The sequence below is a fragment of the Thalia democratica genome, chromosome 6, assembly GCF_965202585.1.
Source record: "Thalia democratica chromosome 6, ktThaDemo2.hap1.1, whole genome shotgun sequence".
Classification (NCBI taxonomy): domain Eukaryota; kingdom Metazoa; phylum Chordata; class Thaliacea; order Salpida; family Salpidae; genus Thalia; species Thalia democratica.
Genome location: NC_139170.1, coordinates 61,006,025 through 61,150,203, shown reverse-complemented (window position 1 = coordinate 61,150,203; position 144,179 = coordinate 61,006,025). Strand labels below are relative to the sequence as shown.

At 23.7% G+C, this 144,179-nt stretch overlaps 1 long non-coding RNA gene across 1 annotated transcript; it reads left to right on the top strand.

The window, feature by feature from the left end:
- The first annotated feature begins 11,788 nt into the window (after window positions 1–11,788).
- LOC145837750 (uncharacterized) lies at window positions 11,789–15,062 on the top strand. The gene is made up of 3 exons (XR_014370016.1): window positions 11,789–11,835; window positions 13,122–13,212; window positions 15,050–15,062. It is a non-coding gene; the product is annotated as an uncharacterized LOC145837750 (long non-coding RNA).
- The last annotated feature ends 129,117 nt before the right edge of the window (window positions 15,063–144,179 follow it).

The window sequence follows — 144,179 nt, the reverse complement described above, 5'->3', positions numbered from 1 at the left end:
GAAAATGATGAGCTTTCCACCAGTAGTGGTATCACTAGGAGGTAAGTTACAAAAGATCTTTTTTCTTCAATGAAGTAATTTAACAAACTAAACTAGATTTAAAAATACAACATTTATTCACACGATTATCTACCAGTAGTGGTATTACTATGGGTACTAACCTTACTTTATTTAGTGTATGTTTCAGCACATTGACACAATAAAATGCAAATATATTTGTAATAAACATTATAATACATACAAACAAACCCTATATTTTTTTTTTTGATTTATTACTTTACGTAGCGATGTAATGTTGTCATAGTAAATTTTTTTTAATGAAAAAATGCTATTATAAGCCTATTAGATGGTATACAACAAAAAAAAATTAAATAAAAACAAATGAAAGTTGACTATTGTATCAAAATCACTGTTTAAGATAAAATGATTAAGTATGAGAAAATAAAAGCGATGTGTTATAGTATAACAGTTATACTAATGTATATTGTTTGGTTACAGTAGTGCTAATAGAAGAAACAGCTTGTTTGGTAAAACTTTAGGAAAAAAAATATATTTAAGGTTATTCTAAAAGTAAAGCTATACCTGTGGTGGATTGGTTGAAAATTTACAAGCTTGCTATGGCAAAAAGGTTAGATGCTTGCATTAGATTATTAAATATCAAAAATATTTTATTTACTATAAAAAACACCGATATCACTAGTAAAAAAGTTACTAGTAGCAACAGTATGAATAATAAGAGGGTTTGCGAAAATCCAGTAATCCTAGAATTTGACAAGTTACAGAAAAAAAAAACAAATTGAAAAAACCCTGAACTTTATATCTCTGAAAAAACTAGTTTAAAAAACAAAATTTTGCAATAAAACTCTATGACATGATAAAACATGGGTTTTAAAACTTTTCAATGTATAAGCCAATAAAAATGTGATGTAATCAAAGATGCATCACATTAATTAATTATTTGTATTATTTAGAATCATATCTATTGCGGAATACATTGAAAATTTGAAACTCCACACAATATTTATTTTTATGTTATAAAAAAGCTATAATTAAAATAAACTTTACGTTCTAATAAAAATAAATGAAAAAACTTGTAATATTAAAAACTTGGAAGAAATTCAGAAAACTTGGAATTTCGTTGTTAAAGTTTTGAAACCCTAAACAAGGGCCAAGAAAGTTAGAAACCAGAAATAAAGACCTGAAATTTTAAATAGTTTTTACATATTAAGTATAAACTTTTAATTTGACAAAAAAAATCTACAATTTAGAATAAAATATTTTATCATCATCAAATTTTTTTTAAATACATCTGAAGTACTTATACAGTATCTTATCTTAATTTTTTTCTGCTATTTGACACAGTTTTTTACCTTTAACTTAACTTTAAACTTAAAATGGACCCAAAAATGTGTACTTTTATAAACCTGGTGAAAACTTTGAAAACCTTGAGAAAATTTTCCAAAAATATTTTGCGACCCTGCCCTGAGTAACATGGAAAAAATTAAACACAAATACGTTTGCTAAAACAAAAATTTACCTCACCATTTATTATTTGTATTGGTAGTTTATTTTTGTTAAAAGAAAAATATTTATGTTGAAGGTAACTATTGAAAATATAATAGTTTAATTTCAATCAAATTAAGTTAAATTAGATTTTACTATTGTATCAAAGTCAAAAAAAAATTATAAGAGAAAGAAAAATTCGATGCTGTACTAATTAATATTTTTGTAATAAGCAGTAGTAATGGAAGCTCTGCAATTCAGAAGAAAATTCAAAAAATAATTAAAAATAGAGGTGGTCTATCTGAAGATGGTGTTGAAAAAGTTGAATCAGGAGTAGAGTCGTCCAAAAACCGTTTTATGATAAAAATGTTAGTTTCTAAATTAATTTGGTTTTGTTTCTGTAGAATTGAACTTAAAAAATGTGTTTTGATTTAAACTTTTAAATTTCAAACGACATAGAAACAATACAAACATAGAAAAATAAACCAAAACTCATCGTTAGTCTTCATTATTTATTTTATATCTACTACTTGTTTAGACCTCTCACGTTGTTATAAATAAAACCAGCTATTTATTTATTTTCTAATAACTGTAATTTAATTATTTATGTGGTAGTCCGCAAGTAAAGTTCTGTATGTATTTTTTTAATAGTCACACGCACATCTAGTTTGGTGCAAATTAAATTAACTTTAAAATTATGCATGTAGTTAAGGTTTTCTTAAAGTCGGCCATACAGCTTCTTTAAGTAATTTAGGGACAATTAGCTGAAAATTCCAAATAGAAAGAGTTTAGAAGAGTGGTCTTAGTGGGTCGTTAGTTGTTAATCGAAAACTGCTCAGTTCCAATCTGAGAATACTATTTCGAGAAACGCTTACCCACCGAGGGTAAGGATTAAGAGGGCAACACTGACAGTAAAAAAAAAAAAAAAACAAATAAATTATTAAAATAATAAAAAAAAAATGTACAAAATGGACATGATCGCGGGTGCGGGGTGTAAGTATACCTGTTTTAATATGAAACTTAAACTTTAAATTTTAAATTGATGATGAGCAAAAAACAAAGTCTTATGCGCATTTAAGGGTATTTTTAAAACTTATATGCTATATTATTTAAGGTAAGTTTCTGAAACTTACGGGGCCATAAGCCGTTTAAGGGAAGAAACGGGCGATTGAGTTTATAATTCACTTAGTACTCTGAATTTGTTGATGAAAAGTAGTAAATAAAAAATAATGGGCGTATATAAAAGCTTTTTAATTTAAAAACCTTATCTGAAGTAGTCCTAGCTTTTTTAACTATTTCAAAGAAAAGCTTAGAAAAAAAGGTTTGATAAACTCTGAACTAGTTTAAAATGAAAATTTTCATAAATATTAAACATTAGGTTTACATTGTAAAAAATAGTAATTTTTCATTTGAAAAATATTAATTGTTGCACAATTTTAGAAATATAAAGAGTAGTCATATATTTAAGTATACGGTAATTATTATTATTTAAGTATGTTTAGTAAGATCTATAACAAACTTCTTTAAATTTTTTTTCTATAACTATGTTCATTTTATGTGCAATTTTTTTTTATGTTTAAGCTTATACTGTGTTTCTGGTATTTATTTTTTTACCATTGTTTTTACCAAAACAACATGTTCATGGTTAAAAAACTATTCCCACTTTTCAAACAAGCCTTTGCATTTTAAAACCATTTTATATTCTATGGTGAACATTATCACAATGTAACCATTAGAATTAGTTAAAAAACTGTTAAAAAATGTATAAATCATTCATTGTTCAAAAATTTTAACTTTACTTTAGTTGTATATTGTTAGTTCTGTACAATAACCTAGTTAGTTATTATATGTTATAAAAATAAATAAAATATATTTTTTCCAAAAGTTAAACACATAAACATTTCTAAAAGTATTTTAAGTTTATAAAACTTCAAAAATAGATAATAAGGTCTTTGTTATTTTAAGAATTATTATTGTATATCCAGTTTATCTTTTTTCTTGTAAAAAAAAGTCTGTAAGCTTGACAAAATATTATAACATAACTAAAAATAAACTTCTAGGAAAGTAAAAAAAAACTTTTCAACTTATATTTTTAACTAAATAAATAAATTATACAAAATATATAACTAATATTAACATATAACAGGTCAGACGCAAGGTCAGATGCAAAACAACCTGGATGTTATGATTCAAAATCTTCAGACAAATATGTACAGTTAAGTAATTACGACGCTGACCTAAGATGTTTGCATCGATCGAAAATTGCGTACAGAACAATGTTTTTAAATGGAAACCATGAGGTGAATAAAATTATTTGTAGTTTATCGAAGTAATAAAAAAGTTAATTAGAATTAATTTTAATTGTTTTTCGTTCTATTTGTTGGCTTTAATAAAGTATTATGAAAATTAACTTTAAAATAAACTTTAAAAAAATGTCAGTTTTTACATTTAATTAACTTGTATAGAAAAGTGGTATTGTGGTTAACAATCAATTGTAAAAATGTTTATCTACCTTTTTTTACAAACAACAAAAAACTAAAATATCTAAATTATTAATCTTAACGCTTTTTAATAGTAACGAATTATTTTTGTTCAACACAAAAATTAACTATTTTAACCAAAACCTATACATATGTATTTTAGAATTGATGTTTTTAAGTTCTTTAAACTTCGTGTAAACATGTTTAACATTTCCAACAATCCACACAGTTGCTACGATCGTTGTTGGAAGATTCTTTGCCGCCATCTTTTCAGGCACCAGTTAGTATTGGAGTTAGTAGAAACGGGAATATTTATTTTCGAGATGGCAATCAGCTGTAGACTGACCCAGCACACAGACCCCAGGTTAAAGTCTACCAGTCGATGACATCCCAATCGTTTATTACTACTCAAGCTTCTACTTCATCAGCTTTCAATAATTTATTCTGCAAGAGCTGTTGGTGCTTTGAAAAAAAAACTTACTAATATAAAAATTAGTGACTTTTTCTGTGATTTTAATAAAATATTCGTTTTTATTATTTTTCTGATTGATTAGAAAAAAACAAGTAGAACTAAAATGTTAAACTGGTATAATGTTCTTTGTTGTTTTGTTGTTTAGTTTTTTAATAAATGTTGTTAATCAAGAGTAAGCATAACTTTTTTTTGTTTGTTATTGAAAATTAACTAAAAAATATTCGATTTAATTAATTTTAACAGTTTATATATCAATTCTATTAATATATAAACTGTTAAAATACATATTAAAATACATATTGATTAACAACAAGATGGTTACATGTTATAATGTTTTACCAGTTTTATGATTATTTGATATAATTCAAAATCTCTGAACGACTGTTAATTTTTTACAACTTTGTAAGATAAACTTTATAAATCTTCAATTGTTTTTTAGTTTAAGCTAAGGTACACAGATTTTGTTCATTTATATATATTTTTTTTTTAACAATTATAAGCTTCTATTTGCCACTAGTTTTTTTTTTGTAAAGTTTTGAGCCTTAGTTTAGATTACTTTTATTTTACTTATATTGATAGCTTCTACTACTAAGACATTCATAAGCTTTTATTACAAAAACAAGTTTTTTACTGTATTCTTATGAAGTCCTAAAACTATGCTTAATTGTACTTTTATTTTAAATACTTTTTATTGTGCATTTTTAATAGTGTTTGTTACTTATTTCTAAAAGTCTACTTAGTTTCTTTTAAAGTGTACATGATTTATAGTTATTTAATAAATCACAGCTTTTAAATAGTTAATGTGCTGTAAATGAACAAACTTAATATTTTCTGAAACTAAAGAGTATGAAAAAAAATTCTAATAATGAAGCGTTGTTGTTTACTAGAAATCTTACAAGGTAATAATTTTACAATTGAAGAAAATGTACAATCTTTATAAAGTTACAGCTATCTAAATGTTTTAGTTTCATCCTAATTTCTATTTTGATATAATTAAAATACTAGTAAACCAATAAATCTTTACTCTTTTATTGAATCTTTTATTTTTTGTGTTAGCAAGATTTTAGTTTAAGCTTATTTTTCAAAAGATAAAAAGAATCAACGGAGTTTTGAAGGAGTGTTATTGCCGTATAATGAGGTGTGTGACGTAAAAAATGATGTGGTCATTGCTGAAGTGTTGGTAAGTATTTTACACAGATTTGTTTTTAAATTTTATATAGCTATTAATTTAAGCAAAGTTTTTAGATCTAATAACAAAAAAGAATATCATATTGTGAACAGTTGTATATTATTAACTTTCAGTTGTAGTTGAAAATCCGTTTGAAAAAAATTCATTGAATTTTTTTTGTGTAAATTTAAATTTTAGTTATAAGTATGTAATTATTTTATGTAGCCAATTAACTTTTACTGATATAAAAGATCTTAGATGTTGTTTAATGAAAAAAATAATTTCTTCGTTATCTTTTTTTTTTAATTAATACAATCACTTTTCTTCATTTTTTTACTGTAGTTTATTACTGTTAGGTAAATTAAGATTTTCAAGAAAATGTAATGTTGAGTTACAATATTTCAGGAGTTTGTATAGCCTATTATATACAGGGTTTCCAATTTACCTGGAAACCTGAAGAAAGATGGAAAAAACTGGAATTCGACAATATAAGCAAAAATTAGATAGGAAGACCTGGAATTTTTATCAAAAAACTTGGAAAAAACCTTAAATTTTTAAGAATTTTAACATTTTCAGTAGTAAAATTTCGATTTAATACAAAATATCTATCATATAAATAAAAATTTCCCGTCATCATCAAAACAATTTTTTATTAAAAAACACATTTAAATTAATTTTACAGCATCTTTTTGATATTTTTATACTATTTAACACAGTTTCTTAAACCGAAATTAACTTCAAACTGAAATTAGACCCAAAATTGTGTACTTTTAAAAACTCGGAAAAAGTCTTGAAAAAACGAGTAGCAACTCTGGTTTTAAGAAAGCCCCCATAAAAAAAAAGGGAAAGGACTGATAAAAGTAAAAAAACAGTATTGACACAAGTTTCTTTAATGCATCCCTATAAAATTTACATTTTTTATTTTGTTTTTTATATTTTTTACCAGCCGAACTGAGCGGCACCACCAGCAGCGTTCACGGCGGCAAAGTTGATCGACATTCTGAAAATCGCCGGGTTCAACAGGAGAAGAGGAAATCCGGATAACAGTCCCGCTAACGAAAGCCAGCAGGCAGGGACTTCGAACGATGCTGCCGTGCATAACAGCAATGATGCCAATGTTGTGAGTTTTATTGCTTTTGTTGAAAACAACCTTTTAAATATGTGTCGTTTTAGATATAAATATTTTACAAGAGATATGAAATATTAAACAAAATGACAACAACAAATTGATACGTATACGTGTTCATAGTTCTACAGCTTATAATTATGAATATATATATAGATAAGTTAATAGTTATACAGTTGTTATTTTGCTGCCCAAATGAATGTGAATGGTTTAAGTAAAGACTTTGAAACACGAGTATACAAAAAAAAAGGTAAACAATTATACTTCTTAACAGCACCCTCAAGCGCCCAACCACCATGTGGTAAACAATTAATTGTAAATATGTTTTTTTTTATACCTTTTGTCACAAACAACAAAAAAATGAAATATGCAAGTTATTAATCTTAACAGTTTTAAATATCAACGAATTATTTCTGGATCAACACTAAAATTAACTATTTTAACCAAAATCTATATACATGTATTGTAAAATAGATGTTTTAACTTCTTTAAATATTAGGTCAACAAGTTAAACATTTCAAACAACCCACACAGTTGCTACGTTCGTTGTTTGAAAAATCTTTGCCGCCATCTTTTCAGGCATCAGCTAGTATTGTAGTTGGTAGGAATGGGAATGTTCATTTTCGCGATAGAAATCAGCTGTTGACAGACATAACCCACAGACCCCAGGTTAAAGTCTACCAGTTGATGACCCCTACCAGCCCATCGTTTATAACAACTCAGGCTTGTACTTTATAATACAAACCGCATAAAGAATTTATTCTGCAAGAGTTGCTGGTGACATAGACACATATAAAAATATTGACTTTTTCTAAGAATTTAGTTAAGTTTTTTATTACTTTTTCTGGTTAATTTTAAAATTAGTAGAACTAAAATGTTCAACTGGTATAAGTATTTTAATTATTTTTGTTATTTTAATTTTTACTAACACTATTAATCAAGAGTAAAAATAACTTTTTATTTAATTATTATTTAACGTAATACAAAACAAAACTCGGTTTAATAAATTTTAACAAACTGTTATACTAATTTTTTTTTTGTAATATCATACAGGTTACAATGTTTTAGATGTTTTATAATTATTTGATTTTATTCAAAAACTCTGAACGACTGTTAATTTTCACAACTCTTTTTAAAGCTTCAATTTTTTTTGTAAAAGCTAAGGTACAAAATTTTTACTTATTTTTATATACATGTTTTTAAACATTCATAAGCTTCTATTTGCAACTAGTTTTTTTTATGCAAATTTTTTAGCCTTAGTTTATGTAACTTGTATTTAAATTTGATGATAGCTTTTTCTTTGGAGACTTGCATAAAATTATTAAAATAAGTTTCAGTACTGTATTTTTATTTCTAGCTTGAATTATGCTTGATAGTAATTTTTTTTAAAGCTTATATTATGCATTTTTAATAGTGTTGGTTACTTATTTTTTAAAGTCTACTTAATTTCTTTTAAAGTGTATACTATTAACAGTTCTTTTGATAAATCACAGCTATTAAATAGTTAATGCAATGCAAATGAACAAACTTAATACTTTCTGAAACTAAAAATATAGAAAAAATATCTAAGAAGAAGCGTTGTTCTTTACGAGAAAACTTGCAAGGTAATAATTTTACATTTTAAAAAATTTCACCACCTTTATAAAGTTTAAGTTAAAAAAGCTACTAACATGTTTTAGTTTTATCCTAATTTCTGTTTTGATATAATTGAAATACCAGTAAACCAATACATATTTACTCTTTTATTAAATCTTTTATTTTTGAATTAGTAACTTTTCAGTTTAAGTTTTTTTTAAGGTTGAAAAGAATCAATGGACTGTTGACAAAGCTTTATTACCGTATAATGAGGTAAGTGACGAAAAAAAAATGATGTGGTCATTGCTGAAGTACTGGTAAGTGTTTAGATAGATTTGTGTTTAGATGTCAAACAGCTATCAATTTAAACAAAGTTTTTATATCAAGTAACAAAAAAAAAATATCTTATTGTGAAGTGTTATATATTATTAACTTTCAGTTGTAGTTGAAAATCCGTTTGAAAAAAATTAATTGATTTTTTTTTTGTGAAAATTTTAATTTTAGTATTTATATTATGTAGCCAATAAAGTTTTACAGATATAAAAATCTTAAATGTTGTTTAATAAAAAAAAATATTTTCGTTATCTTTTTTTTTTCAATTAATACAATCACTTTTCTTCATTTTTTTACTACAGTTTATAACTGTTAGGTAAATTAAGATTTTCAATAAAATGTAATGTTGAGTTATAATATTTCAGGAGTTTGTATAGTCTATTGTATGGGAAAATTTACCTGGAAACTTTACCTGGAAACCTGAACAAAGATGGAAAAAACTGGAATTCGACAATATAGGCAAAAATTAGATGGGAAAACCTGGAACTTTTATCAAAAAACCTGGAAAAAGCCTTAAATTTTTAAGAATTTTAACATTTTCAGTAGTAAAATTTCGATTTAATACTAAATATCTATCTGATGAATAAAAACTTCTCATCATCATCAAAACAATTTTTTATTAAAAAACACATTTAAATTAACTTTACAGCATCTTTTTGATACTTTTATACTATTTAACACAGTTTCTTAAACCGAAATTAACTTCAAACTGAAATTAGACCCAAAATTGTGTACTTTAAAAAACTTGGAAAAAGTCTTGAAAAAACAAGTGGCAGCTCTGGTTTTAAGAAAGCCCCCCAAAAAAAAAAGGAAAAGGACTGATAAAAGTAAAAAAACAGTATTGACACAAATTGCTTTAATACATCCCTATAAAATTTACATTTTTTATTTTGTTTTTTATATTTTTTACCAACCGAACTGAGCAGCACCACCAGCAGCGTTCATGGCGGCAAAGTTGATCGACGTTCTGAAAATCGCCGGGTTCAACAGGAGAAGGGTAAATCCGCTAACGGAAGCCAGCAGGCAGGGACTTCGAACGATGCTGCCGTGCATAACAGCAATGATGCCAATGTTGTGAGTTTTATTGCTTTTGTTGAAAACAACCTTTTAAATATGTGTCGTTTTAAATAAAACTTTTTTACAAGAGATATGAAATATTAAACAAAATGACAACAACAAATTGATACGTATACGTGTTCATAGTTCTACAGCTTATAAGTATTAATATATATATAGATAAGTTAATAGTTATACAGTTGTTATTTTGCTGCCCAAATGAATGTGAATGGTTTAAGTAAAGACTTTGAAACACTAGTATACAATAAAAAAGGTAAACAATTATACTTCTTAACAGCACCCTCAAGCGCCCAACCACCGGTTTTCCCCAGATCTGATACCTTCTCTTACCAGCTACAATCACTTTCTCATCAAGTGGACCTCGTAACTTCGCAGCCGGCACACATTATGACGTCACAAGCGGTCGATCTCCACCCCAATCAATTTAGGGAAAATCGTATGAATGAGAATGACGAAGCTGAAAAAAATATTTTCAACAATTGTAAGTGTTCTTATGTTTTGAAAACAATTAGAAAACAGTAAGTGTTCTTATGTTTTACGCAAATGACTAAAATTTAAGATTTACAACTAAAAATTTAAACATTTTTTTTACAAAAATAGTTATTATTTTGATTATCAAGGTTATTATCCTACTTGTTAATTAAATAAGTCAATAAATTTTCACATATATAAACACAACTTTTAAGCAAGATTTTAATTTTTTTTTATAAGAATTAAAAATATAAGTTTACAATAAATCTCAGTCGCGCACCTTCCAACGCGCCGACCACTCAAGCTAATTTGGTCCAATCAGCGTCGAGCACGAGATCAACCGACCAATCACAAGAGAGGATAAAATATGAAAATGCTCCCGACCTAAATTCCAAAATGGTTTCAGCCGCTGCAAAGTTTGTTTTGTTTCTGGGCTGTATGAGAATAAAACAAATCTTATTTTGTTGTTTGTTATAAAGCTATTGAATAAAATTTGTAATTTGTACTAACGTAAACAGTTTTATTATCGGTATTAGCAAAAAGTTTAAGAAGTTTTAAATGTAAATTACCAATATAGTAGTATTTCCAACATCTTAGTTTGATAACCTTCATAACAAAAAAAAAAACAACTAAACAACTAAAATATGCTGAGAGCCAAACCTTACATTGCACCTTCTGGAAGCGGTGAATACCCACGAAAGAAACTTCTTAAATTTGTCCACTCACGCCACGGCAGCGTCCAATTACAACCCTGCAAATGTTTACTACATAGAAGATGTCAACAATGCTCCATCTGCGCTCAGATCTAGGTTTTCTGTTGTTAAATTAAAAAAAAATCAAAAAAAATGATAATATTTAAGCTTGCTAGCATATTATTAGTTTAGCCTTGAGCCTAAACTATTTCAATTAAACTGACTTATAGAACTTTTATGGGTTCTATTCATAATAAACATTAATTTTATTAAAATAATAATTTATAATCTTTATATTTTATCGCAGTACTCTGAGCCACATTGCAAGCGCGGATCGTCTGATCCAATCACACGGCAACAATCTCCACCAATCACAACAAGTGGTTGACGAAGAAGTGGACGAAGAAGCTGATAACAAACAGGTAAATTTCGTAACCAAATATAATAGTTTTGCAAACTAAGACTTTTTTGGTGATGAATTTCATGAATGCACTTGTAACAATGATGTGCTATAATGTGGTTGTTTTTTCAAACAGCACATACTTAGTCTTGTAGTATAAAAATAAAAAAGTCAAAACCTTACACTAAAAGTTGACAAATGCAAAGTTTTGTCTGCTTGCGTAAAAAAATTAAAAATAAGATTTTTAGGCAAATAAATTTGCCAAAAAAGTCTTACTTTGAATTCAACAAAAAACGCAAAACAAACATGGCGGCAAATTTTTACTTATTTTTACTTTTTCCCACATTTGAAAGTAAACAGAATAATGAGGCGATATAAAATAATAGGCCCGCAGTTTTCGGCAATTCCAGCAGACGATGCTGCACACGAAGCAGAATTTCATGGAGGTCAGGAAGAACTTGAACGTGCTGAGGATAAAGGGACATGTGCCGCAGGACATGTGCCGCAGGATTGACGACCTCGGTAAGAACCTGCAGAGGTGGGGGTTGAGTTGTTTGAGATTTGAGTTGATTATGATAATTTATACATAATCTTTTCATAAAACTGTTTTTTTTGCTATATCTTAATTTAATCCGAACATTAGTTTAAAAAATTGCCATTAAAATTATTGAAGTTTGTTTGCTAAGTAATACTCTATATATCAGGGTTTTCCAAATTCATTTTTAATAATGCCCCATTTATTGGCGATTATCCTTTAGGGATGATCTTTACCCACCTTGGAAAACTCTACTATAATTTAATTTGAGATTTGTTTTATAAGTCAGGATTGCCACTTTACCTGGAAACCTGGACAAACCTGGAAAAACCCGGAATTTGACAATTTAGGCAAAAAAAAACCTGGAAAAACCTGGAATTTTAACAATTTTCACATGTTCAGTAGTAAAATTTCGACTTGACTCGAAAAATCTTCATATCACTTAAAAAGTTTTTCATCATCAAATTTTTTTTAAATTAGATTTAAAAGTAGATTTACAGTATCTTTTTTATTTTTTTATATTACTTCACACAGTTTCTTACCTTAAACTTAATTTTAAACTAAAAATATACTCAAAAATCTGTACTTTTAAAAACCTGGAAAAATATTCAAAAAACAAGTGGCAACCCTGTATATAACATTAGACACTATATTAGCCAAAGTAAGACGGGAACATGAGAATTTTAACAGTAAAGAAGAAAATGTCTAAGCATACACTGTGTATTTTTTTTTTGTTTAATAAAACTTGAACTCATAAGTTGCTTGAAACAGTTTTTTTTCTCACACAGAAACCTGAAGATCATAAATAAGGTATGTATGATGGGAGTCAACTGAAGTAGATAGCTTTTAAATAAACAAACTTGAATGAACGTTAATAGTAAAATTTAGAACTTTTTCTTATACACATTTCAGCTATAGCTTAACTACTGTTTAACAATATAAAACTATTAAGATTAGTTGTTTTAGAAATACAAACATTTCATTAAAAAAATAGGTTTTTAAGCCTGTTCGATATCATTTTTATGTGACAATCTGTTTGTATATTGTTAGTGAATTTGCTCTGACGTCATAAATGATCTTATAAAAAGATTTTTTAGTAATGATTTCGGCTATATGTAATAGTCATTAACTTTATGTTTATAATTTATACTCACTTTTTTAGTCTACTTATATATTATAGATAAATTACTAAGAATTTTTATATGTTACTTGAATTATATGGCTTTATTAATGCGTTTTTATAGTTGTAATAATTCTACATTAGTTGTTTGATTTTTTTTCTTATACAGAACTTGTAATCAAAACGATATAGATGAGATGTATGTTTCGGAATTAACCGATGTAGATTGCAGAAACCTTTCAAATAAACAAACTAATAAGGTTTGTAGAATGAATTAGTACTTTTTCCTATACACGTTTTAGTTCTATCTGGTTTTCAATTATAGGTTGTCTAATGTTTAACAATATAAAGCTGTTAGGATTTTAAAAACACAAACATTTCATTTAAAATTAAGGTTTTAAAGCTTTTCAATTTTATTCTTTCCTGACAATCTATTTGTATATTGCTAGTTAATTTGCCCTTGACGTCATAAAATTTTGTTGACGTAATAAACGATCCTATAAAAATTTTTTTTATAGTTATTTACAACTATAAGTAATACTTTATTAACTCTATGTTTATATTTTATACTAATTGTTTTGGTGTACTAAGATTTTATAGATTAACTACTAACAATTTTTATAAGTTCTATGAATTACATGTTTTTTGTAATGTAGAAAACAAACTGTAATTATTTTAAAATTGTCAAGTAATATTTATATAGTTCTGAAAATTAAACCAAATTATCTTTTTTTAGAAGTTTTTAACTTAAATTTATTGCTCTTGATATTAAGATACTACACACATATTTAAAATCTATTCATAATTTCATTAAATACTTCGTTTGGATATGAAAAGTTTAAATAAAGTTAACTCCTTAAAACATAAGAGTTTGAAATGTATACTATATAGAAAAAATTACTAATTCTAAGATTTACACAATTTTTTCTTAAATATACCAACCACAATACCTTAACTATGTTTTTTAAAGTAATTGAATCATAAATTTTTCTATAATAATATTTGAGTTAGATAATTTTTTACTTTGTTAAAGTTTCATCGAAAGTGTTATACAGCTTATACTAAGTTGAACAACATATAAATGATTTAAGACGTGAGCTTGTTTCGGGCTTGATGGTTTATGCATATACGGTTTGATCGGTATCTGTTATTTTTATCTCGATTAGGTAGTTTTGAAAAAATATGCTTTTGAAATGAGTTAGTCGTAAACTTTTTATTTATACATGTTTTACTTCATGAATAATGTTTTAAACTATAGTAAATCAATAATGCTAAGTAATTTAAATAAATATTTTTCCAAGTTAGCAAAATTCATTCGATACTCAGTTGTTTGAAGTAATGTTTATCCAATTTACTATGACCTTTAAGTGGTTTTGACACTTTTTAATCATAAATGATGCTTTTGTGATGAAAACTTATTATTAAAAGCATTGGTTACTTTTTTTTCTAAAAACTTAAAGTAAAGTTTTTATCAAAAAGTAGTTGCTGTGGGTATTTATAATTAGAATTTAATAATTTTTATTACAATAATTTTTTTCAACAAAAATTATTTTAAGTTTAATTTCAAATTACTTTAAAACCAAAAGAATGATAATATGAGATATATAGACATAATTAAAATGTTTTAAAACTATATAGTTTTAAGAATAGAGTTATAATTATTTAGTAAATGACGTTGTTTTCTAATTATAAAATGTTTTGAAACTGCTAGTAGTAGATAGTGAAATAAATTGTTAGTTTACTAACACCATACTTTTAAATCTTACATTATATTAATTTCAAAGAATTTTCATCAATTTTCAAAAAAAAAAAAAAGGCGTTTTTAAATTCGATTTTTGAACCTAACCAACTTATTATTGAATTAAATACAAATTTTATGTCTGCCTCTAAAACAAATAATTGTTACTAAACTTAAGTTAAACATTTTTTAACAAGTTTTAAAGCAAAAATTTACATGTAATTTACTGTCGTACTTATAAAACGTTTTTTTTTGTCCTTTTAACTTGTTTAAAAATGCTTAGTATTGTTTTAAAATATGAAGTTGGTTTGTAGGATTGAAGTATTTTAGTATTTCTTATAACTTATCTTTAAAAATAGGTGTCAGTTGCCGATAAAAAACAAAGTCATGAGAAAAGAAACAAATAATAAAGAGTTTTGTCATACGAAGTATGTTTTAACTTAACTTGACATTTAATAAACTCCATAAATTTTCTTATACAATATTTTAATCAGAAAGAATTAATATTTTCGAAAAATAGACGATGTACAACAGCGATTAATGCAAAAACATAGCTGATCACTAAATTCAAAGTGAAGGAAAGTTGGTTTTGCTGTTACTAAACTAAGATGCATCACTTTAAAACTAGGTGAACAACTTAGAATTATATATATTTGTTATAACAAATTTAAATGTATTGTTTACTAGAAGTAAAAAAAACAAATGAATAAATGGTACAAACGTTAAAGATAAAGTAAGATTAAGTTTGTATAAAATATTTGAAACAATATAATAATAAGTTCATATTTTAAGTAGATAGTTCTTTATTTAAAACAAAGTAAAGTAAGAATCAAAGGTTGTATAACTTCTAACAATAAAAAAAGACATCTCCTCATACATTTTAAACTACTATAAGTCATGTATTTTAATTCAACTTATTAGCCATTATTCTTTTCAATAGTAAAGTTCTTTTCACATGGTAGACTATTTATAACAAAAAACAGTTATTTACTATTTGTGACACACAGTTATTTGATAGCAAAGATTATCTAGAATATTGGATATTTAACTAGTTAAATTCTTTAAAAAATAGTTTAACAAAATTTAATTACAATAATAATGCAAAGTATTACTTATATATACATATATATATACAAATTCAATTACAAAAAGTCAAAGTAAAAAACATGTTAAAAGTACTATTTTACTTCGAAGGAGATTTAATATGAATTAACACTATGGTGTTTACAAAGCATTTCAACAACAGTTTAAGGTTATAACTTCACGAGGAATTTACTTTTTAAAAGTAGTTGTATTGTTAAATAACTTTAAAAAGTCAATCTGATTTTAAAACGCACCTTTTAAACACAATATTTAGGCAAAATAGGAAAAACACAGCATTATTAGTCGTTTATTTTAGTTAATTAGTATCATAAAATATTTAATATCAATTAGCGATTGTTGTCGCTTGCTATATAAAACTTACATTGTTAAGCAAGGAAAATTTATTAAAGCTGCGATTTATCATTTCTTTGTCAAATTTTTAGCTTTCTTTTTTGTATAATTATTTTCGCATACTCTCTACTTATATTCTAATAAAAGTTATTCATAATTTCATCATAAAAGAGTTATTTAGAATACAAAAGCTGTCAGCTTAAACTACATAGTTATAAGTAATTTTATAGAAGATTATAATAGAACTTAGTTTCATAGTTTTATAACAATTTCAAACAATCTCTTAATAGAAAACTTAGTTTGAAAAACGAACATAAGTTTAAACAAAAGTACTTGATATCATCATTAGAATACTGACTTTTCTCAAATGGAAATTTTGAGAACAGTACTTCAAAATTACCGATTTTTATCGATTTTAGGTTATAAAGTAAAGTGCAATTAAAATAACTTAGATAACTTGGTTGTAGTTTAATTTTTTATTCCAATAAGTACTTTAAATATTGTACTTTAACTTTTCAGTGGAAAATTTTAGAACACAATAATTATATAATACATCGTTTATACTTGTTGGTTTACTTTTCATTTTCAAATAGTAGTTTTATATAGTTTTTGTTTTAAAATAGAAAATTTGTATATACTTTTCATACTTTTCAGTAGTTATAATTAGTTAAAGTTAAGTCTTTTAAATTAATAATTCCAAATTTGTGTTATGCTTTTTCCTACCTAATGCAATGTAGATAGTGCAAATTATAGTCAGTATCTTAGTAAAAATTATTATCATGCTAATTTGTGAATTTAAGATAATGGGTTACACAAGTATATTTAGTTAGAGTTTAGAAAATATTATCTAATGTATATAAATAATACTAACAGCTTGTTAAATAATAACATTAGCTTTCTTTAACGAAAACTAATTTAAAGTTCTTAGAACAACATTTATCAACAAAAAATTATATATCATTCAGTATTTATCAATAATTTAAGTTTAGTTTTTGAGATTAAAAATTGCAAGTTTGTGTTATGCTCTTTACTTACCTATGTGAAGGAGATGATGAAAATTATAGTCAATTACTGACTAAAATATAATACTATTTTGTTTAGTTTTAGATAAAAGGTTATACAACTTTAGAGTTTTAAAATTCTGTTCTAATGTAAATATATAATTCTAAGAGCTAGTTAATTAGTAACATAAGCTTCCACTAAAAAAATCTAAATTAAAGTTCTTCAAACAACAGTTATCAACAAAATTTTATTTTAACTTTTGTCGAGTTTTTCTTACTGTACATTTAAATATTTCAAATACAATAAATATTTTAGATATTATTATTATTTACTTATATAAAGTAAAACTGATTATGATAAAAATAAGTTATATCATACAACTTGTTTAACAACTAAATAAAAATCTATGAATTGAAAGTCAAATTTTGTTTGATATAAAATAAAAATATATATCATACTTTTGTATAATTAAAAGTTGTACAATTAAAAAACTGCATGAATCAAAGAGTTTTTTAGCTTTAACTGTTTCTGATAACTTATTTTAAGTATGTAGAATTACACTTACTATTAAAAACAAAAACAGGCTTAAAATTAATTTAAAAAAATATTTATACAAGTTACAATTTTTGTTTTTGTTCACTAAATGTTTATTTTATAACTAAACTAAATAAAGTATTAATCAGTTTAGTTAACAGAAATTAGAAAACTAGGAAAAAAATGTTGAAACAATATCAACGAATTTTAACAATTGTATATTAGTACATAAGAAAAAACAAAATAGATTTATGCTAGTTAAAGATTCTAAATTTTGTAAGTTCAACAAAAGATATCAGCAACTGCTTGGCTGACTATTAAACTCTTTACAAAATTTAAACATTTACAGTTTATGATAGTTTCAGGGTTGCCACTCGGTCAGGAAAAGTCAGGAAATCAGGAAAAGTCAGGAAAAATTGAAAAAAATGACAAAAGTCAGGAAAAAATGGGGGGTTTTGAAAAAAAGTCAGGAAAAGTCAGGAAATTTGATAAAATTTTAAAAAAAGTCAGATTTTGTCAATTTAAATTTACAAAATTTCTTTATTTTCCAAAGCTTTCAAATTGTAAAAATTAATTAAAAATCCTTTAAAGTCAGAAAAAAACTCCAAATTTTTTCTAGAAATTTACAAAAATATTTAATTTTATTTCCAATGCCTTCACCTGGTATAAATTAATAAAATATCCTTTGTAAAACTGCAAAAGTTTTCTATTAAAATATTGAACAAGTACCCTATTTGAACAAGCAGATTTTGTAAGCTTTTTAGTATTGATGATCTGTAGCAAGGACACTTCCATAGTGAAACTGTGATATATACACAAAAGTTTATCTAGCATAATTTTAGAATCAAAGTGTTTTTTGTTTAAATTATTGAGTTCTTCATAACTAAGCAGTTAGTTTAGTATTTTACGTAACAAGTTAATGTGTATACTTTACCTTTTTATAATTTTTTCAAAATTGTTTAAGTTTATAAATTAAGTTATAAGAGAGGTATATACCAAGATTAAGTTTACTTATTGTTTGTATTTTTTGTAGAGTAACTTAAGTTTTTAAAGTAAATAATAGTATAATTATTTGTTACAAATTTTATACTAAATGATAAGAGAAAACATTTTATACCACAAATATGTAGTTTACTTTTTTATTTTTTTTTTTACAGTTACTTATGTATATAATTTTTTTAATTGATTTTTATTTTAAGGATTTTGATAAAATAGTTTAGGTAGTGTTTTATTATACTAAGTGAACAATTTATATAATTAAAACTGATTTAGAAAAGTCAGGAAAATTTTGGTAAAAAGTCAGGAAAAAGTCAGGAAAAGTTAGAAAAATTTTCTCAGCTTGATCAGTGGCAACCATGTAGTTTGTACTAGTCGATAAGTATATACTATGTTTAGAATTAAAAAAACTTTTAGATAAAGCTTATTGTTTGCGCAAAAGAGCATGAAATATTACTAATTATTTAAGCTAATGTCGTTCAAATACAAATGTTATGTTTTTTTTTAAAGAAATTCAATTTATTTACATGGTACCACTGTTTTTAATCAGTAAGAATGGTTAAGCAGTAATTAATTTTTTGGTATTTGATTTTATTACAATGATTATTGTACATTTCAAAAATATAAATTTAAAACTTATATATAAATATGTTTAAATAGTCTAATCCTTCTACTTCATTAACCTTACAAATTAATATAAAAAAGTTGTTAAATATGTCATTGTGCATAACTTGTTTTTGTGCCGATATTTATATATATAAACTAAATGCCAAAATTCTTCATGCAACTTACACAAGCTTAAACTGTATGCAAACATTTTAACCGACTTATATTAAGCTTATTTCCCAAACGTTTTTATTTCACTTTTATTAATTTTTTTATACTCAGTTTCTTTCCTAGGCTTTTATAGTAATTTTTTAATAGAGATTTGTATCAAGTATTTTTGGCAAATTTTCATACTGATTTCTCGAATAGGTTTTTATAGAAAGTTTCTTTACCAAACTTTTTTTTTTTCATTTCTTCACTGAGCTTTGTATACGATTTCTTTTACAAAATTTCTTACTAGCTTTCAACTTGGTTTTTGTACCAATTATCTAAAGTTTAAGTATTGGTACTTTACTAAGTTATGTATCTAGACTTTTTTTTTAAGCTTTTGTACGTATTCTTTACTACGTTTTTATACTTGGTATGTTTTCTAAACTTTTTTGATAGTTTCCTTACTAAGTATTTGTGCTTTGTTTATATTTTAAGTGTTTGTTCTAGTTACTTTATTTAGACTTAGTACTAAACTCTAAACTGAGTTTCTGTTTTGATTTGTGTAGAAAATTTCATCACTTATTTTCTGTACATACTTTAGTACTTATAGTTTCTGTACTTATTTACTAAGGTTCTGTATTGACTATTGTAAAAAGTGTCTGTGTTGATTTTTGTAATTCCTACCCTCAATAACTTTCCACCTAAGCAACTCCAAATTTAAAAATTTTATTATATTTTTTATTTTTATACTAATATTCTGTACTAATTTATGTTATAGTTTTCCTACTCAGTTTTTATTTTTACTTATTGATATACTCAGTTTCTGTACTTATTTCTGAACTTAGTTGGTGAACTGATTTCTGTACTTAGTTTGTTTATCTATTCCTAAACTTAGTTGGTGAACTTGCTACTAAACTCAGTCTATGTACTTAGTTACATACTCAGTTTGTGTACTTAATTTTGTACTCAGTTTGTGTACTTATTTATGTACTTCGTTTGTTTACTTATTTCTGTAATTATTTTGTGTACTTATTTCTAAAAGTAGTTGGTGTACTTATTTATTTAATTAGTTTGTGTACTTATTTCTAAAAGTAGTTGGTGTACTTATTTATTTAATTAGTTTGTGTACTTGTTTCTGTACTTAGTTGGTGAATTGTTTCTAAGCTCAGTTTATGTACTTATTCCTGTGCTCAGTTTGTATACTTATTTCTGTGCTTAATTTGTTTACTTATTTATGTACTTGGTTTGTGTGCTTGTTTCTGTACTTAGTTTAATACTTTTTTCTGTACTAAATTGTTGTACTGAGTTCTATACTAAGTCTATGTGTTTTTTTATATACTAAGTTTGTATTTTATTACTCTTTTTCTGTACTTATTTCTGTGCTTAATTTGTTTACTTGTTTATGTACTCAGTTTGTGTATTTGTTTCTGTACTGAGTGTTTTTACTTATTACTGTACCTAAATTGTGCTTTTTTCTGTTATAAATTGTTGTACTGACTACTATACTAAATTTATGTGTTAATTATTAATTAAGTTAATATTATTTTACTACGTTTCTGTAGTTATTTTCGTTATATGTTTCTGTATTCATTTATTTACTAAGTTACTGTACTCAGCTTCAAAAAATATTTTTCTACTTGGTTTTTGTCCTTATTTTTACACTGAGATTCTCTACTGATTTTTGTACATTCTTATGTATTCAGTATCTGTATTTTATTCAATTATCTTCTATACTGATATATGTGATTTGTTTATATACTCAGTTTCTATACATACTTCTGTACTTATTTTCTGTACTTATTTATGTAATAAGTTTCTGTACTTATTTCTTTATTAAGTCTCTGTACTTTTTTATTTATTTTTTTTTTTGGAACTGTACAGTTTACTTTTATGTAAACAATACTTATGTTGTCTTTTATAAAAGCAATGTTTTTTAAATGTTCCGTCTAGTTGACTGTACTAAGCTACATTCACTATAGATTTTGATTAATACTTCGTAGAATTAAGATTCAATTTTCTAATGTATATAATTGTACACTGTAGTTTTCCTTGCTAAAATAATTCGTCACAAAAAAATTATTCGGAAATACTGAGCTTTACTTATATAAGTTTTATTTAAGCTTCTAGTTGACATAGTATTCAATTAAATTTGTTGTACTTGTTTTTGCAATTTTTCAAACCTCGTAAAATATTATGTTCAAAGTATTTTCCCACTCTCCCTTTAAGTTATTTATTTTATAAATTTATTGTTTTACAAGTTGTTATGGCCTAAACTAATATTTTCACATGTAAAATAAAGAAACACCTAATCAAAGGCAGTAGTCAACCCATCTACTGACATGCAAATCGAAAAAGGGAACACGTGAAAGTATTCTAAAATATTTCGTACCACTAATTATTTTTTTAATATACTAAATAGTTTGTTTTAATGTAATTTTAATTCATTTTTAAACTCTATTATGTTCGGTTATCATAAAGCTTTTTCATATTTAAGTTTGATATAAACAAAACTACCATTTGTAGTATAAAAATAAACAATTTGTATATTAAAATTAAAATTTACATACAGATAATAAAATGTTCCTTAAATTAAAATCACTTTGTTATAAATTTTTACTACATCTTTACATACGGAGATTTTTAAAACTAAAGCCCTTTTTATTTGTTTATTAAAATAAGTAGCAGAGTAACTAGAAATTAAGGGTTGCTATGCCAATTACAGGTTTATAAACAATTAGTTTCTTTTTATCATAGGTTACGTTGCAAGAATAATTTTAGAAAACAATTGTAAATTAGTAAAGCAAATTAAAAAAAATATTTCTTTAAAATAAATAAATAATCTTAATGTATTGTGCAACTGAAAAATGTTAAACAGATGAAAACACCACGGAAATTTCAGTCATAGTTAGAGGTTCCTTTCTAGCACAGTTAATCGGACTACCAACTGTCAAAACGGTCAACAACTTACATGGAGTGAGTTCATGTGCAACTTGTTGTTTAATGTAGTTTTTTGCTTTATCAAAACATTGCTAACCAAATTGTAGTGTTTAAAGGCTACTTATTTAAAATACCAGCTTGTTTAAAAGAAATGTTTATACTGAATTTGAAAATTAGGAGTTAATAATACAATCTGTATTAAAAAGTTTTAGCCAAAATGCAAAAAAAAAGTTATTGACAGAAAACTTTTAATTTACTTTTTTAAATTAAAATAAATTATCAAAATTGATTGCAGAAAATTTCGAGTTTTAACTAAATAAAGTTTTTTACTCGATTATTTCTACAAAACAATAATTTAGAAAAAACAATACAATTTCTCGCAAGATTAATCTTTATTCAATTATAAGCAAAAACTATTAAGTTATATTTAGTTCTGTAGTTATTTGTTGCACAAAGTTGTACTTTTTTGCTAATTTTAGCACTAAGTTTTACTTTGTTCTGTGTAGAGTTTTTGCAGTAAGTTTTACTAGGTTCTGTGATGAATTTGTTGCACTTAGTTTTTCTTGATTTTGTAGCAGTTTTTATGCATTAAGTTTTAATTGGTTCTGCACTTATTTGTTGCAGATGTTTTTACTTATCTTTGGGCAGTTCTTTTGCAATAAGTTATTTTTAGCTCTGTGCTGATTTGATGCACTAAATTTACTTTTTTTTTTGCTAATTTCTTGCTTTAAGCTTTACAGGGTTCTGTGATTATTTGATGTACAAATATTTACTTTTATATTTTTTTTGCACTAAGTTTAATTAGTTTTGTGCACTTACTTAGTTTTTCGCTGAATTTTTGCAGTAAGTTTTACTACATTCCAGGGGCGTAGCGTGGGGAAGGACGCTGTGCGCATGCCCAAAAAAAAAGTAAAAAAAAATAGGAATATCCTTTATTGTTTATTTTTTCTGCTTAATTTGCATTTTTTCAACCAGTTTTTCTAGTATTCGAAAAATAAAACGAAATTTCGAATACAAATTAGTGACAAGTTAGGGAAATTACCCAGTATACTGATTCGGTGCGTAATTTCAAATGTGCACCAATGTTGATGCAAAACTCCATAAGGAAAATTTTTATAACTTCATTAACTTCATAAGAATTTAGACTCAAAAAGTACGCAACTAGTTAGTGCACCGCAGTAGTAAAACTTTATGACAAATGTTTTTACAAGGACAATTGCTAACATTTTGTTAACAAACCATGAAGCTAAACCTGTTATATAGTGATAATGATTCAAGAATAAACAAATTGTAGTAAAAATAGCAATGAACAACTGCTAATAAAATAAAAATAAATTAATTATAAAAACAAAAAATATTAACAACATAACTTAAAAGATAAATAACAAAAAACAGAAAGTAATAAAACAATAAATTAAAACAAATAACTAACAAACAGTTCATACTGTGATTACAGTTTTAATCTCACTATACAAAAAGTATTGTTTAAATTATCTAAACTCAAAATTTTTATTAAAAGTATTTTCTTTTTTTATTAAGATATCAAACAAATCAAACTTTGTTATTCTATCAGCCATAAAGGTTAAAAATTAATCAATTTTTGTAGCAAGTTATTTTTAAATTGTTTTAGTCACATCATGAATAAATTTAGAGCAACTTGTAAATCAAAATTTTTACAATCAATTTTTAGTCTAAAAGACATAATTGATTAATTTTAAATTTAAATCTATTTAGTTTTAAGTCAAATTTTAAATGGTATTTAAAAAAAAATTCTTTCTACCAACTGATTTTAGTATTTAAAAAATGCTATTCCCTAAACATCTTAGAACAACTGATTTTAAGATAAGTAAAAAGATATACTTTGTGAATTTTAAAAAACATTGAAAAAGTTGACCTTAAAAAAACTATCTTTTAAACATTTTGTTTTGTATCAGAAATATTTGGTAAATTCTTTCCACAAACTCAGGATAACTCAAGATTTTATGAAGTTTTGATAAACTATAGTATGAATCAGTAAAAATAAGGATGACTCAGAATGTTTCAAGTATTTTTAAGCTCAGGCTGACTAAGCAAAGATTTGTTTTTTTTTTAACTTAGGGTAGATTTATTGGTTTTAAAACCTTTGTTATAAAGCCTATTTTCTATTATTTTAAAACGATAAAAAAATTCTATTTAAGAATTTAAAATGCTTATGATGACACATGACATTTTTAAACTAACTCAGGACAGTTATTTTGACTCAAAGAGTGGCAAGACAATCCTGATATCTTCAAAGTTAATTGTTTTTCGTTTTTTTTTATAAAATATGTTTTATAATACTAAAGAAAAAGTAAACATTTGTTTTCATTAATTTTTAGATTGTTATTTTTTAAAATATGCAAAGTGATATTCTATGGAATGTTGCAAACCTAAAAATATGTCAGATAGGAAATTTATCTGAAGTTGAAAAGCTTGAATTGAAAAATAGCAGACCAACACCAGGTACTGCTATTACTCAAGACAGCAGTTCAAGTGGTATGAAATTTTTATTTTTTTCATTTGTTAAGATTTATTTTTATAGTTTTATATTGTAATATAAGTAAAAATGAACAAGTTAACAAAAAAAACTAGCTCTTTAAATTTCTTCTACAAAAAATTTATAACTTTCAATTGTAATACTGAAGATTTAACATTGCTATTTAAAAGATAAAGATAGTATATTAAAAGCTGCAACGAACTAAAAGTATGAGTTATTTTGAGTTTAATACTATATTTTTTTGTTGATATAAAATAGATATTGAAAATTATTTAGAAATTGCACAAAGAAAAATGTTCTGAGGTATTAATTGTTATACTTAGTTGACTATTTATTTGTAGTTTAAGGCCATTGGTGGTGGTGGGTTAGCCATGTTTTTAGAAGTTGATCTTGTTTTAAAGATTTTTTTTTAAGCATTAAGATGCTTTTTATTGTTTTAAAAACTTCGAATAATTTTTTGAGATATGACCAGTCAAAGTCGGGCCGCATAATAGATTACCTATAAAAAGGTAAAACTAAAACAGCGAAAAAAGGCTAGGATGTTTAAAATCTATCTCCTCCTATATTTTTCTAGCAATCCTCTTCAAACTTTAACAGTTTAATCTTTATGCAATAACAAAAAAACATTATTTGTGAATTTAAAAATTTATAGTAAATTTTTTTTTTTATAAAATTTTTATTTATTCCAATTATCTAAATTCATAAGTAACATTTTTTTCCTGTAATGTAAAGAGAATTTTCTAAAATTTAAAGAAGATTGCTTGAAAAATAAAGTAAGAGATAGATTTTTAGTAACTTTTAAAATTTCCGAGAAAATTTACCACAAAAAATTTGCGACCCAATAGTTTTAATTTAGGGGAATTTTTGAGAATAAAAATTGCGCACCCCCTGACCAAAATACCACGCTACGCCACTGCTACATTCTATTCTGAGTTTTTAAATTTAGTTATTTAGTTTTATTTGATTCTGTGCTGAGTTATTTGACTAAGTTTAACTGAGTTTTGTGCCTTTTTTTTTGAACTAAGTATACTTGCTTTTTTGCTTAGTTTCTGCTCCTAGTTTTACTAGGTTCTTTGCTTTGTTTTTGCAGTAAGTTTTATTTGGTTCAGTACTAAATGTTGTATTTTATTTTTACTTCGTTCTGTGCTGTATTCTTACATTAAGTTTTATTTCGTTCTGTGCTGATTTTTTGCATTAAGTTTTCTTGGTTCTTTGCTGATTTTTTTTATTATGTTTAAATTAGTTGTGTACTGATTTGTTGCACTAAGTTTTACTTCAATTTGTGCTAAGTTTCTGCAAGGAGTTCAATTTGGTTTTGTGCTAAGCTACTGCACTAAGTTTAATTGGGTTATGTTCTGAATTTTTTTATCTCCATGTGCTGTATTGTTGCATTAAGTTTTACTTAGTTCTGCCCTGAATTTTGTTTAGTTTTACCTTAATCTGTGCTGATTATTTGAACTTAGTTTTAATTGATTTCGTACTAGTTTGTTGCTCTCAGTTTTACTTTGTTCTTGCCTGTATTGTTGCACTTAAATTTTACTTAGTTCTGTGTTGATTTTCTTCAATAAGTTATACTTGGTTTTGTACTGTATTGATGCACTGATTTTACTTAGTTCTCCAATGATAAGTTTTACTTCAATATGATCTGATTTTCTGCATTAAGTTTTACTTATATCTGTGCTGATTTTTTGCAATCAGTTTTATTTAGTTCTGTGTTGTGTTTTTTCTGAATCAGTTTTACTTGGTTCTGTGCTGTATTGTTGCATTAAGTGTTATTTGGCTCTGTGCTGGATTTCGTACTTATTTTACTCTGTTCCGTTCTGTATTGTTGCACTGATATTACTTAGTTTTCCGCTTATTTTATACAATAAGTTTTACTTTATTCTGTGCTGATGCTTTTCATTAAGATTAACTTATTTCTGTTATTATTTATTGCACAAAGTTTTATTTAGTTCGCTGCTAAGTTTTTTGCACAAAGTTTTCATTGGTTCTATGCTAGGTCTTTACATTTAGTTTTTTAGTTTTACTTTGTACTATGCAAGAATTTTTTTTGTAGTTTCTTAACAATTTTAACAATCATTTAAAAAAAAATAGTACGAAAAACCAACATAAGTTTAAACAAAATTTCTTAATATTGTTATACAAATAATAACTTTTCTCTATTGAAAAGTTTTAAATAAATTCTTTATCGGTTCGTTATTTGTTCTGAGGTTTTAAAGTAAATTGTACTTTAAATAAATGTGGTAATATGTTTTTATTAAAATATTTTTCTTTACTTTAACTGCTGTAATTAAATTATTAAAAGTATTATTTTTATAAAACATAAATAATTTCTTAATACATCAGTTTATACAAATAGTTTTTTTTTTTTTAATTTGTGATTAAAAACATATTATTTATTAAGAGATAAAAACTGTATATCATTCAGTAGTTATCACTAATTTAAGTCCACTCTTTTAGACTAAAAAGCGCAAATTTTTGTTTTACTGTTTGTTAACCTATAATAAGTAGATAGCGCAAATTATAGTAAGTAAATAAAAATTATTATCCTACTCATTTGTTGAATATTAGACAAAAGCTTACACAACTGTATTTAGTTACAGTTTAAAAATTAATATCTTTTGTATACAAATGATACTAAGAGCTAATTAATAACTCAAGCTTTCGTAAAGATATCTTATTTAAAATTCTATAACAATAACTGAGAAAACAGTTTTATTTTGACTGTTGTCAAATTTAACTTAATGCACTGCTAAGATATTATTTTTTTTATATTATTATTTACTACTTGATAACGTGAAACTAATTATGACAAATGAAAGTTATTAAAAGCTTTGTTCAATGCAAAAGTTTCTCATTTCACTCACATTTCACGGGCGATACATAGTGACGCCACAAAAACTATTTAGTAAAGTTTTCCTCTATACTAGAATTCATTTTCAGCCATTTTTTTAAATGTATACTTTTAATCCATATTTTTGTGTTTATTTTACACGGCTTTCGAGCCGTTTACAAAAACTCACTACTACAAAATAATCTCAAGTTGTTAAATTTTTAATAACTAGTTTTAAGTACTTGAATTAATTAAAAGTTGAATAAGCTAAACAAGTAGAGAAATATACTTATGTTTAGTATACATATTTATTAACCTCACTTATTATTAATTAATTTATTTAGACTTAAAACAATCTATACGCTTATTATAACCTTTAAACAAACAAATTTAAGATTTTTCTGTTTATAAACATATCCATAATTAGTATTACAAATAAGACATTTCAATCAACCTACATTCTTAAACAATCACACACTAAAGTTCTAATTTAATCTTATAAGTAAGTTTTTAAAATGCTTATTAACTTTAGCACTAAAATGTTTTAAACAGTACTTTAGAAACGATTATTGACTCTACAATAAATAAATTTCAAAAAGAAACCCATAGTTACATATAGCTAGCCAACTGGACATAAATACTAATTTAAATTAGTACCTTTTGCTATCGTGATCTTCATCTAGCTAATAGCTGCTAGTTACTGAAACATTTTTATTAAACGGCTTCTTAATTTTAACCTAGTACAAAAAGTTTTACAATGATGTTTAGAATGTAATTTTGTTTTAAATAACATTATTTTTCCACATTTTAACTAAACGAATATTATTTTTATATTTTACAACTTTTTTTTCAGTCAAACAGCAGTTGAAGTGAATTCTCTAACTAATCGAACTGCATTCAACAAAAAAGGTTTGTTTATGTTATCTGAAGAATATATATTTTTTCTCATCATAATTTAAATTTGTATCTTTAAAATATAGTAGAATAAAACTTACGGTTGAGATTTTATTTTTTTTATTTACTGGAGTTTTTATAGTTTTAATTAACAAGTTTTTGGATGGAAAGACTTTTATTAATAAATGAAGTTTTTCTATACTTAACTATTTTGTGAAATCAAGTCAGCATATTTTATGTTAAAATTATATATAACTCTTAAATGTATTTATATTTTATATATGTTTGGTTTGAAAATATTTTTTTAAATAGATACTTTGGTTTTAGGTCCATACCTAATTATTGATTAAAACGTCTTTTTAGTATAATTTTTAACAATTAGTAAAATTATGTTGAGATTTTTAAACTTATTTTTAAACAAAGATAATATTATTGTTTTGTTGAAGTAAAACGTGCGTAAAAATAAAATAATAAGTCAGTATATAATAAATATACTCATTTAATTACTAACATAATTTGAAAATAAAAAACTATAGAATCATATTGGTGTTTTTAATTAACATAACTTTTTTGTATAGTTAAGTATTTATATTTGATTATCTAATGTCTGTGTATTGACTGTTAATATTGTATTATTAAAAATGTCAATTTTAAAATTTATGTTCATTAAAATACATAAACAAATTTAACAATACTTTCTAACAAATATGATTATTTAAAAATATATTTAAAATAATTAGTTATAAAGCAAAAATTGTTTAAACACTTATTAACCCTAACAAATTGTAAATATTTGACCTCAATGTTGTAATTCAATAACTCAAAAAATTTGTTATTAAATATAGAAAAGTTACCAATAATTCTAAATTGTAGAAAAGCCTCAGGATGTCGAATATTTTATATTTTTAAAAATTAAAAATATTGTTTAATTGAATAATAAATCTATAACTATCTAAATGTCCAAGTAATTTTTTACTATAGATTTGTTTAACTAATAAAGTATTTTCTTCACTGAAAAAGAAAAACACAAAAAACGAAAACAGCTATCATCAATACGTTCTTTTCAATAAGACTTGTTCAAAGCGAAAACTTCTCATTTCACACACATTGCACAGGCGAGGCATGGTGACGTAACAGAAGTTACTTCGTAAAATTTTCCTTTAATCTACTGTTGTTATTCAGCCATTAATTTGAATGAACAGTTTTCATCCATATTTTTATGTGTTTATTTTACGCGGCTTTTGAGCTTTTCTAATACTTTACTTTTACATTATTAACTTGGTTCAATCTGCTAAGAAACTAATTTATAAACTCGAGTTATTAAACTGTTAAGTATAACAAACGTTTAGAAAAGTATAAGTTTTATTTTATTAATACTTCATAAGCTCTGCTGTAGTATTTTTATTTTTATATCCATATGCTTGTGTTTACCTTTAAAAAAAATAATTAAAACCGGAATAACAATAAAAGAGTTTTCTTTTCATAATTATACATAAGTAATGTCACAAATATACAACTATAAACAACCCAAGTTCTTAAGCAATCACACATTTAAAAAATGTTTTGCTTAAAAATAAAAACAATTTAATAAAATAGTTTTATGTTTGAAATAGCTACAACTAACAAAAATGATAGTCTTTTTTCCAGTGCTCACTCTAACTAAACCTTTAATATCGGTGTATAAATTAAAATAAAACTTTTCGGCTAGATAAAAAACGCTAAATTAAACAATTTGTTTATAAAGTAATATTTTGTACCTGGAACTTTAATCTTTGAAATATTTACCTATATTATAAAAATTCTAGATCTGACTGAATAATTGAACTTTAGAACAGATTGAATTGAAAATGGGTCAGAAAAGCAAACTGATTAAATCTTTTAGAATATATAAAAATCTACAAAATATCAAAAAAAATACTAAGACAATAAACATGAAATTTTGTTTATAAAACTTATAACTTAAGTAGTTTAATAGTTTAGGCCAGGCTTGTTTATGCCCCTTTAATAAAAGAAAAATAGTCATGACCTCCTCCAATAAGATTTATTAAAAACAACTCTAATATAATTTCATACTTTAGAATACGAATTTAGTTGTTTAGTTATATATAACTTTCATTAAAGTATTACGTCTTTATTTTATTTTAATGCTACAATACATTTTGATTATTTAAACTTTGTTTTAGAATAAGAAGTTTATGTCATTATATAATGTTATGTAATTTATATTTTAGTTTAAAAAGTCTTGCAATTTGTTTGCATACTTAAATGTATATTTATATGAAGTCTATTTTAACATTCAAAAGTATACAGGACTCGAGTTTCGTGCCTATGCACTCCTAAACTGAATGGCTCAGAATAATGCACGAAACAAAACACTTAAATGAAAGTTTAAAATTTAAGTGTAACTATATTATGACGTAAATTTTAAACTGTCAAAAATCATGCGAAACGGCTTGTGCAAAAAATAAACCAATTGACAATAAACTTGCACAAGTTTAAAAACTTTAGTTAGTGACTACATATTTAAACAGAAAATTAAATAACATAAAAAAAATAAGATAGAACGTTTAATAAAAAACTAAAATTTAAGTTCTAATAAGGTGAAATTAAAACTTATTAAACTTCAAAAGCAAATTATTTTATTTCTGTACAAGACGATACAAACTCGAATCATCTATTATCTTTAAGTTATATCTTTTAATATAATATGCGATTTTAACAAACATAATATACGAATAAGTTATTCGTGTACGGCAAGTTTAGAGAATATCATCAAGGCACACAACCAAAATATTTTAAATCAAAACTCAAGAATTCGAAGTCAATGCGGTAAATGTTAGCTGTAAATGTAATTTTAAAGGGCCAATTTCCTTTCGGAAATTATTGTTTACAGGGCCACAGTTAAATCTGGCTCTTAGACGATTTACTAGGTCGGGTTGTGCTCAAAATAGTTCAGATTCAAGTATGCTATTTATAAAAAACCTTTCAAAGTCGGTATATATAAAAATGACAATGAGTTTTCAGAGAATGTTTAAGACTTAAAGCGCTGTGGCATTGACTTTGAAATATTCTGGAGACTTATAAAAAAAGCATATCCTATTGCTGACGGTAATAGCCCATTATGTAGGCTGTGTCTTAAAGAAGCAACAGCTGTTGTATAATCACTGAAAGACAAGAAATGGCTAATTAAAAGAAGCGAGTTTGTATCGTCTTGTAGAAATATAAAAAAATCCTTTTAAACTTTAATAAGTTTTAATATAACTGTTTATAAATTTAAATATAAATTTCTATTAAAATTTTTGTTTTATTATTTTTCAATTAGTCACCTACTGAAGTTTTATAAATTTGAGCCAGTTTATTGTTGATTTGTAAATTAATTTTTGGACAGGTCGTTTTGCATGATTTTTGACAGTTTCAAAATTACGTCATAACCTAATTACACTTAAATTTTAAACTTTCGTTTTAGTGTTTTGTTTTGTGCTTTATTTTAAGCTTTGCTGTTGAGGTGACACGAAACTCGAGTTTTGCACTTGAGTCTTTCATCTTGAAATAAACTTTTTTTATAAAAAAGCTTTTAAGGTGGGTTCTGTATTTAAAAATTTAATTTTTTTAAGTAACATATTTCCTTGTAAATATATATATATATGTAATCTATTGAAATGACGATTTAAAAAATGCTGGAACATATGTTTCATAATGACAAAAAAATAGTGTCTAATCTTCAGCCAGTTCAAATTTAAAATAAAAAGCACTTTGGTAAACAAAGATGAAAAAGTTTACAAAAAACAAAAACAATATGACGTAAGAATTGAACATTGTACATTACAAATAATCAGTATCAAATTCAGTGTAATTGCGCTGGTGGCTGTAAATGTAATTTGGAGGGGGCAATTGCCGGTCAGAGAACATTATTTACAAGGCAACAGTTAACTCTGACCTTAGGAAGAAGTTCTACATCGGTTTTGATCCACTCAATGCAGATTTCGGTATGCTAACCATAAAAAATCCTTTAAACGTGGTGTATACGAAAATGAAACTGAGCTTTCGAAGTATGTTTGCGGCCTTAAGCGCAAAACCATTGATTTTAAATTAACTTGGGAGGTGATAAAAAGAGCACAGCCAATAGCAGATTGTAACAACCCTGTTTGTAGGCTGTGCTTAAAAGAATCAACAGCCGTTATGTATGCGTTAAAAAAGGAAGTTTTTTAAATAAAAGGAGTGAATTCATTAATTTTAGTTGTTTGATTAATTAGATGGTATATCGATTTTTGTACTGAATATTTCTAATGTACATTTTTCAATTCTTACGTCATATTGTTTTATTTTTTTGTAAACTTTTGCAGCTTTGTTTACCAAAGTGCTTTTTATTTTAAATTTGAGTGGCTGAAGATTAGAGACAATCTATTTTGTCTTTATGAAACATATTTTAATAGCATTTTTTAAATCGTCATTTCAATAAATTATATAGTATATATATATAATAAAAAATATATATATATACATGATACGATACAGATTTACCAGATTTTGTTAATATATAGTTAATGAAAGTTTAAGTTTTAGTTAGTGGTCGTTTACAAGTGGTTTAAAAATAATTAACAGAAAGCTTTATATTTTGCTTTAACATTTTATGTTTATTGAAATATTGTGATTGTGTTGTTTGTTAAAAGTATTGAATTGCTGATAAATTTGGTAAAGTTGATTAGCTTCAATTTTATCATAAAATTTTAACTGAGGTAATAAATAATGATCAGTTGTTCATTAAGCCAAAGCCAATACTTTTAATTTGTGTTAATTACAAATTTTATGCTATTAATGGAAAAACTTTTTGTACATGTCAATAAATATTTTAATATTAAGTTTCTGTTTCAATTATTAAATATATCATTTTGCAAACTTACAGTTGTTTTACATATATTGCAAACTTTTAGTTACATATAAAAATTTTAACACAAAATCATTAGATTAAAACAAAAATAAATTGTATCTAATTAATAAGTCTGAATTTTGTAATCGTAAATTTATGTAGAAAAATAAATAACTAGTTTTTTACCTTACAAAAGTAAATATTTAAGTTTATTTTTTTAATTTTATTTATTAGTAATTTTGCTAAATATTTACAGTTCGACATCATCAATAGTCATCCCAATCGGAGCTCAGTCATCGAGTTGCACTCCGTATGAAAGGTTTGTTTTATATCATAAACAGTATTTTATAGTAGTCATTATTAAAGCTTCCAGTTTTAAGTATAAGAGTAAAAACAATTGTGCTTCACCCTCATCTTCTTAAACACACCTGTAGCAGTAATGCATGCTTCACTGCTTTCTTAATTGTATAAGAGAAGAGACTGAAAAAAAAAAAAATTAATTTCTCAATGCTTAAATATGATAACTTTGAACAAACGTTGCTTTTGGTAGAATGGTGAGCCGAAGCCACTTGTTAACTCTTTTTAAGCTGAGTATTATTTAATCAACTATTATGTTTATGTATTCTTTATAGTGTGTGTTTACTTTGTATATATTAAACTGTGTAATAAATTATAAAACTTATTAAACAGTACTTAAGTAAATATCACAAAGAGATCCTATTTAGAATCTATTAGCAAGGTTGGCTTTTTATAGTAATAATTAGTTTATATTTTGAGTCCTCAGGTCCTCTATCACTATATTGGCGTCCTCGGTTATATTAGTAAAATTACCAACCTTTCTGATTAGATCAGTCTGAGTAATAAAATTTTTTAGTTAAGACTTGAACAAAATAGCAATAAAAATTCTTGAACATTTTCTTTGAAAATCAGGAATAAGACATTTTTCTATACCTTAATCATACAGTTTAAGAGTGCATTTACTAGGAATTTTAACATGTTTGTAAGAACCTAGTATAAGTTTTCTTTTGTTACATTTCTTTCTACGATTAAGTAATAAAAGTTGTTTAAACAACAGTTTTTGATACAGTGAGTCCACAATCAAAGTTACAAGTATGTAGTAGTAGCCTATTGAATATTATTAAGATAATAATGTTTGTTTCTCGGTAAATTTTTAAGCTAGCCAAGATTAAGAGGTACTTTTTTTTTCGTTTTTTGTGGTTATTTTTATTCACCTTTTCTATATTTTTTTCAAGTGCCAAGGTGCACAATTTTAAGCAAAAGATGCAGTTTATCTAAGACGCCAACACACGCAAAAGTCGTCAACCGAGCGCAATAAATGCACACTGCAATTGTTTTTTATAAAAGTATAGGGAGGAACTTTTTAAACCACGAAAGCATTTAGCAGCAAAAAATAAGTTCGATGAATTCTTGTTGACTTTTATTCTCAACTACTACTAAAAGCTTCTAACTAATGTTTCGCATTTTGCTCAAAGTAAGCTACAAATGTTTATATTGTGGATATACTGAATCTGTAACCATTGTTATATTTACTTTTGTGTAACAAAATGAAAACCTATTTTCTGAAAAAGATTATTTCAAATAACTGCAGACAGCAAAAAACTGTCTTATAAGTTATGAGCAAGTAATTCTTTAAATTTTGGTTGCGAATAAGTTGCTTATGTGTAATGATACCGCAAACTTTCGATTTAAAAAACTAAGTTTAGTCGAAAAGAAAGTGATATTTCTTAGAATTTTTAGCAAATACTCTATACTAGAGGTTAAGAATAAATTAATAGTCTTAGGAAGCAGCTAATGTACTAGCAAACCACTTAAGCACTTTTATTGCTTTAAAAAAAGAAGCAATTTAATCAGGAAAGTAGAATTTTTTTTTTGAAAAACTGTTCAACTTGTTTTCACTTTAAAACAACATGTAATTGTTAAAGTTTTTAAAACTAGCTACTACACGGTAGTGTGTTATTGTGAAGTTAAATAAAAAAGTTATTTTGTTAAAGAAAAGTTTCTTAAGTAGTCTTTGAACAATTGTTTTTTTTTGGCAAATAAACATTTAAAGCTGATTTTTCATTGAAACTTGATGTACTTGTGTAAAGGGAGTTAAGTTTTGCACTTTTCTTATGACGTTATTTTCATTCACTTAAAAGTAATACTTAATTTCATTTGGGCTATTTAAAAATGATTTTAAAACATTATTTAACAAATTAAAATAAATTTTATCTATGAAGATATTTGAGAAATACTTTAAAAATGTTTAAAGGAGTAACTCTCATAGTTATTTTTAACAACTGTTTAAAAACAAATTTGTTTTTTATTTACGAAATCTGATAACTATATCTTTAAACCAATTTTAAGCCATTTGTTTTGAAATTTTGTAGCGAAAAGGAGTAATTGATTATTTTAAAACTTATTTCAAAACATCTACTTCCTCTACTTGTTTACGAATTTAAATTACTTCTTTCATTTGAGGTTTATTTAAAAACTTAAGAGTTTTATGATAATATAATTACAAATTAATTATTTTCAAAACATTATACTTAGAAAAGTTACTTTACGAAATAAACTTACTTTGTTAATATTTATTGTAAAACACTTGTTTTAATTGATAAAATCTTTAAAAGTTAAAGCATTTAAAATGTATTTTAATCTTGAAAAACTAAAAATAAAATTTATTTAAAAAATATAAAACTAAATATTTTTTAAAATATCAATGGACAACTACAACGAACAATCTGGTTCATGTCACCCTATTATGACGTCACAGCCATAAGTTTGATGAAGATTATCAGGTTTGATGTAATTAGATGAACCGATTCATCACCAACTTCAACTTTTACTAAAGGTCATCATCTGACTTAGCGGATGTTCGGACTCATTCAGTCGGCGACAACTACTTTCCTATTTGTACCCAACACAAAATTTGTATGGACATTAGACGTTAGTTTTTCGACAAGATGATAGAAAAAGAAGTGAACTTCAGTTGACTGACTTTATAAACAATTTAACTAACACAAACATATTAAGTGTTTTATTTGTTGTAAAAAGTGTTAACACTTCACATATATTTCACTTATAACTTTGCACGTGCACTTTTGTTATGTATATAAGTATTTTTTTAAACCTTTTGATACTTTCTATAGAGTTCTTATTGTTTTAAATAGCAATATAAAAATAAGTTAACCAGTGAAAGGATTTATTTTTAGTTTTCTTAAGAGGGGAAAAGAACCTAATATGAACTAAATTTCATATTTATGTTTTCATTTTAAAATCTAATAAACAAACTTTAACTTTTGAAAAATCAGTTTAAGGGAGTGTAGCAGTAATGCATGCTTCACTGCTTTCTTTATTGTATAAGAGAAGAGATTGAAAAAAAAAAGATTAATTTCTCAATGCTTTAATATGATAACTTTGAACAAACGTTGCTTTTGGTAGAATGGTGAGCTGAAGCCACTTGTTAACTCTTTTTAAGCTGAGTATTATTTAATCAACTATTATGTTTATGTATTCTTTATAGTGTGTGTTTACTTTGTATATATTAAACTGTGTAATAAATTATAAAACTTATTAAACAGTACTTAAGTAAATATCACAAAGAGATCCTATTTAGAATCTATTAGCAAGGTTGGCTTTTTATAGTAATACTTAGTTTATATAATGAGTCCTCAGGTCCTCTATCACTATACCCTTAAGATTAACATTAACTTATATTAACCCTTAACTACTTAGTACTTATTTACTTTTACGCTCTTTTACTATTTGACGCCCACTTATAGCCAAATTCAAAAATAAAGAATTATATTACTTAAAGAAGTTTTGCTAGGCAAAATATTTCTAATGTTTTAGCGACAGAATACTTAAAATAAATTGTCTACAAAATTTTAGTTTAGTTAATAAGTTTAAAAGCTTTTTAAAGTTTAGATAAGTTTCTGAAGAGGTATAAATATTTTTTAAGAAAAAATTATAAAAATTCGTACAACCTAAAGCATCTTTTTTTTCTTCTGAAGTTTAAAAAACAAACATTATTAAATGGAAATTTTAGTTGTTAGTAGTAAAACAGCTTAAAGTTGAAATACATTCAAATGTGGTTTATTTGAATTGTCACGTAGCTATCGACCATTTAAAGAAGTAAACTTAGTTTTGTAGGTTGATTATAGTTTTAAAGTAATTGAACTTAAATGCATAAACTGATTACGGTATATAATATGTTTTACTTTTTTTTAAATAAAGCTTTAGACTTTTAAAAAAATGTATAAAATACAGCTTGATATACTTAACAAGATACTTTATTTAATTTTAATTTTAGTTTTTAGAGTTATTTACATAGGAATTTTTGGTTTAAAAAAATATTTAATCAATTTTTTTAATTATATATATTTTATTTGCGTTCTAATGATTATTTAATATAAGTCACATTTAAACAGTACGTTATACTTTGAAAAAAATATCATTGAGAATAAATTTTTTGCACGGTTTACGGACCGTTTTTAAAAACTTACTTTAGTAAAATGGTATTTGGTTTTTACTTCTGTTATTTAACTGCCTGCAAAAATAAAAGTTTATATTTTAACGTTACATTAATTCATAAAACTTAATGATTTTAAAGCAATTTTTTATGCATTTGTAACATTTTTACAATAAAATTAACTTTAAACAATATATATTAAATTCTTTTCTGTCATTTAGAAACAGTTATGTAAATACTTAAAACACATGATGAAAAATGCAAAAAAAAGTTAATAAAAATGAGATATGATTTTTGATTAATAAAAGTTTTAATGACTGTAAAAAAAGCTAAAACAAAAACTTAAAAGTTTATACAAAACGGTGTACACACAATTTGAACTAACTTTATTTCCTACCAAATTAACTTCCACTTGATTAAATCCTCCCGATGTTTATTTCATTTAAGGTTTTTTAAGTTTAATATAACTTTTTGCTACTTCTTAATTTTTACTATCAATATTAACCCTAAAATTTACCCGTGGTCTGTAACTGTATAAATATATAATTTTAATTTTTCTTTTGAGTAAATCAGGTGGGAGTTGTGAATGCTACGGGTTTTAGTGTTTATTTATGTATGATTTAAAGTTTGATTTGTTAATTTTATACATATTAATTCTATAAGTGTATATAGAAATAAGTAGATTAACGAAGTCATTGAACAATTGAGCCCATATAGATAAACTTAACTGTTAGATTTTTATATTGTAGTCACTTATTTCCTATTGTAATTTCAGTTGTTTATCTAACAACGTTAGACTTTTATATACAAGTACAAGTTTTCATAATTATGTCAAAATTGTTTTTATATTTTTGTATAATAATTTTATTTTTTGCGAATATAATGTACTGATAATTACAAATTTACGCTGTAATAAACTTTTGTTTTGTTTTTATTGCAAAAAAAAAACTATGTGTATAGTTTACTTGTTTATCTATTCAATATTATAAGCAATTATTTTTGTATAACATGATAATTTTTTTAGATATACTTATTACGAAAACATTTCTACTTCATATACTTTTCAGAAAACTTTTATTTTATAAATTTTCATAGGATTTTAAACTGTACAAATTTTAAAGATTTTATGACGTAATAATGGTGTTAAAGAGTTTTGTACTTGTAATTGATATTTAATAAACGCTGCTTGTGGTTTTGTTAAGGACTTGTCACTTAGAAAAAGCTTGTTGAAGTATTTGATATGAAATACGTTGTAAAATACTGTAGGTAAGGTAATATTAAAAATGTCTTTTATTCTGTTTAGTGTAGTTTTTTAAGGTTGTTGCGAGCTGAAACTTACCTCGAAAGCAGATTTTAGCCATGGTCTGCTTGCCGTAGATTGCAGATTCCTTTTTAAACATGAAAATAAACATATGCATTATGTATCCACCGTGATGTTTTTTCTACATATCATAATTAGCCTTAAATTTAAAAAAAGCGGGATATTTTTCTTGGTTTTTTACTATTATTTACTAATCTTTACTAAATAGTCTGCAGTTACCAAAATTTTTACCAGTCTACAGTTAAAATGTTTTAAAACATTGTTTTAAAAAAACATTAAATTGTTTAAAAATACATTGTATTGTCAAATTTTGCTAATAAATTTTTATGTTGTTAGACTTTTTGTAGTTTTAAATCTTGCTTTGCTTCTAGAAAACATTGTTCAAACATTGACAAATTGGTTTGATAAGCCTGTAACCCGTATCTGTGATAAAATACTACTTTGCATAAATTTGTATTACTCTATTTCTGGTATGTTAAAAATTTTTATTTTCATTTTCATACAAATTTTATCAACTTGGATGCATTGAGACGTCATCAATTAGTAGTGAAGTGTTTTGATCAACGTATGATGTTTTCTTTTTATTGTTTTTTATCGTAGCAAAATATCAGATTAATCTTTAACATATTTTGAAGGTCAGGCAAGCAATTTATTATAACCTGTGTTTCTAACTGCACTTTATAGTTAACATTTAACCTTTCTAGTCGGCAGCCTTTTGTAACTTTCAGGAAAATTTTTCCAAAATAAAATACTTACGGGCCGCATCATAAAAATAGTTTATGAGAGTCACAATCTTTTGTAATAACAATAATAGTTAGTAGAAATTACAACTTTTAACCAAAATAAGCATAAAGATATTACTACTTAAATGTTAATTTTGATTTAAGAGACTAATTTTAAGTTTTTATTGCAAAATAAATTATTTTATACATTTTTAAAAATATTGATTTTAAGCTAAAAAGTACCTCACGGGCTGCTGATTTTGGCTTTGAGGGCCGCATTTGCCTACTCCTGCATCAAACTAACCAAAATAAAATTAACAAAAAAAAACTGACTGTTTTACTAAAATAAATGCTTGGTGAGACATATTTTTATGTACTTATTGGTAACATTATCAGCAATTTTAACTTTCAAATTCATTTGTAAAGTATAAAATAATTATAAACTCTAAATTTAAGCTAGTTTGTGGATAAAGCTAATGTATATATAGTCAACTAAACATTTTATATATTAAAATATAATTATATGGTGTATGTATGTAATGTTTTTTTAATTGAAAAATTAAATCTCGTCACAGTTATAGGTTAAAAAAGTTATAGTTTTTAAATCTAATATCACTATATTTTCTTCCTAACATACAAAAGAAAGAGAAAAACAGTTATAAAATCATAGGAAGTGTTTTATTACGGCCATAGGGGGGAAAGGGTAAACCATGTTTTTTATAAGTTAGTCTTATTTTATCGAGTTTTTTTCTAAGCTTTAAGATGCTTTTTATCGTTTTAAAAAATTCAAATTATCTTTTGAGATATTATCAGTCAAAGTCGGGCCGCATAATAGGTTTCCTATGGGAAGGGAAAACTAAAACAGCGAAAAAAGACTATTTCATTTAAAATTTATCTCCTCCTACATTTTTCAAACTTTCACATTCTAATCTTTATACACTAACAAAAATACTTTACTTTGGAATTAAAAAAAATTATTGTAAAAATATATTTTTTTTGAAAAAAAAACAGTCTTTTTTTTAATTTTTGTGATAAAATTATTATTAACTTAAACTATTAAAATTCTAAAGTAACGTTTTTTCTTTTATTATAAGAAATGTTTCCTGAAAATTTGAAGAAGATTGCTTGAAAAATTAAGGAGGAAATAGATTTTTAGTGAATTTTAAAATTTCCGAGAAAATTTACCCCGAAAAAATTGCGGTCCATACGTATATATTGAAAATTTTTACAAAAAATTAAATATCTCAAAAGTTGAATGATATTTTTGAATTCTATAAAAACTGGCTTGTAGTTTGTACTTAAAGCTTTTAAATAAAAGCCAAAGTTAATTTTTGAAAAAACAAATGTTGGACCCCCCCTCCCCTATGGCCTAAACTACTATTAAGATTTATACAAAGTTTTTTTTTTTCTTTTTTATTAGTATGTTTTTATTCTTTACTTTAATGTAGCTCATACTAAATTTACGTATAATAATAGTATTTTTGTTGCTTATATTTAAAACTTATTAACTTTATTTTAACAAATTTATTTATTGTACAGCTGTTAAACAAACTTGTTTTAAACTTCGAACTAAATTCTTTTCAACTTACAGATTTCTACTATGTTCTAGTGACAATTGTTTAAAATGAAGTTAGACAACAAGACAAATGAATTTTTGAAATTGTGCCTTATAGATATTATTCTGAAATCATCATACTAATATATTTTTAGTAACTGTTTTACCAATTAAAGCTTTTATGCAAAAAAATATTGTAAATATTAAACAAATATCTAAATATAAATAAGTTTATAAAACAGCTATAGATTATTTTTCCTCAAATTTATTAAACTAAACTTGATTTTAGGGTTCATTTAAAAATTTTTTTTTAATTCTAATTTTTTTTTCTTTAAACAATATTGTATTGGTAAAATGCAAATACTGCTATGTAAGCTATACACATTCTAAAGATTTTTTCAAATTTTGTACAAATCTTCAAGTACAATTGCTAAACCTGTGATAGTTTTTTTTAAATTATTTATCAGTTTTAAGTTATTTTGATTAAGGCTCGTTTTATTTTTTGTAGTTAAAAAGGCTTTAGAACTTTGAATTCTGTTTATTTTTATTCTTTACCGCAAAACTAAAAACACAAGTTACCTGAAAATATTTTTACCAATAAGTAAGTTCCAACTGGAAGTACTTATCTATTTATCGAAAAGTTTAAGGAATTTTGTAAAAAAAAAATTAATTTATTTCTTAGCACTATTTAAAATTATAAGTATTTTATTTCAAGTGATTAATTTGACTTTTTAATTCAGTTTTTGTAAAAGTGACACTTCTTTGTAATTTTATATTGTAAAATTTAACGGTAGTGTTTTGTTCGTTTGTAAAGAGTTCAAATAAAAAGATACTTTAAGCTATATATATTTCAATGAACCACACAATATTTATTCTATGTTTTTATTACAACAGTTTATATGCTTTTATATTTTTATATATTATATCTTCTATGTATAATAATTTTGATAATTACTCTACAATTAACCAACTTTAATTGTATTCTGTATTGCGCAAACTGGAATATTCTGTTATACCTTTCTATTACTGTTAAAATTGTGTCATATCAGACACTAGTTTTCTTGTCATTGCAAATATGATATTATTTCATTACGACTTATCTTTATAAGATTTCTTATGGTATAGTAAAAACTTAAGGTTTGAAGTTTTCAATTAAATGGAAATATCGTAAAATTTAAGTATACAATAGCAAAAAAACATTATAATGTAATATAAGTTTTTAAACATTGTTACTTTAAATAAAAATGTTTGCTTTCAAACTTACTTGAGGGAAAATAAAAGGTTATTCCAATTTAAATAATTCTTTACATGCAGTTTCACAGCTGTATTTTGTTTTTTTTTTCACAAAAATGTCCACAGTAAATATATATTTAAAGCTTGTCAATTTATTATAAGAATGTTCACAGTTTAATAAACGTCCGATTTTATTACATTGAACTATCGAAAGATTTTAACAATGAATTTTCAACTGTAGCATGAAGTTAATATTCTATTGTCCAGTTTTTGATAAAGTAGAAAGTTTTATTATACTAAATTCGTTAAGCACCAACTATCACAGAGTTCATTTTATTTTTTGCTAACAAAGGATTTTTGTAATTAAAATATGTTAGAGCAACATAACAGTTAAACCATAAACTTATTACCTTAAATTTTTAACACTTAAATTTATTTAACTAGAAGTTTGAAGTTTCTCTCTGTAGAAATTTATAAACAGTTTTTCCATATCAAAAGCTAATGTCCTTTTTATTTAATATAGTTAAAAAACTAACATAACAGAAACTCTTAGTATAATGCCTAGGTGAGTAATTCTGTAAAAGATAACATTATGTACAAATGAAGTTTATTGTTATAATAGATCCGACATTTCTTACTTATTAGTTGAAATGCAATTGTTTAAACATTTCTTTAGAACACACAGATTGATGTAATTAAAGATAATCAAAAAATTTTCATTCAAATTTTAAGTGGTAACAATCAATCACAGTAAAGTTATTTAGCAGTTTAGGGTAATCGACTGATAAAAATAAAACGGTCACTGATTTCAAAACAATTGAAAGTTAAAGATAGTTTTGTTAATCTTTTACTGACGTCTAGAATTTTTAATGAAATATAAAATATTATTTCTTTAATCTAGAAAGAAAATTTTGTAATTATTTCATTAATCATCAATACGTTGATTAGTTTTAGTATCGGCCAAATTATTTATTAGTGAATTACGATTTGTGAAAAATGTTTATAGTATTAAAATAAAGCAAAAAAATCTAAATTATTGATCTTGGAATATATGATATAAAACTTGTGAGAGCTTAGTGTTGTTTTTTTTTTTGAAAATAAAAGAATCCGAAAAGAATAAAAGTTTGATTACAAAACAATCTGTTTTTAAAATAATTATTTTACTTGCAAAATCACCAAAACACACTGAAAGTATGTCAAAATCTTGACTAACGCGTTCTGCAACTACAATAGGCTGTTGAAACTGATCAAACTATAAACGATAACCTCAAATTTAAACGCAAAAGACCGTTTGTGAATAAACTCCTTCAGGTTTTTCAATTAAGAATGTATAATGACTTTAAATAAAAAACAAATCCAAGGTTTCAGTAAACCGAAAGTTTGTTTTCTGATAATCGTGTTATCGAACTTTTAGTGTTTAGGTAAGAAATAAAAAATTTGTGAAAAGAAAATAAAGAGCAGCTTCGATTAATAATTACTACTAACTCTTATCACTTGTTTCATATCAACTAATTTTTTCTAGTTATTTGAGATAGCAATTCAAATTTATGTTCTGCAAACATATTGTTCTGGTTGTTATAATTTTTTTAATGTTATTTTACTGTGAAATATAGGTTTAACTTTTTATAACCGTTAAAACTAACTCTCTATTTTAGTTTCATGTTGTTATTAATTTTGTTATAATAAATTATCATAATTATACAAAATCTAAGAAGATTATCGTAATTATAGAGAGTGGTGTTCACTTTTTACGTTTTAGAATATAAACTTAACAAAAACTATAGTCAAGTATTTCTTTAAGTTTTAACAAAGAAATTATACTTGTTAAAAACGAAAAAAAAAATTGTACATCCAAACAAAATTAACTTTATATTATCGACATAAAAATATTATGCAAGTGTTAAGTTAATATTTAGAAATTAAAATAGCTTACAAAATACATAAATTATTGCTTTGTAAGTTTATAAAACAAGCATATACTTTCGTATTTAATGTCTATTGCTTCATTATTTAAAATTAAAAAAATAGATTCTTTACAATAATATCTAAAAAGTCCTAATATATTTACCAATGAAAGAATAGGTTTAAACAATAAGTATTTTTGTTTCCATCCTGTATTGAAAGTTTTGTATTATTAACACGTAGCTTTACTAACAATAAATATTTTTCGCGAAGTCTACGTGCAAAAATAATTTTTTTAGTGTGCTATTTAATTTTTATTATAACCTTCATTTAATCTTACAGACTATTTGTAAAAAGGTTGCATTCTGATACTGAAACTTCATAGAATTAATATTTTAAGTATTTATTTAAGAAAAACGAGTGTTTCTCTTTATGTTAATACGTATAATTAATTTTTATTTCCATTTTATAAAATTATGTTAATTATTAAAAATCATTTATCATTAACTAATTAAAAGTGTTAGTAATTATGTTTAAATAGTTTTATTATAAACCCTTTTAAAAATTGAAAAAAATGACCCAGCTTTGTTACAATCGTAAAATACTTTCCCTGTGTTGTAATAATTAAACAGTGATGTGTCTATAGCTGTTAACTCTAATAAGTTTATTGATTGCAATGCCATAACATCCAACAAGAAAAGCAGAAATTAAAAAAAAAATCAATTTTTTTACAATGTTTTATGTTTTTTTTAACTTGAGCATTATTTTTCACATTGTTTTCTTTTGACAATTTTATATGCTCTTAGGTTTTTGTTGGTTTAGTTTTAGTCACACAAGGTAGCATAAAAGATACAATTTTGACAATGAAGTTGGTGTTACAAATAAAATACAAAATAAAATAATTCAAACTTTGAAATTTTAACTAAAAAACTTGTTCAAAAATATATAAAAGAGATTTTATTTACTTCTTGTGAGAAATATATGATTTATATAAATCGATGTTTTTGTTACTAAAAGAATGTGAGATAACAACTTAATATTGTGAAAGTTGATCATAAATAATTTTAATACTAAACCAAGAATAGAATTTTTTGAGTAAAAATTAAAGAAAACATAAAAACTTTAAACCTTAAAATTATTTTGAGCAACAGTTACTAACACATTAATTTTATTTTTGTCAAAGGTTTTTTTTCATTATTTGTTTATGAATTCAGAATTCAACAAACAAAATTTTAAATTGCTCTATATTAAAAAATAAATTTACTGTTAATTAATAATAAAACAATCTACCTATCAATATTACCTGAAAGAAGTTTGTTTAAATCAGTTTAATTTTTCTTAAGTGTAATCAAAACATATAACTAAAATTTTTTAGAAGAAAACTTTATACTTATTAATATAAATTATAAAAAATATAATTTTTTTATTGACAGTGAAAACCTAAATTTAAAAGTTTCAACAAAAAAAACATAAATTAAAATTAAAGTTTTAAGGCCTTGTTAAAAATAATAGCCATATAATTACCATTTGTAGACACAGTGCTTTGAGTTCTTTGTTTTTTTTAAACTATCAGAATTTAATTAGCTTTAATGTTATTTGATTTATAATCAGAAAAAGTATGCTATTAACTCTATACAAATGTTTTTATAATTGTAAATGATCAAATAAAATTGTTTTTTCTACTTTGTGGACAATTATTTTAAAGCAGGACTTTCTCACTTTCAAAATAGTTTTGGCTAGTTTGAAATTGTTGAAAAATAAGGAAGGATTAGGCCTTTTTTTGTAGTGTCTAACTTTAATTTTATTATTATTCTTTTTTAATTATATTTTCACTTGATGTTTTGTTTTTTTTTTTTGTATTTTTGACACTTTGTTGTTTTTATTATGCTTTTTTCATTATACTTATGTTTTATCTGTTCTAACTCAAGATGGTATTAACTCACAAAGAATGACCATATACCTCAAACAGTGGCAACTTTGTTACTAAGTAACCTATGGCGACCAGGTTTTTATTAGAATTACGATTGAAGATGTTTATATTTTTCTGAATGAAAATAAAGGTATCAATACTTAAATGACTGTGTCATTAATTTTCAAATATTATAAATTTAATGCCAAAAAAAGTTGTTCAATTTAATTTATATAACTTTATGAAACTTTTGTAATCTTAGAAAACAACAAAGTATTGACTGCAAACTTCAATATTAAAAATTTATAACAAGTAGACTTTATGCTTTCATAAATTTTAAACAAAGTGAGATTAATGAAATTTTTTAATAACTATAACATACCTATTTTTATTATAGCTAAATATTTTATCCAATGATGTACAATAAGTGTTTTAAAAAGTTTAAAAATATATTTGAGTAATGGCTCTAAAGATTTCATAAAAGTCATGCTTTTACAATATAAGGTCTGTAATTTACCAATATAAATGAAAACAACATTATAAAGAACACAATAATGGTTTTTTAGTGCTTTTAAAATAAACAAACTTAAAAAAAAATATTTAAGCATTTGATCTTAGTTAATTAGTTTATTCTGACAATTTTAACATAATCATCTCTAAGTAATATATATTTTGTATATATTCAGAATTAATTTTATGTTTCAAAATATTGTAAAGTAACTAGTTTTAGATGATTGTGATATGACATAAAACTAAAGGTACACAATTTTTTTTCAAATAAGTGACAATGTGAAAAAATAAACTTTATAATATTTTTTATCATAAGTAAAACATAATAATAATAAAAAGTTGATACTTTGTTAAAAACTGTAGCTACTAACTATATTATTGAGAGTTTGTTTTGTGTACTTATTTGCTCTTGTAGCATCTATTTTCTTCTAATTTTCATATTCACAGAAAGCATTTTAGTCAAACATTTTTACAAGTAGCTACTTTATATATCATCACCCTTATACTTTTAAGTAGTCCTAAACGATGAAAAACAAGTTAATTTTAATTAAGGACTATTCAAATAATTTATAAATTCACCTATAATAATAGATTTCTGGATCATTATCAAACTTATATTTTTAAACGTTTTATTTTGATTTTAACTGAATTTATGGTGACAACCTACAAAGTACTTAAAGCTGTATAACTTACCTATATCAGATAACAATTTAAGATTTACCAAATATTTTTTATAATGTTTTTAACCATAAGATAGTTATAAATTAAAATGTCTTTAAAGTTTTAAATAAATATTTTCTGGTATAAAGCTTGTTAAGGGTAAAAGCATTAAAACTTAGTATATAATACATATGTAAAAACAAATTAGACTTTGTTATATATGAATATTTACAACTGGTTCTTAATTACAAGATTTTTAAATATGATTATTTGTAACTGGTTCTTAATTACAATATTTTTTTAATAAAAACTTAATTAAATGCCTAATTACTATACATATTGTAGAGAATAACTGATTTACATCCGCATAACAATATCTAATAATAAATGTGCATATTAATTATATAATATTATATAGTTAACTTTCATTCAATATTTTGAAATTTAAAAAAAAAATCTTGGTTAGAGTTACAGTCACACAATTAGTTTAGTACAAATAAAACTATGTTTAACTTTGATCAACTACAATTGTTTTTGATAGAACATGTAACTGAAATTAAACAAGATAAGTAAATGAAAGACCATATTTGTAAAGTTATTATTTAGTGATGATTTTAGTTAATAATTATTCTATGTTCACATTTAAAAAAAGTATATACAACAAAAACACGTGGAAATTACACTATCCTATTTTAACTATAACTTCAACAGTTCAACTTTATAAACAAACAGCAAATATATACTGTATTGATTTGTTTATCTCCATCAGTATAATAACGTATAACCCTATATAATTATTAGATATATAGTTTATGAAGGGATACGTAACAAATGTACATATATTAATTTTACTATGATAATTTTAACTTTCTATTCCACACCGCTATAAAATAATAATAAAATATTTAAAAATCAAGTGTAAAAATATGTAATGTACTTATTATACATGACAACCTTATTTCATTATTATAATTATTTCTAAGAAAAAAACAAATTCTGACAATATGCAAAAATACAAAGTTCTAAACTTATAAAAACTTTGCAGATTAATTTTTATTACAACTGATAAAAATGGTTAACAACAAGAAGACGACCAAGCTGGTGAAGCAGCGTGGGGGCGTATTGTACAAGTATGGGGCGCTTGTGCTTGTGCAGCATGGTGACGTCATAAGACCAGGTAGAATCCACCAGTTGTTCCAAAGAACTACGAGGGCAAGGGCGACTGTTAGCGAGGTGTGCACGGGCGACCTTGTGACGTCAGAGGTGCAGGAGAAAAAGAGTCTCCTGTACCACGTTTACTTGTATGGCCTGGCTGAGCCAAAGTTAGTTTTGTTTGAATTGTTTTTTTTTTGAATAGAAGAAATAATTGAAAATGTTTATGTTGTTAAAGTTTAAAAAAAGACTAAAAAATTTTTAGTTCTGAATATAAATATAGTAAACGAGAAAAAAAAATTCTAACAGATTGATGAACTGTTACTTTGATTTATTAAATATACAACTGTAGTGGTGATTTATATAATATGGTAACATGAAAAAAATAAAAGTTCTTATGAATTGACTAAACTTCAAAATTAAAGTTCAATTTTACTAGTTTAATTTCTTACTGTTGGTTCTACCACTGTGTAACAACAAATTTATTTTATTAACAGTGAAAGAAACGGCATGGAGATGAAGAACAACCCGAACATCGTTGAGAAGGCGCCGGAATCGCTGTGGCCATTCGCGCGCAACTACAAAAAAGTGCTGGCGAGAAGCAACGCTGCGGTTCGAGCCGCATTCAACGTGCTCTTTCACAACCCCTACGCTGATTGGTCCGACACCGAGCCAATCAGGTGCAACCACCCAATCACCAGCCTCCTCGTGGATTCGAGGTACCTCCTCTCCAAGGGTACCATAAACCCGTTTGTTCACGAAGTGCTCAACATCCCAGAGATCAAGTGGGAGAGCGACCTCAACAAAAGCGTTGACGGGCCGGCTGGTGGCTTGTCTCGCGAGGTTAACGAGATAGTGGCTGACGTGAGAGCCGGTAGAGGGTGGTGCAAGGGCGGGCTGACCAACAAGCAGTCCTACCGGAGGGCCAACAAGCTGCTGTCCGGGCTCGTGTTTGAAACAGTGCCGGTGGAAAGGAAGCAGGTTTTGAATTTCTACAGCAGTGTGCAGAAGAACCTCGCTGGAAACAGTGGTGCGGTGACTGCATCCTGTTTGAGTCTCATCGAAGGTTTGAAGATGTCTGTGGTCAGGGAGTGTTACGCTTCGGCCAGCAAAAACGTTTTGAAGAAGAAAAATGAGAAAAATAAATGAACTCTAACGCTGCTATGATCTATATAAACTTTCTATATATAATTACTTAGTTAATATTTTTTTTAATAATAATGTGATTGCCTTGTCTACCGTGGTAATGAGCTATATGTACAAAATTTTATATTTATGTGTTTATTAATAATTGCTTCTTATATATATTTATTTACCTAACTTCTTGGATCATAAGCACTAATTACGTCGACATTCTTATAGTACAATTAGTTTTTTGTTAATTTTTCCAATTTCTTTTATATTTTGATGTTTTACATGAGATTATTTGTACTACATTTAAAGTTCTTTTCTAAGTTAAATAATATATTAACATTCGTTAAAATATTTTACAATTCCTTTAGAAATTCTTCAATTTTAGTTCTCTTACAGATATATAATAATAAATTAAGTATAATGATCAACACTACAAAAGATCTTGAGCTAGAGCAGTACCGAATCAACGTAATTGTAGACCTTGTTCAATTTGAAGTTAAAACTTTGTTATAAGAGAGGTCAAGAGAGAAAACATTTAAAACAAAGTTTGAAATGATGGAATATATTTGACTTTTGACAGACATATGAAAAGGTATGTAATTATTGTTTGTTAATTCAATATATCATTGATTTTAAATAATATACACCCAACATGGCTCATTGTCCTCAATTTAAATAAGTTACATTAAATATCAAGTAAACTTATGTTTGTTACCCAAGTTCTTATTAACATTTGTTAAAGTTGTATTTAATTGATAACAGTATGTATCTTTTAAGCAGATTGCCAACAACAACTATATGCTCACACCAATAAACACTCTAAAAATATTGGAGGTAATTTTGATATCACGAAACAACAACCAGTTGTGTAAAGCAAGATTGCACATTTATTGAGTTAGTTTTAAGAAACAGTTAATGTAATGCTTTTTATTAATTTTTGAAAAAAAATTTTTTAATGTAATTTACTGATTTTATATATGTTTTTTTATCAATAAGTAAAAGAAGTAGTTTAAAAACTTTTTTGAAATTTGTTACTATGGTCTACTTAAATAGTTTAGAAGTAAAATGTTACTGTTAGAGTTTGTAGACAACAAAGCTTTAATAAGAAAATAAAACAATGTGCATTATTGAATAAATAAATGCACATTTATAAGATTGTTTTTTCTAAGTGTTAAATGTGTTTTAAATTATGAGTACTTAACATTTAGACTTGTACTTTTAAACCATTTACTTGTATTTAAACTACAAGTGTGTAGTATATATATGAGCAGTTACAGATGCAAAAAATTACAAGTTATTTAAATTTCCTTAATATATTCTTTTTTTTTAGAAAAATAATCACCAACATGTTCATACTAATAAAAAAAAAAGCTTCTGACTTTTTCAAACAACAAAACTTATTTCACTAAACCTGAACAAAATTAAAAAAAAAGATCAAAATCAATTAAACTTTATCAAGTTAGTTTTTAGAGCAAATAAATTTAGTGTTAATTGGCTAATTTGACAACCATAGTCCAACTTACTGGTTCCATACATAAATTTGAACCGGTATACAGAAGTGTAATTAATATTTCTTTTCTTAAATTTAGGTTGCTGTTGGTTCTAAGAGTTCAACAGAGGGTTTAAGAAAAAGAGCTATTTGTACAGGATGAAATACTTTTCAAAATATAGAAAAGAGTGAACAAAAATGAAAAGGTATATTAATATTTAATGTTGTTTTCTTTATTATTTTGGAATAGTTAGTAACAAATGACAAATACTTAACATAGTTTATTGTTTTTGTCTGATGTAGTTTTTCAAACAACCACAAGTAAATTTATAGTTTACTAGTGTAATTTATAATTTTAAACTGTATCTGGTAAATCTAAACAGGAAATCAACATCCTCACAGTAGACCATTCTAATCAAACAAATTAGAGTCACGAGTCACGTTCAAGTTGAAATTTCAATTATTTGAAGATTAATTATAATTATGCTACATAGATTGCACATCACTCAGTTAGGTTTGTAATAAATATCTAATATCAGTTAATAAATGATTTTCTTTCATCATGATCTCATGAAGAAATATTATATATATAATTACTAAAATCTGTAAACTGATTTAAACATATTAAGAACTACACTTTACCATTTAATTAGTTAGCTTTTAAACTTTAGTTCTGTATTTTTTAACTCTTGTTCTATATATTTTTTTTTATAAATTTCAAATATTTGTTTTAGTTGTTTTGGTAAAGTTAAAGTTTAACTAATACTATATTTTGTTATATGAATTTATTAATATTTAAGATAATAACAAGTGTATAAAACTTTAAGCCTTGTATTTATAAATTTTTAGTTAACTTAAACCGCATATGAATTAAAAATAAAACAAAAACTAAAAACTTTGTTTTAGGGGAAAAACATGTATAATATAAATAAACTTGCTTAATATATTTGATGTTTTACAAAAATTTATATGATTTATTTAAAGTAAACATATAATACCACTTTTTATTTCGTTCTGAGGATATGCACAAAGCATTGAAACTAAGTAAACGATTCGAAAAATAGTTGTTTTTTTTTTGTATTATAAATAATACAACTTATATATTACACATTGTTCGCTGATGGTGTATAGGACATAGATTCTTTTTTAATGACTGCATTTAAAACTTTATGAGTTGAATAATGCATATTTGAAACCCGGTTGTAGACACATAGACAATAAAAAATATATTTTGTTTAAAACAAATTATTTTTTAAGTGAAGTAAAATGTTTTCCTGACTTATTTACTAAGTTTGAAATCTTTTAAAACTTTCTTTTATAGTTACCCTATTTGCAGTGATCTGTAAAACTTTTTTTTTTACATTTCTCACACTACTAATTAAATCATTAGTGTTCTCATCAAATTACTGTCAATTTTTTTTTTTTTTTAGGAAACTGTTGTGACATTAAAATTACTTTTTCTTAACTTTTAATATTTTTTCAGCAACTATATTTTAGAATCATTTAAAAATATTTAATTTTTCTTTTAATTAGAAACTTAAAAAATAAAAGTTTTCATATTTCTTTTAAATTTTGGTTATATGTTATTTAACACTAAATAAAAAAAAATTATAAAGTGCTTTGCATAAAGAAGATTAACAAACTTACAAAAACTTTTGAGTAAGTAGTTTTAATTCATTAATCTTATTTCAATTAAAGTAATTTTTTATGGATTAAATTTATTTGATTAAATATAAAACAATGAAGTGCTATAATTGATTAACAAAGGATTATGTAAACATAAGTATTTACTCATTTAGCTATGATTTAAGATGTTCTAATTAAGTAATTGGTTTGTTTGCTATTGAATACAATACATAACAAGAAATACAATACAAGGAAGTAGTTTAATTTTATTTGCATTGTTGTATAATCTTAAGTAGAATAACATTTAAAAATAATTATTGGTTTGAAAAATATAAGCATTTAAATCATTTTACAAATTCATACAAATAAGTGCGTTTCGTTTTACAAATGTTTTTGGCTAGTTACAACTTTTTTGGACCAAAGTTTATAAATAAAATTGTTTTATGTAACACCTTTGTCCAATTAATAACTTTAAATACGTTTGAAAACTTTCATAAAATCTAAAAATGTTCTAAACATTGTCAATCTATTATTTTTTGTTTCAAAAGATTTTAGTTTAGTTTTATAACACAAGTTTCTTAAAATAATGAGATTTAAGATTATCTTTTAAGTTGCAATGTTTACTGCTATTAAATATTTCTTAAATTTTTTTAAAACTTATAATTAAATAATTGTCACAAGTTTTTTTTTAAATTAAATTTAACCTGTTTAATAAAAAACTGTCCAAAAAATTTTCATCTCTTTTTCATAAAAATATTAAATTTTGTAGTTAAGGTAAGCAAAGTGACCATTTAACAGTCAAGTTTTTATTTTTTGATTGTTAATTTTTCTTAAATTTTTCAACGTGTGTAGTTACTGTTTTGGAGATACATTTCTTAAAAACTAAATATAGATTTTAAAAATTAAACTAATGGGGAACAATATAATTTACAGAAAATTGGATAAATAAATTATATACCATTATGCTTTTAACAACAATCATAATAATTTTGAAACAATTTAAATTTAGTGGTTCTAGTTTACATTTTGACCAATGAACTTTAAATTTGTCAAAACAAACCGCAAAATACTATTAAACATAAAGACGATAAATTTAAACGTCTAGTAATTTAGACCCAGTTTTAAAGATAAAAAGAGAGAAAACCTGAAAAACAATTAAATATCACTGTTATTAATAAATTTGCCTTAACTATTTATTATAGTGTCAATAACTTTTTAACTAATGATCTAATATGAATTTTTGAAACAATTTAAATTAATAGACTTATTGTCATGAAAATCAACCTATTTCTTACATATACTTTTTTGTAACAGCTATCTAATGAAAGAATAATTTTGTAGCTGTACTGAAGGAGTTGAAAAAATTTGGAAAAGGAGTGATTAGCTTCACAAGAGTAGAAATTGAAACAATGAGCTAAACAAAAATCAGTATCATTTAAATATCATCAATATAAGAGATGTACAAATATTTCTCTTTGTAAACGAGGTATTTAATACTGTTTGTCAATGTTTTTATATGTGTTAATAGTTTATTTCTTTCAATTTTGGTGTTTACAAATTTTTGTTTTGTGATTTCCTTTTTTGCTAACAAGTTTACTTAAATTAAATAAAACTCAAAGCATCATTTATACTTTTTTAATGTTTTTATTATATCTCTAGAATCTTTATAATTGTGAAAATTTGAATAGAAATAGTCTTTTTTTGCATAATAAAAACTGTAAATATTTGCAAAGCTGTTTTTAATCTATTTTCAAGCTTTTTTTTTTGAATTTACTAAGTACAAAATTTTCTTTGTAATTACTAAAAAAAACCGTTTAGTTACGATTCGACTTTTAGTGTATTGTTTTAATTGTTTTTATCTATATTTTTTTACTGTTTCTTTTTAAATTTATTCATAAGATTTTTGTACTGTAATTTTATGTTTGTTTGATATTATAATTTAGTTGTGTTAGTGTTAAAAAGAAGTTTTGAGTTGTTCCAAAGCTAGAAACTGTAACAATAAGTTGTTGCACCGAATACAATGTAACTTAACAACTTATTTAAGCAAAAAATTCAAGTATAGTTAAATTTTTTTGTAAGTCAGATTATATAATGGTCAACTTTTATAGAAAAGAGTATTAAATTTGCTATTAAAAAACTAGAAAGTATCTATCTTGAAAAAAGTGCTTTTCTGATTTTGAGGTTGAAGTCTAGTTTTTTAAAAAACAAAACTGGTAACATTTTTATCTGCAGACTATAAGTTTTTAGCAAATAAAACCAAAGATAGTATGCATTCACTGTTTTTAAAATAAACAAGTGTTTACATCTTTCCTTAAATGATCAAACGGTAGCCTTTAACAAAACCTAAACGTTATCAAAGTTCAGTAAACAACACAAAAAAAAAAAGAAAAAAAAGTGATATCATTCTTTAATTAAAGTTAAATATTATTGACTCTATATATAAAAACTTGATTGTTAGTTGTTTATAAGAATCATTTTTAAATATTTAAAAAATTATAAAAAATTTAAATTATAAATAAAATCAGAGTAATATATTAATAAACATGTTTGTTTTGATTATTAATACAGTTTTATTTAAACACATTACAATTCATCATGTTATCTGTTATTTAACTAGTTAATGAATAAATAGTATTTTGAATTGTATTTTGAAAGTGTAGTATTTTTGTAAACATTTTTTTTTAATTTAGTTTAGAGCAGGGTTTCTTAAAACTAATTTGTATAAAAGCTTGTTTGAAAGTGAATAAAAAAATTACTGAATCCCTATTTATTGGAATTTACCCTATAAGTGTACTACTCACTTTATTAAAATTGACAAAAAAGCAATCATTATTTACTAATAAAAGAAATAAAAAAAAAATTAATATGGTCGGTACAAAATTTGTACACAAAAAACCCTCTGAAAAATGAAAGTGAAACAAGTAAGAACATTTTTTACATAATTTTAGTTTTTAATTTTTTTCCACTTTCTTAATTCTAAAGTACTATTAGATAGAAAAAATAAAAATCAACTGTTGGTCAAATTTATATATTGTATAGTATAGTAACAGTTGTAGTATACAGTTATCAGTATGTAAACCATCCCATTGCAAATTGTATGAAACCAGAAAAAATTGACTTCAAAATTATAAGCTAGAAATTTTTTTGTATATAACATTATTTACAAAAACTCACTTTGTACAATTTGAAAAAATCTCTAGAAAGATGTATCAAGACATTTTTTGATCTTGGAAAACAACTTTAAATTCAAGAAAATTTCATAAAAGATAAAAATCACACAAAATCAAAATGTGCCTTGGTAAAATATTTTATAAACATTCTAAGTTGAGACTAATATGTTATATGGTAAATGCTCTTTTTTGAAAACCTAGCTAATCGAAAAATTCTAGGGTTGCATTGTTTCGGTTTCATACATTTTGGATTTGGATGATGTTTAGAAAATTAAATGGGGCCTAAGTAAAAAAAGATCAATTTATAAATAGTTTTGCCCGGGGTGTTTTTGTGATTTTTTAAGAAAATTATAAAAACTTAAAGCTCAAAGGTTGCTTATTTGTCAGCACCCTAATGCATCTTTGAACTTGAAACCAATTATTGAACATTTTAGATATTGATAGTTATTTCATAACATGGTACCAAAAATAATTGGTTTAAAGTTTTACTTATTCATTTATTATTTATTGCTAAAATAATTTGTATTACAAAACTAATAAAATATTTTGTTTTGCAACTACTTTAATATTTTTAATGAATAAAGAAATGTATAGTCTAATCATTTTGACCTTGTTTCTTCTACTAAGTACTATTATTTATAGTATTTACTATTTAGTTTACTCATCAAAATATTTAAAGTTTATTGATATAAAATCTAAACTATTATAAAACTTTTTTTTCAACCTACTTAACTTTTATTTAGCTGAAAACTTTAAATAACAGGAACATTTTTAAAATAATTTTTCAATACAGGGTGAGAAAATTGTAAAATTAAACTGTAATATTTATTTGTAAAATACTTAATTTCTCGTTAGTGCTATTTTTCACATAAATAAGTAAATTGTTAGTACTATTTTAATTGTTTATGAAAGTATTAAAGCTACCATTTTTTTATTTCATATCATTAAATTTTGAAATAATTTTTACAATCCTTTTCTGTAAAAATCGACTCCCATTTATAGCAGAGTAAATTATGCATAAAGCAGATCTCTAAAGATTGTTGTTATTTTTATTTTGACAGCTTCAATCCTATTTTCATTGCTAAAGAGTGTTTTTTAATTTTTAGAACAGTGTATAGTTAAATACAACAAGCTACTTAAATGATTTTAATCATATAATAATGAACAGGTTTAGCCCCGTTCAAAACATAATATTTATTAGTTTATGTATATGGAGCTTTTCTTTTGTTCGCTTTAAAAAAAAAGTTACTAAAACAATTTTTTATAGAGTAATTGAATAAGAAAATACAATACATACAATTTTTTTTAGAAATTGTTTTTTGTGACATATACTTAAAGATGAAAAATTTTAAAGAGATTTTTAATCAGCTTGTCATTATTTATAAAAAATTGAAGTAATCAAAACTAAAAAAAAATAGTTAAATATGATAGTATTGAGATTTTATCAAAATTAATTGTACTGTCGCAAACATAATGTTGTATTTTATTTTATGATGTATAGGACACTTGTTTTTTGTTAATTCTTTCAACTGTTAACATTTATACTTACTACTCATGTAAGTAGCTTATACTCTTTCTTTTTATGATTTAATTTTTAATCAATTTTATTTAATTATATAACACTATTTTGAAAGTAGTTTTAAGGCTTATTACCTAATTTAAATTCTACCTTATAAGAGCATTGTTCACAATTTTTTTAAACATATCAAAATTTGATTATTTTATGTTTTTTTATATAGTTTTTCTCAGTGTTACAAAGTTTCCAGATGTTTTATTGTTTTCTGTTTAAATAATGTAAATATCTTAATGTGCAGCATTAAGATTCTACAAATTTTAACTATTGCAAACAGTTTTAATAAATTAAATACTTTTTATACACGAGAGTTTTATTACAAAGTATTTAAATCTTGAAGTACTGCTAAAGTTACTTACCCTGTGGAAATTTTAATACGTAAAACAGCTTAAAATTGTAGTGCAAACTTTTTAGCAGCACAAATATTTTTTTAAGTTAAAATATTTATTTTGTACATGGTGTTAATGCTATCAATCATTTACCTAAAAAGACACGTGCGTCATTCCATTTACGGTACAACTTTTACGGTTTTTACTAAAGTTCTTTAGCTTTGACGCTCATCCACATCCTTATCTTTACTTCCACAATAATGTTTTATACATCATCTTTTAGCTTAGAGTATCTAGTTTGTGAACTATTATTTTATTTTTATATTGGGTTGGTATAAATGGTGCTGTAGCCCATAGAAAAAGTGGTACATTATGGCTTTTTTTCAGTTTTTTTGGAAAATCTCACGATAAACAAATAGTTTTGACTTGATATTTTTTTTATGCATATAAAATAATATTCTGCTCATTCTCTATGTACGATTTTTTATAAAACAAATTATTTTCTAAGAAAATAGGTGATTTATTGTTTTCATTATATTATGGTTTATCTCAATAAATATTCAACTAAAAGTAAAATGAATAAAAGATTCACACAGTACTAATTATTCTGCATTGTTACCATGCACAGTTTTTATTTTAACGAATTACTTTTTGAAATATTAAGCATTGAAATTTTCCTTTTTTTTAATAACTGTAAGCTACTTAGTCTTTGAAGTACAAAACAAACGCAAATGATTTGTTTGAAACTAATTTTCTTAGGTGGCGCTACAGATTATTAAACTAATTTAATATATAATTTGATGCAATTTTTTATCAACATATTAGCAAATAGTTTCTTAAATAATTTATTTTATATTATGTCAGTATGAATGGTGCTGTGGGAACGGGTCAGAAAAGAACGGGCGTAACTTTAGTACGGAATGACACATAAACACAAAGTGAAACTTTAGCAAAGAGTGACACTTTAGCACGGAGTGACATATTAGCACGGCGTCACTTTAACTCAGGTAACATTTTAGCACATAGTGTCATTTTAACACAAAGTGAAACTTTAGCAAAGAGTGACACTTTAGCACGGAACGGAGTGACATATTAGCACGGCGTCACTTTAACTCAGGTAACATTTTAGCACGGAGTGTCATTTTAACACAAAGTGACACTTTAGCATAGAGTGACACTTAGGCACGGAGTGACACACTCACACAGAGTGACACTTTCTGTGACACTTTAGCGCGAAAAGAAACATTAATACTAAGTGACACTTAAACACAAAGGGAACTTAGCAAACAGAGACTCTTTAGCACGGAGTGACACATAAGCAATTTTTTATTTCAAAAATAAGTATTTTTTTAAATGCTTTTAGACTTAAAGAGTTTTTTTTAATTTTCATATCTAGCTATTTTGTTTTAGCATGGTTTGTTTCAGTATAGTATTTTTGGATTTAGAGTTATATTTATAATATTAATTTTCAATAGACTTCATTTTTAATAAATTTATCAATAAAATACTGAAAAATACATATATTTTTTAAACATATATTTTTTCTAAACTATTAGCAGTTGTTTATATTTCATTAACAAAATAGAACTAATTTTTTAAAAGTATTTGAATATTTGTGTTTTTTTTCTCTGTTTTGCTGTAAATAATCAATAGTTGGTTCACATGGGTGGGTGTGTTCACACTGTTGAATTTTTTTTTTTTTGTTCAGCGCTAGTAGACACTTTGTTTTAGCCACATGATTTTCCCACACTTAGTGGTTTTTATTGTGGCAACTTTAATTAAGTAAGTGTCTGGTATGCGTCCACCAAAAGGTTTTATTTTAATTTTTGTTGGTTAGTTAAATTTAAAGAGGGTAAAGAAGGAACAAATGATGAAGCTTAAAATTTGTTAAACAACATCAATTGTTGAGACAGCTAGCATTATTTTCTGATGTTTTTCTTCTTTTAAAATTTATTTAAAACTCTTTTTAAATGTATAAAATGCAATTTATTTCTAAAGCCTAACCAAGTAGTAAGATTTTTCATTCTAATGAATAAATTTTGCGAAACTAAAAACCTGGCTCTTTTAAAATAAAAGCATTTTATAACTTTTAATTTAAGCCCATGTAGGAAGTGATTAAGTATGTATGGAATCTAAACCATAATTTAAATATGTGCTCAGAAAGTATGTGTCTGTGTAAGGTAAGCACCCACATAAGGTACGCACCTTAAGAAATTTGTGTCCGTGTAAGATACGCACCAACTTAAAGTACCCATTTTAAGAAGTATGTAAGTTTCCATTGTACTGTGGTTGTAACTATTTGATTTGTTGTGAAAAGTTGCTTAGCTAATTCAAAATAACTTTTTTCAACAGTCATACAGTTACAAACACATAATCAACAGTATTTTATAACCAAAAGTAAGTCAGTATGATTGTAAAAAAAGCAATTCTGATTAAAAAAAAAATAGTTATTATTTTTTTTTGTTGATACTAAGTACCAAAATTTAACCATTCAAAAAACAACTATTTGTGCTCTTTTTATTTGTTGTTATTCTCATTATATCACAACTTTTGTTTGTTGTAGATAAAAAAACATATATTTTTTGTTTTTGATTTGCAGATGTAGAAACTTTATGTTTTGACCATTGTTTTTCAAACTGCTTACATGTGACCTAAATATGATTAGTTGACAACATAGTTTTTTAACTAAAAGTTTGTACAGCATATTTTAGTTTAATGTATTTATGTTAAAAACAATCAATTAAAAATGTTAAAATTAAAAACAATTATCTGTTTTTGTTTTAAGTTCGATTGAAAGATCCTGTAGCCTGTAGAAAAATAGTTATAGGCACAAATGGGTGCCCATATTACTCAACAGAATTCATAGGAACATTTTCGATTTTATTTAATTTTGGAAATATTTTTTGGTGTAAGAAATACTTTTTGTATAAAAAAAAATATAAATAATATATATAAAATATAGTTGATTGTGTCGTTGTAACTGTATGATGTTGAAAAAAGTTTTTTTGAATTAGCTAAATAACTTTTTACATTAAATCAATTAGTTACAACCACAGTACAATAGAAAATAAAATAGTTAGGAAAATCATCAAGAACAACCATGTTAGCTCTGTTGACAACTTAAAATAAAACACTAGTTAGTGGATTAACAAGGGTAAAGGTTACTTTTTTTACAAAAGATGAGACATAGGGTGGGTCCACTTTGATATTTATAAACTTATATATTTTTGTTGAGTTGTTGTAATGTTGTATGAATTTTTAAAATATAGTAGTTTGAGTAAAAAGTTTTCTGTAGAAACATGTGGACTGCAATTTTTTATTTATGTTAATTATAAATCAATATCTTAATTTGCTAAGACTTTTTTTGCTAAGATTTAAAAAAGTTCAGAAAACGTTCTGCTCGAATAACTTCGCGGCTACTTCAAAGACTAAGTAGCTTGAAATTAAAAAAAAAAGGAAAATTTCAATGCTTAATATTTCAAAAAGTAATTCGTTAAAATAAAAACTGTGCATGGTAATAATGCAGAATAATTAGTACTGTGTGAATCTTTTATTCATTTTACTTTTAGTTGAATATTTATTGAGATAAACCATAATATAATGAAAACAATAAATCACCTATTTTCTTAAAAAATAATTTGTTTTATAAAAAATCGTACATAGAGAATGAGCAGAATATTATTTTATATGCATAAAAAAAATATCAAGTCAAAACTATTTGTTTATCGTTAGATTTTCCAAAAAAACTGAAAAAAAGCCATAATGTACCACTTTTTCTATGGGCTACAGCACCATTTATACAAACCCAATATAAAAATAAAATAATAGTTCACAAACTAGATACTCTAAGCTAAAAGATGATGTATAAAACATTATTGTGGAAGTAAAGATAAGGATGTGGATAAGCGTCAAAGCTAAAGAACTTTAGTAAAAACCGTAAAAGTTGTACCGTAAATGGAATGACGCTCGTTAAAAAGACATAGAAATAATACTTTACTTGAAAAAAACCATTTGAATGTGATAAACTACTATATAGTCCAGTTTGTTAACTGCGTTTTACTTAGTTTTACAAAGCTAAAAATAGTCAGAAAAGCTTGTAAGTAAATAAATTGACTTAGTATAACCATAGAGATAACAACGTTTTTTTTGGTACTTTAAGTTTTAGTAATAGAAAAAAGGAGTTAATTTTCATACATATAACTGTATCACTAGAATATTTAGGAGTTGATATAAAACATTTGATAAACGTTTTTTTTTCACCATCAGTTTAAGTTTTGGTTTGTAATAAACATAAAAAACTCACAAAATTAAAGTAAAATACATAAGTCTTAGATAAATTATTAAGTATAATTTTTATTTTTTTTTAGTCATTAAATTATATTGAAGTCTATGTATCTATGATTACACTATATAAGATCTATTACAGACTCTAAGTAACTGAATAATCAAAAAGGAGCTTATAGTATCAATTTCAATCTTATTTATTAAGCTGTGAATTTTGAAAATCATAAATCAAATATTTTCATATGACATTGTAAAATTAATTTTGATTTACATCGTTATATTTTTATTTCTTCTAACTTTTAACAACTAAGTCTTTTGTAAGTAAATTTTTCTTTTATAGAAGTTGTTTTACTAGCTAAATTTTGTATTAAAAAATCATATATGTTTAATATTAATATTATAAACTAAAAATAAGTAAATATAGAACTTACTAAGCATCAAAAACTTATAAACTATATGCGAATTTAGTAATACGTTGGAAGTTTTTTTTTAATTTATATTTCAAAAGACAATAACCAAATACTTTTAATACTGACGTCATTAACTCAGCACAGACAAAAGTTTATCAGTTTCCATGAAGTTAAGTATTTTATAAGAAGTTTTAGTGTTTTTCAATGAACACGTTTTGATTGAATCGTTCTAAAAAAAGTAACAATTTTATTACTGTTTAAAAATGTATGTTTAATCGTTTGCTAACAATAAATCCTAGTGTAATAATTTCACTGGATTATAAATTAAAGCAAATTGTACAGTTATCTTCTGTTATTGTACCAACATATGCTCATTATAGCAATTATGTTTTTACAGAACCCAGTTGAAGTTTGTTGATTTGTTAACACACAGAAACATGTGTTAGTACAATAAAGGAAGATTACTGTACAATTTGCTTTTAAAACAATTTTATATCATTTTCGAATGTTTTTTGATTTTTTTAGGTGCAATTGCCTTCAATTATGAAAAAAAAATATGTTTTTTTTTAATCCAGCTAGTCTAAAACTTAATAAATTCATGATTTGAAATTTTGAATTAAAGGTATACGCTTATTCAGAATGTGATCTAAATTATGATCATAAGCTGCATCAATAGAAGAAGTTGAAACCGACAAGTAATGTTTTTTTCTAGTTTATTGAACCATAAAAAAGACGCTCAAAATGTTTGGTCCTAGGATCTGGTGCACGAAGAACCCTTTGGTTATCAATTTGCACACCACAGATACCTTTTGACATCTTTTCTAAAATTTAACATACAATATTATATCTTAATAGAAAATGTTTGAGGTTTCAAAAATTAAGAGAAATTAAATTTTCAAACATATTACTGTTTTAGGATATATTACACAAATTTTGATGCTTGGTAAATATCTATCTAAACATATTTTTAGTTCGTAATGGTCAAAATAATACATTTATTCTTTTCAGAAACATTATTTAGCTAGTACAACGTTTTGTTGAAAAAGGTATCACTTTTAAAATACTTAGTTGCTAATTGTTAGAGAACATAAAAGTATGACATTGTAAATTGAAATTAGTTATGTATCTTAAAATTTGAATAATATCAAAACTTTTGCACGAAGGTTAATTTTTGCACTCAGTCGAGTTAAAAATTGTTTAATTAATCTATTTCTTTTACTATTTTTTTTGTTTTTTATTAATTTTTTTTTTGCTGTTTTAATTATTAAACTTTATATTTTATTTATATTATTTCAATTATTGTTATTCTTAGCGCTTACTTTCGGTCGGTAGATTTTAAATCTTTTTATTATTATGTTAATCAATTAACGTTAGTTATTTTTTATAAATTGTTTGTTGTTTATAATACCACTGTCACCCTAAACCTTAACCCTCGGTCTGTAAATATTTTAGTTTATTTTTTTATTGTTTAATTTTGATAAGTTATTTTTAATTTTAATCTTATCTTTTCATTTTTATCTATTTTTTTTACTCTTGTGCCAAAATGACCGTTTATGCAAAAATGTCTTCTTGCAAATATTAACCCTCTTGAAAATGTGACCCCTCGTGCAAAAGTGTCTCTTCGTGCATATTTACACGTCGTGTAAAAATGTCATTGTGTTTGACCCGTTTCCAAATAAGTTATGTCACACCTAGCATTACACTAGATTTTAAGAGCTGTAATAGAAATCTTGGTTTTAAAGCGTTTATTAAAACAATAGGAGTTATCTCATGATTATTTTTCTTACCAATAAAAATATCCATTTATACTAACAAAAGTTATAGAATGTAACAAATAGTTTGAGTCAATAGCTTTTTTAAACTTTTGATAGTAGAAAAACAGCTGTTAAATATTTTTGTTACTACGACAGGAGCTACGATTATTTTATAATTAAAAAAACTTTGTTTTAAGCCATTACAAACGGTTACATGAAAATTCAAATTCGGACAACTCAAATTCCGACAATTCAAATTCTTGAAAAAATATTTAAAAGACTATATCTCAAAAAGTAATATAAATTTGAAAAAAATTAAAAAAACATATGAAGATCTTATTAAAACCTACAAGCAACTTTTTATTTTTTGCAAAATTTTAAAAAAAAGTTAAAGATATTTCAAAATTACTTAAGATAACTATATTTTTTACTTTGTTTAAGCCATATCTTAAAAAATATTTATTATTTTGAAAAAACAAAAAAAATGGCTTGTAGATATTAATAGGACCTACATGACAAATATGCATTACTTTTTTAGTTATGGCCCTTTAAATTTTTTTATAAGAATTTGAGTTGTCCGAATTTGAGTTGTCCGAATTTGAAAAGTCGTACACCCATTACAAACACAAGAAAAAAAATCATATTATAAAAAAAAATAATCTCTGTTTAATTAAAAAAGGATTTTTTTTTGTCTACAGAGAGTAGAGTATACAATTTTATTTATGATTAGCAGCTAATAGTGAGTTAGCTAATAATTGCTCAACCGTATCAAAATCTACCAAAAACTGTTTAAGTGAACTGCAGCTTCGTCTAAAAGATAACTGTTATAATCAAAGATCACTTGAAAAAATTATCTTTAAGCGAAAGTTTGTTCTAATAAAATAATCAAACATCTTTTTAAAGCTGTAGGTAAACCTACATTTTTTTTTTCAAACTGCTAACAGTAAGCAAAACTTCTAACAGCTCAATCGTAATAAAATCTAATCAGTATCATACAGACTAAACAAGAAACTTTCAGATACAATATGTCAATATTTTTAGTTGGTCGGGTCGATTATATTGATGAAGTTTTTGCACAAAGTGTCTTTTTCGCACACTATTTAAAAGACTGAAAAAAAAACTAAAACTAAATTAATTAGAAAAAGTACCGATTACAGATAGGATAACAACTGTAGTTAATAAAATAAAAAAGAAAGAAAAATAAGTTCAAAAAAGATAAAAACAAAAAAAAAATTCTATCTATGCAAATTTTTAATTTTGTAGTAGAGACCCATTTAACTAAAGTTTCTTCGTGCAAACGTATTACTTAGTGCATTTTAACACTAATTTATTGTAAGGCAGTTTTGCTTAAATAAAAATATTAATGTTGAATACAATTTATACTTTACAAAGTAACCACAAAGCTACATTTAGACATAAATACTAGGCACTCTAAAGTCTCAAACATCTTTCAGTTGCTTAACAAGCCTTGAATTGTAATGTAAACCTGACATTAACTTAATATTTTTTTAAATAAGTAAATAAATAATGTAGAAACAAAAGCTAATATTGATCTATTTTGTTTTAGCATTATAAAATATATTCTTATTTCTTTAATTAGAATGTTCTAATTTTTGGCTTTTCAATTTATAAAACTAACAGAACTATATTTCATTAAAAAAACTGTACAGACAAATAGTTGATACGTACTTCAACTTTTAAATTTAAAGTTTATTGTTTTACGATACCGACTACTAAAATAAAAATATCGATTAACATTTTGTTTAGTTATTTAACAATCTTTATTCTTTAAAACAACAAAATTCTAAAAATATATAAAATTTAGTTCAGGTATTCCATCTTTATTTTAATATTTGCCAACTTCACAAAAAATCAGTATCACTTTTACCCAAAACTGTTTTATACTGTCCTTCAAAAGTATTACTAGAATGTATTGCCATAAAATATAATTTTCTACTTACAGTGCCACAAAAAAAAATAGTGATATCGACAAGGAAAGCATCTTATAAATTATTAACATAATTTTTTTCAGATACACAAACAAATTAAAACGTATGAAATATAACAAAGTTAGGATTATATTAATACTCTGCAAGTTGGAAAAAAGTTTAAAATTCAAATATATTAGATTTTTCTTTACTTTTATAACAAACATTTAAATATTTAGTTTAATTATTTTAAAACTGTGAAGTACGATTATTCTCTTTTGCCTCTGGTCTTACCATAGCATACCGTTTCAATATTTCTAATTAATTTCTTAACAGGCATGACTGTTCGTTAATATGATTTTTTTTATAAGTAATAAAAAGTTTTCCCTTTAGTTAATGTAAAACAAGCAAATAAATTAAAAGACCAACACAACGCTTTTAAAAACTAACTTAATAGTGTCTAATTGATTTAAGTTAAAAAACTGTTAAATGCAAAGCCTTAAATGAAGTTGTAATACTTCAAGTTTACGATATTAAATGTAACAGCTATTTCTTATAGTAAACATAATTAAAAGATTTTTTACATGATTTTTTAATTTACTAGTCTCTGGAGATAAATACAGAGGAAGTAACATAAAAAAATCATCAAACTTATTTACTTTTAAAATCTCGTACTTTAAACTTAAAACGACAATACATTAGATTTAAGTTTTTTTTTTTTTTTTTTTTATTAAGTGGACAAAGTTAACCCTATTCAAGTTGATTTGCATTTTATTTTCCCTTAAATGAGAAAACAGGTAGCAATGATGCTTTTCTATGAAAACAAGTAGCTGAAAAATCAAAGTTTAAGCTTAAATACTAGATTATATTAGTTTCTTATTTACTATTTCTTATAATTTTTTAAGTTTAAGTAGAGCTTATTTAATAATAGGTAGTTGTTATAACAAAGATTAATTTATTAGGGCTTGAGACAAGCTTAAATTAAAATTAACATTCAAGGATGATATATAAGGTTCATAGTATTAGGGTTGCAATACACTCAAATTACTTTTATAATTAGTCACTGGGACTAGCATTTTTACTGAAAAGAAAGGCTAACCCTACACAATAGTACATATGTACTATTGTATATAAAAATTTCTTAATAATGAAATCTAAAAATAACTCAAGACAAAAGTACAAAATTTACTCTTGCTTACTAGTACAACACACAGCAGAATTTTAAAACTTATGTAATTTAGTTTTGAACTAAATTACAATGCAGCAGGACTAAAATAAAATCAAAAAATTTTATTTAATTGATCCTTTTGCTTTTTTCAATGTACAAAAGCTTATTGTAGACAGAAATACAAACAGTATAACTCTATTTAAAGGTTAAAAGTATATACAATGAAAATATAACTCATAAAATTACTAAATAATTATAATTGTTTAGTTTATTCTTTTATAAACAAAACTGATGTAAAGTATACAAACTTTTTATCAATTTATATCAATTAACTGAGCTCAAAAAAACTTTTATTATCAAAAAATCATTAAAATTTTATTTAAAATTTTTTTAAATTAAGGTTCTATATTTTAAGATTTTATTAATTTTATGCATAAATATACATATATATTTATGTAAACCTAAACGGTTATATTTTCTCTTATTTTTATGATAAAACAAAATTAAACATTTTTATTTTTTAGGGTTAGTTGTTTAAATAGCTTCAAAAATAACTTCTACAATAAAGCTTCAAAAACATAGGTAAATTTTTGCAGAATAGAGAAAGCTTAATTTTATAAATTTGTTTAGAATTTTAAACGATATTTTGTCTTTAAATACTTTAATCTAATATATTATCTAGTTTTTTGATATATACATAATTAATTATAATCTGTAAAAAAGTTGATTGAAGTCTTCTGACACTATTATTAGTAGCACGTTTTGGCTAGATACAGTCTTATTTTTATATGAGATCCGGCTAGATAAGTATCTTAAATAATAAATCATGATCCGTCCAGATATATATATATATACATTTAAAAGATTTTAAACATCAAACAAGTAGGTCTTAACATCAACTAAAATTTTCAATAAAATCTTATATGCTGTACTTTGACATATAATTTAATATAAATTAAATGGATAAAAAAATATTTTTAACATCTCTTTGCAAAAGTACCAAAATATATGTTGATGCGTTTTTTACAGTCCATCATATTCTTTATTAAGTTTAATTTTCAAAGTGAGTCCCAAATCAGACCATTTGTAATGAATAATTTTTAATTGTAAATGATTTAAAATGTTTAATATATGCAAAAGTGAACAATCTACTTGATCTGCAAAATATCTCTGTTCCGAGCGGAACCAAATCAAGTTTTTTGAACTTAGATATTTTATCAAATCCACTACAATTGGTATAGTGACGAAAAATTTCTATTTACATTAAAAAACATGGCAAGAGCCACATAAAGTTTAACAAAAAAACAGGGGTTCTTGGACTTTGTTTTAAAAAGTCTCCTTTAAAGTAAATAAAAACCGATGGCACTTTTGAACAAGATTTCTCAAAAAAACTATCCCAATACTTTTTTATTTCCTTATCATCATCAACGCAAGACTATCTAGTGTTAATTTAAAATAATGGCTTTATGTCCTATTACTTTTGCAGCTTATGGTCCCTTGAATTTCTAAGATTTTTCCTAAATGTCCCTTAAATTCTTAGTTAAACTATTAAACACAATACTTAAGAAAATTCTTTAACAACCAATACATATTTTGTTTGCTGAAAAACTACAAAACACTGAAATAGAACTTAAAAATCATCATTTGTTTTTAAAAGTCTTTATCTAATTTACTGACAAAAATAGACTATTTTTCTTAAATTAAGTTTACTATGTAATAAATTGTTCTACAAAAAGGGTCTAGTGGTATTTAAATTCTTTAAGTAAATTTATACTGTGTTTTGCTTTTACATTAAGGTTATTCTCATTACAGGTATATACAAAGATGAGCACCACATAAGATGAAGAAACTTAATCTTGCAAAAAATAAAATAAGGTTTCGCATAAACTATATTCTAGTATCTACAATAAATTTTAAAAATAAGGTTCTTTCTTTTTTAATAAAGGTACTATGTGTAGTTATCAAAGTTATATTATTTGCACTTAAATCTTTTAATTTTTAGCAGGTCTTGGTGCAGAAGTTATCAAGAGTTGCATTGATAAGATGATAAAGAAAATACATAATTTTTAAGCTGCAAGGTTGTTTAATTTGTATGTTACTTTTCAAGAGTTTTTTTTGCTTATAGTTAAAATTTTTGTTGTTATGTTTATATTTTTTTATTATAAGTACTTTTAGTGTTTAAATCTTAGATTCATCTTAAAGTAAACAACTTTGTAAAATATTTGTTTATTACTTAACATCTGTTTAAATTTTATAGGCCTACCTCATTTTCATATTATATTTTTTAACAAATGGTTATAGTTGTAAACCAACAAGTAATTTTATATTCATTTTTTTATTTGTTATTTATAAATTTTTAGTCATTTCTTTTATTATGATCACTATTACCCTATGACCCCAAGTCGATCTTTTTTGTTGCTTGTATTTTTGTTTTTTAATAGTTAATTTTTAAATATTTTGTTTTATATTTTTTGAATAAAAAAATTTATAAGGTATACATTTACTTTTTTTCTACTACTGTTACCTCTAATTCTTACCCTCGGTCGATTATTTTCATTTTTTTATTTTTATACATTTTTTCCTGTTTCTTTTATACAATTTGTTTTGATTATTTTTATTTTTATCCTCGTGCAAAAATTATTCTTCGTATTAAGGTGACCCCTCTTCTAAAAAAATATTGGTACTTATTGACCCGTTTCCCAGTTAGTTACTGTCTGGATTAAAACATTATGAATTAAGAACATCACTATCAGTTTTACTACCAACTTACTTAACAGATATTTACCAAAATATGTAGAGAATAAAATTCCAAGCACACAGTTTGTGCTTGGAAGTCTTACTTAGAAAAGGTCAACAACTATTCAATTATGAATAATTCTAATATTTAATAAAAATACTTTTAAGAGTATTTTATTGTCTGATGTATATGACTTATTGAATTGTGATCTTATAACTTCTTTTAACATATTTTTTATGAATTTTGATTGTAAAAGTTAAAATTGTCCGAATTTTAAAGTTAAGGTGGGCCTTAAAGTAATACATAGGTATCAAATATACACGAAGGGATACTTTTGCTTATTTTCCACAACGACACTTTTACACGGAAAGTCACTTTTGCACGAAGGGTCCATTTTGTATGAGAGTGAAATATTAACTTTAGCATTAATTTCATTTTTTTGTTTTTTTTCTTTTTTTCCTACCACTGTTACCTCTATCACTTACCCTCGGTTGGTAACTATTTTTATTTAGTTTTTAGTAAATATGTTCCAATTGTTTTTTATTTAATAATATATTTTTAAAGTAATTTTTATTTTTTATTTTTACTATCACTTTTACCCCTAACCTTACCTTACCTAACCTTACCTAACCTTACCCTTGGTTGTTAACTTATTTTTTGTGTTTTTTGTTTTTTATTAATTTATTATTTTGAACTTTTATAATTTTCTGATTTTTATTTTACTTACATAAAAAATTTCCCTCTGTGCAAAAGTTACCCTCTATGAAAAAAGTGTCTTAGTACAAAATTTACGCCGTCTAAAAGTGTCTACAAGGAAAATTGTCTTCATGCAAACATGTCTTTTCGTGCATATTTAATACCTATTCATTACTTCAAGGGTTACGTTAACTTTAAAATTCAGACCACTCAAATTTTTGTAATCAATATTTTTTTTTAAAATTAATGAATAAACGGTTAAAATGTCAAAACTTAGTAAGTCATATACATTTGACAAAAAATGCTCTTGAAATCTTAAATTATGTTGCCACTTCACCTGGAACTTGACAATTTAGGCAATATAATCTGGAAAAACCTGAAATTTTGAACAAACTAATGTTTAGTAGTAAAATTTTTAATTGATTAAAAATATTATCATATATACAAAAAAATTTTGTCATCATCAAAAAATTATTCTATTAATAATCATATTTAAAGTAGCTTTTCAGTAACTTTTTAATATTTTTATACTATTTAACACAGATTCTTACCTGAAACTTAATTTAAAAAAATATATATACCCAAAAATGTGTTCTTTTAAAAACCTGGAAAAAATTTTGAAATCATTCAAAAAATAAATTACTTTAAAAATTAACTAATTTAAGGATATATTTTAACTATTTTTTTAAATAAACTTAAAATTTTGCAAAAATAAGTGTTTATAGACATTGTATTTTTTATACTTACATATGCGCTTTTTCAAATAAATAATAGTTTTTGAGTTGTGACCCTGTTAACTTTTTTATTTTAATCGTTTATTATTGATCAGTTTTGCACCATTTCATGAGTATCATTGAAAACTGTATGCTCATTGAACTCATTAAAAACTGTGTGCTTTAAAGTTTATATTCTCCATATTTTTTAAATATCTGAAAACTAAGTTGATAGTAATACTATAGTATTGTTAATAGCAAAGAAGTCTGTATTAAGGTTATCTTCATAATATTTTTATTCAAAATGTAATTTATAAAATTATTAACTATTGAAGTTTTGTGAAGTAACAAAATAAGAAGTTAACAAAACTTCATGCAAATGTGACCCATGGTGAAAAAATTACTCCATTACAAAAGTGTCTTCGTGCATAATTTAATTGTTTAGTAATATACTGCGTTTGTGTTTGTAAACAGTACTTTGACTTTTCTTATGTCTTCTTTTATTTAGAAAAAATAAGTCTAACGTTTTACATCAAAAACATTAATGATATTTTACCATTACATTTACAAAAAAAAAGCATTTTGTCTTACATCATCAGTAAACTTCTTGACTTTTTAATAATATATTAATGACTTTAGTACATTCTGTATTGACAAAGTTATACATTTTAAATTTATTCTTTATTACTTATTATTTATTATAATATATTATATTATAATTTAATATTTAATGTATCAATATAAAACTTAAACTGTAAACAAATAGTCAAAAAAAAAACAGTTTAAACAGTTTTTTTCATATATTACACAAGAACATTTTTGTAGAACTATATACAACTGTGTAATTTATGTGAAAGAAAAATTTACTCATGCAATAATTAAACTTAATACTTAGTTTTAAACTGAAACAAATTTAATTTACCAACAGCAAATTACTTTTTGCAAGCAGTTTCATGTGCAATATACTCTACAATACAGAAGTTTAATCAGTGCTCTCAGTGCTCACTATCTAGGGATTGAAAGATTATGATCTAATTCCGTGTTAGTTGAGTTACTAGATAATTAGAAATTTAATTTGTTTTTTGTTAGTATTTATAACAAGAAGTAGTTCATATTTTGCCATTTCTTTTAGATAGTTGTATAAATACTAAGTTCTGGAAAAATAAAAATAAATTATTATCAGTATTAGTTAATCTAGTTAAACAAAAAAAAATAAATTAGTTTCATTTAAATTTTTTCACGCTTGAATAGTTTATTTTTAATATATGGTATGCTATACGGTGCTTATTCTTCAGTTTTAATAAAGCTTGAGGAGATTAAAACTTTTATCTGCTACATCAAAACAGATATTTGTACTTTCGTTTAAGTTAAAGATTAATTAAAAAACCAAGTATTTAATAATATTTAATTTAGTATTAAAGATTATTTTAAAGTTAAATAATAACATCAAACTATACATATAGAAATTTCTAAAGCAAGTGTATTCCTTAGGCTGTTTTATTGTATACTATTTAAATTTACACAGGTAATACATTGCTCTCCGTCACTACCTAGAGGTTAAAGTTTACAACTAGTAGCTTGTTAGTCTTGTTGTAAAAGTTTCATTACAAACAGATTTCAAATTAAAATGGGTACTTTATTTTGTATTAAAATAATGAGCAGTTTGAATTTGTAAAAAATATTTTATATAATATTTATTATAAAAAACTTAAAAGAACATAAACAAAATTTGGTAATAATCAACAATTAGAATATATTTTTCGTTTACAATTTACTAAAAAAATTAGTTAAAAACACTTAAACTATATTCATTTGAGTTCTAAAACTGACTTTCTAATGTATTAGAAAATATAGTTATAGTTAATTATTATTCAGTTTCAATTTTAAATTTTCTAATTTTTATTTTTTTTCTAAGTAAAATTTTTTGTTTATTAATATAAAGTTATTAGTTTCCCGATAAAGCTTTTTTTTTTCAAATATTAACCTAAAACTGTTGAAAAATTATCAAATGATTGAAACTTGAAAATATTTTTTGCTATAATTTAAATCTAAAACAAGCTTAACAACAGATATAAAGTTTTAACTAAGGAGTAATATAGTTAGGTTTAAGCTAGTTTACTTAATTTTTTTTTAACAAAACAGGTAAGGTTGCTTAGACGTCGAATAACCTCACTTCTAAAGAGAAGATTTCTACCTTTAACAGTGGAGGGTAACAACTGAATGAACCCAGATGACTGTAAGTTATTCTATGTTTTATTTGTTAAGTAATATCTATACTAAGAACAAAATCAGTATACAAATTAAAAGCTTTAACAAACTAAATGGTTGGTTCAACCGTTCATAATTTTATCTTTCAAGAAAGATAACAAAAGTAATACTCAAGTCTCATTTAAAGTTGTTAATGTTTTTCAAAATTCTTGTGTTAAAATAATATGCATAAAATTTTATTATTTTCTAGTTATTTGTCAAATGAAAGTCAATTTAGCAAAAGCCTAGTTTCCTAATTTAATAAGTCTATCCTGTTTAAAAGTGAAAAACTAGGCAATTACAAACTAATTAAATAAAATACAGTTTATCTAAAAATAAATAAAAACTAATACTTATCCAAAAGTATATGAACCTATAAATATATATTTATATATTAAATTATCTATTTTTTTAATCATGTAACAAAGAAATTATATTTTCATTTATTAAGTTATGTTCTTTCGAATTTTTATATTACTTAAGCTTTAGTCTTATCTTTTATATTTAAATAATTTAAAAAAATAAATAAACAAACTTTTTTGTGTTGTTTGTTAGCAGAAATTTATAGTTTTGATTATGTACATTGTATGTGCTTTGAATGTTTTTTTTTTTCTGTTATGTAAACTTAAAAGCTTCAAATTTATCTGTAGTATTTAACTAAATGTCTGTGATTAACTTTTTATATAAGTGTGCTTAAGAAAAACAAAGTTTAGCAATTTCCTTTTTTTGTTAAGTGTTCAACAAACTATATTTTTAGATATACGACCCCCAATGCTGATTAGTTTTAAACTAAATTTACAAAAAGGAAATTTCATTTTAGTTTTTGTATAAATAAAATAAAAACTGTATATTTTAGAGTTAGTTATTTTATGCATACAAGGCATTCTTTAAAAAAATTAAATTTGATTTATGGACTAAAACATTTGTTATATTTTATCTTAAATTTTCACTTACTAATGTAGTATTTTAATTTTCACGCTTTTAGTTTAACAACAGTTAAGCATACAGTCCAGATGTAGCTATAAATATTTGTTGCATAAAAAAAAGCTTCCACTATATCATAATTATTATTTCAAATATAGTTGCCGTATAAAAGCAAATTTATTATTTTTCATATGGTTTTGGTATATAGATTTTTATCTTGCAATGTTAACATTTTTTAAGCTTTCAAAACACATTGCAAAGTAGTAAACAATAGCATTACGACAGATTATTTTTTATTTGACGAGCAAATTTATTTGTGAGTGTAAGCTTTATTATTATACGCTTCACTAAACAACTAGAAGCTCTAAAGAGCAAACATATATACCTTAAAATCTTTAATCGTATTAAAGTCATTTCGACACTGAACGATGTGTAAAGCTGGCAGAAAACTTCAGCAAAACATATTGGAAAATATCTGACTGGTTATTATACATGCATGTTTTACAATTTTTTTTCGGTACGAATTAAACAAAACTATGGTTTTAATTAGAGTACGGGTATTAATAGCATATAGCAATTTCTTACAATAAAAAAAAGAAAGATAAATAAATCCACTGCAGCGTATCAGTCAAAATTGCATGTATTAGAAACAGTTAAACCACTAATAGCGCAAATCTTCGGCCAGTACGTTGAAGCTTCTCACATTGTTTAGAGTCACTAATCCTTTCGTAAAAAAAAAATTGAAGTTAAAGCTATGCTTTTTAGAGCTTCTATTTCTTAAGTAAAGCGTATAGATTATTGTTACTAATGAATTTGTTTAACGTATATAGTTGATTTTACTTTGCTATTACACAACTAAATTCAAAAGCATTATAAAACTTTATTTTATTATCAGTATTCTAAACATCCTTTTTAAAGTAGATGTTATGAAAATTTATTGAATTTTTTTTTAATTAAAACGAAATTCAAAGTGTAAATTAAAGTTTTCAAAAAATACAATGCCTGCCGCTTATGTACCCTTTTTGAACACAGTACAAAAGTGCGTACCCATAAAGAAATGTATGTTCTTAAGCGCTCATATTTGTTAAGTAACTTGTATTACTGTTTAAATTTTACTAGTAATCTGTTGTAATTGATTTATTTTTTCACTAATTAAAAAGATATATATATATATATATATATACAACTTTACCAAAACCAAAACAGGTAAGGTTGCTTAGACGTCGAAAAACCTCACCTCTGAAAAGAAGATCTCTACCTTTAACAGAGGAGGGTTATAACTGAATGAACCCAGATGACTGTAAGTTATTGTGTTGTGTTAAGAATGAAATCAGTATACAAATTAAAAGCTTTAATAAACTAAATGATTGGTTCAACCGTTCATAACATTACCTAACAAGAAAGATAACAAAAGTAATACTCAAGTCTCATTTAAATTTGTTAATGTTTTTCAAAACTCTTGTGTTAGATAAATATGAATAAAATTTAATTATTGTCTAGTTATTAGTCAAATGATAGTCAATTTAGTAAAAGCCTAGTTTTCTATTTTAATAAGTCTATCCTGTTTAAAAGTGAAAAACTAGGCAATTACAAACAAATTAAATAAAATTTAGTCTATTTTAAAATATATAAAAACTAATACATATCCACATATATACATTAATACATCTATATATTTAATTATATAACAAACAAAAGTTTTATACAACAGTTTTATATGAGATAATCTTATCTTATATGTTCCTCAGTAAACCTAATGTTTATTTAACATGTTTTACAGAAATATAACTTAAAAATTTATAAGGTATTATTATGTAGTAATAATTAAGTTGTTTTTGCAGTAAACTAAGTTTAAAAAGTACACTGGTTTTAGTTTTGTTACTGGTTTTAGAATTTGTGCACTTAGAAAATTTTAAATGATTGCTATTAAACTTTTTTAAAGTATGGAAAGGAAAATCTGCATTAGAAACTTTTTTGAAACTGCTCGTGTTCACGGCTTAATTTTACTTTGATTTAAGATTTAGTTAGTCTTTATTTTACTAAAAAAGTTTTTTTAGTGATGAATGCATATTTTTTGTTTCTTGTTTTTTTTTTAAATTGTTATGGTCATTCATGATTTATCACTTTTGATATTTTCTAAGTTGGAAATTCTGCAGCCGAGTTTAGTAATAAATAAAGAATTTGTCCTGTTCAGTATCTCCCATTAGATTTTATAGTCTGTGTTTTTATCTTTTAAATTTCAAATGTAGTTTGCCAGTTCTGTTGTAAGTCTTTTGTAATGTTTTTGAATGAAGATTTTTGATTCCTATATCTTTGTTTAAAACTATTTCCCGTAAATACTGTTTGATTGCTTTATTATATATATCATATATACGTTTTAACTAACTAATGAATAAAGTCTCAAAAGAGTTACTGTAAAACCTATATTAAGAAAAAGCTATTTTTCTTATATTTAATACATAAAAAGTTGATTTAAAAATTTACATTTTTATTTATTAACTAATGTTCTTTTGTATTTTGATATCAGTTAAGGTTTACTTTATTTTACATAACATTTAAGCCTATACTTCACTTGTAGCTATTAGTATTTGTTGCATTAAAAAATAATTACTTTATATGATATTAATAATTTTCAATTTAGTTGCAAAAAAAAAGTAAATATATTGTTTTTTCATATGGTTTTGTTATATTAACTTGTCAAGAAAATTAATCACATTATAAACCTTTCCAAACATATTGCAAGCTAGTAAACGATAGCATTACCAACATATTGTATTATATGCAAATGTAGTTGTGAGAATGAGCTTTAATTAACGCTTCACTAAACAAATAGAAGCGCTAAAGAGCATGCATATATACCTTTAAACTTTATTTTGTATCAAAGTCATATCGTCACTTAACAATATGGTAAGCTTCAAAGTTTTTGCAGAAAATTGGTACAAAACAGATTGAAAAATATTTGACTGTTTATTATACATGCATGTTTTACCAATTTTTACGGTACAGATTAAAATAAAACTATGGTTTAAGTTAGGGTACTGATATACATAGCATATAACAAACTAGAATTTAACAATTAAACAAAGAAAGATAAATAAATCCACTCCAGTGTACCAGTAAAAGAATGCATGTATAAAAAACTGTTAAATATTTGGCCACTAGTAGCGCAAACTACCAGCCAATACGCTGAAGCTTCTTACATTGTTTAGAGTCAATAATCCTTTCGTTAAGAAAAAAATTGATGTTTAAAGGTATGCTCTTTAGCGCTTCTGTATTTTAAGTGAACCGTATAATTATGTACTACTTATCGAAATTATTTCACGTATACAGAGGATTATATTTTGTTATTGCACAGTTGAATTTAAAAGCATTATTAAAAATTTATTTTATTATTAGTATTTTAAAAATCTCTTTGAATTAAATTTTTTGATTATTTAGAAATTAGGTATTTTTTTCTTTCTACTTAATACTAATTATTAAACGTGAAAAAATAAATAAATACAGAAACTAAGACATGGTATGCCTTTTAAATACAGAGCAAAAGTTCCATAAAATATGTATAATCTTTGGTGCTTTTAGTTGTTAAGTAACTTGTATTACTGTTTGAGTGAAACACTAAACAGTTGTAATTAATTTAATTTTTTACTATTTTATCAAATAAAATTATACGACTTTTGTATTTAAGTAAAATATCTCTTGAATAACATTTACTGCTGTTTTAATTATAAGAAACGTTTTAATAGACATAGCACTAGTTATAAATGTAAAAAATTATAAATAACAACGACTGAAAAAATTATTATTTCTATTTTTAAAAAATGTATCAAAAAAACCAAACATTTTTTGTCAAACATCTAACTTTTGGTAAATATAATTATATCACAAATGAATGAAACTCTCATTTTGTTTAGTTTTTCTTAATTAATTCTTACGAACATTTTGAAAAGAGAAATTTTTTAGTAGAGATTAAAACCTAAAATTTTCTTTAAAAGTTACTAATATTTATTGAAGAAAGAAAACATTTTGAAACAATTATTTTTTAGAGATTTTTTCATACATTTTTCATTAAAATAAGCTTATTCACTTTGTTCTGACCAAAATTAAACTTAGTATGTTAAGTGTTACAATTTTAGATTATTATTATATGTTGTCAAATTTTTTTTAAAATACTATAATATAACTTTGGTAGTTTGTGATTTGAAAAGACTTATGTATGTTTATTTGCTTAAAAAGAAAAATCATTTCTAGTATGTGCTCTGTATAAAAGTATTTTTTATATAAACAATTATACCATTTGGTTTTAATATATGAAAATTTTTTGTCAGTTTTTTTTTAAATGAATTTAAATGTAATGCAATTTGAAATTATTTAAATTGTATTTAAATAACTTTTACATAAACAAGTTTTATGTGACTTATTATTAGTTTTTTTTTACTCAGTATTAATTTGAAATTAACTTTTATAATAGGTATATAACTTTTTTATTTGTTTAGTACAGTGCTTATTAACTTATCCGGACACGTTAGGCAAGATTTTTCTGTAAACATGTAGGAATAACCAAAAATTCGGATAAATACAAAAAAACATTTTTTTCATATAACAATATAACTGCCCCATATAATGCAATGCATAATAAAAGTGTTATAATAAAAACAAATATATAGTAATTGTGAGTAATATATAATAAAATGATTAATAATAAAAGCTAAATTTTTAAATAATTATTTAATTTTTTAAATCGAAAAACATCAGACTAAAGAGCCCTCTGCAACTATATTTATTTTTTGAGGGTCAAGCAAGTAAAATTTATAATTTTTTATACCTACTTTCCTAACTACCAGTTTTGAATTTTTGTTTAACAGAGAATATAAACTAAAAAAAATAATTGATTAAATACCAGAAATTTCTAAAATGACTTGCTTTTAGTTTTACTAGTTCTAAACAAAGACAGAATGTAATCTTTAGTAGTATTATTACGTCATAATAGTGAAGCTAATTGTAGAATTTATAAAATAACTTCAAAGTTTTTACAACATAAGAGCTTAAATATTTGTATCATACAAAAATATTAGAATTTAATATTGAAATTTTTTTGAACATTCTTCTGCCTGAAACTGTCCGCATAAGTAAGCGTACGGATAAGTGAAGTCCGGATAAGTCAATAAGCACTGTATTTAATTATATAAATACTAAATTTTAGATACACCAATTAAAATACAAAAAGTTTTTGTTTTAATTAAGCTTAAGCAATTTTTTTTTAACAGAACATAATGATATAGTCTATGATTATCTTCATGATACATATTGTACGTCTAGATACAATGTTTAAAGTTTTATAATAATGTTTGTTTACATAGAAAGCTGATTAAATAAAGATAGGTAAAAATAAATTCTACGTTTTTTATGATTTTACTGTAAATTTTAAGTTTTTAATTTTAGTTTAAAATTAATAACTATTTGTTGATCTTTTTTTATATTTTTTGTTTACTGTTATTTTTAAATAAACTTTAGTTTTCATTAACAACTGATTATGAAAACAAAATAAAATGGCTATACTAAAATTTATTACACTGTAAAAGCGTTAAATATACTGAACCTATTTTGAACAGTATTTTTTAATCATATATGTTTATTTAATCAGTTCTTCTAACTGGTCAAAATAAACATTTTAAAGCCCTTAAAGTATTGTATGAATATAAATTTCATGTTATAAAATTTTAAATAAACTAACTTGTAAAATTTACTTTTGAACATTTTTGTTTAATGTATTTAAAGTTTATAGATTCTTCAACATAAATTAAAATATTACTTAAAAAGTAAATATCCCTTAAGTTTTTATCAAAATTTGACTTAGTTATGTTTTTTAAAGTATCTAATAGTATTAATATAGCTTGACAGTTAATATGTCTAAGCAAAGTGAAAAATTAAAAACAAGATTTTACTTAAAACCGATTGCTCGTAAAAAACTAACAATTAATATACAATAACCTCTCGCTTATTTACGCACATTGTGTCCAAAAAAAAATGCGTTAAGATACGAGATATCGTAAAGATACTAGGGTTACCAAATATACTTACTATAATGGCTGTTTTTTGATATTGCTTCTATATAAAAACAGATTGGGTACTTTCAAACTTTTAAAAAACTGTTTACTTTGTTTATAAATATTAAAACAAAAGATAAAAGTATACATCTATTAAAAAAAGAGGATTTAAATTTATATAAAATAATAATACTTGTAGAAAATTTGAACTAACTTTAAAATTTATTATACTTTATTTTTATCTTTATTTATATGTGACTTTTTTGATACTTAACATTTATATTCTGTTCTACTTAGCAAATTCAGTTTATAGTTAAGTATTTGTTTACAATTGAAAATTGTGTGTTGTTTATATCAAAATTTGTTTCTATAGCCTTTTACAAAAATATTCATTTGGTCCTGTAATGAATTTCTTCTTTTGAACAAAAAAAATATAAAGTGTAAGAAAAATGTTTAAAAAAAATTGTTTATGTTACTACAACTTTTTTAATTTGACCTTTGCCCACAAAAGGATAAACTTGTCTTGCATTGTATTAAAGATATTTTAACGGATATTTTGAGTAAGAATGAAATTTCATGCCATAAGAATTTTGAATTGAAAATAAAGTTTTTATTTTTTTTTTTTATGAATTCTAAACTGCGTAACTAAACGAGAATGCGTAACGTTACGAGTGCGTAAAGATGCGAGAGGTTATGTTATTATTGTGAAAAATGTAGCTATCAAAAAGCTAACATTAAATGTACTACTAAATCAACGTGAACTTGGAGACAGATTTTAGACTTGATAAGAGATCTTAATCGGTATGATTTATATTATCCCCGCAGGTAAATTTCATTCGTAGTTTCCTTTGTAGGCGATCGGCTAGCTTTTTACTAAAGTTTTTTTAGCTGACAATGGTTATGATTTTTGTATCACAAGGGCTAAAGACATCAAAAATAAAGGAAACTTGCTTAATTAATACAAGTTAATTTCAAAGATAGTAATGCACTCGATTAGTATTTGCACAGTTGTTTATTGATACTTGCTTTAAAGTCAAAACTATTAAATATTATTTATTACTTTATTTAATGACAAACTTTTGTTGATTGTGAATATGATTTAGGTATAAGTATTCATATGGAATACGAATAAATTTGCTTAATCAACAAATTTATTTTGTAATATATAAATACGTACAACAGATTATTAATAATACATGTATTTGGTTTTCCATAGAAATAAATAGTAGCTTAACTTGATAAGAAAATTTTAAACTTATAGTTTATTATAATAGAAATTAGTTTTTAGTTCAATAATGAAAGCCTAAGTCATTGAAGGTAGTTTTTGTTTTAAATTAAAGTACGATTAAACGATATGCTTCTTTTTTTCCCTTATGAACTATATACTGCGAATAAAATTAAGTTTTATTAGGAAGGTATTTCAACTTAAAACTTGTTTTTGTTATTGTCTAGATTTAAAATATGTTTATTAAATTAAGTTATTTGAAACAAACTTAGTAACAGTAAATTATCGTTATAGACTTACATCAACATATATCTCTTCTTAGGTTATGTTTAGAAAAGTGTTATATATCAAGTTATTTTAGTTAAATAATTTTTGTTAAATTAGCAAAAAAGTTTTACTGTTTCGAACACTGTACTCAAAATAGCTTATATTTCTTAAGACTCACACTTATTTATACTATAAATTTATTTGTAAACATTTTATTAAAAAGTTATATGTTTATTAATTCTAGCCAAGGATGCATACTAAAGTTATTTTAAACTTTTGTTGTGTAATAACTAATAAACTAATTGTACAATCCTATTAATATTTAATGTTTTATTTAAAGCAGGGATTGTAAAAGTCAGAAATATCGGCCCTTTAGACATTATTTTAATTATAAGAGGCTATACTTATTAAGTCCGCTAAATAATAAACTTAAGTTGACTAGTAAAAGTGCGTTTTGTAAAATAAACAAAGGCGATATTTTTTCTATCAATAGGGCGTTTATTAATGTGATACTTTGAAACCTTAGTTTAAAGTAGAATAAATTAGTCTAATGAGAAACACTAAAGTTTTTAAAATTACTTCAAATAAATGTTTGTAATTAGTAAATAAACTAAGATGACTACGTGTTTAGCTTATAGTTATAATATGTCACATTTCATATGTGCTGGAGTATCTAAATTTTAAATGTTCCTATAAAATATATCAATACGTTTAAAAAATATTTTTCTACATCTAATTTTAACTTTAAAATAAATAAACGTTTTTTTTTATAATACAGATTTAAATAATACTTTTTAGTTTTTTTATCTCTGTTTCAAAATGTTCACCTATATGAAAAAAAAAACTTTGTTTTACATCTAAAAAATTAAATAGATATTTTTGTATTTTGATTTGAGTACATTATAAATCAAAATCAATTTCAATTTCTTAAACAAAAATTTGTTAAAAACTAAACACTATTTTAGCGAGTTATGTTAAAAAAACATATTTAAAAAAAGTTACAGTTATTCACGGAGTGAACGAAAAAACAAGCAAGTACAAACAGCTGCTGTAAGAGAATCTGTTGAACAAAAAAAATAGTATTAGTCTGATGATACTTAGGTAATTATTAATGTATATACTCTTTTGCTTGATTTTGTTGTTTAAAAGTAGAGAAGTATTAGTAAACATGACAAATTTTTACATTCAAAATCTAGATTCCTTATATAAATTTGAAAATAAATAGATTTCATTAGAATTAGCTTACTTAATTAATATTATATTGTAACAACTAAAAGTATTATGAAAGGGACTTGTGTTTTCTAAAATATTGATTTTTTTGATTCTATAACAGTTTCTGAAAAATTAAGTTTTTTTTTTTAGACTAAACAGTTATCTTGAACTAATACAGTACAAACATTGTAAATTTCACTTAAGCAAAAACATCTGTTACTGTTTATTTAATTATCAATTTAAATTAATTATTTTATGACTGGTACTTTAATAAGCGCAAAAATAAAACTATATTATCTTATTATATAGCAATACTTTGTAATATTAATCTTGCCAAATTTGCATAGTAAATTTTTTTAAAAGCACTTTGTTTGACTGCAAAAAAAAATTCTTTATTTTTTACTTTACATTACTTTTACAAATAGTTTTAGTTATAAGTGAGGCAATGTGAAGAAGGGATGAAAAAGTAACAAACTCATACCTTAAAATATTAGCCGTAAAAAATAATACTAGTTTTACCAAAAAAAACAAATGTTTTACTATAAATTTAAGTTTTTATTATTTTTTATTTATATTTTATTTTTTATTTTTGCTTTAAGTAAGTTATTATTAATTTCCATTAAGATGACTAAACTTAAGCAAAAAAAATTTTTTTTTTTTTAAATGGAACCTGTTTAAAATTTTATATAAATTTTACATTTAAGCAAAAGAGTTTAGTAAAGTTGTTATAAAAATTTAAACTGTGTGATAAACATTTTCTATTTTAGTAAAGCAAGTTCCAAAGAAAAGCATACTACTATAAACTTTGTATCTAACGCTTTAAAACTGTTGGAGAGCAAGCGAGCTTTTTATGCTTCACTGATTTAATCCGAATAGAGAGTAGCGCAAAAGAGTTAATAGATGGCTTTAAAATACTTAAATTTTTTTTAAGTTAATTTCTAAAAAAATATTTATAGTTTCCTCAAATTTATGAAGCTTAAGTTATTAATTATTAATTTTTTGTTATAAATTAAAATAGTTAAACTGATGATTAAATATTTCATTAAAAAATAGCTTTTATTTTTAAAATCAATAATTACCTGTTTTTTTAAGTCATTTTTAAATAATTTGATATTTTTACAGATTAATATGTATTTTATACTTATTTCTGCCATAATTTTTGAAATTTTATGTATTGGATTAAATGTCAAACATTATTTTTTTACAATATCTTTAAACTTGTATAATATATTTTTTTATTATCGTATCATTACAACTATTTAATTATGTTTGAACTAATACATGGTCTTACTCAAGTTCAAAAAGAGGCTACTAAATAAGTCTCCTTTAAATTAATTTTGTTAAATTTGTTTAAAAAATCAAGGTTGGACCAAATGAAGTTAATAATATGTTAATAGCTAGAATTTGAGTATTGTTTAAACTTATTCAACTCTACACTTATATAACTTATGTCAAAATTTCATAATTTTTTACTAGAAAAGATTAAGTTGATAAATATTCTATCGTTCAAAATATGTAACAGGTAAAGTTCAAAAATTTTGTTTTGTGAATTATTTTTCTAAAATACAAAGTTTTAAACAACTAGTAGTGTTCTCATTTCTATAGGCTAGATTTTAGTACTAATATAATGTTTTTCATATAGTTATAATACATATATGGTTACATGACAATTCAAATTCGCACAACTCAAATTCCGAAAAATCGAATTGTTAAAAAAAAAATTAAAAGAATACAGCTCAAAAAAAAAATTAAGTTTGATAAAAATAAAAAAATACATGTGTAAATCTTATCAATATATACAAGCCACTTTTTCGTTTTTTTAAAACGTAACATACTTTTCAGAATATTTTTAAATTACTAAGAACAATTATGTTTTCTACTTTATTAAATCCATATCTCAAAAAGTGTTTAATATTTTACTAAAATAAAAAAATTGTTTGTATAAATTAATATGACCTACATATTTTTTTTATATTTGACAAATATACACTCCAATTTTATTTATGGCTGTTAATTTTTTTTTTTTAATTTTAATTATCGGAATTTTAATAGTCCGAATTTGAATAGTCGTGCACTAAACATATATATATTAAAATATTTTTCAAGATGTTAGTGTATACATCTTAGTATGTAATATTATATGTCTGTTAATACTTTCTATTCTAGATATTATCAATTAAAATTTATTATGAAACTTTAATTGATACGCTACTTATAGAACAAATTCTATTAATAATACTGTGTTGCTTACAAAGACATAGACTAAATATTTAGATTTAACATAAAAACACGATAATTTCGTTAAAAATTTTATTTAAAAAAACACTTATTACTGAATAGCAAAGTTACTCTTGTTATTATTTAAAGTGCTAGAAAGTCATCTTATCTATTTTTTTGGTTATAAAGAAAGTCGTTATTAATGTTTAGTTCTTTTAACTACAACTTTATCTTTCTTAATCTAGCTAGAAATATTATTGTGAATGTTTATTTCTATTTTTTTAGTTAGTTTAAACAACTTTCAAGCTTTTAGTTTCCTACATGTACTGGACATGACATTAAACTGTTCTGGTGTATGACTTGATAACCGAAAGGTTTTTTCGTGCACCAGGTCCTTGGCCAAACTTTTCGAGCCTTTTTTTATCTTTCAATAAACAATATACCAGCTACCATAAATTTCTTATATATTGAAATAAATTTCACTACACGATAATAATGAATTTAAGTAAAGTTGCTGAATAAAAGCAATTTCTAAAAAAATATATCTTATTTATTTTTTCGGTTGCAATTATTCCCCTTTATAATTTTTTAAAACTCTCTTTAGATATGGAAAAAAAAAACTTACTTTTGTTTTATATTTTGCGACTGTAGTTGTGATAAGAAGCCTTACAAAGCTTGTGAAGTGATACTTTACTTAAACATTTTTTTCAACGCTTCGCTAAAAAAAGAATCGCTAAAAGATATTTATGTACAACTAAAACTTGATTTTATTGAAGCAACAATGACACTAAACGATGTGTAAATTTTAGATTTCTGGCAAGAGATTTTTGCTTTTTTGATTTAGTTTATTTTTCTTTCTTTCATTTAAATAATTATTTAAATTTTTTGTAATTTATTTATCCAACCCTTACTCAAACGCATATTCTGACTACAGCCTTGTACTTATCCTTATCCAGATTCTAACAATCTCACTTAAAATCTTGTTAAAAGAAAATACATGTATGGAAAATAGCATTTCTATGAAAAAATACATTTAGCCGCTAGTAGCGCAAACCTCTGGCCAACGCTCTAGCTTTCATAAAGTTTAGTGTCACTATTGCATTAATGAAGTAAAAGTTAAAGGTGTGTTTTTAAGCGCTTTAATTTACTTAGTAAAGAGTATATTGTGTATAACTAAATGAAAATTGTATTACATATACAGTGCACTTCATTTGCTCTTACACATATAAATTTAAAAGCATTTGTAAAATTAAAACGATATAATTTAAAATAATAATAAATTAAATATATAAATAAATAATAGATTAAAATATATTTGTTATTTTTTAACCTTTTGTTTATTTAGTTATTATTATTTTATTATTTATTTGTGATTTTTTTTTCACTTTCTACTAATTGTAAAATGTAAGTTAAAAGATTAAATTTCAGGACCATTCCACTAAAATAAACTTACACAATTAAAATAAACAGTGTTTAAAGTACATAAAAAACAGTTTTTTTTTATTGATTAAATGTATTTTAGTATAACTATTAGGATATTTAAATTTTTAAATGAAGAGTTTTATTCCTTTTAGGGAAGTACATCAATTAGATTCCGATAATTTATTTTACTTCAAACGTTTTAATTGCTTTTTTACTATAAAATCTTTCGTTTTATGTAATTTAATTTTTTATTGTCAATTTATGTTACATCTTATGTCTTTCAAATACTGTTAATGTATTTATTAAAAAAGTATATTTTAAGCAAAAATAGACATAGTAAATATTTTAGTTTTAGTCACGTAAAAATTAATGTCCTAACTGCTTCAAACGTTTTATAAACTTATATCAATATACATTACTTATTTTTTTTTTATTACGACGTTTTTCTTAAAAAGTTCAACAGTTCAATTTTTGAAATATCTTGATAAAAAAGATTTTATTAGAACCTTACTGACGTCACATTTGCCTTACCAACAAATCAAAGCATTTTTTTTTTTGTTGTTATACAGTTGACAAAACTTGCAGAGTTAACTTGCATCATCGCAAATATTTTGCTGCTTTATTTTCAACCTCAACTGAGGTTTAAAAATATTATTTCTGAAATATTTTTGTATGTAGAGTGGTCGTATAACATTAGCTGTTTGAATGTTCGAAGCAATGTTTGAACAGAGGCAATATTTTTTTGTTGAATTGTTAAAATATATGTTTTTCTTTACAATCTGTTTAAAAATACTATTACAAAATAAATTAAAACCTTACAAACTGTTAAAACTAGACGTAAATATTATCAAGTAATATAGTATTTTCTATCTGTTTGTTTCAAACTTTATTGTGTTACTAGTTTTTTTTTTCATAACATTAAGTTCGTATATTTTAATCGAAGATAAACAGCTTTGCTGACAAAAGAGTAAATTTTAAACTCCAATTTATATTTATATCTTGCATAATACTGACTTAAATACATGTTTAACAAATTTTTGTATAAAATAGTAACTTATTAAAAATACTTAGACTTACGGCGGTATGTCACTACCGCAATTTTCTTCACTACTTTAATTTTTTTTTTTGTGAATAAAATTAAGTTGGATAAAAACTTTATAAACTAAATATAGTCGTGCCATATCTTATCATAAAATTTTATAACGTCTGAAATTATTCTCAATTTATAATATCCTATTATATTGTAATTTCTGTATATAAACATGTACTTGTCAAATACAATTTACAAACCATTTTTTAGTTTCATAAAATAAAATTTTTTTTGTTATTTATAATCAGTGTAATTAATTAACAAAAAATTATATGAATGACTAAAATTGAATCGTTAAAACTTTTGTATCAAGCTTTTTTATCTAAGCAAGTTAAACACTTAAACAACACGCCTAGCAATCTTAAAAACAATATCCTTAAGTAATATCAATTATGAAAAGTTTCACTTGATATATAAAAAAGTTGTGAAAAACTATAATTTACACTAAATCTATCTTTATTTACAAAATCAACTTGAAAATTAGCTCAATAACAGAATCAACTAGGAATATACTCTTCATTATGATCAAACAGTAAACCATTTGTCAACAGCATATGTCACATCTAGCTATGCACTCTGTAAGTTTAGTTTGTAGCTAAATAAAAAAACTGCTCTTTGAATTTAACTAAAATATATTTTTTTTTTTGTTTTCACGATTCGTAAGCAATCGATTCTGAGTTTTTAAAAAAATTTTAACAAAATTAATTCACGTTTAATTAAACTACTTATTAGTTGAGAATAAAACAGAATACAACACTTTGTATTTAAAATTAGATTTATATTAAAAGAAAAAAGTATATATTTAGGGTCATTTATAGCAAAAGTTGTTGTATTCCATATTATGATATCAATATGTTCTTATTTTAATCTAAATTTTTTATTTGTCTATTCAAATTCGATTTTTTTTTTTTTTTTCAATTAAATTGGATAGTTTGATAAAAAATTCTAGTTTGTTAGCTTTATTTGTTTATTATGTTAATAGATTACTATTTAAAACACAACTCAAAACCTTAAAAACATAATAAATCTTAAAAGGTTTATCACTCACATACCTGATATTGTTTAATTATCTACAAATAACTTTTACAAATCCTTTTTTTTTTAATACAATTTTAGGTTTTTAATATTGGTAGAAAGTGAGAGAATGAAAGAAAAAAAAAACTTCAACTAATATTCCCCATGTATACACTAGTGTCGATTCATAAACTTCAGTAATTTTTATACTCAAATTAAACATTAGTAACATTTTAAGCTTAAAAGGCAGGCAGACTTCTTAAAACTTATTTTAGCAATTAGGTACATTTTTATGCCAATAGTTAAGATATAGATTTTGTAGCATGATTTATATTTCAGTAAATTATTATCAAACCCAAATTTTCACTGTTAAGTAGCTACCATAAGTCATTAAAATTTCCAAAAAAACTTATGCAATATTATTAAGTATAATCATATTTTTTTTAATTTAATTGCAATCTGGTACATTTCCGTCTATGACAAAAATTTTTGACATCAGATGAAGCTTTGTAACAATTAGTATCCCAACAAAGTACATAAACTACGTTAAATATAAAGAAATAAGTTTATTAGTAAGAATTTTAAATATTCTTTTTTATACACACCGGTATATTATAGTAACAGCAATTATTTTGTTAATGATAATTTTATAATTTTGTTTATTATATTTATTAAAGTTAAGAAGTGGTTTATAAAATATTTTATACTTATGAACCGATGGTGTGGGAACTCTTAAAAATTATCTATTTAAAACGGGAATCATAAGTAATAAATGTTTTATGATTTAAGGGCGTGGGAATATTTTGTAAAATAATGCATTTAATAAGCTTTCCCACAATAAAATTATTTATTTGAGAGAACTAATGCGTTTTTAAATGCATATATAAGCAGTTTCGGCAGAGCATTCGGCGGTTATTGGTGTGCTTTAAGTTAAGATGTATTTCAAACATGTTAAATTTAAAATTCTATGTTAATTAAGTTATAACATACTTATTACAATTGTATTAATTTGTGTTTAAATGTAGTTCTAGTAAATAGTGATGTAATTGTATCTTTGTGTTGTTTAGTTTATGTTAATAAAATATAAGGGTTGTTTTGATTGTTGTACTGATTTACTTTTACTAATCCCTTTTACCCCCCTTAAACATTTGTGTAACGGGATACTCAAACTAATTTCAAAAACGTAAAGTTTAAATATTACGTTAAACTATTTGAATGATTTTAACTTAAAAGTTTATTGAAAACTAACATCTTTAAAATATAAACTGCTTATAAAGAAAACATTTTTTGTTCAATATCTATCATTCTTTTACATATCATATTCATTAATTAATTTTTCTTTACAGAACAGATAAGTTTAAAAAAGAGCATTAAAAGATTGTAAAACATTACTATTTTTAATTTAACTATTAACAAATTACCTTTTTCAAAATTGAATTTAAATAGTTAATTTTTCGTACTCAAAAAATTTAGACTTTTGACATAAGCGAATGTTTAATCAACTAGTAAAGTGACGATTATTGTTTTAATTTTTGCTACTTAGGCGCTTATTTAAATATTTCAGAGAAACTCAAAAGAAAAAAAACAATAAATTACCTTATTAAGCTATAGTTTAGTTTTAGAAACTTTCTATAAGTTAATGTCTGTAGTTATCAATAGACCTTAAATATTTAAATTAAACATACTTTTATCCTATAGTTATAAATTTTAGCATTTCAGATCATATTAAAGCTTTTTAATTTATATTTTTATGTATTTCAATATAGAATGTACTTGTTGTAAAAAAAATAGATATAAGTTTTTCTTAACATTTTTACAATAAAAGTGTGCTAACAATCAACAAAATTTTACTAAAAAAATAAGGTTTAAAAATTCTTTTCATGTAATATTGATTTCAGAATATTAAACTTTATGAAGTAAGATTTATATTTCCACGTTAATATATATAAAGAAATAGTTTTGTATCTTGATTTGAGCTTATTAAAAGTTATGATCAATAAAACAAGTTTGAACTTAAGTTCTTTTGAATTTTAGCATTAATTTAATACAATACGTTAAAACACATAACAAATTAAAAAAAAAACACAGTTGTAATTCGGATCCTACAATTTAAACAACAAAGTACAAACAGCTGCTGATAATTGCCGAAACAAATGGTTAGTAAAATAATCTCTAATATAACATGTTAATTACTCAGGTCAGGATATAAAATTGTTTTCATTTACTTTAGTTGATTTTTAAAATTTAAAGAAAAAAATTGTAAAATATCAAGCCAACAGGTTTAGTAGTTTGAAGCTAATTATTTAAATATAAGCATATCATTTATTTTATAACAAATACCTATTTATTCACTTTACTAAAATAAAACAAAAGTTTACTGTATAAACTAGAAAAAAAAAATTTATTATAAAATTTCTAAAGTAGTTAAATAAAGTAGAATTTAGGGCGATACATGGCTAAACTACATTGTTTGTTTATTTTAGATAGTTTTGCTACTTTAAAAAAAATAAAACGTTTAAGTTTTTTGATCTTTCGATTATTTCTATGTTGAGTTTATTATCATTTTATAACAAGTAATATGTGCTTTATAAGTTTATATGTGTGAAAGAAATAATTTATATTTTTGTTCTAGTTGCACTCTTTAATGTTAAGTCTTGCTAATTTTTCTTACAAGTATATAGCATTATTTACATTTTTTTACAACAAATTAATTTATAAGATATAAATAGGTTAGACATAAATAAACAATAAAATACATAAATCAATAATTTAACTTTAAACTAAGTTGTTTTACCAACTTGATGTAAAATAACTAACTTTATTTAAAAACTTAATTGAAGTAAGATAAATGTACATAATTTCAAGATTTTTATTAAAATCAAACAATTCCAAGTCTTTCGTGTTTAATTTTATTGCATTCTAATTTCAAGCTCTTATTTTTAGCAAAATGAATTGTTTTTTTCGTAAATTTGAAAACATAAAATTAAATGAAAATAGTAATTACTCTAACTCTAAACTAAAAATTTGTGTCTGATCTGAGCTAGTTTAACTCTTAAAAAATACACTTTACTTTAAACTTATCAAAATATGTATCTATAAATGAATATTTATACAATACTTTTAAACCGTCGAAAAGCAAGCATAATTTTATGCTTCAGTGGTTTAATACGATTAGATTGTAGCGCCAAAGAGTAGTTCAGTTACTTGATGTCCTATAAATACTTTATTATTTTGTAGTGTATATTATTATTTTTTCAATGACCATTTAAACTAACTTAAAGAGGGTAATTTGTAGTAATCTCAACATTTCTTATATGAACTAACATATAATATATCGAAAAAATCTCTTAAATAAATTAGCAAAAGTTGTAATTTTTTATTGTAATTTTGATTCTTATATTTTTGAACAAACTAAAAGATAAAAATTGCCATAAATCAAATTTTATAATAAGTCTGAGGTTAACAAAAAGTTAATGCTTAAAATTTGTCTTATATTAGGGATGTTTATTAAACTTGTGTATAAAAACTTTTCGATTTTGTAATATCCTTAAACTAGCTGTGTATACTTATACATAAAAACTATGTTTTTACTATTATTTTTTCTTTTGTTTAATTTATTTTAAAAGTGTTTTAAATTCATAAATTAAATTAAAACAATTATTTTAGAAAAATGTTTAAGTTTTAAACTTCATAAAAACTATTGTTTGGTGATGCAAATTAGTTTATAATTTTATCTCACACTCTAGTTGTACAAACTGTTCAATATTCTTTCATAGATTTAGATAAACGTAAAAAAAAATTTTTTTTTGTTGTTGTTCTGTTTATATGTTTATATTTTGTCTTAACATTTGTTGTTAAAAAATACGATGACATTTTATGTTAAGCTGATTATTAAAAAAATTTTATTTTAAAACATATTGTTAATAAAACTGTTAACTATAAAGAGTTTCAACAAAAACATTGGCGAATACTACAAATCAGAAAGGATGAAACCGGTCTCAATCTACCGAAAGCTTGTGGTCTAATGATCGAACTTTGGGTATAATCAACCCTTTGTTGTACTTGAACTTTTTAATGATAAATACGTGAAAGCTTTGTTTTAAATTTTTATAACTGTTTAAATATTTAGAAAACTAACATTTAAGATTAATTTTAAGTTTTGTATGTTATAGATAAGAAAAAATAATTCACATGAATAGTTTGTTTTAATATTTCAGTTATAATTCTTAAAATGGATTTGTTATAAATTTATAATATAAAGTTTTTTACTGATTCAATAAAGGTTAACAAAATATCTTAAGTAAAGCTTTCTCTATTACATTTTTTAAATTTACATAATATTCTTTGTTAAAGCCTAATTCAATTTAAAAGCCTAAATCTTTTTTAAATAGTAAACTACTTCTCATTCTTACATTTAAATAGTTTAAGTTTTAAATTAATTACGTTGTGTACAAAAAATAATTACAAATTAAAACCTTAAAGTATTTAATATAAAAAAAAAGAAATTTTAAAATTTTATTATTTCAAAAAGTTTTTTTTAATAAATTTTACGGTAAAAAAAACTGTTTTAATCATTAGTTTTACTTGATAGAGATAATACATAATCAAAGTTTTTCAAAGCTTTTACTTTTATAACCTTTTTGAGTCTGTTAAAAAGGGCAGCTGTCAAATTTGCACGGACATACAAAATAACACGAGAAGACAAAATTACATGAGAGAATATAATTGCACCAAGACACTTTTGCACGAACAGACAATTTTTCTCGGAGACATTTTTGCACGGTTTTTTTTTTTCTTAATTATAATCTATATTGTTTTTATTAATTAGTTTCCATTTTTTAATTTATACTTCTTTCTTATTACCACTGTTACCCTTAACTTTTACCATCGGTCAGTATTTTTTTAATGCTTTTTTTTGTTAGTTTATATTTTAGATTTTTTTATTTACGTGCAAAAATGACCTTCCGTGCAAAATTGTATCTCGTGCAAAATTGACCCTTGGTGTAAAATTGTCTTTGTGCAATATTGTCTCCTCGTTAAATTTTATCCCCCCTTGCAAATTCGTCTTCGGGCAAATATATCTTTGTATAGTAATGTGCACTTTTGCAATTTTTTTTTGTGCAATTTAGTTTCCTAGTTCAATTAAGTAATCTGGTGGAATTTTTTCTTCGTGCAATTTAGACCCGTTGACGTTAGAAGTTAATAAAAATTTTATGCTTTAAGTAAAAAATACTTAAATGTTTTAAACCTAAAAGACTAATACTATACTAATAATGACTTTCAATTTTGATTTAATTTAATTACGAAAGGAAAAAGTTTATTTGTAAACTTTATTTACAACACTATTTAACGATAAGTGTGTTTTATCGCTTCACTGGTTTAATCGAATTAGATTATAGCGCTCAAAATTTAACAAATGCTTTTAATGTATTTTCTATAGTTTTTCATTCAGGAATTACACATATTTTCAATACTTCGTTAATTTTTTGTGTTTTCTTTCTCTTAATTGGCATAAATAAATCAATAATTGAAAGCTTTATGGAGTTTAATTTTTTCTATAATGACTAATTAGTTATCATTCGAAGACATTCTAAAAAATTGTAATTTAGTATATCTAACTAGAGAGTTTAGAACAAATAAATAAGACACAGTAATCTATCCACTAATAGGAGATTGTTATTAATAATTTATTATTTTTGAGAATAAACAATTACTCAGTTTCACCGCAGAGCGGATTTTCAAATTGTAAATCTGTAGAAAAATAATAATATTAAAAATGACAAATATTTGAAAATTGGTTTGAGTTAAGCTAATATAAAAAAATAAAAAATAAATTAAGAATTATATTAATGTAGAACAACCTTTAATTTTAAAACTATCAAATTATAGTCTACAAACAATACAATTAAACCAGAGTATACTGTGGGGTATTGATATCTAATGGATTTAAAGACATTAAAACTTTTACAGAGTTAGAAGTTATGGAGTAGTATATACATATTATTAAGCACACAGTTCTAATAATAAATTAATAATGTAATAATGTTCAAAATAAAACCAGGGAGTAAGCATTAAAAATTTTTATGAAAGCATTGTTGTTGTTATTGTTAACAGAGTTGTATTATGATGACAAAGTATAAAATGGCTTTTTGTGAAAAATTTTAGATAAGCGAAAAATAGAATGAGGGTTAGATTTCAGATGTTAAATTTAAAAAATAAGATAAAAAATTGAATATATTTAGTTGAGAGATAATCAAAGAGAGTATAAACTAATAATAATTCAACTCAAGAAAAAATATATATGTATACTAATTCTCCAATAATTATGATTTACAACTGGAAATGGGTATATTATAATATATGCACAATTTATCTTATATCTTAATAAAATATATTTAACTAATCAACAGACTTTAAAAAAAAAAATAAAATAAAAAAAATACTTTTAACAGTTTAAGACTGAGAATGGGAATAATATTATAATATATGCACAAATAATAAAATATTTTAATAAAATTGATACCTGTGTGAGATATAAATTATAAATATTCATTTAAGTAATGTGGGCATTCGGTTATCAGTTCATTTCTCTTGTTAAGGTTTTTCTTTTGTCTGCTAGGGCTATATGGAGTCTTTCTAGGTTACATAAAGTGCACATGTTAGTATGGTTTGTGTTAGATGAACAAGTGTTGCCTAAGTAATGTAATATATCAAGCTAAAGTCTCCACATCCGTAAATGACCACAAAATTTATATTGGTTCAACCAAAAGAACATTTAAGTCTAGATATAATGAACACAAAACCTCTTTCCCAAAACCTTTCAAAAGCAAACCCAAAAATTGTACCCAACTTGCAAGTCACCTATGGGATCTATACAGTAACCATATAAAATACTCAATTGAATGGAAAATAGTAGAATCAGTAAAATCTAACACAAACCATACTAACATGTGCACTTTATGTAACCTAGAAAGACTTCATATAGCCCTAGCAGACAAAAGAAAAACCTTAAACAAGAGAAATGAACTGATAACCCAATGCCCACATTACATAAATGAATATTTATAATTTATATCTCACACAGGTATCAATTTTATTAAAATATTTTATTATTTGTGCATATATTACAATATTATTCCCATTCTCAGTCTTAAACTGTTAAAACTATTTTTTTTATTTTTTTTTTTCAAGTCTGTTGATTAGTTAAATATATTTTATTAAGATATAAGATAAATTGTGCATATATTATAATATACAAATTTCCAGTTGTAAATCATAATTATTGGAGAATTAGTATACATATATATTTTTTCTTGAGTTGAATTATTAGTAGTTTATACTCTCTTTGATTATCTCTCAACTAAATATATTCAATTTTTATCTTATTTTTCAAATTTAACATCTGAAATCTAACCCTCATTCTATTTTTCGCTTATCTAAAATTTTTCACAAAAAGCCATTTTATACTTTGTCATCATAATACAACTCTGTTAACAATAACAACAACAATGCTTTCATAAAAATTTTTAATGCTTACTCCCTGGTTTTATTTTGAACATTATTACATTATTAATTTATTATTAGAACTGTGTGCTTAATAATATGTATATACTACTCCATAACTTCTAACTCTGTAAAAGTTTTAATGTCTTTAAATCCATTAGATATCAATACCCCACAGTATACTATGGTTTAATTGTATTGTTTGTAGACTATAATTTGATAGTTTTAAAATTAAAGGTTGTTCTACATTAATATAATTCTTAATTTATTTTTTATTTTTTTATATCAGCTTAACTTAAACCAATTTTCAAATATTTGTCATTTTTAATATTATTATTTTACTACAGATTTACAATTTGAAAATCCGCTCTGCGGTGAAACTGAGTAATTGTTTATTCTCAAAAATAATAAATTATTAATTTAGTATATCGACATGTGATTTTGTAATGTATACTTACATTACAATTTTTTCTATACAGCGCTCAGCCTAAATACAAAATTGTTCTTTTTTTTTGACTTGGATATAAATATTATTCAAAATTTAATTTATCACGAAAAGTCTTTGATTTATATTAGGTTTTACAATTATAGGTCATAAAACGTTATAAAAAATGCTCGGTTCTGGGAAACTTTTTATGTATATGAACAAAGCTAAACAACTTCATTTTAAATAAAATTCAGTTCTATTTCTTAATATTTATTACGTTTTAATTATTAACATGATAACTACATATTTTTATTCAAAAAAACAAAATGTTGTTTATAAAATAAATTTAAGTCAAATTGAATAATTACTAAATAAAAAAGTAGTTGTTTTGATTAATTATAGTCAAGCACCGATCATAAATGTACACTTGTAATAATTGTCAAAACAAATAAAACTCAATTTTTGATATGTGTTTGATTATTTAAGCAAGTAAAGTTTTGCACACAAATAAAAAATTCACACAAACTAGTTTTTCTGTTATTACAACATAAACTTCAGATGATACTTCTAAATAAATTTTGTTTGTTATCATACAATCTTGTATATAAGTCTGAATTCATGAAAATTTGTGTTGTAAAGATTGATAAAAGGTCTATCTGTACATTAGTCTTCTTTTTTATACGGTAGTCAAATTTTGTTGATAAGTTTTAGTTTATTTAGATAGAATGTTTTTTTTAAACTTATCTTATTATCATGTGCGTACAACGGTTATAAAAGTTATGTTTAAGTCTTATTTAAAATTGTTATTTATTAGCACTCTAATGTTTAAAGACTTCTCCTAAAATTTAATTATCTAGTTATTTTCTTATTGAAAGTCAATCCAACAAAATATTAGTTTATTATTTTATGACGTCTAGACACTTCATAATTGTAAGAGCAACCTATTACAGACTAATAAATAATAAAATAGTTATTTCAGATTGAAAAAAAATGTATATATACGATTTATACATATTTTCAAAATAAACATTAGAAGTGTTGACTACAAATAAAATTAAAATAATTAGTTTCTATTAAAGAAATTAGTAGAAATTAGCAGTTTTGTGTATGAACTAATTTTGTTTTTATTATGACTAATGATGTCAATTAATCTTTACTTTTTATTTGGTTATGTATATATATGCTGATCTATTGATTTGGAGAGATTAATTAAGTCACAAAATCAAAGGATTTTAAACAAAGGTAATTTAATCAAAAATTAGTGTAATTGCGCTGGTGGCTGTAAATATAATTTGAAGGGGGGCAATTGCCGATCAGAGAACATTATTTACAAGGCAACAGTTAACTCTGACCTTGAAAAGAAGTTCTACATCGGCTTAGGCGCCACTCAGTTCAGATTTCGGTATGCTAACCATAAAACATCCTTTAAAGGTGGTGTATACGAAAATGAAACTGAGCTTTCAAAGTATGTTTGCGGCCTTAAGCGCAAAAACATTGATTTCAAATTAACTTGGTAGGTGATAAAAAGAGCACAGCCAATAGCAGATGGTAACAACCCTGTTTGTAGGCTGTGCTTAAAAGAATCAACAGCCGTTATGTATGCGTTAAAAAAAGGAAGGTTGTTTAAGTAAGAGGAGTGAATTCATATCGTCTTGTCGACATATGAAAATGCTTCTCTTAAAATACAACAAATTTTGAAGTATTCTATGGTCAATTAACTGTTGTCTCGATAAGAACACCCGACGTAGATACTTAAAAGACAACAAAAGTTTATTTACAAATATAAAATAGTCTCACGACACACTAACTTAAACTACAGTTGAACACAAATAACAAGAAGTATCTTAAACTAAAGAAAACGAAGTATTTCAGACTTAAACTTAAACATTTTATAATACAACATTTCGAGCTTTACCAAACACTAACTAATACTGCTACTGCTACTGCAAGTAAATGCAAGTCAAATTCCGTTTTGTAAGCACTAAAACAAATGTAACTCCTAAAAGTTTTTTTTTTTTGTTTTTTAATACTGGAAGCACGTCATGAAATCTGCTTAAAACAGTTTACAACATCCGCTTTTAAAAAATAATTTGGAAAAGCTTGTTTTAAGAATAATTAAAAATGTTTTGAAAAAGCTTTTATTGTTACAAAAAATTACATATTTATTCACTAGCTTTAAAATATTAAAATGAAATGTTAGTTTCATTACACTGTTGTTTTCGTTAATTTTTAGTTGTTTGATTAGTTAGATTGTATATCGATTTTTGTACTAAATATTTGTAATGTACAATGTTCAATTCTTAAATTATATTGTTTTTTTTTTTTGTAAACTTTTGCATCCTTGTTTACCAAAGTGCTTTTTATTTTAAATTTGCTAGAGATTAAAGATAATCTTTTTTGTTTTTATGAAACATATGTTCCGGTATTTTTAAAATCGTCATTTCAATAAATTATTTAAAAGCCCTTTAAGTGGACTTAGTAGAAGGTGTTCAAGGTTGAATATTAACCTTATTTTATTATATATATGTATATATATATATATATATATATATATATATAAATAAGTTTATTTAAAGATGCAAAACTCAAAGGACTCGAGTTTCGTGACTATTAACTCATCAGCTTCAAAACAAGTTTAAAATAAAGCACAAAACAAAATCACCAATGAAAGTAAAAATTTCGAGTCCTTTGAGTTTTGCATCTTTAAATTAACTTTTTTATTAATAAAGCCCTCAAGGTGGGCTCAGTGTGAAAAATTTAATTTATTAAGTTAAATAACCTAATTCTATATATATATATATATATATATATTTTATATATACTCATATTTCTTTTGTTATACACAACATTTCGGTTACATACGTGCTTTTAAATTTAAACTTTTTTAACATAAACAGGTTTATGAGTTTGATTCCTGTTTACTTTTACTACTAGTTTTTGAATACATTTTTATGCTTCGCTTAATAAGTGTTTGCCCTAAATAAGAATTAAGTTCAGCTATTGACTCTATTTTTGGTTTTTAACAGTTGGTGATCAAGGTGAATTCATTAACAATTTAATAATTTTTGTTATTTGTCATAATTATTTTATTGTTATAGTTTCTCGCTACTTAGTAGTTTATAAAAATAACTATAATACAACTACATGAAAAAAAAGAAAAGCAGTTTACAATCTGTTTTTAATATATAGCACTATATATTTTAAAAAGTATAAAGTTTATAAAGAAATTAGCGGTTAAAATGAAATATGAAATTTTATCAATAGTTTTCGTTTGTCAGAATTAAAAAAAATATTGTTTTTCTGAAGTGTCGTAAATTTTTACAATTAAATACACGATTGATAATGCTGATTGTTCTTTTAAATAAAATTTTAAAAGTTTATTTCTTTATTTTTAAAATTTAATATTAAAAAACAAAGTTTTTTGGTACTTTAAGCATACATAGCTTTATCTTAAAGAGAATGTTTTTTATAAATAAACTAAATCATTATACATATTTAATTTTAAAAACTTCATTTTACTAATTTAGCTTGAAATAACGGTGTAAGTTTTTTATAACTTTTTCTGTTAAATCAGACATTGTTTAATCGTTTTATTTTATTTGTAGGTGTTAAAACTTGATATACATTACAACAAATAATTGTATTTTAGTAAATGGATAATTTTTAACATAGCTGCCCATCGATAGCCATTTCAATAAAAAAATAAATTTTTATTTTATGGCATTGTCACAGTTTTATAGACCTAGCAAATTTTCTGAAAATTTAACCTTTGATTGAAATTTTATTTCACCTTCTAAAGTTTTCTCAAAAATCTCAAAACACATGAAAAAGTAGTGAAATATAGCATTCACAATATATTTTTTTACTGGCGTCTGTTAGAAAGCTTCAATCGCTAAAGAGTTTAATTTTTTTATTGAAGCAATAGTGAATAATGTGAGAAGCTACAATGTGCTAGCCGAAGGTTTGCGCTTCTAGTGACAAAACATTTTTTACAAACACTCAACGAGTGAGTTTTTTTTGTAATTTTTTTAAAAGCTATTTTTTAAACCCTCATTCAAACGTGTATTCTAAATTATTAATAGTCTAAGTCAAGTTTTACCAAAATGTCAATAAAAAACTGCTTAAACTTATAATCAACAAACAAATGTTTCGTCACTAGTAGCGCAAATCTTATGCTAGCAATTTGAAAGTTCCCATATCGTTTATTGTCATTATGGCTATAAAACAAATTAAGTGGTAAAAATATGCTTCTTTATGCTTGTTTTATATTAAAACGTAAAATTTTGTATAACTGAATAAAATGATGTCATGAATACATTGCATAGATGTTTTGATATTACACAGTTAAATTCGAAACCATTTATACAAATCTTATAGTATTAAAAGCATTACTTTTAAAGTAGATTCGTTGATTATAAAATAAAAAGGTGTTTAAATAAACTAATCACTATTGATAAAATGTAAGAGAAAAAAAAATAAAAGGAGATTTTTAGGCATATGACAGACTATATAAAACTTAATTAATCAACTAAACAACATATTTAACTGGTTTAATTATTTTTGAACTAAGACTTATATTAACTAATTTTGTTTACCAGTTATAGTTTTTTTCAGCGTAACTTACAAAACATGTTTTGTAAATATTATTAATATTTTATTTCGAAATAATGAAATTAAGAAAGTTTTAGACAATTGTAGTTTTTATAGTTCCAGTCATATAAGCGTAACTGTGTAGACAATTTATATTAACCATGCAAACTAGTTCTATCGCTGTCACATAATTTCTAATTATTTGTATAAATATAAGAAACTTCAACGAGTTTATTTTAAAATTATTCTGACTTATTTAGTTAAATAATTTTTCATTTAACACTTGCTGACGTCACGCTTTTCTTACCAACAAATCAGAGTTTTTCCCTTTTGCTTATATAATCAGCATTTTTTTAAATTTCAGGGACTAGCTTCCATAAGTTTGTATCGATGAATATTTTTGGCCTCAAGTGAGGTTTAAATTAATTAATAAAATATTGTAGAAAATTTTGTTGTACTGCATTACCACCTTTTAAGGATATAATGGTTTTATGATTGTGTTTTTAAACTGTTTTAAATGTTAGAAAATTTCTTTTAGTGCAACAATTTGTTAAAAATTAATTTTTTTATTTAATTATTTTTTTTTAATTTTTAATTAAATCTTTCTAAAGTATTGTATGTACATTATTAATATTGACAGATTGTTTTTAATATACAATTTTTGGTTTAATTTATTTTTGAAAAATTTGTTTACTGTGTTTTTTCATTATTTCTTTAAATTTAAATTAAATTATATGTTATATAATACTTAAAATTTTTTTCTGAATTTTGAGATACATGTATTTAAGTTTGTATTCAAGTAAACTCGCTAAGTTTATAATTAATGCTGACATTAGTAATAAATATAGTTTTAAATAAGAGTTCAGGATAATATATGCACCTATGTTAACATCCAGTGCGACATTACACATAAAAATAAAATTATATATTACAATTCATTTAAAGTTTCCACCTGTTTCTAAAATCCACCAAAATTTTAGTTTTACTCTTAAGCTGCTTTTCATTAATATAGTTTTTTTTTCTTTTATAATAATAAGTTGACTTTTAATTAATTTCTTGATTAAAAGTATGTTGATAAAGTTTAAGTTTTTTTTATAAGTAAAAAACTTTAAAAAAAAAGTAAGTTATTGCTTAAGACTAGGCTTAGTAAAAAGCATTAAGTTTAGTGTTCGAAATTCCCTTGCAGTAAAATTTTTATCTGTATCACAATTAATTTATTTTACCGATCTCCTACAAATTTATATTAATTTGTATCTCTGTTTATAATACGTTTTTATTTACTTAAACTTTTCAATAGCCAATGATTATTCTATACTAGTTATAATTAAAATAATTTACCTGATTAACATAAATAACTACACTATAACCATTTTGAAATATATTTTTAGCACTCATTGAGTAGACTGCCAAATTAGATAACATTATTAGGTAAAACATCACATTTAATATATAAGTAAAACACAGCATTAGATGTATAGGTAAAACATTTTATTAAATTTATTGGTAATACATCGCAATAAATATATAAACAAAACATCGCATTAAATGTATGAGCAAAACATTGCACTAATTGTATAGGTAAAACATCGCATTTAATATATAACTAAAACATTGCATTAAATGTAAAGGTATAACATTTTATTAAATTTATTGGTAAAACCTCGCATTAAATATATAAGTAAAACATCGCATTAAGTGTGTAGGTAAATTATCGCATTAAATATATAGGTAAAACATCGCATTATATGTATTTCTAAAACATCGCATCAAATATATAAGTTAAACATCGCATTAAATGTATAAGTAAAACATCGCATTAAATATATAGGTAAAACATCGCATTAAATTTATAGGTAAAACATCGCATTAAACGTATAGGTAAAACATCGCATTTAATGTATAAGTAAAACATCGCATTTAATGTATAAGTAAAACATCGCATTAAATGTATAGGTAAAAAATCGCATTAAATGTTTAGGTAAAACATCGTATTTCATGTATAGGTAACACAATTGTTTATTTGATTTACATGTCGTTATTCTTAACATGTGTTTTAATAATAATTAGTTACTGATAAATAAAAAACAATAGTCATTGTAAAATTAAATGAAATTACTTTTACAGTCTTTGATAAGTTTTAATGACAAGAGTTTTAAGAACAAAATAGTAACAAAAAATATATTTTACATTTTAAGTATTAATTAAAATCACTTAATGACGTCATATTAAAACACACAAATGTTACAACTAGTTTTAAGTATATAAACAAAACTACAATTGCGGCATTAACTTGTCTTATTCTAATTTCTGTTAGTACACTGACTGCATTTTGTACAACCTTTTTAACAGGTTGAAAACTCAATTTACGTAATTTAAAAACAAAAGCATTTGTAAGCTTAAAATCTTTTTTCAAACTAAGATAAATTTTCAAAACCACATTAACTTTGCAAACATTATATAATTCTATTCAGAAAATCAAAAAAATATATATTTTCCTCAAAATTGAAGTATTAAATCTTGTTTTGCAGTTTTCCCACAACAAGTTATAATACTATTATATATATATATATATATACATGTTATGTGTGTGGATCCTATTTAAATTACTACACTGAATTATTATATCGCTTATGTTTTTTGTATGTATTTTTTATGACTATACTTTATAACTCTATCTAGTTTTTATATTGTGCATAATGTTTTTATTCCTTTTAAAGCATTTTAGTTATTTTGTTTTAGCTAATTAGTAATTTAAAAGTTTAAACAAATATAAAAAATGGTTCGAACCATCAAAAAAAATCAGTCAAAGTCTTATACAAGCAAGTGCTGATTTTTTTTGGTTTTTTTTGATGGTTCTAACCATTTTTTTTATTTTTGTTTATCTAAAGTTTAATCTTGTCCGGTCTTTCAATTTAAAAGAGGAAGACTACCTTCATCCCATTTTAAATTTTAAATTTTAAATAACAAATTAGCTTTTTAAATTATAGTTTTAAAAAAAATGAGGGAGGTTTAATTTTATGATTCTTTTATTAGGAAATACTATAGTAGTTGAAATCTAAAACACAAGTATAAATAATAAGATATTTTTTGTATTGTAAACTGTGAATATTTTTATATTATTTTTAAAAGTATCAAAAAAGTTAAGTTGTTTAATATTTTGGTAAAAGTGCTGAGGTAAATAGTTTATTTTGGAACAAATTTACAAATATTTAAAACTAAGTAAACCCATTTAAGTAGAAACTCAACTCTTAAAAGAGTTTTTGTTGTTGTGTTTTATAAAAACTCTAAAATTATCAAGCTTTATTTTCCGAATTTTAAAAATTTTGCATGCATTCGCATTATCAAAAGATATCATCTTAAATGGTTCTAATTAAAACTCAATTTTTTATTCAAAAGTATAAATTCAATTCAAAAACTAATTTCTAATTACGTAGATAAATAATTATTAGTTTATCCAATTTGTTTAAAACACTAATGTTAATAATTTAATACCAAGCATGTCTTTTAATTTTTTAAGAAAACATGAAAATTGTTAAAGTTATTAACTAAGTAAAACTGTTTTGTAATCGACAGTAATCTAGTAAAACAATTTAAAATTTTAAGGTGGCTTTAAACCATTTGACACAATTGTACAATTAAAAAATATGATTAAAACTTTAAACATTTTTGTGTTGGTATCTAGTCAAATTTTTCATAAAGAGTAAGAATAAAAACAGAAGCTTTTTTTTAATTTTAATTTTGTTCAAAAGTTTTAATTTTGTTTAATGTATCAAAAAAAATAACAAACAAAGTAAATAAAGACCTCCATAAGATACAAAAAAATATCATTAAGTAAAAAAAGTTCAATAATAATAATACTAAAATATTTATATTTTATTTACAACATATTAAATAAAAATTAAAAATCTTGAGCAAAAAAATAATATTGCAAAGTGTGAATTCAGGTTTTTTATGTTTGAACGTTCACAAATGCAAATACTTAAACTTTATAAGCTGATGTTAGACCATAGTTTTAATTTTAATTCAAAAACCAATTTTGGCTTCAACTTGTTTGTAGCTTATTTTATATTTTAACTACGTTTTGCACCTAGTGACATCCTAAATAGACGTCTAGTGACAACAAATTTATTGTTTCGTATTTAAAAATACCAAATTATTTCCATCATATCTTTTGAGTAAGTTTCTACTTAAACATCAACGTTTTTTTGGGCTTCAGACAAGACTTTGTTTTTTTCTACAACTTCATAAATTCTATTGTAAAAAAGGATTATTATGTAAATTTTAAGTGATGTTTTCCTTTTTTTTTTTGATGTTTTCAAGAAAACTGAACACTTAAAGCTATTTATTTGAATCAATAGAAAATAATTTACAACTTAATGTTTAAACATAGAGAGTTTCATGAATATGTTTATTACAAGTATCACAAATTACAATAACAAAAGAAACAAACTATAAAAATATTGCTAATATTGCTGTTATTACAAAATAGTTTTTATTTTCTTCAAACTTTTTAAATTAATGCATCACTTCGAAAATAAAACTTATAAAATTAAATGCTAGTTTTAAGGAAAAACAAAATAAGAACAATTAAAAAATGAATAAAACATAAATTAAATAATATATTTATAATTTCTCGTATTTTATGGGAAAATCTAAAACTAATATAAGAACTCACTATTATTAATATTTTGTAGCACAATTGTTTTAAAAATATTAAAATATCACCTATTAATTAATTAGTAAAATAATATACCATTCGTTTCAGATTTTAAATAATACTTATTACTAAATTGTCGCATTTTCAAGTAGTTTTACCTTTCAATTCATATTAAATTATGATTAACTTTTCTCTGTATATTAATAACTTAAAGTGTTGAGCAACTTAACTGAGTAATAGGCTCTGAAATTCTTTAATAAAAATAAATATTATCAATATTCTTACAATTCAATTAAGTTTCTCAGGGTTCTATTTTTTTAACAAAACATCAAAGTTAAAGACCTAATAAAAACATTTTAGCAGTTTTTCTATTAATATCAGTTTAATGTTTCTAACCGTTTTAGTTTACAGGTCAAAAAAGATAAGTCAAAAAAAAAGTATTATCAAAAAAAACTTGTCTAAATAAAAATATTTTTTTTAAATATTTTGTTTAAGTCGACTACTGACGTCATAAACGTATTTAACAAATTGGTACACAAAAACCAAAGTTCTCAGCTCATGTGCTAATCGAATATCATTGAAAAATATTTAAACAGCCTTGCAAAAAGGTTGAAAAAAATTAGACGTAAATAAAAATTTTATTAATATTTTGACTTAGTTTGGATACTTTTTTAATAGAGTTGTTATATATCTTGTTTAAAGCTACAACATAATTGTTTTCATTTTCTTTAAGATTTACTGAAGGTAGTTAACATTTGAGAAAAAATATTGGTTTACTATTATGCTAATATATTTTTGATTTACAAAAAAATAATTTGTCATACAGAACTTTTTTTTATTTAGAAAAAAATCAGTTCAACAGGTTTAAAATTCTAGTAAGTTCTACTTTTTTTTTGTAAAAATTTATTTTAGCTTAAAATTAAAAAACCCTAAATAATCATTAAAAATTTCTTTATTTTTTGAAGTTTAGAGAAATGATAAAAGTTATTAAACATTTGTGATTAAGTAAAGTTATAAAACCTTTAAAAAACTAAATTAATAGAAAACATTTTAAGTCTATAATAATTTATTACTTTTACGATATATTGTATTGTATAAGCACAGTATATTAATTTTAAAGTACAAAAATGTGCAAAAAAATATATGAGTAAATTTTAAGTGAAGGTTATTTTAGTTTTATTATCTCTTCGTATAATAATATAAGTATATTGAATAATTAATGCACGCAGTTGAGTGAAAAAACTGGTTTACTTTATAACAATTTTACAAAACCATTTATATAAAAATGCTTTAACATGTCAAAGTTTTATTTATGATAAAAAGAAAATGTTGTTCTAACCATAAATATATTTTTTTGAATCTGAAAATTTTATTTGTTTGCTTTTATTTTTATTTTGCAACTACATTTAAAACTTCGTTGAAATCTAACGATATAGCTACATTAATTCTAGATCTAACTAGTTTCTATAACACTAATAGTCTAACTAAATTTTGTGTTTAACTAAAATAAAACTTTAACCAACTGAATTTTAACTTTAAGATTGTTAATAACTTAAGTTTTTTAAATTAACTTAAGACATCATGATGCAATGCTGTTAAGGTTAAGACTTTTAGTATAGTAAGTGAAAAAAATGATTGAGCTATATAAATGGTTCATTGTAGAACAACCTAAAAGGTAGAGACCTAATTAACATTCTTAACTTTACTTAAATATTGCTGCACTTTTACGTTATAAGTTTAAAAGTATAGGTAGTCAACCTTTTTATTATTGTATTGATACTAATATTTATACTTCTATAATTATAATGCCACAGATTCTTAAATCTCTTTTCTTCCATTAAAACAAAACCTTTTTTTTTGCTGAACTCTGCTTACCAAATTCTTTTCAAAACTACAACTACATAACAATATGCCTTTTCATTAACTGAATTTATTTTTATTTAGTATTAAATTATGTGATCAATTTTATAGATAGCATCAGCTATTTTATAGATAGCATCTGCTTTTTATAACTGCAAAAAAATTAAAAAATTAAAAGCGAACTCTATCATTACAGCTTAAAATATTTTACAGAAACTATTCATATATTATGTCTGGTTTAAGATATGTTTTTTAAACGAATTTCATAATGGAATATCACAGAAGAAAAAATGAACTATTATAGCTATGGTCAATTGGTTAGTGTAGAAAAAAAAAAATTTACTTTGTTACATTTTAATAAGTTTCTATTTTTCAGCTATTGTTTTCATTTTTTATAATCAAGTTTTGACAAATTATGTTTTAATTCGTGTAACAAACAGAAAAAAAAATCAGTAAAAAAAAAAACTTTATTATAAAGCAGGGTTTCCTATACTTTTTTCAAAAAGCCCCCTTTAAATAAATTAAAATAGCTATGGCCCCTTCAACATACTTTCTTAGTAAAATACCATTAAAACTGCGTAAAATACCATTAAAACTGCCTAATTTTTTTTTCGCTGTTCATCGTCAGCTCTAGAATATATAGTGTAAGTTTCAAATTATGGCTTCCCCTTTTACAGCTTATGACCAACAAGTTTCCTAAATTTTTTCATGATACCTAAAATTAGTTTCAAAACTACCATTAAAAACGCCTAAGACCTTTTTTTCACTATTCACCATAAAACTCCAGAGCATCTCATGACCCCCTTAGGGCCTCTTTGCTGCTCTAAAGCCACTTAATTTTATTAGCCTAAGGGCACCACTTGACCCAGTTTGGTAAAAAGTCTGATAAATTAAAAATTAAAGTATCAAATTTTCGTTTTCTTTCGTTTAACGACTTATCTTTCTATCGTTACTTGTTACACATATTTTATTATTTTGTTAAGAAAAAAAGGTTAATGGCTAAATAAAATCTTAGTCCTGTTTAAATAAAAACTTTAGTAACCATCTAAATAATTTCAAATAGTAGTGACAATGGAAGTAACGTTCTAATACACTAGTTTCCAAATTTACAACAATTTGTACGAAAGGTATAACTTACTGAAATAATATAAATCCAAAAAACTAAGTAAATAACGAAGTCAATAAGTATCTAAAAATGTTTTTTTTTTACTTAAAAAATTAAATTAATTTGCTTTATTCTTGTAAATCCATTTAATTTTATATTAAAATCATCATTCCTTAACTTCTCTTTTTTTTTAAGAAATACTAAGCAATTATAAAACTTGAAAAAATTCTATAATTTTCTCTAATTTAAAAACATTTTTGCTACAATAAAAAAAAACACCGTTTGCAAACTCCACTTTAACTAAATTATGCTTATAATCGCCAAGTTTAAAACAAAGTCTTTAATTTCTCCTAATTCAAAATATTGCTGTATTGAGTTAATTTATCAACATATAAACAAATTACTTTACTATTAAAATGATTTACATTTTTTATAATTTATAAAAACTATTTATTGAAATTATAGGTACTTACTTATAGGTAACTAATTAGCTAACATTAATTTAAATTTTGGGTCTGTGTTAGATCTTAGCAAAGAGTTTTATATTTGCTCAGAATTCTAAAATAAAGATTGTCAGAAAGTTTTCTAAAGTTAGACACTTTACGAAATCACATAACAAAACTTAATCAAATCCAAACATCTACACATACTTAAATTTTTATATACTTTACTTGTTAAAATTTTATTATATACTACATACTGGCTAAAATATACTTCACTTTTTTACGATGTGTTTACAAATTTTAAAAGATTTGACAATATAAGATAGCATTCATTTAACGTTGTAACAATAAAATTTTTATACATTTTGAATTTATACAGATATCATATCACAATACTTAATCAAAATCCAAAAATTTACGCATACTTAAATTTCTATATACTTTAACTGTTGAAATTTTATTATATACTACATACTTCTTAAAATATATTTCACTTTTTTCGATGTGTTTACAAATTTTAATGGTAAACAGCATCAGATTTATAATGTATAAAGGAAAGTACCTACAATTTTATTTAAAAGCAAAGCAATAATTTACAAAGAAATATTATCTAGTTATCTAAAGTAATATTACATAAAATAAGTTTCAGGGTTGAAATGTTTTGTTAAATTATTCTAGGTCATATGTAATATATAGTTTACTAATTTAATTTTCAAAGTTCGTTGTAAATACGTTCGAATGATTGTTTGTTTTATAAATTAAACACTACTTTCCATAATTTATAGTTTTATTTCTGTTAGTAGTTATATATTTTTAATTAACTAGTTATGTAAGTTTATAATACTTTTCGTTATTTTATCAACAAATTTACACAAAATTTTTTACTAAATTTATAAAAAAATGTAAAATAATAAATAATTATTTTTCTGTTTACTTATATAATTGTTTTTAAGTTTTTAATGTTCTATAAAGCTGTTTTATTTTGCTAGTTTGCGCTGTAAAATTACTTTATGTTTTTACTTTCAGAAAATAAAATGTAATATTTAAAATCTCTTACTATGTTAAGTTTAAATATCAATATTTTGATTGAGTGTATCTTTTTTCGTGTGTATTGTTTAAGCGGCTCAGGTTTAATGCCCGATTCTATCTTCACACAATAAACTCCATAATAATAATATTTGTAGCTAAATTGTAGACCACAGTTAAAAAATAAATTTAATTTTGTTTTGACTAATTAAGGCAGTTCAATTTTTTCTCTACATTTAAGTACTCAAAACGAATAAGTACTTAAAACGAATAAGATTAGATTTTTCTCTTTGCATAAACTATAAACTTATGTTTTGTTTTTTATTTTTATTTATTAAAAGTTGTTTTCAAATATAGCGTGATTAAATATCAATTGTTGTTTTACTAATTTTGAAAAGGTTTTTATTCGCATCAAAAAAAATATAATCGTAGTTGCAAGAACTATTTAGCTATCTATTGTACTTCCATCAGTTTTATAAAAAAAACTGATGTTTACAATTTCTAATCCGTTTAGTATCGCCCAAGTGCTAAGTTTGACTAAATTAGCTATCAATGAATTTTTTAGCCTGAAAATTTGATAACTATAGAATAGTCTTTACTTATTATTTCCAAGTAGATGAAAGTTAATTTTTTAACAAAACACTCCAAAACAGCTTAGATCTCCGAAAACTTTCAACATGCTACTATTACACTTCTTACTTTTGAGTAAAAAACTTTGAATTTCAGTTCTGTTCTTTAACAATTAAAAACAAAAGTAAAAACTAAAACATGTTGCTAAAAATATGTATATACTTAGTTTTTAATCAGCTTAAGTTTGACATTAACTAAAAAAGTAACCTTTGTCATTTTCAAATCAAAAATTCAATAAAATTGTAATCTGTGTAGAGTATAAAAAAGACTATAGTGTATATTAAAGTACATATTACTTTCAACTAAACTTAAAATATAATGACCTCCAATATTCTGTGGTTGTGTGGAGTTACTTGACGTTTAAAAATACCTAATCACTAATGAATCAGATTCTTTTAGTTTTTTAAAATTTCTGAGAAAAGTATTAATACTTGACCCTAGCTGATATTTAATCCGTTTCGGTTCATTGTATATCTTGAAAAACTTGTTAATCATAATAAATCCAGTAAAGTTAATTATATTTTTACTAGTTCAAAAAAAGCTATTTATATAAAATATCCAGAAAGCTTGAATTTATACAAAAAATGCTGAATCACAAAAACCTTGTTAGTATTTACTTAAGTTAATGTCAAGTTAAGTTTAAGGTTAAAAACTGTGTTAAGTACTAAACATTGAAAAGGTACTGTGAAGTTACTTAAATTGTGTTTATTACCTAAAAAAATTTTGATGATGACAAAAGCTTCTTATCTATGTGGTAGATTTTTTGTTCAAAACAAAATGTCACTACTTAACATGTGAACTTGTTCAAAATTTAAGGTTTTTTCAATATTTTTCAAGTTACAGGTTTTTCAAGTATTTATAACCTAAATTTTCAAAGTCAAAGTTTTTCCAAAACTACGGGTTTTGTGATGTTGTTTCTCTTGAGTGTAAGTTTTTATTTAGAGTGTTTTTGATGATTTTCTTTAGTACCTAAAACTTACTAAATAGGCTTCTGGTTAAAAAATAAGCACTAGAAAATTATTTTCCAAAATTATTTTTAATCGTCAGCATCTAATTATAACAAATAACTTAAATTAAAAAAATTAATTTATTTAAAAGGTTAGAAAACAGACAACAAGATATAAATAATTGAATGATTTTAGTACATTTAGATGACACTTTATTTTAGACTTCATTATTTATATATTTTAACTTTAGAACAGCTGTGATTACTATGTTACAGGTGTACAAAAATCACAAAAAATATAGAGCGCAAATGACCTTTAAGTGTATAACTTTCAACGTTTATTTTAACTTCCAATGCAAAAGCTTTTTAACTTTTTTAAGTCTTCTTAATTTTTTATTTTTAAAAGTGTATTTCATATAGTGACCTACCGGATCCAGTATCAAAAGATCCGGCGAGTACAAGTTCCGGATCTTTAATCCGGCTTGAGCGGATTGCGAATCTAGTTTTTCTAATTAAGATCCGGCCGGATCTAGTTTCTGATCTATTTGTTAATTTAACATCCAGGCGGTTTCGGTTTCGGGTTCAGATCATAAATGTTTTTAGTTTTATGTAATTTCAACAGAGAACATACTTATAAATTACAATATATTTATTAGTTTATAACAAGTTTATATGCTATAATGTCATTAATGAGTTATACTTTTTTAATACAAATATTTTGTTATAAAACCGCAGTTTTATTGTCTAACGTTTTTATTTGAACACTAGAAAAAAGAACGTTGTAAAGTAAACAAAATCTACTTATACGAAATCTAAGTTAAGTTTTAAATTTGAAACTACTTAAAACGACTTATTTTGAATTATGTACTTGTATGGCGTAAAATAAAATAAAATTAAATGTTACGAAGTGTAAAAAAATAACGAACTTAAATTTTCATGATAGGCTTTACATTAGACTTTTACTTACAACAATTTCTTTAGTGACTGTTTACATAAATAATACTTACAAAAGTAATTAATTTAGTAAATAACGTTTACTCCAATTCTTGGACAATACGACAATCCGTGGAGGACGACTTGATAACCAAAAGTTTTTTTTGTACACGACGTCCTAAAAAAAAATTATTGGCGCTTTTTTTGTCGTTCAATAAACATTATATATATATATTTATATCGATTAAAAAATAGATTAAAAGTATGTTAATAAAATTTAGGTCTTTTTATTAGTCAAAAACTTATAAAAACAGTAAGTTATTACTAAAGACTAGGCTTAGTAAAAAGCACTAAGTTTAGTGTTCAAAATTTCATTGCAGTTAAATTTATATATGTAAATTAATTTAAAGTCTACTATTTACCGATCTCCTAGAAATTTATATTAATTAGCATCTCTGTTTTGAATACGTTTTTATTTACTTAAACATTTCAAGCGCTATTGAAAAGATTATGCTGTACTATACTAGTTATAATTAATATTATTTAACTGAATAACATATATAACTACACGATAACCATTTTAAAATATATTTTAAACACTCACTGAGTAGATTCCCTAATTAGCAAACAACATTAAGTAAAAAATTGCACTTAATATATAAGTAAAACATCAAATTAAATGTAAAGGTAAAACATTGCTTAATTTATTTGTAAAACATCATATTGATTGTATAGGAAGAACATCGTATTCAATGTATAGGAAAAAAATCGTGATAAATGTTTAGGTAAAACATTGTATTAAATTTCTAGATATAACAATTCATTAAATGTATAGGTAAAACATCGGATTAAATGTATATATGTATAAAATTGCATTAAATGTATAGGTAAAACATCGCATTAAATGTAGAGGTGAAACATCGCATTAAATGTATAGTAAAACATCGCAACAAATTTATAGGTAAAACATCGCATTAAATGTAGAGGTGAAACATCGCATTGAGTGTATAGGTAAAACATCGTATTTCATGTATAGGTGAAACAATCGTTTATTTGGTTTACATGTCGTTAGTCTTAACATGTGTTTTAATAATATGTAAGTTACTGACTAATAAAAAATAATAGTCATTGTAAAATTAAATGAAATTACTTTTACAATCTTTAATAAGTTTAAATGACAACAGTTTTAAGAACAATAAAGAAAAAATTTTTTTTTAGTTTAAGCATTAATCAAAATCACTTAATGACGTCATATTAAAACGCACAAATGTTACAACTAGTTTAGAGTATATAAACAAAACTACAATTGCAGCATTATTTTGACTCATTCTAAACCCAATTGGTACTCTGACTGCATTTTGTACAACCTTTTTAACAGGTTGAAAACTCAATTTACGTAGTTTAAAAATATAAGAATGTGTAAGCTTAAATTTTTTTTTTAACCAAGATAAATTTTCAAAAACCACATTAACTTTACTAACATTATGTTTCTCTGTTCAGAAATAAAAACAATATATACTTTTCTTAAAATTGAAGTACTAAATCTTGTTTTGCAGTTTTCACACAACAAGTTATAACACTTATATGTATATTTACTATGTGTGTGGATCCTATTTGAATTACTACACTGAATTATTATATCACTTATGTTTTTTGTATGTATTTTTTTACCATTATATTTTATAACTCTATCTTTTTTTATTTGTACGATATATGCTTTTAGATTGTGCATACTGTTTACATTTCTTTCAAAGCATTTCAATTATTTTGTTTCAGCTGATTAACTAATTTGAAATTATAAACAAATATAAATAATGGTTGGAACCATCAGAAAAATCAGTCACAGTCTTATACAAGCAAGTGCTTTATTTTAATTTTTTTTTGCTTTTTTTTTTGATAGTTTTAAACATTTTTTATTTTTGTTTATCTAAAGTTCAATTTTGTCCGGTCTTTAAATTCAAAAGAGGAAGACTACATTCATCCCACTTTAAATTTAAAATTTTTAAAATAACAAATTAGCCTATTAAATCATAGTTTTTAAAAAAATGAAGTAGGTTTAATTTTATGATTTTTTTATTAGAAAATACTATGTTAGTTGCAATCTAAAACACCAATATAAATAATAGGATATTTTTTGTATTGTAAATATATTTATATTATTTGTAAAAGTATCAAAAAAGTTAAGTGGTTTAATATTATGGTAAAAGTGCTGAGGTATGTTGTTTATTTCGGAACAAATTTATAAATATTTAAAACTAAGTAAACTCTTTTGAGTAGAAACTCAACTCTTAAAAGAGTTTTTGTTGTTGTGTTTTATAAAAACTCTAAAATTATCAAGCTTTATTTTCCGAATTTTAAAAATGTTGCGTGCATTCGCATTATCAAAAGGTATCATTTTTAATGGTTCTACTTAAAACTCAATTTTATACTCAAAAGTATCAACTTAATTCAAAAACTAATTTCTAATTACGTTGATAAATAATTATTAGTTTATTAAATTTGTTTAGAATACTAATGTTAATAATTTAATATCAAACATTACTTTTAATTTTTAAAGAAAACATGATAATTATTAAAAGTTAATAACTAAGTAAAACTGTTTTTTAGTCGACAGTAATCTAGTAAAACAATTTAAAAGTTTAAGGTGGCTTTAAACCATTTGACACAAATGTACAATTTAAAAATATAATTAAAACTTTAAAGCTTTTTGTGTTGGTATCTAACTAAATTTTTAGTAAAAATAAAATTGGCATCTTTTTTTTAATTTAAACTTTGTTCGAAAATTTTAATTTTATTTAATTTATCAAAAATATTAACAATTAGATAAAAGTAATGTCATTGAGTATAAAAAGTTCAAACATAAAAATACTGAATTATTTTTTATTTAATATAGAACATATTAAATAAAAATTAAAAAACAAAAAAACAAATGTTGCAAAAAGTGAATTCAGATGTTTTTATATTTAAACGTTCACAATCGCAAATACTGAAACTTTTTAAGCTGATGTTAGACCATTGTTTTAATATTAACTTAAAAACAGATTTCAGCTTAAATTTGTTTGCAACTGTTTTTAATTGGATTTTGCACCCAGTGACGACTTAAATAGATGTCTAGTGACAAAAAATTTATTGCTTCGTATTTTAAAATACCAAATTATTTCTAGCATATCTTTTGAGCAAGTTTCTACTTTAACATCAACAATTTTTTTTGGATTCAGACAATACTTTGTTTTTTTTAACAACTTTATAAATTCTTTTGTAAAAAAGGAGTATTATGTAAATTTTAAGTTAGTTTTCCTTTTTTTTTTTGACGTTTAAAGAAAAATGAACACTTAAAACTTTTTAATTATATTAATAAGTACATTTTACAATTTGATGTTTAAACATATTAAGTTTCACTAATATGTTTATTACAAATATCAAAAATTACAATAATACAAGTTACAAACTATAATATCATTACTAATATTGCTATTATTACAAAATAGGTTCTATTTTTCGTCTAACTTTTAAAATTAACGCACCATTTTGAAAATAAAAATTATAAAATTTAGTGCTAGTTTTCAACAAGACTAAAAATAAGTACAATTGAAAAATTATTTAAACATTAATTAAATAGTATTATTTATAATTTCTCATATTTAGTAAGGAAAATAAAGCAAAAATAAGAATTGACTATTTTAAACATTTTGTAACGAAAATGTTTTTAAAAATATCAAAAAATCACCAATTTAACTAGTAAATCAAATAATATACCACTCTTTTCAGATTTTGAAGTAATACTTATTACTTAATTGTCGCATTTTCAAATAGTTTTACCTTTAGCTTCATATCACATAATGGTTAAATTTTCCCTGTATACTAACATCTTAACCGAGTACTAGGCTTTGAAATTGTTTAATGAAAATAAATATTAGTAAGATTCTTACAATTCAATTAAGTTTGTCAGGGTTCTAATGTTTTAACAAAACATCAAAGTTAAAGACCTAACAAAAACATGTTTAGCTGTTTTTCTATTAATGTTAGTTGAATGATTCTAACCGTTTTTGTTAAAAAATCAATAGAGATAAATTTTTAAAAAAATTTTTATCAAAAAAAACTCGTATTATTAAAAAAAAATTAATATATTTGATGTAAGTCGACTACTGACGTCATAAACAGTAAACCACAAACGTAATTAACATATTGGTATATATAAACAAAAGCGAAATTTACAGCGCCTGTGCTGTACTGATTATCATTAAAAAATATTTAAACAGCCTTGCAAAAAGGTTGAAAAAAATTAGACTTAAACAAAAGTTTTATTAATATTTTAACTTAGTTAGGATACTTTTTTAATAGAGTTTTTATATATCTTGTTTAAAACTACATCATAATTTTTTCTTTTTTTTTAAGATTCACTGAATGTAGTTGAAATTAACGATAAAAATATTAGTTTACTATTATGCTAATATATTCTTGGTTTACAAAAAAAAAAATTTTGTCTTAAAGAAATTTTTTTTTAATCTGTTCAACGTGTTTAATATTTGAGTAAGTTCTACTTTTTTTAATAAAAACTTAATTAAGCTTAAAATTAAAAAACCCTAAAAAGTTTTTTTTTTTTTGAAATTTAGAGAAATGTCAAAAGTTATTACACATTTATGATTAACTAAAGTTATAAAACCTATAAAAAAATAAACTAATAGAAAACATTTGAAGTCTATAATAATTTATTACTTTCAGGATGTTATTTATTGTTTAACCACAATATATTAACTTTAAAATATTATGTGCAAAAAAATAACAGTAAATTTTAACGTGAAGGTTATTTTAGGTTATCTATTATATTAAACATTTAATGCAAGCAATTGAGTGAAAAACTGTTTTACTTTATAACAAGTTCACTAAAACTTACCATTTATATAAAAATGTTTTAACATTTCAAAGTTTTGTTTACGATAAAAAGAAAATTTTGCTTATTTTTCTAGTCATAATTTTTTTTTTTTGAACTCGAAAAGTTTATCTGTTTGCTTTTTTTTTTTGCAACCACATTTAAAACTTTATTGAAATCTAACGATAAAACCACATTAATTCTAGATCTAACTAGTTTCCATGACATTTATAGTCTAATTAAAGTTTTCTTAAACTGAAATAAAACTTTAACCAACTGAACTTTAACTTTAAGATTGTTAATAATTTTACCTTGAATATTTTTAAATTAACTTAAGACATCATGATGCAATACTGTTAAGGTTAAGACTTTAATTATAGTAAGTAAAAAAATGATTGAGCTATATAAAATGGTTCATTGTAGAACAACCTAAAAGGCGGAGTTAACCTAAATTTTTAACTATACTAAAATATTGCTGCATTTTTACGTTATAAGTTTAAAAGTATAGGTAGTTAACCTTTTTATTATTGTATTGATACTAATATTTATATTTTTATAATTATAATGCCACAAACTCTTCTATCACTTTTATTCCATTAAAAAAAAAAACTTTTTTGATGAATTCTGCTTACCAAACTCTTTTCAAAACTACAACTACATAACAATAGGCCTTTTCATTAATTCAGTTTATTTTTATTACATGTTAAATTATGTGTTCAATTTTTATAGATAGCATCAGCGATTTTATAGATAGTGTCTGCTTTAAAAAACTGCAAAAAATTAAAAGCGAACACTAGCATTAAAGTTTAAAATATTTTACATAAACTATTCATATACTATGCCTGGTTTTAGATATCTTTTTTAAACAAATTTCACAATGGAAAATCACAGAAAAAAAAATAAACTATTATAGCTATGGTCAATTGGTTAGTGTAGATAAAAAACTTTTTTACTTTGTTACATTTTGATAAGTTTCTATTTTTCAGCTATTGTTTTCATTTTTTATAATCAAGTTTTGACAAATTATGTTTTAATCTGTGTAACAACCAGAAAAAAAATCAGTAAAAAAAACTTTTTTATAAAGCAGGGTTTCCTATACTTTTTTCAAAAAACCCCTTTAAATAAATTGAAATTAACAGCCCCTTCAACATACTTTCTTAGTTAAACACCATTAAAACTGCCTAAAGTTTTCTTTTTTTTGCTGTTAATCGTCAGCTCTAGAATATATAGTGTAAGTTTCAAATTATGACTTCCAAGTTTACAGCTTATGACCAACAAGTTTCCTAAATTTTTTCATGATACCTAAAATTAGTTTCAAAACTACCATTAATAAACGCCTAAGACCTTTTTTTTCACTATTCACCATAAAACTCCAGAGCATCTCATGACCCCCTTAGGGCCTCTTTGCTGCTCAAGACCCACTTAATTTTAGTAGCCTAAGGGCGCCACTTGACCCAGTTTGGTAAAAAGTCTGATAAATTAAAAATTAAAGTATTAAATTTCGTTTTCTTTCGTTTAACGACTATACTTGATTACACATATATTATTAGTTTGTTAAGAAAAAAAAGTTAATAACTAAATAAAATCTTAGTCCTGTTTAATTGAAAACTATAGTAACCATCTAACTAATTTTAAATAGTAGTGACAATGGAAGTAACGTTTTAATTTCCAAATTTACAACAATTTGTACGAACAGTATAGCTTACTGAAATAATGAAATTCCAAAAAATTAAGTAAATAACGAAGTCAATAAGTATTTCAAATATTTTTTTTTACTTAAAAAATTAAATTAATTTGCTTTATTCTTGTAAATCCATTTAATTTTATACTAAATTCATCATTCCTAAACTTCTCTTCTTCTTTACGAAGTACTAAGCAATTATAGAACTTAAAAAATTTCTACAATTTTCTTTAGTTTAAAAACATTTTTGCTACAATAAAAGAAAACACCGTTTGTAAACTCCACTTTAAGTAAGTTATGCAATAATCGCCAAATTTAAAACAAAGTCTTTAATTTCTCCTAATTCAAAATATTGCTGTATTCAGATTATTTATCAACATACAAACAAAATACTTTACTATAAAAATAGTTTACATTTTTTTAATTTATAAAAACTATTTATTAAAATTATAGAGTTATTAAAGGTACTTACTTATGGGTAACTAATTAGCTAACATTAATTTATAATTTTGGGTCTGTGTTAGATCTTAGCAAAGAGTTTTATATATGCTCAGAATTCTAAAGTAAAGATTGTCAGAAAGTTTTGTAAAGTTAGACAATTTACGAAATCACATCACAATACTTAATCAAATCCAAAAATTTACACATACTTAAATATTTATATACTTTAATTGTTAAAGTTTTATTATATACTACATACTTGCTAAAGTATATCTGACTTTTTTTAGATATGTTTACAAATTCTAATGGTAAGAAACATCAAAAGCATCAAAGTTATATTGTAAAAAGGAAAGCACCTACAATTTTATTTAAAAGCAAAGCAATAATTTACAAAGAAGTATTATCTAGTTATCTAAAGTAATATTACATAAAATAAGTTTTAGGATTGAAACGTTTTGTTAAATTATTCTAGGTTATGCGTAATTTTTAGTTTATTAATTTAATTTTCAAAGTTCGTTGTAAATACGTTTCAATGGTTGTTTGTTTCTTAAATTGAAGACTAATTTCCATAATTTATAGTTTTATTTCTGGTAGAAGTCATATATTCTTAAGTAACTAGTTATGTAAGTTCATAATACTTTTCGTCATTCTATCAACAAATTTACACTAAATTGTTTACTATATTTATAAAAGATGTAAAATAACAAATAGTTATTTTCCTGTTTATTTATATAATTGTTTTTGAGTTTTTTATGATCTATAAAGCTGTTTCATTTTGCTAGTTTGCGCTGTAAAACTTCTTTATGTTTTTATTTTCAGAAAATAAAATGTAATATTTAAAATGTCTAGCTATGTTAAGTTTAAATATTGATATTTTGATTGATTGTAATTTGTTTGTTTCTTTTTTCGTGTGTATTGTTTGAGTGGCTCAAGTTTAATGCCCGAGTCGATATTAGCACAATAAACTCAATAATAATAATATTTGTAGCTGAATTGTAGACCACAGTTCAAAAATAAAACTAATTTGCAATTATACTAAAAAAACTTATGTTATTAAATTATTTCTGATAGCTTTTTTCTTGCAAAGTAACTTAAAATTATTTCTGTGCATATTTCAACTTGTTTTTTAAAAGTTCATATGTTAATAATTTTGTTATTTACAAAGTTGTTGTCACGTCTTTTAAAAAAATTATTCGTTTCTTAGAGCTTTATTTAACTAAGAATAACTTCAAAAATATTTTTAGATTTACATTTTGTTAAAGAAACTGCATATACTAATTCAACATATTCTAAAATTCCGCCGAAAATACTTCTTTATTTATCTAATCTTATGCATTATGCTCCACCTTAAATCAAAATGGAGGTGGAAGTGGAGCATAATGCATAATATTAGAGAAATAAAGAATATAGGTAAAATATGTAAGACTTGCAACTTGGAAAAAATAGAAATAGCACTTGCTAACAAGAAACGAATTTTAAACAAAAGACAAGAGCTCTTCTACACCTGCCCGCACTTTAAGAAACTTTATTTTAAAACTTAGCGTATTTAATTCTTTTATCACTTATTCTTATTTTTGTTATTACTTGTACTCTTATTTGTTAAACACCGTTTTGTTTTGTGTTGTTATAAGTTAAATCTAAATTTGTTTAGAACAAATCAGCTATTGTAAGTATAAATCACATTTAAAATTTAAAAATCTTTTTCATTATTATTATTTTGTTAATTAATTATCTAGTATTAACACTATACATTTTTTAATTTTCTAATTTAATTTGAACTTAATTATAACTTCTTGCATTATTGTGTTTTTTTAGTTATCCATCGTCTTACATTTATTTTATTTTGCAGGCCTGAAGATACCTTAGGGGTGAAACATTGTTGCCTTAGTGTGAATAATTAAATTTAAAAATTAACTTTGTCACCGAAAATAAAATTGTCGAGACCTGTTGTGCCCATGGAATAATCCTTGCATATATAATATAAATTTATAAATAATAACAATACTTGATAGTAATTAAAGTTAAATCATAACTTGTTATAGTTTTTGGTAACAAAGCGGATATTTCTTAAAACTAAAACTTTCAACATAAGTAGTTGTATTTCAAGCAACCACGAATTTAAAAACTTAAACTTAAGGGCATAAAGGGTTGATCATTTTTTTCACAATTAGATTTTTTTTTCTTGAATTTTGACTAAGCTACTAAAATGTATTTATAGATTTTTTAAATTCAAACAAACTTTTGAAATATAGCAGGTCAATGTTGGAGACTGCAATAGGATACTTTGTAACAAACTTACCCTGTTATTAAGTTACCTTTAATTTAATTTTAGTAATATTTAAAATATATTTTAAAACAATTAATTTTAAGGGATTTTCGTCATTTGGCAGTTAATGTTTTCATTGTTTTAGAGTTGCTGTTAATTTATTTCAATTTGATAATTTGCATTTAAAATTTGCTTTTTGAGAAGTTAATTCACTTTTGGTGTTTTATTTTTAAATATTAATTGTCTTAAAAATTTTAACCTAGTTTTTTTGAATTTATATAGTTTTACACTTAATTTAAAACTGTAAAACAAAGTTTTGAAGACTATTTATCTATATTATATTTACTGGTTTTGATATCTTAATTATTTAATCAAAGAAATGTAGACCTGGCCACCAGCACCAAACACTCTAAGCGTTTGGCTGTAAAAAAAGTCATATTAAAAATAAGAGAAGCTTTAGCTTCCTGTCTAAAAGTAGCACCTCCTTAAAATCCAGGGGTACAACTTTATAGGAGCCGCAAATTAAAACAGTGGAAAAAGACTATTCTACTAAAATTCTATGTTGTCCTACGTTTTTTGGGATAAATACCTCAAACTTTCAGGATATGTTTCTTGCATTATCTAAAAAATTCTATCAGAAGGAACTTTTATTTAATTAAAAACTCCAAATTTAATAAATAAGAAAAAAAAAAATATGTTTTTTAGTCATATATATTTTTTTTTTGTTTAGTTTTCTTCCTACAGAATTTTCTAAACATTGCAACAAAAATTTCCTTGAAGTTTGAGGTACTTATCTAAAAAAATGTTGGACAAAATATATTTTAGTGATCTATAGTTATTCGATGTTTTAGTTTGCGCCTTATCTTAGAACCTATTATAGACTCCGACTTCGACCGGCTGTATTTCAAAATTAATTATGAGCTTTAAAAATTTGTAATAAGCAACTTTTCTTTATATTACAAAGCAGGTTTTCACCAGCGTTTAGTAATCTAGTTTGAACTAAAACTTTCAGGTTTTACCAAAACTAACACTGCTGACGTTATATTTCATAAAAAGAAACGCTGTATCCAATATCTAATTTATTAATAAAAAAAATATTAACATTTCTAATAAAGAATTACAAAATATACGGTTATTTTAAATTCCTTATAAACATATTTAACTTGTCAGTTTAATTTAAAAAAGCTGAAGTTCAGTTTTATTTTTCATAGAAAAAAAACAAATACAATTTAAAATTTCACTATTCTGAAAATAATTTTGTACTTTTTGTTTAAAATATATCATAAATGCATATTTTTAATTAATTGGAACATTTTTATAAGTATCTATATTTAAAACTGGTAAAACAAAATCAAACGTAAAACTTTTCTTTTAACAAAATCTTATAAAATTTGTTTAATTGGTTTCAACTGTTATAATTATATCAAATAAATTTGTTTTTATATTTTAATGATTATTATTAAACTATTAGTCGTATATTGAATACTAAAATGTTAAGTAAAAATTTTTAAAAGTTGTTAGTGTTAATATGAAAAACGGTTGTCTCTTATTGAAGAAATGTATCTAAAAATATTTTTACTTTTAGTTATCTTATTTTGATAAGCTCACGCTTTTACAAATTAAAATGGTAAGATAAAAACAGTTTAAGTTTTATTAACATAAAAAATTCTATTTGAGTTTAAGTTTTTATAGATAATGTATTAATAATTTTGAAATCTAAACTAATTGTTATGGACTGCTCTTTTATATATGATTTTAATACTTGACATCAAAATGATAATAGTTTTAGACTAGACAATAAACTTTTTATAATAAATTTACTTTTTATAAAATAAAATCTCTTTCTTAAATATCTAAATAAATTAACTCAGTGTTGTTATAATAAAAAACTTCTATTGCAATATAAATTTTTAACTTAGTCAAAGAAAAATGTTAAATAGTTTGCAACATAGTGCAACAAAATCTACAACTCGGCGTACTATATTTTATTAAACATGTTTTTCTTATTTAATTGGTTTATGCCTATGGTATTTGAAAAAAATCTTGTTTTAGGTAAAACTTTAAAGTTAAAAACAAATAAAACATACTTTTTAAAAAATGTTTATTTATTTTAAATAACTTATTGTTTATCGTAGTGATATATAATATTTATGTATCACTTGAACTGAGGGTAAATTCTTAATACTGCAGTAATAATTATTTTTCATTTTTGTAACTTTTTTAGCATGTACTTTTAATTTTGATATAAATTTAATTTTATTATATTTTAAACTTTTTTAAGTTTTTGTATTTACAAACTGTAATAGAACACTAATTAATTGATGTCAAAAAAAGAACACGCTCAAAATCCACCTGATCCAAATCCACCCAGTTAAATTATAGAACCGCTTAGTGATCGAGGGTAAGGGTTAGGGTAGGGGTGAGCAACATTTTTCAATTAATGGGTCGAATTCGAAAAAAATTAGTCTTTTGCGGGCCGTAGCTTTTCGAATTAATGATTTACCGGATCCAGTATCCGGATCAAGCTGAATAATGACTTTTTAGATCCGAAATCGACTGGAAACTAATTTTAAGTCGAGATACAGATACGGTCGGATTCAATGTAAATAAAACTTTCGGCTCTAGCCTGAATATAAATTTATGGATACAGATGATCACTTTTTTAAATCCTTTAAACTCATAAAACTTTCTCATGTCTGACAACTCAAGATGTAGATTAAGACATGTCAGATGTTTAAATAGTGTCTATGAATAGTATTGACATTATAATTGACTAAGGTACATATACAAAATATCGTACTTAAAAAAAACACTTTGCTTGGGGTGATTTTACAAAAAGATATTCCAACTAAGTTAGAATAACACAAAATATTAGGAAAATTTGGTGTATTTATTAGTGCACATAAATTTATAAAGTAATTTTTTATCATGTTGTTGAAGTCAAATTCTTACAGTTTTGTTTTGTAAAAATATGATACAAATTTTTGTAATATTGACCCTTTGCAGGCCTATGAATTTGCTCGCGGGCCGATCATTTTAATTTGCGGGCCGGATCCCATTAAAGTTTAAAAAACGGTCGAGGGCCGGTCATTTTCACTCTGCGGGCTGGATCCGGCCCGCGAGCCGTACGTTGCCCACCCCTAGGTTAGGGATAACAGTGATAATAGAAAATAAATAAATAATAAAAAAATATATAGAATGACTTAGTTTAAAAAAATCGGATTGGTTTTGAACGCAAGTGGATTTTGAATGCGGGTGGATTTCGATAGTATATCGTAAAAAACGGTACAAGTTGTAATTTTATAACATGTTTATTATAACAATAACTTACTATGAATAAAGATTTAAACAAATTTGTATTTAGTTATAAGTCAAAGATAATTTCAAAAACGATTTTGTTGTTCGAATAGAATACTTTGACTTAAATATTCTACCAAAAGTTTTAATGCAAAAAATATTTTAAAAACTGTGTATAAACTACACTATGTAGCAACAAAAATAAGTTTGAAATAGCTAAATTTAAAACAAAATGTTTGTTCCTGTTTTTTTTAAAGTAATACTGTATTTAGTTTATTGATCACAAAACATAGAAAAAACTTTTTTGTTTGTTATTTTAAACTATTTCTAACCATAACCGTTTGGTCAATATTTAAAAACATAAAAAAAAAAACTAAAGATTTAGTTTTTAAGACAACAAAAGCGTTTAATACAAAATAAATACTTAGAAATATTATAAATAGTATAGTACAGGGTTTCCCAAACTCATTTTCTTAATCGCCCCCTTTTTAGAAATTTGAAAAATAATCGCCCCCTACGATTTTACAAAGTAGATTTTCTCTTCAGTACAAATTTTTGAGCCAAAAAATTTGTGTTTGAAATGTAATTTAGTCTTGTATTTCTTACGCACGCACTTTTGGGCTGTGTTCAAAGTAGTTTACAGGGCTTGAGAAATAAGTTACAGTTGTATTCTCATAAGCACAGTAAAGTGTATTAAAATACTTAAATATTAAAAAGCCTTGTGTAATCTGTAATCAATCCTGTTTAAATATGAGTTGTTTTGAAACTAACGAAACTTTTATAGTAGTGGTGAACAACTTTTGTAATCAGAAATTCATATTTACTAAAAAATATTTTCTAGTTTCAAATCGTTAAAAAAATATTATAGCCGGCTGCATAATTTAATAAAATAACATATAAGAAAATTAAAATGTTCGAGCAAATTTGTAATAAAACGATGTAATATTATTGTGATCTAAGAAATACTTTTGTGAACTGAAAACCAAGTTGAAAATATATTTTAAAAGATTAAGTATCAAAAAACTAAATTTTGTTTATTTTGCACAACTAGTTTTCAAGTTATTTAGCGTTTCGAAATTTAAATGGATCTTAACCGTACGTTATCCATCTGAAATCTTAACTGAAACCTGACATTTTAATAATCTCTCATTTACCGAATTTCAGACATTAAGAAGTTAATACTAAATAACTTAATTAAGCCGCTAGTTATTAGTCTATAATAATTTACCAGAAGTAGTGAAAAACCAAAAGCTAGTGTTAAACTACTAAAATTAACAACACATTCTAGTTGCTAATATATTAAAAATTAAGACAAAACAAAAAATAGTTGTATTAATAGTTTAAAATTGTTTAATATATAGATTAATTAACAATAATAAATCCAGTAAGAAAATATAATTGAGTTTAAGAATCTATTAAATGAAAAATCTAAAGTCATTTCAAATAGAGACCTCAAATCCATACTCTTTTAAAACAAAAAAAAACTGAAATAAAAACTTAACTGGTTATTAAGATTTTTTTATTTATACAGATTAAACAAGTAACAAAAATCTGTCAAATAAATATTTTTCAAACTAATATTTTAGTCACTATGCTATAAAAACTTTATTTGTAAAGTAAAACGACAAACATAAACTACAAAATTAACCAGGTCAAAATAAAATTATTAACAGATTTAAAACATAAAGCATTTAATAAATACAGTAGACTTCCGCTTGAAATCGCACTTTGAATATAATCAAAAAGTGCAAACTCGAATATTATTACCTTTTTTTTTACAAAATGATAAATTTAAATATGTTATATGCAATAACGTTATGAATAAACATGAAATCAACTAAAACAAAAAACAAAATTCATTAAAAAAAATCTATATAACATATTAAATATTATGTATTTTTTATTCTATTAATACTAAGTTAGTAAAAGACGTTATTTAAGTTAAATTTAAGAAAATATAAATTTGCATTTCTTTTCGGGTAAAAAGTGCGAATTGAAGAGGAAGTCTTTCGTAATTAATACTTATTAGGCATTATGCAAACATTTTGTAGAATAAATAACTTAATTCATGTTTTATTATAAAAAGACTACTTATATACAAGACAAACCAGGTTAAATAAGAAGTATTTTAAAAAATCAAAAAAAAAAATCTTTCATAAAATAATGTCTACTAATGAAGTCTAATATAATTTTAAGGATGACATTCATGACTGCTTGCAAGTTTTTCTTATCTGATTCTTAATAAGTAAAATAAAGCCTCCTTTACAAATATCTAGACTAGATTTTTTGCTCAAGATGTTAATAATAAACTGAAAGTATTTTCAACAACATAGCTAGAAGAAATAACTATAAACAACAATCTAAATTCCTCTCAAATGATTGGATACTTTTGGCTTATTTTTTGAGTCCAAAAGCTTTCATATCGTTCTTTGGAAAAAATTACTTTAAGTTAAAGGTCAGTTTTTAAGTCTGAGAAAGTTTTCTGTAAGTCGTTTACTTCAAAAAGATCTGCCTCGGAGGGATCCATATTTTTATCTGTATGATAGCTTTTTCGTGTCGAATCAAAAATTTACTATATAGTATAATGAGATTGTTAAAAATTCCAGATTTTCTAGGTTTTTTTTGCCTAAATTGTCAAATTCCAGATTTCTAGGTAAATTGGTAACTCTGTATAGTTTTTTTCTTAGTCTAACTTAGTGACTTTTCAAAAAACAAATGTGAATATCGTGAGGTGATAGTTGATAATAGATAACAAAGATTTTAACAAACCATTTATGATCCCAAATAACATATATGTCAGGTTATAAAATGGTGTGAGGGATTCCGATCGTTTATGACCTATGTAATTGTCAAATAAGAAATATTATAAATTAAAACATGTAATTTACTTGAAAGTAAATAACTACTTGATTCTTTCTCTATATTTTACATAAACAAAATAGTTTTTTTTTGTTTAAACTTTATCTCAGGGTCAAATATTGAAAGCTAAAATATTAAAAAGCTAAAATTAGTAACATAGAAAGATAAAAAGTAAATATCTTATGACAGCCCAAAATTTTAAAATCGCCCCCTTTTCGCCCCCTTACTAGTTATCGCCCACCCGTTCGCCCCCTTACTAATAATCGCCCCCCGAATTACTAAAATCGCCCCCAGGGGGGCGATATCGCCCACTTTGGGAAACCCTGGTATAGTAGTTGAGTATACAGTACTTACTTCAAGGTGATTAAGTGACAAACAGCAATTTATAACTTTAGGTCTGTGGTAAACCTTAGTAATAAACTTAAGCTATGTTTAGATTTTGAAGTTTCAGACTGTGATAGAATTATTGTAAATTTAAGCATGTTAGCAGTAGTTTTATTCAATGAACTTTTAAAGAAAAAAACTATAAGAGTGTTAAATTGTAAAACTAGGGTTGTTGGTCTTTGGTCAAACTTTGGAAAAAATGGCGGGCCACAGCTATTGTTTAAGTGTTCACTCTTCATAACTGTCTTTAAAATATATACTATAAGTTTTAAACTTCCCATAATTTGTACTTAAGACTTTTTCACCGAAAATTTCAAACCCAAGATCATCTAGTGAAAGTTTTTGTTTTTGCTGGTCAAATGTATATGCTTGTGGAGTGCTTCAATTTTTTAATAAAACTATACTCTTTGACTGCAATTTGATTTTTCGCGAACAACAGGTCTAGAAAATGTAACTGAAATGTATAATACTCAACAAATAAGGCTAAAATTCAAAGAAAATATAATTTATTAAGTCCGTTAAACAATTTTTGAAATTTTGTTTCATCCTTACTAAATTCTGGCTAAGTTCAATTAGAAAATATAGAACAATGTATCAAATGCAAAATATATCATTTTAATCTTTTACTAAAATGTACAATTTTTTTTCCTTCAAACAGTTCTTTGCTTAGTTAATAAAATGACTATTTTTTACTACGATAAACTTCTACAACTTTTTTATTTTAATGTCAAAAAAATAAATAAAAGGATATCAATAAACTATGGGTACTAAAACTTACATACAGTAACCTCTCGCGTATTTACGAACATTGTGTCTACAAGAAAAATGCGTAAAGATACGAAAGGTACTAAATATACTTGCTATAATGGCTGTTTTTTGATATTACTTCTAGTTAAAAGCAGACTGGGGACTCTCCTAATTTTAAAAATTTGTTTACCTTATTTATAAATGTAAAAACAAAAGATAAAACTTTACATATATTGTAAAAAAAAGGTTAAAATTAATTTAAAATAATAATACTTGGAAAAAACTTATACTATTTTTTATAATAAGTATATTTTATCTTTTACTTTATTTAAATGTGACTTATTTGATCCCATAACTAACCTACTTAGCAAATTCATTTTATAAATAAACATTTGTTTACAATTAAGAAATGGTGTGGTGTCTGTATTAAAATTAGTGTTGCTTTATTCATATATAGGGCAAAGTGCTGTATTATTTATTTGTGTTTTTAACTATCATTATTTCATTACACTTTCATTATTTTACACAGTCATATTTCTTTTAAAATTTTAATTTAATCTCTTATAGTTAACATAATTTGTGATATACTGAGGTATAACTAAATGTTTATCAATTAGTCAAGGAACATAAGTTTAAAAATTTTAAAGTTATAGAGAAGTGAGTTAGCATTTAAAATGATACTTTAAAATAAAAATATACAGTAAACCTAGTTTGTGCAACATTAAATAAAACTAAAACTTTTATTTTTTGAATTTTTGAGAATTTTAAAACGCGTAACTAACGAGAGTGCGTAACGTCACAAGTGCGTAAAGATACGAGAGGTTACTGTACATTCAAATACCTTAGTTTTTATATAGCTACAATAAAATATGTACTAAAAGATGTCTCATATACTCTATCTGTATTTACAAATGTTTAAAGAAGCATTAAAGTAGTCATTTGTAATAAAAAGCACCTGTAAGTTTATTTAAAGCAAAGCAATAGTTTACGAAGAAATATTGTGAAATTAATTAAGTTCATTATTTATAATAAAAAATACTAAAAGTTAAATTAGATACAAAGTCGAATAGAAGATGTCGCATTTTTTTTTTTGCACTGAAACCGGATCGTAAATAAAGTATTTAATTTTTTGCATCTCTATTTTAATTACATATTTAAAAATTTATGAATTACAATTGAAAATCTTTAGTAAAAAAAATACTTCAAAAAGTCAATTCAAGTTTAAATATTTTCGAAAGTTGATAAAGGCAATCACTTAAATAATTTTCTAAGCTTATGTTAAAACCAAGGTCTTGAAAACAAGTTCTTATATAAAATACATCGAAATAGTTTTAATTGATAATAATCAAAAATAGTTTTTGAACTACTTTATAATATTTTTACACAAAGTTCAAATTAGCTAAAAAAATTTCAAGCAGAAACCTAGTGACGTCACCAAGTTTATACAACAATCATTTGTATCCACAAACATTATGTATGCATAATACATTATTCATAATTAATTATTTCTTGTCGAGTGTTTTCGAAAATTTTTTGAACAACCTTGCAAAACGGTTGAATATATTTAAACAAAAGTTTTGTATTTTAACATATATTTATTTATCATTTATTAACAAATAACGTAATATTCCGTGTTTAAAAAAACTAAAATATAAACATAAAGCAACATAAAAATTACCCTCTGTATATTTGTTTGTATTAAAAAAATCAGAATTCTGTGTTGATCAGTACTGCTTTAAAACTGTCATGTAAGTACTTATTAAACTGATTTAGTATACAAAATTTAAGCTTTAAAATGCATTCAACAGAATAATTAAAATTAAACTAGTTTTGTTTTAAAAGTAAAAATATTTTTAAGTTTTTTTTTTTTTCATTTATTAAGAGCTGTTTTCCATGACTATCAAACATTTTTCAAGACCTTTTGAAATAAGCCCTGACAAGATCTTTGACCGAAACTGAGTTTGCTTAAAATATTTTGAAAGAAGTTAATAAATACAACTTTTCCTCTAAGATCTTTTTTATTTATTTACGAAAAATAAAAACTTATAATAAAGAATTATATGTAAACTTTTTCTATGTTTTGGTTTTAAGAAAACAATGAATAGATCTTAACTACTGAAGAAGAAATAATGAATTTATTCTGTCAAGAATTTACTTTACAAACACATTAACTTTTATTTTACAAACTAAGTTTCGGTCAAAGACCATGTAAGTGCTTAAATAAACCTATAGAGATACGTATCAGTCATGGAAAATAGCATTGAACAATTAAATTAAAACAAAAACAATTTTTTACTCGAAATTTTTACTTTAAAAACTAAACAAATTAAGTTTGAATATTAAGATTGAAATAATGCAAAGTTTCAATTTTAGTTAATTTTAAAATCAATATAACAACAATTACAATAATAATAAAAGCTGTATGTAGCTTTCCTTTTTTTCTGCTTAATTTTCAAAGTAAGCATTGCTTAAGCAAAAATGTAGTTAATAAAGTGAGCTTAAAGTTAAGATGCATTTTAACATAGCTTATTTTACAAACTGTTTTTTACTTTTAAGTTTCTTCAAAACAATAAAAACGTATGTAGCTGGATTGTAAGATACATGTTTTGTATTAAACAAGTTTAGGAAATAAATTTAGTTTTTATTTTTTTGTTTATATTCTTAGAAAACTTCTGGACCAAGAAACTAAAAGTATAAACTATTTGTAAATGCGACAGGATTGTTTTTAGTATTGCTTGTAAAGTTCAACAAATGTAAAGTTAAGGTAAATGTTTTATTTAGTTTTTGCATTGGTTTTGATTTTATAATCTTTAATTTTTTTGTTTTTACAAGATAAGGTATTGTATTGTCAAAGTTAACTTTACGACATTCTTTTATAAACCAAAATTACACATTTATTAATCTTATATTTAAACATATTTTGATATTAAATGTTATAACTACAAAATTAAAAATAAATTCAAGAAGTTTTTTATCTGTCAAAAAGAAGAAATTACGTGTAAACTTAATCTTCAACACTTATCATAAAGAAAATTCTATGAAACTTATTCAAAATTATTTTCACAAAATTCAAAAAAAACCTGATGAGTTTCATAATGAGACCTAAACTTAAAATATCATTATAATAAAATATTATAATGATAAACGTAACCTTAAAAAAAATTCTTTCAGTTGACAACTTGAGTTATTGAAAATTTTGGTTTAAAATTTCACTCAGTTTTTTTAAAGCAAGTTTACTGAAATAAGTTTATTAAAAATGTATAATTTAATATATGATGTTGTTTTGGATGTTTCATGTTGGATTTTATATTTTTAGAATCATAATAAAAAAATTATTACACAAAAATACTATTGATACAAAACACAGTAAGTAACAGCATTATAAAAACTTTTATCTTAATGCTTAGGTTACTTAAAAATATTTAATTTTTTATAATTCTGTTACATATCGTGTTTTGTATGTTCAACCAAAACAAAGTAATACTTAATTTCTTACAAAATAGAACCGAAATCCAGAACTTATAAATTCAAAATCCATTAGACTTACATATTTAAACAAATTTGTTAATAGGTTGAAACCTTTTATTCAGAAACAATAAAAAAAATTAAAAAATCAGTTGTTTAATAACTAATTGTTCTATTAAAATTTTCATTAGCTTTAAGTTAAGTACATTTTAGTTGTTAAGGCTATACTAGATCATAGAAAGTATTTTCTGTTATAATGAATGTTTATTTTCTCACTAGGTAATTTACATGAAATATTACTTTATACATGATACAAAGTTTGTTTTGGTGGTAGTTTTTATAAAAATAAAAGTTGAAGGTTTACTTAATAATTGTTTTTTAACTAATTACAATGAATTAAGTAGCTTTGATATAAAAAAAGTTTTTGACAATATAAAAAAGCACCCGTTTAACGTTTGTATAAATATTATGGATGCAGTTTAAAAATTTAGTATATTAATATTTGATTCCAATAGTCAATTTTCATTTTTTTATTTATTATGCATCTATTGACGTCATGCTAAGTTAACAGCAAACAAATCGTTCGAAAAATTTTATGTAAATAAGTTATACCTTATAAAAAAAACTACTTTTGAGGCTTCGGACGAAGTTGAGTATCTTGATTATTTATTATTTAGCTATCTATCAATCTTTAATTGTAAACTTTTTAGGTAAAAATTTAAAATACTCTGTGTAATTGTTTAACAAAAATTTACCTTTATTTACTTAAATTTACTTATATTCTAAACATATTATATTTTAGTTTCGACATTACATCAAAACTTTAAAATGCAAAAAACTAATGCGTTATTTTTAATGAAAATGTCCTATACATATTTTTTATTTTAATTTGTGCAAAAATTATATTTAAGCTAGACAATATAACTGTTAAAAAATATAAACTTAAGCGTTCGTTAACAAAAGATCATAGCGAAACAAGCTCACTGGAATATATAATTATAACAATTTGTACAGTATCCTTTCTTTATTACACTAACGCATGTTTTTTTATGGAGAACAGGTCAAAATTACGCGAAGACAAAATTGTACGAGGGAAAACAAAGATCACACAAAGATACTTTAGCACCAAGAGTCAATTTTGCTAGAGCTACAATTTAGCACAGAGGGTCTTTTTGCACGAGAGAAAAAAAAAACAAAAAAAAAAATATATATACAAAAAAAGTAAAACCTAAAACATAAATCAACAAAAAACAAAAATATAAAATAATATAAAATAGCGAAGCTATGGGTTTGGGTTAACATTGATAGTAAAAATTTAAAAAATACTACAATTTATAAAAACTATTGAAATAATGAACAAATAAAAATAAATCAATTAAAAACAACAAAAAACAGGCCGAGGGAAAGGGTTAGGGATAATGGTATAACAAAAGGAAAGAAATAAAACAAAAAGCATAAAATTAAAACATAATCCGTTACCGACTAAGGGTTAGGATTAACAGTGAGGGTAAAAAAAAATTAAATGAAAAAAACTTAAAAGTATAAAAAAAAAATATAAAAAGAAAGAAAAATCTGTCCGTGCAAAAATGTCGCTTTGCAAAATTTTCTGTTTGTGCAAAAATGTCTACAAGCAAAAGTGACCCTTCGCACAATTCTATATTTGTGCAATTTTATCTCCTCGTGCAAAATCATTTTCGTGCAATTTTGAGCCCTCGTGCAATTTTGTAAGCTCATGTAAATTTGACAGCTACACGTTTATGTGTGTTAACGGATTAACATATTTCAACGTAGCGATGTAAAAAAAATTGTTAAGGAAACAATTAAAGCTAAAGTATATATATAATCATACATGTTTTATTATAAAAATAAACTATAATAATTAAGTACATAAATTTTGTTTTAGTTAAAACACTAATTAAAATTTTATCTACAGTTGATATTTATTTTTAATCAGCCATTTTGCAAGTCTGTTTAAATATTTTATTAACGATCATATATGCCGAGGCTTTTTCATTGATTTTCGTTTTTATTTATATATACCAATTTGTTAATTACGTTTGTGGTTTACTATTCATGACGTCAGTAGTCAACTTACATCAAATAAACTTTAAAAAACATAACATTTATACAAGTTGTTTTTTAACTAATTTTTATTTTGATTTTATTTTTATTGATCTTTAAGAAAAAAAATGTACGGTTAAAAATATTAACTTAAATTATTCAAAAAAAGGCGAAAAAGATAGTTTATTTATTTTGATTAGTTTTTAAACGTCTATATTTTGAAGTTTTGTTGAAATAATAGAAAGCTTACAAACATAATTAAATAGTTAAAAACAAAGATATCTTTTTAATTAAAAAACTTAAAAAACTATTATTCAGTTAATTTGTTCAACATCTTAAGTTCTTAATTCACTAGAAAAACTTAACTATAATGTAGTTGAAAGCTAAAAGTTAAACTACTTAAAAATGCGACAATTTAGTAATAAGTGTTATTCTTAAAACTTAAACAAGTTATAAATTTTATTATTAACTTATTAACTAGGTAAAATTAAAATTTTCGTAATTTTTTTGTTACGTAGCTTGTATTTGATTTTTAATTTAGATTTTATCACAAAATTTAAAAATACTTATAGAAATACTGCTTACTTAATAATTAGGTTATTCTTTTATTCATTCTTTTTTTAACTTTATATTAAAACTTATATCTAATTTTTTTAATTTTATATAACAAATTATGCTTTATTGTCTAATAAGTGACAAAAATAAAAAAGTAATCAGTAATACTTAATTAACAATTAGTGTTATATAATTATTTATATTACGTTGGAATTTTAGTCTTTGGAAATTTTTTAAACTACAGATAAAATTACTTTAATTCAACATAACATAAAACTAATCAAATAAAAAATTAATATATAAAAAGATTATCTTAAAAAATAAATAAATATCATTATGTGACTAAAACGAAAATTAAAAATTGAAAATGAGCGTCATTTTAAGTGATTTACAAACAGTTTAACTAACATAATGTTACTATCATTCTATAAAAAAAAAATTTCGTTATAAAATAGTTTTTTAAACAATTAAATTACTTTTTAAAACTCAGCCATAAGAATTTAATTGTTTTTTTAGCTATTATTAATCAAAACATGAGCATTTAAGTTTCGAGCACTATTTTATCTTTTTCAAGTTTTAATTTTTCTAAGATATATATAGATTTAAAGAGTAGGAATAAAAAATTAAGTTTGTTTAATATTTATTTCATTTTAATTTGTCCTTTTCTGATAAATAATACACTAAAATATATAATCATTTTAAATAAAGTGAATACTTTTATTAAATTAAAAAATATTTCAGTATTTCTTAAAAAAAAAATTAATGATGAAGTTTCTAAACAAGACACAACTTTTAAATAAAAAGTTATGAATTTAAAACATTCTTAAGTTACTAGTAAGCCAGATAAAAAAGATTATTAACATTTAAAATCAAAACTAAGATAAAAACTATATATATATATCTATATCTATATAGTATATATCTATAAATAAAGTTTGAATTTATTTTTTTTATAACTCTAAACCTTTACAAACACAAACTAAATTACAATTATTGGATTCACAACTGTGGGACACTTTTAGCTTCTTGGTGCAGTATAAATGACTTTTCTTAGTATATTAAAATTTAACATAAGGCATAAACTTATTTTTAAATTTGTACAATAGAAAAAAACAAGCTTTAAACTGTCTTACGATTCAATTACAAATGTCAGATCTTTATATTTACTAAAAACGTTTAAAAAATAAAACAATTTAAAATTTCTTTAAATAAAATGAATAAAAAAAATATTATTAATTTTTTTAATCAAGTATTTATCTATTGAACTCTACATTTTCTTTGTTTTCAGTTCAATACACTGTTATTTTTACCAAGTTTTGTTATTACTTAAATTATCGTAATATAAATATTTTTAAAGTTGTCTAATAAATTTTAAAAAAAAATTAAATAAAGATGTAAAAATTAAATCACTTATATTAAACTCAAAACGAGTAATAATTAGTTACATAAACTGTCTAGACCTAAAGTTTACTACAATTAAATAGTATAGTAAGTAAGTTGAAACCTTTAGTATTAAACAACTATGTTTGTTTGATGTTATAACAAATCAGTTTTTTAGCAACTAATTGTACAATTTAAACTATATATTAGCTTTGAAATAGTTATATTTTAGTTTTTAATGCTTAACCATGCTATAAAAAGCCCTTTATGTGTTAAATTTTTCCTTTTTAACTTGGAAATGTGATTGTGATATTATAGGATACAATTTATAAAGTTTTGTATTCAATAATAGTTAGACTGATAAATAAACTGAAACGTTTACTAAATACTTGTCTTTATTATTAATTAGTTTTGTATAAAACGAATTGTTAATTTTCAGAAAAAAACGCATCCATTAAACGTTGTAACTATAATATTTGGTATGCAGTTTGAAGTTTTAGTATATAAGGTTTAATTTCAACTTTTAACATGAGATTTTATTGCTTGTGCATCTATTAACGTAATGCTAAATATACAGCAAACAAATATTTCAACAAATTGTACGTAAATGAATGAAAATAAAGTTGGTTAACGTTTTATATCTCTTATTGATAAATACTTTTAAGACTTCGGACGAAGTTTTGGTATTTTAAATTTTTTTTATTTAAATAACTCTCAATCTTTACTTCTAAACTTTAAAGTAAAATAGTATAGAAATACAAAATATTATTTAAGTTATTCTGTATATTATGGCTAATACTTATTATTATAGATATTTTAAAACATAATTGAATAATTACTTTACTTATGAGTTAAAACTTTTGTTAAATGTTTTTTATATTTTGTTTAACAATACAATTGTTTAAATAATCTGTTACATTAAAATAAAAAAACATAGATTTAAAACAAGGATAACAATTGATAAATATAAAGTAATTAATAAAAACAAAATTATTGCATTTACAAAAATATATATTATTTACTACACTATAATGCTATTTAACGTTGTAACAATTATACTTGTTATACAGTTTAAAACTTTAGTATCTTAAGATTTATTTTTAGTTTTCAACTATAACTTTTTTTATTGTTTATGCATCTGTTGACGTCAGTCTAAATTAACAGCAAACAAACTGTTTAATAAGTTATATCTATGTAAGTAAAACTGTGATTGTTTATTTTCGAAATCTTCCATTTTTGAGGCTTCTAACGAAGCTTAAGTATATTAATATTAATTGACTCTCAATTTTTAATTGCAATTTTTTAGGTAAAATGTTTTAAAAATAAAGAATTATATTTAAGTTTACGCTGTATATCGGTACTTAATGTTAAACCACAAAGTGTTTATTATAGTTGAACATTTATCTTTCTTTTGCGTTAAAATTATTGTTAAAGCCTTTTTTTTTTTTTTTAAACTCAGATAATTGTTCACATAATGTTATGTTTAAAAACAATTAGAGGTATAAAACAGGTTTAAGATATTATATTACATATGATTTTAGGCAAACTTAAATGGGAACAATATATTTTTTTGTCTTTTTTCGACTTTTTATTTTGGTGTTAGCTTGTTATTACACAGAAGACGCCTTTTACGATTTGAGTAAACACACATTCCAAAGCTACTTTTCTTTTCTTTGTAATCGTTTAACCAAATGTTACCTTTATTGATTTAAAGTTAGTAATATTTTGGTTATGTTTTTTTTAACTTCTACATTATAGTTAATCTTTAAAGTAGAAAACATTAATGGTTAATTGTTAAATAAAAAGTCCTGTGTGCATTTTGTCAACATTTTAGTTTGTGTGAAAATTAGACTTATGCTCGATAAATACGGTATGTTTTTATATTTTATTACCCTAAACGATTCCTACTGTTATAAACTATTTTGAAAATTATTTTTTAGTACTATTTTTTAACTTTAATTCAATTTTTTAGCACATAAACAAGTTTTTAATTTACAGTATATAGCTAATCAAAGACATAAAATCATAAAAAATAATGTAGTTAAATTTATTCTTTTACATATTAAGGCTGCAGTATAAAACTAATTCACTTGATGATTTCATAATTAAAAGTCACACACTTAACAACCAGGTATAAATACAAGACAGTTTTTTATTTTTTTTTTTTTGTTTGAAATTATCCAAAATTTGTCAATGTAGACAACCTTTTTAATAGGCTAACAACTAAATCTATGTATTAAAAGATTCTAAGCTGACAAGTTTTTTGATGAATTTTTCAAAAACTACACTAATTGTATTAACATTGTGTTACTTTGTTCAGAAGAGTTTGAACCAAAATATATTAATTAGACGACTAATTAAAAAACACATAACAAAGCTTGAATTTTCAAAATTATATTGAAAAAAAAAACAATAAAAAAAATTGAGATTAGCAAAAAAAAACAATTAAAAACTCAATATTGTTTTTTGTTAAAAAAAACTGTATAATAAAATGTAAATGCATATGATTAAATCAAAAAATTGTGTTTAGCTAACACTATAAATAAAAATAGAACTTATGTTACAAAAATTTGATTAAATATTTAAAAAACAACTTTTTTTGTAGTGAATCTACTTCAAAATAAAACTGTGACAGAATAATTTCTTTAATGTTACTATATTAATAAATTTAAAAAGTATAAATAGATGATGAAAACTCTTTATACTCAGTGATAAGAAACATATAACTTATAAAAACTAAAATTATTCAGCAAAATATGTCATTATTGTAAGTAACTAATGAATTTATTATACATATTATTTGTTCCGGAACTTATTCAGATATTATTTAACTAAACTTCTTAAGATAAACACTTTAAGTTTATTTTTTATGTGTAAATACTATTTACTTTCAATTGTTTATATTATGGTCACAGCATCCTATAGCTCAGAGTTTCCCAAACTTTTTTACTAATGGCCCCCTTTAAAGAGTTTGAAAAAGTAATGGCCCCCTTGAACATATAGATTATTCATAAACTACGGTAAAATACACACCAGACTTTTTTTTTTTTTTTTGCTTTTCATCTGCAACTCAAGAATATCTAGTGTAAGTTTCAATGGCCTCATGGCTCCCCTGTGGCTCCTCTACTGCTCATGGCCCCCCTCTTCGCCCTTTGCTGCTCATGGCCCCCTGAGTATCTGTCATGGCCCCCTAGGGGGCCACTTGGCCCACTTTGGGAAACCCTGCTATATCTTAAGATTTTATCAAATTTTACTTTATAAACTGTTTTTGCAAATTACAGCTTTAATTTTAATCTTAATAAACAACTATTCTGTAAACATGTATTTGGCTGTAAAGTTTACTTTGAACTTAACTTAAATAATAATTATAAATTTAGTTTTTTGTATACAATAGCACGGACCAATTAAAAAAATCATTATTTATGTTGGGTTTGTATAGTAAAATAAAATCACTTATTGACGTCATAATATATGCCGCAAAAACTAAAATCATTTTAAATAATCAAAAAAACAACTGTGGTGTGATTAATTTTCCGAACTTTTAAGCTCTTGAAACTGCAACATTTTGACAGCCTTGTAAACATCCTTCAAAATAGATTTATCTAACTAAAAGAAATATAGAAGCTCAAAAAATTTTATAAGACGTTAATAATTTTAAAACAACTTATAAATAATCACATGAAACTCAATAATCAACTCATTTAAAAAACCAACTCAATATAAAACAAAAATCACAAAAACAAAATCACATTCATGTGTTAAATTTTATAACTGCGTTTATTTAAAGATAAAACTGAATTCATGTAATAAATTAAAAATTCTATAAAAAATGCTTGTAGTTAAATTGCTTAGATATTTAGCTGTTACAGAGTAATTTTGTTTAGCATGAGTTTATAAATAATAACAATAGTTTAAAGCTATTCAAAATAATTAGAAAGTTATTATAACTATTATTATAAGATATGACAACAAAACGGATATCTTCTTAAAACTAAAACTCTTTCAAACATAAGTAATTATATCATAAGCAACCACTAAATATAATTATTTTGAAACTTTAACTTCATATAGAAAAGTCCGGCAATAGAATATTGAAGTTAACAACTTTAGAATTTGTCAATATTTATTTTAACTTGCTTAAAATGATTTCAAGTTTATTAATACATAACTTATACATTTTTTTCAATGAAACTTTAAATATTTTAGACGCTTTGTTTTATAAATATGTTTTATTTACATAGCAAAATATGCAAGAAAGTTAAATAAAAATACTATACATCAAAATAATCTAATACTTTTTGTAGCTATTTATTTTAAACCTAAAAAATTAATAGAATTTAGTTATTTTATTAAAAACTTCACATAAAGTCTAATAAAGAACAATAAACTACATAGTTATATTAAAAACTTGTGAACAGGTTGAACATTTCAGTTAAATTAAATAAAACAGAAGTTTAGTAAAGTTTTATAATTCAAAAAAAAACAATTAAGTACAAATTTAAATTTCAGTAACCTGAAAAATAATTGAGTACGTTTTAAATATAAGTTTTGAATTATTGTAATAACTTAGAAAACCACTATGATTAAAAGTTATAAAATAAGATCAAACATAAAACTTATCTTTTAATTAAATCTTAAAATTTTATTTGGCTCTTATATTTATAATTAAGTTAAATAAATATTTTTCAAAATTTGAATGATCATCATCATTACTTATAATAGGGTAGGAGTTTAATATGCACGAAGGCACTTTAGCACGGTGTCAACAGAAATATTGTAAATATAAGTATGTTAGCCGTAGTTTTATTTGAAGAATTTTCAAATATAAAAACCTATGATATTTCTAAACCGTAGAATAATGTAACAATCTAGATCGGTAGGCGTTTGGTGGTCTTTGGCTAAGTTCAAATAAAAACAAAAAATATTATTAGGCCACAGTTGTAGTATAAGTTTATACTCTTCACAAAAGTCCCAGATATATCTTCTATAAGTTTTAAACTTTCCATATATTGTACTTTGGATTTTTTACCCACAATTTCGAACCCAAGAACATCCAGTGAAAGTTTATTTTTTGCTTGCCTAATATATATGCTTGCAGGCAGCATCAAGTAATTAATAAAAAAATATTCTATTTTGCTGCACCTTGAGTCTTTGCGGACCACTTGTCTAGAAAATTAAACTAAAATGTACTAAACTCAACAAAAAAGACTAAAATTCAAAGAAATTGAAATTTATCAAGTTCTTTAAAAACTATTTGAAATTTATTTCTTCGTTACTAAATTATGGCTAAGTTCAATTAAAAATTATAAAACAATAAATTACTGCATAATACATCATTTTAAGCTTTTATACAAGTGTACAGTTCCTTTTTTTTAAACTGTTTTTTTCTTAACTAATAAAATGAAGATTTTTTACTGAGATATACTTTTACAAAAACTAAAAAAAATAATACTAAGTAACTAAGAACTTAGAGATTTATATGTTTGATTTTTTATTTTGACAAAATAAAAAAAATAAAAGGTTTTAATAAACTATAACATACTAAAACTTACATACATTATTTTTGATGTAGTTACAATAAAATATTCACCAAAAGATATCTTATATACTCTGTGTTTAAATATTTTTAAAGAAGCATTAAAGTAGTCATTTGTAACAAAAAGCACCTGTAAGTTTCTTTGAAACAATGCAATAATTTACGAAGAAATATTGTGAGGTTAATTAAAACAATAACTTATTATGAGAATTTTTTAAAGTTTAGTTAGGTACGAAATTTTTTTAGACTGTTTTCAAATTATGTATAATTTTTAGTATATTAATTTTAATTTCAAACACTGTTTGTATATTTACACTAGTTCTAAAATTTTTATTTAAACATTTTTTTTATAAGTATAAGTTTCTTTTATATCTAGTTTTAAAAACTTTATAACAACTTTAAATGTCAACAACAGCTTTACACTAATCATTTTTTTGACAAAATTTATGAAAGCAATATAAAAGACACATAACTAGTATAAAACTTCGTTTAACAAGCTGATTTAAGTTGTAATGTGAATAGCTTAGTTACGTTTTGTGTTTACTTTTAACAAAAGATACCTTAAGCTACTGCTTTTACTACTTAGCTTTTTCTTGAATTAACTTGAATTTTTCAATTATATTCGACGAATCAGTTTATTAGTGCCTCAAACTAAGTACTAAATCTTGTTTTGCTGTTTTCCAATTATATAAATATTTTTTTTGTTTTCATTGTATTTTTCTGTACACTAAAAGCACTGCAAATTGTTTAATAGTAGATTTGGGTATAAAAAACATTGTGTTTCATAAAAGGATAGTTTTTATAGGTACAAGTTGTTTTTTTATAAATGTTTTGTAGTTTTCTGTATGATGTATATCATTCTTATATCGTTTGTTTCGCTTAAACTTATTTTAATACACACTTTTTTACTCATTTAAAAGATCATAACACCTGTGTTGCTAAATTAAA